Consider the following 144179-nt stretch of genomic DNA (forward strand, 5'->3'; position numbering starts at 1 on the left):
CTCTCTCTCTCTCTCTTTCTCCCTCCCTCCTTCTCTTCCCTCCCTTCATTTCTCTCTCCTCCACCCCCTCCGCTTCTCACATTAAGATTTTCTAGGGTTTGTTTTTTCCACCGAATAATGCCTGGAGATGAAAACTGATTTTTATTGCTATTACACTTCCTACCGCAAGATGCAGTGCAAGGCGACAGAGTTTGTATTACAACTATGTCACAATGTTTCACTGATGCAAAACATGTAGCCAGAGGGTGTTGCTAATGACTCCTGGATTAGAGCAAGATTGAGACTGGGAGAAGGAGAAAGAGAGAGAGAGAACAAGAGAGAGGGGGTGGAAAGGAGAAGAGAGAGGAATTTCATTAGAAGAAAGGGGGGGGGGTCACCGTATAATCAAGTCTAATAATCTAATCAGAATATTTTCAGATTTCAAGGTTCTTTCCACGCTTGAGAGTATGAGCTAGAGAGAGAGCAGTATCCTTTTAAACATCACAAAGGTTGCTTTTTTTTTTGCATGTTTAAAACTATTTATTATGTTTACAGTCAGTTAAGTGAAGAACTCTTCTTTTGGAAAGAATCTAACTTGGGAAAATGCTTCATATCAGATTAAAGGCTTTTCCAGGAGCCGCCCCGCTTGGAGGGAGGTGGGGACCCGGCAATCACCCCGGGGTGTGCGGAGCGCCACGCGGCCTGCAGAGGGTCACCGCCCCCGTCCGCGGTCGTGCACACACTTGCACACCTTCCTGGGAACGCCTTCTGGGGCTCAGGGTACCCGCCGGGGCCGCCCAGGCCCAGCCTGTGCCCGGGGCTCGGCCTCCGCTCGGTCTTGGCGAAAAGGTTCCTCCGGGCTCCGAACTCCCCGGCGCCCTCCCGCGGGACCAGCTCTAGTTAGGGAAGCGGGAGGTTTCGCGGTTCCTACCGTGGCCCGGGCCGGTCCCACCGCCCTGCAGTCCGCTTCTGCCCCCCGGGGCACAGCGAGAAGGGCATCCCCTCAGGGCCGCGGCCCTTTGAACCTGGGAGCCCTGGGCTCCCGGCCCGCCGCGCGGAGCTCGCTCGGGGCCTCGCTGCGGCGCAGAATGTGGGTGGCGGGTGGGGTGGAAGGGGAGTGGGGGAGGCGGAGGGGGGTAGGGGGCGGGGGCGGGAGCCGGGCGTTAAGCCTGGAAGCTTGGCTGTTTACCCAAACGATTTTCCTTTCAGGCCCGAGACACCAATGAGACAAGATCAAGCTCCCCTCTTCGCTGTGTGTGTGTGTGTGTGTGTGTGTGTGTGTGTGTGTGTGTGTGTGTGTGTGTGTGTGTGTCGCCTCCTCCAAGCAGGGCTTTGTGAATGGGGGCTCTGGGACGCCGGCTGGGAGGGATCAGAGGCCGACCCGGGCGCCAGCGCCTCCTCTCGGGGACTGGGAGAAGCCAGGCGGAGGTCGCGGGGTCTGAGCACACCGAAGGGCGCCCCAGACGCACAGTGGTCTCGATCGAGGGAAGCGAACGACAGGGACACAGGCCGCAGAGGGCTAAGGGCTGCATCCCCAAAAGCTGAGCCGGGAGACGCCTGGTCCTGTGTGGGAGGGGGGGGGGAGAGAATAATATGAATCACATCCTCCTTCCAGCCCCTTAATTTCCGATCTTTCCAAAGCTTAAATCAGCTCCTTGGGCCACTGATTTCTTCCCGACTCCCTCGCTCGAGATCTATTAGTTGTAAATTAGGCCAAGGTTTTGGTGATTACAGTACAACGCAGGCCGCGTAACACGTGCCTCTGGGCCTGCGCCTGGGTCCCTCCCTGCTCCGAAACACGATTAGAAAGCAAAAGGGGATGGATGATCTATATTGACAAGACGTTTGTCCTTTTCAAAGGGGTCCACATCCAAGAATATCTGTCAGCCTAAGGGGAGTGGGGAGGAGGGAAGGGACGATGACGGGGGCAAAGTCCCAGCCCCAGCGCTGCAGGTGATCGCCGTCCTGGGCGTGGCTCCTGCTGAGGCTCCAGGGGCTGTCCGGGACCGAAACGTCGTTTGCAAAACAATATCGACAATATTAGGAGTATTACTGATAATAAGAAGAATCTGGAAGGCGGGGTGATATTTATTTGAGGATAAAATCCGGCCTCAAGGCGTCGTATGTATATTTAGTGGCCTGTCTCTGACAACTTATTGCCCTCGGCCTAGGCCGATTAAAGGCTTACCCAAGAACTTGTTTCTGGAAGAAAAACGTGTCATTCCAATGCATCTGACCCAGCTACTATTGGTCCCCCTTGTCTCGGCCTGCCCCCACTCCTCCCAAACCCCACACCGAAGTGTCTTTTCTTTTTTCTTGTTTGCTTTAAAAAACAAACCATCACCCCCTTTCCCAGGAAGTTCTTATTTAACAGAAATTCCCTACCCTTGGTGCTGACCTGGGCAGGGCCCATTAGAAACCTGCTAACACTTGCTTCAGGCCTCAGTGTCCGTTCACGGTGGTCCAGGCCTGAACAAACACGCTGGGGGAGGAAGGGCAGGGGCCTCAGGTTTTCTCCCCGTATGTTAGGGGTGGAAGGCTGTGCCTTTGGGGCTTAGAGGGGGCAGAAGCAGCTGGTGGACACCTAGGCACGAGTTGGGGGCTTGGGGACCGCAGTTACGCTGTGGTTGATCTGGGATCAACAGAGGAGATGCTCACGGAGGAAACCCGACGTGCCTCATTATAATAAGAACCACAGCTAACATTTACTGAGTGCTTACTATGTATCAGACATCGTGTCCATCCCCCCAGGGAGGCCTACCCTTGGCCGAGGATATACCATCGTGGCCAAGGGTAGGCCTCAGAGCAGGGAAGCCGGGAGGGAGCAGGCAGGTGGCCAGGTAGGTGGGATCCCATGGCTGAGGATAGAGGTTTCTGCCCCACAATGCGTTTTCTGCCCGGTGAGGAGGGGGCGCTGCGGGCAGCCAGGAGCCGGGTCATGGCATCCTCCTTCCCTGTCTGTGGTCCTCTTCCCACATCCGGCCTGCCCCGCGTGGCCACGCACGGTGTGGGCCCCAAATCTCTGGCCGGGGAAAAGGAAGACCAACAGTTTCAGTGATGTGCTCATTTCTTCCCGCTGGAACTCTGGAGGCAAGTCGACTGGGCCGTGAGGACGGCGAAGGCCAGGCCAGGGTCAGGGCGAGTGCTGGGCGCGCCGAGACCAGGCCCACAGCCAAGCCCGAGGCCCCGTGTTCCGCGCCTCCTCCTCCCGCCCAGGTCCAGGGCGCGGCGGCGCTGCTCCAGGCGAGGTGCGCCTCCCTCGCGGGGCCGGGGACACTGCACCGGCTCCGGGGCCTCCGCAGCCCTCGCGGCCCGGTGCGGGCCGCAGGGCAGGAGCGGGGCGCAGGCCGTGCAGCCCCTTGGCCGCGCTCGGGCTGTTCTCCACGCCCCACCCCGCAGGGGTGCTCCAGCCTCCGCTCCGAGGCCTCTCCGGGAACCGGACTTTGGCGCCATGCATGGCCTCTCCCTCCCATCCCCCTAAAACAGGGGCTGAGACTCGCCGATGACCCCGTGCCGTGCCCCGCGAGGGTGGAATAAAGCAGGCGCTGCTCTCTGTCTGGAGACAAAAGGCCTCCGCGCTCAGGCTCCTCCGGGCTCAGCCGCTGCGCGTTTCGCACCCGCCTCCACCTATGCAGAGCATCCGGGAGCAGGTGGAAGTGTCGTGGTAGGGGTGGCTCGTAGTAGAGAGCCTTGATTGATCCCAGAAATTGAACACCTCCGAGTCCAAGGGCATAGCCACGACCTGCGTATCTGCCCTAGCCCGCCCCGCCAGCCCCCATCCAGCCATCCTCCTATAAAGGGACTCCCTCGTCGCTGTTTTTTTGCTTCTGGTCTCATTGCAAATCACCTGGCAGCTCGGAAATGCTCGCTCCTGATATCGACCTGCAGAGGCTATTTCTTTCCCTAAAAACGACTTTGGCTTTCCTTCTACTACGCGCCCGAAGGAGAATTCACTGGTTTTCACATTAAGAAAAAAAAAAAAAAAAAAAAAAAACTTAAAACTCTCCCTGGGTGAGAGAAGTGGTGGGCCGCGCGGAGTTTCCTGTCTCTGCACGCTGACTCCCCACCGCACCTGGAAAGCTAGTCCTGCGAAGAAGAAATAGCCTTAGCCTGCAGCCTATCATTTCGGTATTACAAATAACAACCGTGGAGCGAGAAATACCCCCGGCCTAAGAATATTGACCGATGATAGTAGCGATATTCACAATCGATCCTTTAATAGGCAGACGTCATAAATCATGTTCAATTCCTTGACAGCACAGTACTTCACTTAATAATATAATTAAGATTAAAACTACAGAGGTATTGGAGGCAGCAGGTATTGATAGCTTCAAAAATTGCATTCTGGATATGATGGTGGAAGGGAAAACGACCTCTGGAAAATATAAACCCCCTTCCCCAAAGGTGGGGTTTTCAGGGTGCTCCTGTCTCGGGAGCCCTTTTGACCTTTTCTGACCCCACTCCCAACATACACCTTTTTTCCCCATCAGTAATTCCCATCCATGATTAGGTGAGCTAGGAGTAGACCAGCTCTTTCTTAGAAATGGTATGGAGGAGAATAAGGAGAAATAGGTCTTGGCTTGGGTGAATGTCCTGGGTTTAAGAATCCTTTAAAAATCCATTCCTTCAGCCTTGAATCTGGAGGGGAAAAAATGTTTAGGAGACCTAGGAAATGAAGTTTTTTGGTTCTTTCAATACAATTAATTTCCTCAACAATGTTTTGAAAATTACATATAAATCACTGAACATACGCAGGTACCCATCCACTCAATTTCTGCAGTTTAACTACCCGTGAGCCTTTCCAGCACTGCTTTGCTGGCAGAATCATGGACCTCAGGATGAAAACCAACATTTCACTTGAAAAGTAAAACCAGAGGGACAGGGTCCTGTGCAGGGGTGATGATCTGCTCAGTGCTTCATGAGTAGAGCTGATTGTAAGTGCCGCTAAAATTATTTCAAAGAACGGGATATTAATCAAATCAATCAGAGCTGACAAATGAGAACTATTTGAAAGTCAGGGGTAATTTACAACTTTGTTATTAGTTAAGAATCGCCTGCCTTGTAACAGTAATTAATAACACTTAGAGAGGAACGATTGGAAATCCCCCTCCCATGCTTTTTATTTTCCTCTGTCTCTTGAGGAAGGAAAGAAAGGAAGCAAATGAGTGATCAGTAGAAACAGGAAAAACACTGAGTCGTTTGTGGGGAGAACAAAAGTGGAAAATATAAAAAGAAAGGAAAAAAAATTAGCCTCATGGGAGGCCATCAGAAAATAAAGAAAATATAGGAGGAGGGGTAGTAAATCAGAAAATGAATTCTGTAACCATACCCCATGAGCAGGCTGGCTAAAGGTTGAATTTCAAATGGCCCAGAAACCCCATCAAAATGAACAGTGCTGCTAAAAAATCTTGAAAGTAGCTCAGCTCTGAATCAAGGCAGAGCTCAGGGCATTGTCTGTTTTGTTGTTGTTAACAATGTATTTCTTTATAGCCCAGGAGCAGACGTGTGCAGGCTCTTTCCCAAATTCCATCCCTGGAGACCCGACTGGCTTTCATGTTTCTGGTGTTAACTCTCCTCTTGGTCACAGACAATCCCCTCCCCCCAGCCTTACATTGATTATTAGATTGTCTCAGCCCCACCTAAAGAACACACCAAAATAATGACGTTGAAAACTATAAATCATTTCAGCATCTGAGCTTGGAAAACCACGGCAGTCAACAGGCTTGCTGTGAAAAGGTAAAGAAATCCCCAACCTCTGCTTGCTGACGGAAAGCTGCTACTTCCTCGAACTTTTATTTGTTAGATGGGGGAATTTTTTAGATTAGTTAAAGAAGGATGGAGGGGAAAAATAACTTTGACAAACTTTATCTGGTCTTTATTATAACCCCCAGTCTTGTATCATTGAGCTCAGGCTGGGTCTACACAATGTAGCTAGACATTGAGATTTATTGGTCTCTAAATGAAAAGATTCATTTGATATAAGAGGTTAACTCAAAGTTCCTATACTGTGACTAGCTTCGGCAAACGCCTCTGTCAAGTCAGCACAAAAGCAGTTTAAAAAAATCTTAAAAACACACACAGATATAGACACACAAACACACTCGCCCCACTTAAGCTGCAAATGCAATTCTCTTTTCTTTGTTGTTTCTTCTGTCATTACAAACCTCCAGCTTCACTCAGGTGGCTGGGATGTTTGGCTCCCCCCACAGCACATGCAGCTGAACTTTGCCATTTTGTATCTTTTGCTTTTACTAGCAGTGAATGAAAGGATAAGGGGGGGGGAGAAAGTAAAAGAGGAAAAGTGAACTAATTCAAATAAAGCAGAATACTTTGTAAATGAAGTGCATGGAGGAGAGAGAGAGAGGTGGATGGAGGAAAGAGGCTCTAGAATAAAAATAGACAAAACTGTTTGAAATTTGATGAAATGGGTTTTCAGTGATTAGAGTCTGTGAACCCAGTAGGAACCTGGCAGAATGTAAGGTTGTGAAGAAGGGTCCAGGAGAGAGAGAATATACCAGAGACTTTGAGAGGGGAGCAGGGAGGTGACACAGCAAGGACCTGAGATCCTGGGCTAGAAGCAAACTATGGACATGCTAATGAGGGAAAATTAACCTTCGGGTTGGGTCTGTGACATGGGCCCTCCGCTGAATGCCTGACCCAGGGGCTGCACAAGCCGCTTCACTCTGCACCAGCGAAATGAGATAATCGCCCTGAAACTCACCAGCCTTGGTGCACACAGGCTCTGAAACACTGTTGTGGAGAGTGCAGAGTAGCTAGCAGCTCTTCCAAAGAAAAGGAAAACAGATGAGAAGCAACCAGAACCACAACCAGGCACAGAAAGCAAACCCACAGACCCTGGGTGCATTTGCTTAACTCCCATAAGCCCCTCCAGGCTGGCACATTAAAGAAAGGAGCAGGGCCTGCAAAATAAAAAATATCTTCATCTCTCTTGCTCCAGTCTGTCACCAAATGCCCCAGATAACTGGGCGTTGGTGAGGCAACACAAGCGATAAATGGATTTTACCTACAGGAACATGGTCACTGGGCCAGGAGATTATTGCTTAGGCAAAGAAAATATATGTGGGGGGGGGGGAGATAAAGAACAGAGAGAGGTTGAAGAGGACAGACACAAAAACAAACAAGCAAAAAAGAAATCTGAAGGGAAAATTTTAATGTGGAGTGGCTATGGTTACACATCACAGACACTGAGACATTAAAACACACACACACACACACACACACACAGATTTTATTAAACAAACAAGCCAACAACCAAACGCACATCAAAAACACATTGGCCCCTGCTGTCATAGGGAAAGGGGATTTGAAATGATTGTGGGGTTCTGGTAGGGACCCTTCTGGCCTTTGTTGCAGCTCGCTCTCTCTCTCTCTCTCTCTCTCTCTCTCTCTCTCTCTCAGGGTTTTCCAGAAACCCTGAACTCCCGGATGGAGAAGGGGCCTCCCAGAAGCTGCACAGGGAGGACTCCCTGTTGGAGGCGAAAGGGTCGTGTTTCCAAGTAGAGACATCAACAAACCGCAATCTTAGTGACAGTGACAGCGCAAAATTATGTTTAATGTTGCAAGGGGGAAAGGGGAAATATAAAATTAGCAGAGAAAATGTTTCCCAGACCTTCCTAACAATTAGGGCCACAGCATAGAGATGGGCATAAGACAGGGTGGAAACTCGAGGCCCAGACCCTGCAAGGCCACAGCACTGGTGGAGGCAAAGTTCCTCTCCACCCGGGAGGCCTCATTCCCTGGGAGGAAAAGGAAGGCTTCTGGAGAGAAGCTAATGACATTCTGTCCAATCACTTCACTCGGTTCAGAACCTTTCTTTTGGAGAAGAGAGGAGGTTCTGTATGTTCTAACCTGGTGGAGATGGCAGTTCAATGACTGGCCTGCTCAGTCCCAAAGCCACAGGGTATTAAAATCAGTGATGAAGCTGGTGAAAGGGCAACCCAGCCTGGAAAATGGAGAAGAAAATGGGGGGACAGATATGAGATCTCAGACCCCTCCCCCTCATTTTGTAAACCTGGGTGTCTATAGGGAGAAGATGCTGAGGGGAAGTAAAAATTATCTAATAAATTAGCAAGCCTCTCTTTGGAACATGCTAGCAGCCCTGCCTCAGCGGCCTGGTACAGGCGAGCTGGACCCCACTGCTTTCTCGTGATGCTCTGTGTCTCCATAGGCGCCCCCCCCCGCCCCCGGCCAGCGCCTGCTCGGGCCAAGGACAGGCAGACTGCCACCAGGCAGTCAAGGGGATTGGCCCAGAGAGAGTCAGGGAGGTGGGAACGGTGACATTTTCAAGGAGGAAGCAGTTTCTGTTCAATGCAGATTATTTCCTAAACTGCTTATTGAAAGAAACAGAGATGAGAGAAAGCGGGGGTGGGGGGTGGGGGTGGGGAAATTAAACCCCGATTCTCGTCCTGTTGTGGTTATAAAGAATTTAATTTTGCCTTTGTCTGGAAACCACTGTATTATTGTGGTTATTAAACAACGTGGCTTCCCTTCTTACTGTCGTGCAAGGAGAGGAGGGATGAGAGAGAGGATGAATGGAAAATTCATTTTCAAATAATACAAATTAAATGTATTTTTAAATACTAAATCGGGCTGATAAAGGCAGGGGATGAGAAATTGCAGTAAGAGCGAGAAATGGGGGGAAAACATAGAAAATAGTCTGATTTTTTAAAAGACTAATCTGTGCAGAATTATCAGGAAAAACCCGAGGTGGAAAAAAGCCACTGCCATTTCTTATGTGGTAGCTCCACGACCTTAGGAAAAATGGGGAAGCAGCTCTACGTTGGGGTTGTAGTTTCACACTTTGATTTTAGCAACAAGTATCAAAGGATCTAAACTAATTGACTGTCGAGTTCCTTGGCCCTTCTCCAAAGAGCAATATAGATTTAATTGTATGTTGTTTAAAACTCCATTTCTCGAACAGTGTGAAACATGTAATAAAAGTCATAAACCGTATCGGAGATTCCCCCCCACACACACACAAGCATAAATACCCAAATGACACTTGCAGATTTTAGCTAATACTTTTAATGTTTTTTTTTTAAAAAGGCATCTGAGAGGGGTAGCCACATAATAAAATCGGAACTGTTAATCCATTCTAATTCATTCAAAAAGAACCTGCGGTTGCGGGTGGGACGTTTTGCAGAGAAGGGGTCGGCGTGAGGAGACCCCACGTCAGACCCCTGATTTGTTCAAACTTGGTCCAACTAAACTACACTCCCCTAAAGCAAAGCAAGTTGTGGCCTTCCAGAAGACAGAGCAGAAAGTTGCAACCGAACTGCCTGGCCCGAGCCCTCCTCTCGCTCACCCAGGCTGGGAAGCCAGTTGGCGGCTGTGACTCTCCGCAGGCCTCGGCCCGGCTTCCCCGAGGGAGACAGCGGGGCTGGAGGCGGGTAGGAGCGCTCCAAAGCGGCGTGGCCAAGTACCCCCTCGGCCCCTCCCTGGTAGCCTCCCCCCGCCCCGGCCATTGTCCACCTTTATCCCCGACCCCCAGCGGCTGTTCGGTTCTAAAAGCAGCCCCGGCGCTCCCCTTCGCGGCCCGGGGCATCTCTAAGAAGGGAAGAGTCCCAGCCACGCCTGTGATGTGGTGCAGGATCAGCCGCAGCCGCCAAGTTCGCGGCCGCCATCAAGCCGGCGGCTGCGCGCGTTGCTGGCCGTGTCCTGCCGTGGCCACGCGGGCCGACTGCAGGCGGAGATCTGTAAAAAATCCACGTGAGCCACCCCTCCTCCTGCCGCCCGCGGCCCCTGACACCGATGCATTGAAGCCGGCCCGGAGGTCCCCGAGGTCTCCGAGTGTGACAGTACTCAGCATAGCGGGTAGATGGCACAATTTTCTAACATTTAGAGAGAGGAACCCACGCTGGGAGCAATAAGTCCATTTAAAAGCCCTTTATTTAAAAGGAACAAAGATAACTGACAAGCGAAGTACAGAGACATCTCAATGAAATTTCCAAAGAAGAAAGAAATCAGAGGCCAAAGCAAATGCAAACTGGGCTTGATGGAACAGGCCAGCACTTTCCTCCCCCTCGCAAAAAAAGATAAAAGACAAAAAGAAAGAGGTGGTGGTCACTGGGGTTTGTGCACATTAATAATCACAGTCCAAACCAAATTCTATAAAATCCACAGCCACATAAACTTTAAAATGGCCGGTGGGCCCTGCCAGGGCAGGTGGGAGAGAGGCCAGATCTGTTTAGGGGAAGAGACTTGGAAGTTCGGTCCTCTGCCTTGGGGGCTCCACCTTAACCTTGGAAAATAGCCGCCTCTGGTTTGGTTTGGCCGGGTCCGGGGAGCCTGGAGAATGTGGGCACCAGAGGCACCCACTCTGGACACACTTGGGGCCCTCAGAGGGCCTGGGGGCCGAGCCCTGTGTCCTCGAGCCGTCTCGCCTACAATGCTGCCCAGGGATGGGCTGGGGGCCCAGCGAGGATCCCACTACCTAAGATTTGGTCAAAGCCTGAGTGCTCAAGAGCCCACTCTCAGGAACAATTGCTACCCTCTAAAAACCAAGAGGAGCGCAAAGGCGCCCACTGATGTGAGTCGGCAACACCAAGAGAGCCCACACTTCATCGTGTGCTCTAATATTGCTATCACCCACTGCCCACGTCTAAACCTGCAAGCCAGGTCCCCCACTCTCCAAAAGACGAGACCCGCAGGCTGAGAGGAGGCAGAGGAGGGGGCGAGAGGCCAGGAGAGGGGCGGTGCCCCTCTGGTCCTCGAGCCGTCGCTGGCCCCGGGCAACCCTGGCCCACCAGGCGGGGGTGGGAAGGGGTGAGGTGGGTAACGACCGCAGGGGGTCAAATGATTGTATTTGGGTGGGTGCTCAACGACATATTTGCTGAGTAAACCTCCCTTACTGGGCTGAAGGCGAATCCCCGTTGATAAATCCATCATTACCGTTCGGATTCAGGGAGGCAGCCACGCCACTAAATTCATCTTACATTTGTAGCGCTTTAATAGACATTTATTAAATGCTTTTAGAGAGAGGCATGGGGCGCGTGATTACATCCTAGTTATAGGCAGAACATAAAGACCTACGTTAACACCCATTTGCAGGAAGGAAGGAAGAGGTGGGGAGGGGGCTAGTAAGGCAGAGGGATGGAGCTAGGAGAGATGGGGAGGGCGGGGGCACAGAGCCTGGGCGTTATTAGCCAGGGCTGCCTGGCGGGGAGCAAGGCGGGAGCCGCGGGAAGTCTCCGACTGCTGCGGAGAGGAGAAGTCCTGGCTCGCCTCGCAGTTCCCTGGGCTTCCCCTTTCCCTGCACCCCACCCCCCTTCCGCGTGGGGGGGCTCGTATTCTCTGCCACAGCACAAGGGATATTCGTGCTGCCTCCGCTGACCCTTTTCGGTCCCCACCCCCCAACTCCTCCTTTACTTTATTTCAGGCCTCTCCAACTGAGACTCTTTGGAGCAAACTAGGGAGAGAGGGAAGGGAAGCCCCCGCACTTCAGGACCCCGCGAAGCATCCTTTAAAGCATCCTCTCCCCCACCCACCCACAAACCAGTTAACCAGAGAGCTGAGCCGGGCCTCCCTCAACACAAAGCAGACAGACGCTTTGGCCTTAGGGTGGGATAGTCCCACTCGCTCCAAGGGTTCTTTGGCCCGACACGCTCTGTTTGTGGATCCCTCCTCTGCCCGGCGCCAGGAGGGAGCCAAGCCACCTTTGCACCTCCGACCATCATCCTGCCTGGGGACCTACCCTAGGCTAGCCTCGCGCCCCTCGACCTCAACCTCAGGGAGGTGAGCCTGCGGTAATGTCTGGGCCTACACAGGGCCTAACCCCTTCCTGAGCGCCCCAGGGCGTCACCTAAAGGCCCAGTCCCCGGGCTCCGTCAGTTCTGCGCAGGCCCTCGCCGCGCCCTCGCTCCCCGGGGACGCAGCCACCAACCCCGGCTGGGGACAGCCTGAGTCAGGACTCCGGGCCCTCTCTGGCTCCTGGTAAGGAACACTTCCGCTATCTCAAAGTTGCCATAAGAAAATAAATACAAGTGACACTGTGCTGGGCCAAAGCTCATTAGTTCGTTGTCCAGGCCTAATAAAGAAACAGAGGAGCAAATTATAGAGTTCAGCTTCAACACACGCTCTGTCACCCGATATCAGCGGACGGCGAACCTGATTCCAATTGCTCCGAACTTGCTGCGTAGTTCGCCCCCCACCCCCTCCTCGCGAGCAGGAGGTTGGGTGGAAAAATATAGTTCCAAAGGGGGTAATGATCAAGCTTTTCCTCTCGGAAGCCTGCGCCACCTCATTTCCCATCAGTAATCCCAATAAAATTAACGTCGTGGCTGCAATTGAAAAGAGGAGGGCCTGCGACACTCCTGAAATAACACCCTCTCCCCCAGCAAAAGGTAAAAAGCAAAACGGCCCTTTGTTCAGCTAATTAACGAAGGCCCAACTCCGAAAGCAGATGTGTTTGCTTAGCTAATCACAAGCATGTTTCTTTCAAGGAACGTCATTTAGAGGGGGCTGCTCCGGGGGATGGGAAAGGGGGACACAGCACCCCCCCTCGCCAGGCCCTCTCTGCCTCAGGGGTCTCTCACCCCAGACTAAGATCCACAGGCTAAATCCGGGTAGCCCATCTCTTACACCACTCTCTCCCTTGGTCCTACCCCAGAGGCCCACTAGGCACCTAGGCGCTTTCTTGAATGCCAAGCCTGCAAGACGCAAGGGGGGGGGGGAATGAAAAGTTTTAATGACACAGATGCCATATTAAATGAGGCAGTTTTACAATTCACTTTGAATAAGACGCTAACTTATTACAAGTGTGTTATCAGAAGGACGATAAGATTTATAACTCCAAGAGTCAGCTTTTCTCCTTAATGACAATGGATGTTAAGGAGACGAAATCTGTTCTCTATTAGAAGAGATGAGAGTCCCTTCCCTGTTTTCGGGCATTTACAGATGCGTCCAAGAGGGCAGATACCAAGTCCCTTTGTGTCTCCTTATGAAAAATTATCTTTCCCCTTTGGCTATGAAACCATGTCCCCTGGCTGGGTTAGCACCTCGCTCAGTTTTTGAGCGTGAGTTTGAGAGAGGAAAAAAAAAAAGAGAGAAGGGAAGGGAGATAGAAGTGGGGATGGAAATGGAGGGGATGGGGGCCGTTCTCAGCCCTCTAGTTCACGTAGTAAAACTATTTCCACGTCTTTCTTTGCCTTACAAAAGATAGCTTTCCCCTAAACCAACAGAGTAAGCAAACTTTAAAAAACTGGGGTCCTATTACAAACCAACGCCCAGCACTAACTGCTTTAAAATTACTGCATAATTAGATTTAGTTGAATTTCACCATTAATTAGGCAGCCGCACTGCAGGGAGCCTTTGAAATCTGAGAAAATGGGAAAAATCATCTGAAGCACGTTTTTTAAACCTAACTTCAATAAATCTTGACGCGGCCCAGAATTCAGAGTACCTCACTCCCCTCCCAGGCGGCTGAGGGTAAGGGTCTCCAGGCCTGGGCTGGAATTGCAGTTGGACGTAAGGGGCGATTCCCCCGTCGGCTGAAGGCTCAGCCCGGGCCAAGCCACTGTCTCTCCAGAGGCTCTCAGAAGACCCTCTCTGGGCGGCCAGGTCTGTCCCACGGCCGACCTCGCCTCCTCTCAAACCTATTAGATAAAGGAGATCCCCCGCTGTGAAGTGCTCCTGTCAGGAGCGCCGTCCACGCCGGCTCACACATTTCTAGCGCCTGCGACCGCCCGCCCGGAACCCGCCCTCGACCCCGGCGCACCCCCAGTCACCCCTCCACCCAGAAAGCTAGCTTTCCTCTAAGTTTGCCATGCAAGCAGCAAGTTGTGCCCACGCCCGGCGGGGATCGCAGCCCGGTCCCCACCCCCCAGCTCGGAGGAGGCCCCGGCACAACCCGCCGGCGCAGCCCCTGCATTAATGAGCGCGAGAACTGACCGAGGTCTGTTAATACTGGCCTCTCCCCCTCCCCCTATACCATTCAAACATTTAAGATCACAGTTGAGGATACAGACTTTTTCTCATTTGGTTCTTGTTGGGAGGGGAGGCCTGAAATAAACTCTCCGGATTATAAGGGGGAGGGGGCGAACAGAGAAGGGGATACTGTGTCACCAATATGTTCCCTAGTAATTCTGCTGCTTTAATTACAGAATAATCGAGGACCGCACTCACTCGCCAGAGAGTTTAAAAGAGGGTTTTCTGCCTGCAGATGGAATGGCCTTTAGCCGCCCCCCCCCTTTTTTTTCTTTTTGGTAACCAATGTGTTTTCTATTACCCGGCCCTGCCGTGCCTGGCAGCCCGGCGCTCGCGGTGCAATGGGAGACGCCATGTTGGCTCAGCTCATAGGACCAAGTCAAAAGCGAGCTTCGAGGCAGAGTTTCACACGCTCGAGCTCCCCCTGACCGCCCCCCGCACCCGCCCCCCGCCCGTCGCGGCTTAATGCACATCCCAGGAGTGCAGCTCCGCGCGCCCGGCACCCCGGACTTTCCGGGGGCGCGGGCGGAATTCCGCCGCACGTAAGTGGGGGGCGGGGGCTGGGGGGGCAGGCACTTCTCAGCAGCTGCTGCCAACTCCAGGCTCCCGTCCCCGCAGCCGGCCGGATGCTAACCCAGCGGTCTCCGCGGAGCCGGCCCCGGACGTCGTCCGCTAACTTTGAGCCCCAGCCCCTGGCGGCCCAGAGAGAACTCTTGGTGAAAGGCCGAGGCAGGGAGACCGCGAGCCGAGAGAACAGGCTAGAATTCACCGCCCCCCCCCCGACCCCCAGCTTAGTCTTCCCCCAGGTTTGTTTGAAAGTGTCGAGAAGCAGCGACCGACCCTCTCCCTCTCCCTCTCTCTCCCTCTCTCCCTCTCTCCCTCTCTCCCTCTCTCCCTCTCTCTCTCTCTCTCTCTCTCTCTCTCTCTCTCTCCCTCTCTCTCCCTCCTCAGACTATTGTTGCATCTCGCCTCTAACTGGGTTCTCTCACTCCCCCGAGCACCAACAGGAGGAGGGGGAGCGGGGTTGGGAAAAGAAATAAAGCGAGCTCAGATCAGATGGAGGAAAAAAAAAAAAAAAAAAAAACAGCAAGGAAAAAGAGACACTTAAAGGGAAAGAGTCGCCATGTTTAGCAGCTTTTTTAAAGATCTCGTCAATTTCACACAGAACGCACTCGCTGAGTCCCAGCCCTCGTCTTTTGTCCAATTCAGTCGCAGCAAAGATCTTTTGTTCTAACTCAGCGTGAAAAGAAAAACTTTCTTTAAATGCAATAAACTTAAACCAAACTCAAGACTCTAAACAGATCCTCCTCCGGCCACTCTAAACATATACAAGGGGTTTTGTTTTAACCGTTTGAAAAATTTTGGGTCCTGTTTTTCTGCCTCGCAGACCCCAAGCTCACTGCTGAAACTTAGAGAGAGTGAGAGAGAGATTTCCAACGTCTAGAACACATGCTTAAAGCATAATAAAACAGGGACTGTCTTTTGCTTTGAAAATCATAAATTATAATTTAATGCCAATAATAATTTACAACAAATGGCTGTTTACAATAAACTAACACAAAACAAACACGGAAAAGGGCCTGTGTTTTACTTATTAGAGAAACTTCACACACTCACATGGATAGCACTTGCAAGAGGAGAAAAAAAACAACAACCTACAAAACCTCGATCTAGAGGTCAGCGATGTTCTGCCATAAGAACATACTTATATTTGTGTATGTATATATCTACAGAAAGAAGCTGAGGGTCAGATGGAGAACTCCGCTCAAATGCACAAATCAGACAGATTTTTCTGGTCTACATGTATTGACTGGAACTGAGTATCAAAGTTTAATACACTTTACAAAATGATCCCTTTTCTTTCACATCCCCTTTACCCACAACCCCCTTTTAAAATCAAACCACGGCACGGGATAGTGGTGGGGCTGCTGCAAAGCCTCAATAGGAACAAAAATTGCAAAAGCTCCCACACGCCGAGCTTCCTCCGAACCAGGAAAAGAGAAAGAGGAAAAGACTCCAAAACAAGATACTGCCAAATCCGCACACCCTGTAAAGTTTCCTTCTTTCTTTCTCTTTTTCTTTCTCTTCCTTTTCTTAATTTGGCTTTTAAGGACAAAGGATCCCAAGAGCAGTACAGACTGCATCTACACAATCTGAAGTGTCAAAATGTCGATGTGTTTTTATGTACAGAACTCCAATGGAAAAGATTCCCTTGACCTGTGGTCATGCTCTCACAGAATGAACGTACGGGGGGAGGAGGGAGGAAGGCCAACTGCAAGTTATCATATATACATTAAAAATAAACCCTTCAGCCGCTCTAAGCTATATCACTGAATTTGAAATCCGCTCAACAACCACACTAGATGAGAACCACAGAATATTTTTAAAAATCACACCTACTTAAGGAAAAACTCATTGCAAACAACTGCCTTCTATTTACAAGGCTGTGATAGCTTGCTTGAACGGTCTTCTGCATAACTGTCAGAAATGTACAAAACAGTATTTTTTCCTGATCATAAAATAGATACTGATCTCAAGATTTCTAATACTTTTCACAATACCTTCCCTAAGCAGGCACTTAAGTGTGACAAATATAAGGGCCTTTTTTTTTTCCTGGAAAATCCATTTTTAATTAAAAGAAGGATTAGGTGAATGGGGGTGGTTTACTATATCAGTATGGCACTTCCTAAACCATAGATAAACCATTAACTTCAGCCCCCCCCCACAAATTAAACAGGCAAATACACTAGTCTATCTTTGAACAAACTGGCTGAGGGGAGTAAACAAATAGAGCCCCCGGCCCAGCTCAGTGAGAGCTCACAGGGGCTTCTCGAAGGAAAGACAGTGAGTGGGGACAGCCAAACAGATTTCAGATATCAAATAATATTTTAATTTCTGAATACTTTCAATTTTCCTTGGAATATAACACACAAAGACTCGACCAAACAGTTCAGTTATTATAACTTTTACAGTATACAGAAATGTTGCACTTAAAAAAAAAACCTTCAGTTTTTTTAAAACACAAACTGTAAACTCTAAGATACTGAATCAATCACGTTACCTATAAGTGCCAACAGTGTTATTTTGTCATGCTGATTTCAATGGTATTTTTTAAAAAGGGAAAATATCAACAATTATAGTACAAAGGGTTTGCAAATATACAAACAGATATAGGATTTTCATAACAATTCAAGAACTAAGCGGGACCCAATTCAAATTACAAAAGTTCACTTTTTATTCAAAACCTCAGCATGTGTCTTGGACACATTCCTTGGCTGCCAATAAATTCCACAGTTCATTCTCTTTCTTAAAATATTTTTAAAAAGCTAGGTTTGTCAAGGTATCTTTTTTTTGGGGGGGGGGGCAGGGTAGGGGAAGTTAAGTGTTGTATGTGGTTCCTCCAGTTCTCAAATTAGAGTGCTCAACTTCACCTAAAATTTTTGGTCACCACTTGTAAGTGCGTTTCCATCATCTTTGAGTTGCCTTTTAAAGTTTTATGTCTTCCTATGATATTTCATGGACTGAGTTTTAATTCTTGCAGAACATATATTTTAAGGATACACAGTTTTTAAGAAGCCAAGATTATATCAAAACTTATTATAGAACCACAGAATAAACTGGTTTGGAACCAGAAAAGTACAAAAAAGAACAGCTAGAGGTACATAGACACAGGACAATTAATAATTTGGAAAAAAAAAAGACTTACTTTCTCCATTCTGCTAATTTTCTCCCAATCTCCTTAAATGCACTTTTAGCAATATTTTTCCAAAATTTACCAAAAAAAGAAAAAGACTAATTTCCTTTTTATACAAAAATGATAAGTAGCAAGTTGTTCTGACCGACACAGGAGTTTTTTTTTTTTTAATGCATTCTGTAAAAGTTCATTTGACAGTCTTTTTTTTTTGGAAATTCACAGTCCATTAAATTCTTCCCCTCTCTTCTTTTAGCAAACTTGTAACATCCTTTTATATCCTTTCTTAATAGAAGGAATTTAAGCAAACAAACCAGTCTTTTGCCTTTTCTTTCTCTCTGTTTCACTCCCCCTTCTTATCTTGATTTATTTATTTATTGAATTGCCATATACGGCCAGTTAAAACTGCTGCCGGACAGTAACATATCCCGGATGAGGGTTTCGATGGGGGTTTTACCTACCAAACGGACGAAAAACAATTGCTCTATGACTGAGGAGGAGACCGTGCGGAGGGAAGGGAGGCGAAGCAAAAGCTTTCCGAATCGCGTTGGTTGGTTGGGGTACTGGCTCCTAACGTATTCTTCCAAAGCACACTGGGACTTTTCCTGCAAGCTTTCCACATGGGCTACATCAGAGAGACCACAGGCATCTGGAAGAAAGTTTAAAAAAAAAAGAAGAAGAAGAAGACGAAGAATTCAGTCATCAGATTAAGAGGTCTGAAATGGGTCACATGAGGTGTGTGTACAGTGCTCTGTCAAACTGCCCCAACCGGAGTTGGAGCAAATGCCTACATACTGAAAACTGGGGTGGGGGTGGGGTTTGGGGGGGCGGGGACCGTAAGAAATGGTCCTGGGGTATTTGCTTTAAAATAAAACACTGCTCAATGCGTTGTAGGCTTTCCCTGTCCGAGTCCTCAGGCTTGGTCACTGGGAGGCCCAAGCAAAGTGCATTGGGTAAATCTGGCCCAGGTCAGTAAACAGACAAACAGATGAAACCAAAACTGCTAGTGCTCCACCCCCTCCTCCTCTGTAAATAATAGTTTGGCTTATAATTATATAGTGTGGGGGGGGCAACAACCTGGCCCAGCCCCGGGTAATGGCGCCCACGACCCAGCCTCAGATTCTCCCCAAAGAGGGCGACTCATTTTTCTCCAGTCTTTGAAACTGATTTAAGTGGCCCTTTAAAACTGATCTTGTCAGTTTAGCCTATTGAAGGGCAGCCATGCAAACTGTGATCTCTCTGTTCATTTGAGCTGTTTCTTTTCCCTCCTTTTCTTCTCTCTCCCTTTTTCTCCTACCACCCCCCTCCTTATTTTTTTTTTAAACCTAGGTCCCTCCAAGATGAGACCCCTCCCCGTTATCTTCAGGAAAACACTTTTCTTTTTCGGATACATGAAAATACAATAAGTGCCTTTGAAATGAGAGGCTTCTCAGTGAAGGCGGTGCAGGTTGTGACCTGACCTTTGGGGGCTCCCCAGGCAAGACGAGGGCTAACACATGCATACTGTGAATTCTTAAAGTAGATATTCAAAAAGAGCTGCCACCACGTCCACCCCAAGAAACAGAACACACATATAATCTCCTCATGTGTAGATCTAGGACTTTGCATGTATACAGAATGCATTGGTGTCTGTGATCAGGAATTAAAAGATCTGTTTGCATAGAACTACTTCTTACAGCGGACTGTCTCAGAATCAGATAACAGGAACCTTTATCTCTTTGTAAGGTGATTCGCATTCTCCACACAGGCCTCTACATTTTGCAAATAGTAATAAATTAAACTGGTACGACAGTATCAGGCATTTCTTTCCTTGGAAGACCAAGGGTAAGTCTAAGAGCTAACAAGGATATCAAGAAATGAACCACCACCCAGATGGTCTGGGAACTTGGGCTGGGTTAGGGTTTGGGGAAGGGGAGAAGGTGGCTATAGGCTAGGGGAAGATCCTGCCTGTACCTCTGCATCAGGCAAATGTTCTAGTTATGACAGGTCCCCCGAGAAAAATAATCCAGAACCAAGCCTCTGCATACAGCTCTTCCTTGACCACACACTGTCCTTTAATTGATTACCTAAGGACTTTCAAAGACAGCATTTGGGGTGGCAGTGGAGGTGGTGGATTTTATGTGAAGAGCAGCAATATGTAAAAAACAGTGGGTTAAGGACTCAGAACCTGCAATAGATTCAGCTAATGACTTGGGCCCCCAGAATTCTTTGGAACAGTAAGGAAGAGACTGGATTATTTTGCCTGCCACAGGAATTCCACAGCTCTCCTCGTGTCCTGATTACAAGCTGCAAAACCTGCAGTGGGTGACTAGGTTCCAAGCCCTACCCAGGTCCAGATGTTTGTTATCCTGAACTGGGAACCCCTTTCCCTCTCAGCCGTGACAAAGGGATCAGCTGACAACTTAGAACAGGAATGTGGAAGGGGTGATTTCCACCCACCTGGGCTCTGCTGAACTCAGCCTGGAGGCAGCCAAAAGGCTCAGGTGTGGCCCAAAGTGGTAAGCCAGACACCTTCAACAATCGTTTGGCCTCAAGAGTTAATTAATATTAGGTCTATTACTCACACAGGTTAAACTACCTGCAAACTAATTAGATTTCATAATGCAGTCAATGATGGTTTTTTATCTCCAGCAATACGCATACCCAGCCCAAGTTGGCATACACTTTGGGTTGTTTGAAAATTGCCTTAACTCTTTGCCTGGGCAGGGAAAGCGAGAGGCCAGAGTCTTCAACCCCCTACAGGCATTCTGAAGAGTTATGATGGCCCCTTTCTTCCTCTTGCCCCCTTCTGACAGCTCTTTCCCCTCTCCTGGCAGTCTGCATTGTTTTAATAAAAATATGATTTTGAAAATTGCTGCCCTCAGGTTGGATGTGCCTGGAGCTCCAACTCCTACTGAATTAGCAGGCAAACTTTTCCCCTGCAGGGGCAAACTTTCCCCTGCAGGGATGATAGCAGGACTGCTCCAGTGCCTAGGGGCATCTTCTAGAGGCTCAGCCAGGGTGACAGAGAAAGCCATGGGGTAGAGGAGATTCCACAGGCTCAGCTAGTCCAGAGGGCCTGAGCTAAGGGAGGGTGTAGAAGCATGCATCCTAGTCTGGTGGGAGGGGAACAGGCCTGAGAGGCTTCCCCATGGCCTATTTTGAGAGTGTGTCTGAAGCATCCTTCCTGCAACCCAGCCTTCGCTCCTCTCCCCTCTCCCCAGGACAGGCCTGGTGGGGCCCCACTAGCTATGCAAAGTTCCCATTCCAAATTGCACAGACAGTTCGGCTTTTTAAGGGGGAGGCTGGGCTAGTTCTGGGGGCTCCGAAGAGGTTAGGCCCTAACTCTGAGCTAGGAGCGCTTGGGCATGAGAGGGCAGGGCTCCTTCCTACCTGAGGTGAACAGGACTATGGCCTTGAGGCAGCTGTACTCGGCGGAGTCAACGTGCAGCGCTTTGAGCTTCTCCACTTGCTCTTGGAAGATCCGTATGTGGTCCATAAAGGCGACCACCCGGTCGGCGGACATGGGCGAGGCGTGTAGGCCGGCGGCGGCCAGTAGCGGGGCGACGTGGAGGGGCATGGAGCACTGTGCCGCGTTCAGCACGAACAGCTCGCTCCAGGTGAGGCGAAGCAGGGCCACCTGGTCGGTGATCTGCAGGTCAGGAAAGAAGGGGATGTTCCGGGCCCACTCGACGGCGCTGAAGAGCATCCGCGCGGCCAGTTCGCAAATGTTCTCGATGCCCATGATGTTGTTGGGCTGCATGCACTGGCTGCCGAAGCGCGACGTGGGATAGGGTTCGGCGCGCAGCAACAGAGAAATATATCCGGACAGGTACGAGTGGCAGTTGAGGGGGTCCCCGTTGGTCAGCGCAAACTGCCCGTGGGTCGGCTGGGTGGGCGGCATCCTGCCCCTCTGCACCGCTGCAGGGAGGAAAGGAGACACTCCGCAGTTAATGACCAGCTTCGTTCCCCTGCTACCCCGGCAGGGTCTGCCCCAGCCCGACCCCCACCTGACCCAGACCCCGCGGGGCGCAGGAACAGGCAGGCCTGCCCCTCTCACCAGCGCGCTAGGGCCACAGACCTGGGAGTCGCCGGGAGCCCGGCTGCACTCCTCTCAAATCACCACCCAGGCAAGCTCTGGCGGCCAGGGCGGCACACTGGCCTCGGAGGCCCACTCCGGGCTGGGCGGCCGAGGACCCAGAATTGGCCGCTTTGCCTCGCGGTCCCCGGCACGATGGGAGGGATGGAGCATTCTGGGGGCATCTTTCTTCCTTACTGCTAAACGGCTGATATTTTTTATTGATTGGAGGAGAGGGAGCGGGAGGGGCGAGGCTGGGGGGAGGGTGAAACGCTTTTGCAAAAGACACCAGGCTTCACCCCGGAACCGCTTTCCCCCAACCCCGCAACCCAGCCCCGCGGGCCACCCCCAGTGAGAGACAAGTTGAGAGCCGAGGTCTGGCGGCAGCCTAATCGGTGTGCTCGGAGGAAGAGAGACGGAGAGAGAGGGCGGAGAGACAGGCCGGCCGAGGCGAGAGGAAGCCGGGGAGAGGCGGGGAACGGGCGGCCGGCGCAGCCCGGGGAGGGCCGGGGAGGGCCCGGGAGGGCCGGGGAAAGCCGGCCAGGCTCGGGCACGAGCTGTTATCTGACGCCGGACGGGGAGAGTCGCTCTCGCAGAAACACAAAGAAACCGCGGCGTTCGCTCGCCCCAACCCGGAGCCCGCGCCCGGCGCCGAGCGCGCCATTGGCCGAGCACGGCTTGCGGCGCTCGGCGAATTTCATATCACAAAGACCCAACTCGCGCAGAGCGAAAGCAGCCGCCCAGGGCCCCTCGCCCACCCTTCCCCTACTCCCTATCGCGATCTCCTCCTTTCAAAAGTGAAAGGAAAAAAGAAAACAGAGGTTTTGTTTGTTTTTTTTTTTTTTCCAGCCGAATGTTAATCCACGGAGGGTCACATGAGTGCTGCCCGGGCGGCAGCATTAATACGGCGAAGTGCGTAAAATTGCCATTTGTAATTTGAACCTCCTGTACAAAAGTACAATCTCAGGTTGTTGGGTTTTTTTTTTTTTTTGATTTTTTTTTGAGAGGGTGGGGGCTGGGGAGAGGGGTGGTGAGGAGGGACATGTGTTGATCATGCAGGAAAAACAAGGAGAAAAAAACTGAGAGGAAAGAGAGAGAAGTAAACCAGGCTTTAAAACAACAACAACAAACAACACCCCATCACTTGCAGAAAGGCGAACTCGAATGAACTGGTAGTCAATGCAAGGAAAATTAAAAGAGCCCGAAGAGAGAGTATTAGAGGAAATCAGTCGGCCAAAGCATGCGGATTTGGGGATCTGGGTTCCAATGCAGAACTTGCTTCTAGTATAAAACCCCTTTCAGCTGCAATACGAAGAGAAGAGCTTGGGGCTTCCGTGTCCTTACCCAGAGCAGGCTAGCCAAACGCACCCAGGGCCCCGGGACCCCAGGCGAGGGGGGTAGAAATGAGAGGCCGATACCTTCCCGTCTCATGCCCACTTTGAGGCACTTTTTGAGGCGGCAGTACTGGCACTGGTTGCGGTGGTGCTGGTCGATGGGACAGTTCCGGTTGGCGCGGCACGTGTAGCTCAGGTTCCTCCGCACGCTGCGCTTGAAGAAGCTCTTGCAGCCCTCGCACGTGAACTGGCCGTAGTGCTTGCCGCTCGACTTGTCCCCGCACACCACGCACTCGATGTGCTGCTGCTGCTGCTGCTTGTCGCCGCCCGGACCGCCAGGGCCGCCCTGGCCGCCGGCCGCCGTCTGGGCCGGCGTGCTGGCCGGGCCCCCTTGGCCAGGCGTCTGTGGCGTGTGCGGGGCGCCCGGCGGCGGTCCGGGCACGGGCGGCGCCTGCGAGGCCTGGCTGCCCTGAGAGCCGGGCACCTCGTCCTGGGGGTCGCGCCACGTGCTGACTACCATTGCCATATCTATGGGGGCCGCGTCCGGACTTCCTGCTCCCCTGGCTGCTGGCGGCGGCGGCTCCCGGGTCTCGGGCTCCGGCGCGCCGCCTTTTGTGTGTGCAAGGGTGCGAGAGGGCGCCCCGGGTGGCTCGGGGTCTGGTTGGTTGAGGTTGGTTAGTTTTTCCTTTTTTGTTTCTGCTTTGCAAAGTTTTGTCGATTGCTTGTCTGGCCCGGTGTGTTTGTTTTGTTTGTTTCTCTCGGCTCAGCTTTGTTGCTTTCGGGGGGCTTTCCGCCGGGAGGGGAGGGGATGGGGCCGGGGGAGAGCAAGTGGGAGCAGAACGTGGAGAGAGAGGGAGGGGAGGGAGAGCTGCAAGTCGATTGTCTGGCTTCAAGACAGAAGTAGGAGGCAAAAAAAAAAAAAAAAATCTCTCCAAAGATCTCCCTCGCTCTCACTCTCTCCCTCCCTCTCTCGTTCACTCTCTCGCTCTCAGAGCTGGTGTGCAGCCGAGGAGTTGGAGTAGGAGGAGGAAGAAGAGGAGGAGGAGGAGGAGGAGGAGAGGCGACTGTCCGGGGGCCAAGTCCAGGGCAGCCCACAGTCAGCCATTCAGGAAAGCCATCGAATTCAGGAGGACTAGGAGAGCAGAGGCCCCGGTCTTGGGCGCACCCAGAGAGCCAGGCAGGCCGGGGCGGAGGCCGGCGGCCCGCGGAGTGGCCGGAGCGCTGCCCGGGTCCGGGGGAATCAGCATGAAAGTGGTCCGCGTCGGGCGCTGCGCGGCGTCGTCCTGGCGCTGGGCCGCCGCCGCCGCCTGCCACAGGCGCCCGGCGCGCGCCTCGCTTGCTCCGGCCGCCGCCGCCCGCTTTCGCCGGATAGAGGCCGCTCGCCGCTCCCTGCGGGCCGCCTGGGCCGCCGCCGCCGCTGGAGCCGCCGCCGCCGCCGCCGCCGCCGAAGCCGCCGGGTCGGGCCCGGAACCGCCGCGTCTAGCGCCGCCGCCGCCGCTGAAGCCGCTGCTGCCGCTGCTGCCGCCTCCGAAGCCGCTGCTGCTGCTGCTGCCGCCGCCGCCGCCTCACACACATAGGGAAAGAGTCAACTCGCCGGCGGCGGGGGAGAAATGATAAAAGAGAGAGAGGAGGGCAGATCACCACCTAGAAGCACATCCTTCGTGCGCAGAGGGGGGAGGAAAAGACGGAGAGAAAGAATGAAAGAGGGGAAAAAAGGCAGCACGGCACCCGGAGAAAGAAGACAACTCGGGGAGAGGAGGAGGAGGAGAAGAAAACACACACGCGCGCACGCACACACACACCGCGGAGAGAAAAGAACAGAGAATCAAAGTGATCAAATATGCTAAAAAGGGGGGCGCGGGAGGGAATGCGATTTATAGGCGCCGGGGCTGGCAGAAGTGGCTTCTCCGCGATCAGCTCACTGAGCTCTCTATATAGTGAACTTTGACACGACTGCTGCAACTTAGCGCACGTTGCCATGGCGACGGCGCGCCTTATAAGGCAGCAGCCGGGGTTGGCCTGGCCAGGCGCGCGCGCACCGCCCCCTCGCCGTCATTGGCCGGAGCGCGGCGGCCCCGCCATGGCGGCTGCGGGCTCAGCCCGGTCCTAGCGCGAGCTGTGTCGCGGCCCGGGCGCGGGGGGCAAAGGGGGGCGGGGAGGGGGCGGCTGTGCCGCCGCCACTGCCAAGCGGGGGATGGGCCCACACTGGCCCCGGGCGCGCGGCCACGGCTCTCTCCGCACCCGCACCCGAGGTTTCCGCCCCAGAGGGGAGAGGACCGCGGCGCGCACACACAGCTCCTCTTAAAGGCTCCGCGAGAGGCTTTGGATGGAATCAAGGACTTCGACTCTCGCAACTTGGCAATGCCGCCAAATCCGTCGCTCGCGCACCACCCGGGACTCCCAGCGCATCTTTATGCCCACAGTGCCAGAGAAAGAGAAAAGTTCCCCGGTTTCTTTGCAGAGGGGTAGTGGGTGAGGATGGGAAGGTGCCTCGAGCCGAGCTTGCAGGCATTTTTCCAAACGAAACATTTGGTCAAATCCGGGTGATGGTAGACCCTTCCCTTAGTCTACTCTGATCACTTGCTTGGTTTGGTGGCTATTTTTTTTTCTTCCTTTCTTCCTTCCTTCCTTCCTTTTTCTTTTTTCTTTCTTTCTTTCTTTCTTTCTTTCTTTCTTTCTTTCTTTCTTTCTTTCTTTCTTTCTTTTTTCCTTTTTCTTTCTTTCTTTCTTTCTTTCTCTTTCTCTCTCTTTCATTTTTTTAGAGAAAAGGAGCCGTTCAGTGGTTGTGTTTTCCTTGTAGGGCTAACATTTCACAGGAATGTGGCCTGACATTTTAATTGCTCAAATAAAGCATCTCGGATGCTGAGAAGCAGAAATAGACTTCATCTCATTGTCATGATGCAATTAAAATCAATTTTCTTCAACTTTATCCTCTCTCGTTAGTTTCAGCTAACTCCCAAGCCCACGTCCTGCCACACACCCAGTCGTGGTGAGAGGTGAAAAGACCTTTCTGCCCGCTGATGGACAAGCGGAGGCAGCCTCCCAGCGTCCCCTGTGCATACCCTCTGTACACACATGTAAGCGCACATATATCAGATGCGCATTTGTCAATGTACACAGACAAAAGCTTCAGCGACTATGCTTCTAGGTAATAGAACAGTTGAGTACGACTTCATTGTTCCTCAAGTTCCTTTTAAGCATTCATACAGTCATTAAAACACACCCAGAGATTCTGCCCCAAATTGGGAATAATAACAAGTACAACTCACAGGAATCACGCACAAGCCATATTCTTCCTCAAGAGATTCACTGCAATGAGAACAACTTCATCTCCTGTGCCATTCTGCTCAATGTGCTAAAATCATCAAGCCAGTTATGTCTCTGAATTCCAGGGCTTTTGGTTTAAACATCAAACATCTAGAATTGACCCCCAGAACACACTGTATTCCAAATCAGTAACCTGTCTGTTGGATTTTGACCAGTTAGTGGATTATGATTATTCAAAACTTATAGAACAAAACTGTGACTCCATCATACACTCTTTGCACCAAGAAAAAACTGTAGACTGGTAATCCAACCAGGTTTATGAACAATTAAGATATTTTACACAAAACATGTTGAGCTTCAGGAAACATGAACACACATAAAGAGTAAATTAATGACCATAGGAAAGCATCCTTGATAGTTTAAAAAATCGGAGTGATGAAGGATTAAAAAAAAAAATAAACCATACATATAACTGACATGTGTAGATTATACTTTGCACTCAATACCCTTTACACACATGGGGAGAATATGAAAATAAATGAAGATGTAGGCAGATAGGCACTAGTTTATAGGGAAGGAGAGATTCTCCTTATGCTTCATTCTTGAAACCTCCTTAGCCCTCACCCTTCCTCCGCTGAAATGACATATTTCACTAAAGCTGCAGGTGCTGGGATTATTTGGAAGTTGTTTTAAAAAAAAAACTATTGTGGACACTGAGCTATCATAAACCTGGTGTGTAAAGAGATTGCCATAGAGCAAAGCCAGGCAGAAAATTTCAGGTTGATTAGAGACACAATATAACTTTCTCCTAAAGAGGACAAGAAGGATGGAAAAGAAATCATTTCGGAGAAGGCTGTGCTTTTTTTTTTTTTTTACTCTTTTTCTTTTCAGCCTCTATGATTTGGAATTTCCTAATGCTACAAATGTCAGTAGATTAGGGGCAAACTCAGCAGAGATGTGGTAGGGCTGGGGTTGAGACAGAAAATCTAATGGGCAGCCCCATCTCAATTTAATAGAAGATAAGAATAATTGATTATAAGGATATCCTAAACTTGCCTCTTGGGTGCAGACACTTCCATGGCAAGATCACCTTTTACAAACATGCAGTCGGAAATTTTTAAGGAAGAAGAGCTTCTCCAGGACACTTTGAGATTTTTGGTATTTGATGTACGCTCTGATGGCTTCAGATTTAAAATGAAGGATTTCCCAACCATCTCCTACAGCTCTGGATCCTGCTAGGCATACAACCACAGGGCTGCCAATAAGTCAGAGGTGTTTTACTCTGTATTTTCGGACTCATTCAGTTATAGGGGTGCTATTAAAAAGTCAAAAAACAAAAAAAAATGAATGACCATTTCATTTGTAGTTAATTTATTGTATAGTAGAAGAGAGAAGACTGCAGACTGAGAAGAAAAACAAGGAGAAAATATTTTAAAATGTCTTCTTCTGATATGCTTATATTCCTTGATTAAAACAGCTCTAAGGCTAAAAAATAAATATCAATATGTTGTTACTGTTTTTTTTTTTTTAGAAAATCCAGCCCAGTCTTCTATTGTAGATGTAAATTTATTTTAATGAGAAGAATGGCAAGCTTTAATTTGGCCGGAGAAAGTTGAAAAAAACATTTATTTTACTGTAGGGGGAAAAAAAAGCCACCCAGGAATATGATTTTCTTCCAGAAAGTGGCTGTAATTCTCCACAAATTAAATCATAATATGAATACAGACCCCAGCAAATGTCGAGATTAACTCTGAACTCAGTAGAAATCAGTTCTGTCCACCAGGATTCATTGAATTCCTCCTTCCCCTCAATCTAGTCCGTGTGTGTTTTTCTCTTCCACCACACTGGAGCTCCATGAATAGAGAAAGGGGCTTCCATTGTGTCTCTCTGAACTTCCAAGTCAATGCAATTTTTAACCACTGGCTTGTGGTACTTTGAAAATCACCAGGGGCTGTCAGAGTTGGGTCCTCTGAAAAATTTACAGTGCTAAATCAGAGCATATGCTGGGAGGGAAAAAATTGCTTAAGATTGGAGCAAGTACAGTATCTGTCTGCCCCCTAGTGTAAGAGTCCTCGCTGCCTAAAACGCAACTTTAAAAGAAAAGAGCTCTTAAAGGGAAACGACTTTGAGCTCACGTAGGCATAGCAGAATGAAACTTCTGTACATTTTAATCTGAATAATTCTTCAGGGTTTAAAATTAATTGGCTCTGGCTTGGTTGGACCGGACTCCGATCTCGCCACCTCTGCGTTTCCTGAGTCACTGCCGGAGAGGTGATGATTTTTTTTTTTTTCTTTCTGAATTGGGTTTATGTGCGTCCCCCTCACCCCCTCCTCTCTTTTTTCTTTCTCTGTCTCTGTCGTCTCTCTCGCTGGCTTTTTAAAAATGAGGAACCGTTCCTTGAACGTTCTGGACAGAGCACAGAATTGCTTAAGTCAGCCCGACACGGTTGTAATAGACAGCAAAAAGGTAAACGTTTGCCTGAAATCCGCACGCCAGCTCCACTACCCCGCCCGATGGTGAGTACCCTTCTCGTTGCGATTCTTCTAGCTTAACCGAGCGCTCTCCTCCCCGAGCCGCGGCCGAGGGCGCCGGGCAGAGCTTTTCTCCCTCCCTGCCTGGCTGGATGTCAGTTGCACAAGGTTGCAAAATACAGCACAGAGGCAGATCGAACAGTAAATTCTGACGCTTAGTGCAAGCCTAGCAGCTCCTTTGCTAGAAAACCGAGTCGTCTATTGCTTGGAAAAACACGCTTATAGGACTGGTTTTTAGTTTGCTCTAGCGAAGGAAATGAGTTTGAGGAGATGGGAGGCACCGCAGTCTTTACGCTTCGGTTTAATCATATTTTGGCAGCTTCGCAATTTTATTTTCCCCTTCTCCCCGCCCCCCACCACCTCTCCTACCGCACACATGTAATAAAATATTGCAAGGCATTGAATTGACTGTCCCCCCTTCCCCGAACACCTTAAACCACAGTCCTTGGCATTTCATACACGTTAGCAATCCGATTTTTTGAAAAACCCCAAGTCATCCCCAACCCCACACAGCCCAAGGAGGAAAGTGAGACAGGAGAGAGAGAGAGAAAAAAAATACTGTAAGTAAACATACCAAAACCATATTTGCCTTGTTCAAGGTCCCAAACCGCTTGCATCTTCCTTCTAAACTGGAATAACTCTCCTTTAGTTTGGCGGGTGAGATAAATGCTTTGTTGGCCCCCTGAAAAGATGTGTCTTTGATAATTAAAGAGAATCTCCTCCTCGGTGTTTATCTAAGCGATTGTGCAAACTGATAAAAAGTAGGCACTAGCCTGCAGGGAAAAAGAGGAAAGGTGAAGGGAGAGATCTTCCACCTCAGGGAAGTGCTTCCCCATGTATTAGGCGCTCTCAGCCTTGGAAAGCCCTGCACAGTAACTTTAGAGAGACGAGGTTTCAGGGAGCTTTGTACATAGCTGCTGAGGAATGCAAGCCTCGCCTTTAAGAAAAAAAACCCCAAACCGTAGGTAGGAGATGTCTGGAGTGATCCTTGTCTCTCATCTCATTCCTTAGAAGGAAGAGTGCGTTGTTACACCTTGTTTGGGGCTGGAAAGACGAGACTTTAAAAACACCCGTCCAATTGAAAAAAATCTCCCAACTTAATGAGTTTAGTCGGAGGCTGGAGCTAACGGCTCAGCCTCAGCAGAAAACCGCCAACAACTATAGGCGATATTGCAGAGCAAAGACGACCCAAGGCACAGCCAAATTCCACTGTTTGAGGTCGAGAGGGATGGAGGCTAATCCTAAAGCAAGTTGGAAAAAAACAGAGGTGGGAGAGGAGGGGAAAAAAGCAGCAGCCTCGCAGACTGGCAGACAGGCTCCCCTCACCCTAGATCAAAGATAGAACTTGAAACAGGAGGGCAACATTTTTCCTAGGAATCCGTTGAAATCCTCATTTTCTACTTTTAACTCACCCCCCAAGTGATTTTTCCCTCTCCCCTGCAGATTCATGTCCCCCCCTTCCCAGTTCCCCTTCTAGAACTTTCCTGAAGAGGAAACCTATTTATTTTGGGGGGAGGGGTTCCCCACTTTTTGTCTTCAGATAATGCATGCTTAATTCACCCCCTCCCTTCATCAACCTCCCAAAATGAATAAAGGAAGCAGGAATACAGTAACTAGCAAAAATTGAGAACAAACTATGCTTCCCCTCGCAGTTTAATACAGTTTTAACTAATGGAATTTTTTTGTTTTGTTTTAAGAGAAGAATAATGGGGAAACACGGATCTTTTATTTTAGGAAACTGTTATGGTAAGATGTATGTCAGACTTGACAAATGGAACTAACCCTCTTCGGCTGCTTCTTGTCCTTGTCTTAAACAGGAATTAAGTTAAACACAGTGCTGAATGTTAATTACATGTTTACTGGCTAATGAAAATTACAAATGGTTTTGCCACCTCAAACAATGATGAAAACTCTGAAGACACTGTAATTATATACTTTGAGGGAAATAACTCAGAATATTGATCATAAGAAGTGTAAATCTTTTTTTAACTATTCATTAATACCATAAATATGGGCTACAGAAGTTTTTCCTAGTGGTTTGTCTCATCAGTTATACGAGTGGATGGATGGTGAGGCTTCTCTGGGGAGGTGATGAACTCATTCTCTTATAGAAGGAGGCCACTTGTGTAACTGGGGGTGCCCCCCTCCCTTTCACCCCCGCCCCCTTTAACCCCAGCAGAAGGTCGAGGGATAGTTGAACAGGGGGGCCGGGCTCAGGGCAGGTGAAGGTGATCACAGCTCAGCCTCTTTCCTCCCCTCCCCTTGTCCTCCTCTCCCTCCTCCCTTTCCTGCCAGGTCTGATCGATGACTGCCTTCCCCAGCCAGGGCGCCTGTCGGATAACCTGGCGTTTGGGTTCCTAATGGAGGACAACTCACCGCAACCCAGCGATGCCGCCCCGACAACCCAAGTTCCCTCCTTTAGAGGTGGCTAGGGCAGTTCATTGCAAAAGAAGAAGAAGGAAAAAAAGTTGAGTGAGGTACTACTGGGTAAGGTGGCTCAGGCGGCCGAACCAGAACTGGTTTCCCTGGGTTTGGGAGTAGAGAAATATTTTGCTGCTTTGTTTTAACTCTGGCCTGAGTTGTAACTTTGCACTCTGCAGTGTGGCAGCCACTTCGATCTTGAGGGTCAAAGGTGAGGGCTGCACTAACCCTAAAACCCTGGTCTGGCCTGGTCAGAAGGCCGAGCCTGCAGAGGAGTGGGGGGCTGTCAGCCATGCCGCCTGACGCTTCGGAGGGTGTGCCAGTGAAACCCGCACGCGGGGGGCACAGAACCGAGAGCGGGTTTTAAGTGCAATATTGAAGGTTTTTAAAAAGTGCCCTAGGCTTGTGGGACTGGAGACCTCTTTTTCCCTGAGAATTCCCAAGGCGCTGGTCTTTGTCTTAGAAGGAATGGAGTTTCTGAATGGTGTGAAAGGGACAGAGAGGGTCGCTTCAAATCGATTTTACTTGTCCTTTCTGTCTTTTCGGATCAACGCCCTTCAATGGGCACAGAGGTGCTCTTTCAACCAAAAACTTGTGCTACATTTTCTGCCTGTATTGGTGCTAAATACAATAAGCACTGGGCAGATTTTTTTCTTTGCTTTCCAAAGCAAGAAAGCACCCTAATTAAATTGTTTTATATGGACAGTCAAGACGGACCAATTAAGTATGCATTAGTATAAAGATATAGTCTGCAGATAAAGCGGTTTAGAAAATCACGTGTGTGACAAAGGAGAGGGTGCTAGCGCTGGGGAGGGGTGCGTGAACCAGCGATGTAGCTCACCTCCCTCCCTGGACCCGGGGGGAATTGCAGAAGCCCCGGCCTCAGGTGAGACGGGATCAAGGCCGCTAACAGGTGGGCGACAGTGTTGGAGTTTTTCAGGCCCGCGCCCCAGACTGGAGAGCGGTGGAGCCCAGGGGGTTAGTATCTCTCACATCCTCCTCCTCTGACAAGGCAGCGGCCCGAGGTGGTGGGTCCGTGGAAGGGGGCGAGAGTGTGTCATGCTTTACTTCAGGTCGGGCCCATTACCAGGTGTCTAGATTCAGGGCGCGGCCCTGAAATAAGGAAGGAGTGTGCGCCTCGGGGAGGCCAGGGGGGGCGCGGACACTGTCACTGCTGCGGCCACAACCCTCTGGCAGCCAAGATCAGGGTAGGAGGCCCCCTTCCAACTCCTCCAAGCTAAGTGCTTTTTCCGCTTCTAAGGAAACGGGAGCTTCTCTGCGAGGAAAGTAAAGTTCCCGCCCGACGCCATACGGCCCAAGGGGCGTCGAGGACCAGCTACAGAAGTGGGGAAAAGACTGAGGGTCGGAGAAAAGGTAGCGAGGACAGTGGCTCCCCGACCGGGCCACTGCAGCTCTCGGCTTCTCCACAACCCCTGCACCCTCTGAGGTATGGGCAGGCTGAGTGCCTTTCGCCCCGAAGGCGACGACTCCCAGGGCAGGGGCCCTGGCCTCCCCGCGTCGAGGCGTAGGCTTGTGCTAGGTGGCCCCCGGGCCTCGGGCGCGCGAGCGCAGCGCGCTGCCGCAGGAAGGGCGCTCGGGACGCACTGGGCGCCCTAGGTTGGGGTGGGGAGGGGGGAGTAGGGCGAGAATTAGAGCCTGGAGAGGCAGCTGAATGTCAAAAGTGAAAAGGTTGAAAAGCCAATTTTCCCGGCGCGCTTTCGCCCCCCTTTGCTGGTTGCGGAGGCCGTAAATCAGCGGCCAGCGGCGAGGGCGGGAGGAGCCCCCTCGGCGGGCTCGGCGCGGCCCCGCCCTGACCATGCGCACCTCCCGGTGGGCCCCGAATCGATCAGAAGCCTAGCTGAGGATGTCACCGCACTAAATATTTACTGATCACACACAAATAGCCGGGGCTCGAACGATTTTCCTCTGTGAGGAGAGCGCAGAGAGAAGGGTAAATCATTTTATTAGTGTGGATAAAGCCCAGAGCACACTCCGGGCTGGAGTGTTTTAAGATGTGTCTTCAACTGGATGAAAAGAGTTAGGGAAATCGATACGGAGTGATTAGAAGTCCCCGGGGTGACGAAGGGGGCCGGGGCTTTCAGGAATTTGGCGAGGCTGAGAGGGGGGAGCGAGCCTCGAGGGGGCCGGCTCGACCACCGCCAGGGAGATCCCGGGGGCAGGCCTGTGTCCCTCCCTCCTCGACGGGAGACGCCAGGGTGCAGCCAGCGGCAGGGAGTCCGCCGCGTCCCGGCGCGGCTGGGCTGGCGCTGGGTGAGAGCTGCGCGGGCCACCGCGGGGCAGAGGGCTTGGGCGCCAAGGGGCTCTACGTCGCGAGCGCCAGTGGTCAGGTTGCCACGGAAGGGGATCGCAGGCCCGGCGTGGAGACGCTGGCAGGTTCCCGCACAGCGCGGGCTCTCCAGGCAGCTTCCCGGAGTAACGACGTGGCCCAAACGGGTTGCATTTTTCCCCGCCGCGCCATGCAGCATCCCCGAACTTTCTCCCGGATGCACCTCTTCCCCCTTGTCTCCCCTAGTGTTCCAGGGAGGACGCAGCGGCCCAGACCAGCCCAGCGGGCTGCCTCTCCATCCCACCCACCCACTGTCAAGGGCGGCCGCCGGGTGGCGGAACCCGCTGCGGACCGCAGGGCGAGTGGATTCCAGGTTCGGGGCTCCTAGGCAGGTGGGAGGAAGTCTGAGGGGGAGCAGGAAGGCAGAGGCAGGGTGACACACACTAACGACGCCCCCAGGATGTCCCCGTGCTCTCCAGGGCGGGAAATCAGCTTTGGGGGGGTCTCAAGCGACAGTCCAGCGAGGGAAATGGTTCTGTGGCCCCAAGGTTGGGTGTAGAAGCCTAAAGTGCGAGGGCGCAAAGGCTTGCGGGGCTCGCTGAAGTTAGCAAGGCTTTGGGTGGAGTTTGCTGGGAAGGAGAAGAAAACCTTCTCCCCAAACTCAAGCAGCAAAGTCCTGGCGCGAAAATGGCTTTTCACTTCTGCAAGCGGGAGGCATCGGTCGCTGCTGTGAACAAACCTTGAGGTTCGAAACAGCTGCAAATAATCAAGAAGGCACTAATTTCGGGGGGGAAAGGGGAGACGGAAGGTGAGGAAAGGGAAGATTTTTTTCGTTTCTCCTTCCCTTTCTCGCTCTTAACCTTTTCCTAGAAATCTGCCCTTCCTGAAGAAACCGATAGCTTGCTGGATTTATTATTTATTTATTTATTTATTTATTTATTTATTTATTTATTTATTTATTTATTTATTTATTTATTTTCTCTCTCTCCAAATTGCTCGATTTCCTTGGCAGATTGAGGAATTCAGTTCAGGCTGTCCTACTTGGTCCTCGGTGCAACAGGAAATATAACTGCAGATCTAATTAACCGTTTTTCAGAAGGGAGAATTTTTTTTTTTTTTTTTAATATGAATCCCAATGGCTTGGAGTGATGTGTTCAGGTGTGAGGCGATTGGTGCCTCGAATTCATTCCTCGGTAATCCTCTAATTCCTGCGATGGAAGCTCGAGAGCATCGCTGACCTGGAGGCTGTCAGAAGCCGGGTCTCCATTAACCCTTCTTGGTCTCGGCCAGAGCGAAGGTTAACTACACTAATGTACCAAAGGGGCTGTAGCAAAAAAGGAAGGAAGGGTGAAAGGGAAGAAGGGGGAGGGAGGGGAGGTAAATTCACTCTAGCTGCAAGGATTTTAGAGCTCTGTCTTTCACTAGTCCTCTCCCACCCCCACCCTTCCTATGAAAGCGGGTTTCCATTCTGAGAGACAGCAGTTTCATCCATCAAGGCAGCTTACTCCACGGAGATGGACTTTAGGGAATAAGAAAACACAATGTAGTGAAATATTTTCTTCTATTTAACTGACCACCCAGTTCACTTTAAAAATAATTCTAACATATATGCAACAATTAATTATTGTGGGAGAGGTTTTAAAAAAAAACCCAAATCCTAATATATGTTTTACCTTCTTTCATTTAAGTAAAAGCTAATTTAGAATCTTGTCAGTAGCCAAATTATAGCCATAAAATCTAGATGAGATTAGGAAAATCCATTCTGCTGGTTTCACACCTGGTGGCATTTTTAATGAGTAGTTATATAATAGTTATGTGCATGAAGGTATATGCACATGGGTGTGTATATATTCTTATGGTGGTAGAAGTTCCATGATAGATTAAAGGTTTATATACTCAAGCACTAGATAGAGGCTGTCACTCATGTGTACATGCTGGGGGTCTGGCAGAAAACAGTGCAAAAAAGAGTTTTGAATGAGTTCCTTGGAATCTCTATTGTTGAAATACAAGCTGAAGCAACTTAGTAATGGTAAAGCTGTTGTGCCTTGCAGAAGCATGGAAAGATACTTCAAGGTAAAAACGTCAGTTTTCAGTTTGGTAGCTTTGGCAGGGCATTTAAACAAGAGGTGAACATCTTTTGCCTAATATATTTATTTTAAAATTCAACAATATGCTACTCTGTTTATTTTACTTTTCAATGAATTGAAGAATTAAAAGAGAATAGACTCTAACTATAGATGCTAGCATAAGGGATTTGTTGCCCATTTAACTAAGTCTGATGTGGGCTGTATATGCTTTTAATATTATATTGCAAGGCAACTCCAGCTGAGAAAGTTTTAAAGACATCTAAAGCCATGTGGACATCAGTTCTTATTTAGAAGTGGACAGAGTGAGGAAAGGTTGCCTGATTCTGTATTTTTTTCTCTTACTGGTAATGACTGGCAATGAAATCTTTAAAATGGCAGTTCATTTTTGGTATGTCAAAAAAGGCATTAATCAAATGGTATCAAGTGCCAGTCATTTAAATGTGCAGGTGTTAGTAAGGCAAATATCCAGATCAATTTATATTGTTAATTAGCTGCATCAGTGTACTTAAAGAAAATACAAACAGAACAACAAAGGGGATTTATCTTGTTTAACTTTCTTTAGCCACAAACTCAAGGTGAATTTCAGAAGGAGAAAGTAAGGGCTAATTTCCATTCTATTGGTTTTTAGAAGGCTGAAAAACCCCAGTTTCAATATAAAGCATATAATCAGAGAAGTAAGTAAATGGACAAACACAGATATACTTCCATAATAGAAAAACATAATGTATGAATTTAGAAAACATAATTAATTAATTAACTATCAACTGCACTTCTCTTCTTAAATAGATGGTTCCTTGAAATGTTGAACGTACACATTAAAAATAAAGGACTTCTGTGCAAAAGTGAGAGGAGGTTAACATAATATTCAGTTTGTTTGACCATAGAAAGTATCACCTTGAGGCTTTACAAAGTGTAATGTTTAAATAAAATTTACACTGATCTTTTTTATTTTGAATACAGGACACAGAAAGGTACCTTTCCTATCCCTACATTACAATTTATAATAAATTAATCAACCTTATCAAAGGGATTACAATGTGCTTGACTGAGGTAAATTGACTGAGATGATATCACTTAAAATAGTTTAAAGCAAAAGTGAAAATGTAAAAGGAAGAAAATATTGACTTCAGTGATAAATGTCACATTGGGTATTTATTGACAGGACCACATTACATCGCATGTCAGGGAGAAGTTAAAAATTTAGGCAACCCTATTTCTTGCAGAATGCATGTTAATAATACATTTACTGACTCCAGAAGTTATGGTGGAAATTTTTATTTTGCATATACTTTGTTGCCATATTGCCATCCAAATAGAAAGAAGTGAAATTTAAGTGAGGAGGGATGAGGTTTAAAAAATATTAAACAATGTTTTTCTTTATAGTCTTCAAGAATTATGCTTAGTTACTCATTGACTTTTTTCATATGATTTTGATTAATTTAATAGCTTTTGAAATCATATACTATTGTGTTGAAGTCATTGTTTATACATTGAAAACAAATTCAAAGGCATCAGATCTTTCTCAGAAAGTGCAATTGAATGTTCAGTTATTGAAGAGCTACTATTTAAATTTCCCAGGTTCCATTAAAAACAAACACACTTACAAACACCTGAATCTATTCTTTCCGAACAACTCTTAAAATTGCAACTGGCATGGCTGTGGATGAATATTTTATATAGGAGCCTTTTGTTCTCTTCTTGTTTAGCAGGGAAATGCCTCTAATTTGTCTTTTATGCTTAAATACTTTAAAAAAGCGTTAGTCCATATGAAAGAATTATTCATCCCCTTTAAAAAAAAGTGAATAAAATTCTAATTATACAGAAAAGGTGTGATGTTTACTCTGAAGTTTCAGGAACATGTAAAGTTTTCTTAATAAATTAGAAGAAACGCTATCCTAGATAAATTTAAATAGGGCAGCTATTGGGTATGGTTTATATTCGTGTCCTTGTGCCTTCTTGCCTTTGGCACTAAGGTATCTGGGTTTTTGTCTTCACACACTGTCTATTGTTAGCAGATTTTGAGATTAAAAAATATTTTCAAATTGTCTTGCCTTTATAGCTTAATGCATTATTATTAAATTGGAAAATAATATTCACTTCTGTGTTCAAATTTCTATGTCCAGACAATAGTAAAGAGGTGAGGTTCTGCACTACCCCCCTAAAAAACTGCAATAACAAAAAACAAAATATCATTGCATATACAAGCTAAAGAGGAAAACAAAATCAAAAGCAAAAACCTTAGGCTTCAGTGTGTTGGAAATACAGAATCATTGTTTTTACAATGGAGTTCTTTACAAGGCTTTTTTCATCTTTACTATCTACCAAGATGGGACACTTCAGTTTTGTATAATTTTCGAATTTTGAACAAGTTTTAACAACATATCACAGGCTTTTTGAAGTGAAGAAAATTTGAAAAATAAGCCTCCAGAATAAAAAAAAAAAAAAACACAGATAAGTGACAGGGCATGATGGCTTGCCTCCATTTTTAGGGATGTTACAGAAGTTTTACTTTAAAAATTACAATAACATGCTTTTTCATTGGGTGCAAAACAAGATAATTATAGGAGAAAAAAGAAGAAAAGATTCCCTCCCACTCTCCGCCACCAAAAAACAAAACAACAACAAAACCCCGAAGAAACCCCAATCCTAACCCCCATCCTTACCACTTATAGGGAAAGTTTCTGTGTAACTGTGGGTCCTGCAGTGGTTAGACTCTAGTCCGTAGCCTGGCAGCCTCAAGAAGGAGGCAGATTCTCTGAGCTCAACTGCAGATGACCTACCACTTCGAGGTAAAGTTTGGAAAGCAACTGTTGAAAGTTAACCTCTCCTTTCCAAAGAAGGTTTTCAGAGGCAGGACAGTGAGAGCTGATATAACCAATTTTATTATTTTCTAAGGCATCCCTAACTTTTATGATCCCCCCCCCTTTCCTTTACTATCCATCTTTGTGCCTCCAGGGCTAGTGAAAGAGCAGGGCAGATTCTAGATTGCTTTCAGAGTTTGCCTTCTCTGATGATGGATTACCACGTCAATTTAAACGGCATAGGATTAATTTGTTTCAATGATTTCTCTTTAGGCTGAATGCCAGCCGTTTTTCTATCTCTCCCTTTGCTCTTCAGAACAACAACCAAAAAGGCCCCAAAAAACAAACAAACAAACAAAAAAAGCCGCCTTTCCATATTCTAAGTTAGGAGACAATAATAGAAATAGACAAGTTAGGTGTAATGTTGCAACACAGTTATGGGTCTGAGTGTTTTTATCTAAGAGGCTGAAACATACAGTCAGTCACATTAAAATGAAATTGGACTCAACATTTATTCAATAAATACTTGTAGATAATACAGTGCCAAGTGCTTTTGACATATAAGGACTTAATTTGTCTTGGGTAACAAGTTATTAATATGGCACATTTAAACTTGCCACCTACAATAAGGTTTTTGAGATCTATAAGAAACTCAGATGATTATTGTGAAAAATAATTTATGTGAGGGTGGGAGATCTTTCTGAGAATGAATATCCTGATTACATATATATATGTATATACACACACATACATATGCATATATACATACATACATACACCCATACTAGTAACACACATACATGTCGGATCACATGCAAACAAAAATATTCAACAAAGCTAAAAATATCCATTCATTATGCAGGTAGACCTAACCTTTCCAAACTAAGAATGTGTAAGCCAGTTTTCTCTTTTGAATGATTTCTAAAGTGCACAAGAAAAATGCTGTTCAAATCCACTTTCCTTGCAAGACCAAATCCATTATGAGGATGAAATGGCACAAAAAAGCACTTAGGTGCAATCCAAAATCAAACACCCCCTCCAGATTTTTCACCTAGCCTAACCTTGCAGCCAGATAGAGCATGTTGCTTGTAGATAAAGGCAATTTAAGTGAAATAAGCTATCCCTAAAGTGATTATTGTATTTCTTTCTTAACTGGAGGTCCTCCAGCAGATGCAAAGGAACAGGAGAGGGGTTTTATCCTATAGACTGACTATGTTGAGTACATGTGGCTGTTTTGAACACTTGGCTGCTCTTTCATTTTTTTTTTTCGGTTTTCCTAATTGCTTCTCCTTTTCCCAGCATTCCCCTGCACTGAAATTAAGCATCATAGTTCAGGATAATAAATTGCATTCCGAATATGAACACAATGGATTTTCTAGCCTTCGTCTTTTCCTCAGGCCTCTCAATGCTGTATTTGAGCAGGTTCTACTTTCTAAGGACGTATGCAATCTGAGGCCAGTGACTGCCAGCACTGGAATCTATGCAATTTTAATTTGTAAAAAAGTTGTTAGTTGTTAACCTTCGGGGAGATTGTGCATCTCTGAGAAACCAAATCTTTGAGAGCTCTCCCTGGGAAATGATGTTACACATGAGCAGAAAATCTAGGCAAGAAAGGCTAATTGAATGAGGAGAGAGAATTAGGTTAAAAAATAGAGTACAATCTAGTATCACATTTTCACGAGTGTAACTTGAAATGAAGGTGTCTTCAAGTCGCCAGTGATGCCAGAATGTTTAGATGCTGGCCACAGATGGGAACACCTATTGAAATGTGTCTGAAGAAGATTAATAGGGCTTGTCACTGTTGGGAAAGCACTGCTTTGCTGTAAATTTCTACCAGCACAAGATGAATTACCGATGAATGCTCACTTATCAACCCCATCACTATCGTTCGACACTAAATCAAATTGAGAAGTTATCTGCAATCAGAAAATTTCTTTTTAAAATAGACATACACCTTTAGGCCCCGACTCTTTACTAATCCTACTCAGAAAACAATTCCCATCCCAAGATGCTTCTTTAGCTTAAACAAAGTTGTATCTCAATAATGTATATATTTTTAAGTTCACGTGCAATGGACAGCTGGTCAATGGCAAAGTCTGACAGTATTTTAACAAGGTATGAAGGTTTCTTGGAAGCTGTCGTTGAATATTTCGTAAAGTGTGTTTTCTTTACTTTGAGATATTTCTTTCTCTAATTACTTGGAAGGCAAAGAAGAAAGTGCTGTTTTCCTGTTCTAAACCCTGTCCCTGCAACCTAATCATCTTCTAATTCCCTGGTAAGATAAAATTATGAGAGAATTGCAAGTTTAGGTAGTGAATAGTAGAATAGGATTAAATGGATAACAGTGATAACTGAGGAAATGCATTTATTCTTTTATGATTACATGGTGTTGCATGTATCTCATTTCTAAGGTGATTTATTTGAGAAACAAATCAGTGGCATTATCTCTTTTACCATCTGTTAACCAGCTCTAAGCATCCAGAGGCTTTCTGACCTAGGAATAATAATGTTTTAATAAAACCATCAACCCTTGTATTTTTATAGGACTCTACCTATTTATGAAAGTTATTCTCACATGCATAACTCATTTGTTTTTTACCAAAATCCTGTAATGTTGATATTTTTAATTCCCATTTTGCTGATGAGTAAACTGAGGCTCAGAGACTTATCTGAGGCCATGGAACTAATAGGAGCACAGTCAGAATTCATACCTAGGTTTCCTAGGATCCTTTCAGGATTTTTCACTATGTAAATGAAGAAGAAAAGGATGGTGATACTAACATCAGCCAACATTGACTATATATCAGAACTATGGTAAACATACACATGTATTTTATTTAATCTCTTATACGACTCTGAGGTAGATATTGGTGTTATTTTCCATTATCCAAGAGAAAAATAAAAAGCAAACCAAGGCTTATGGAGGTTAGGGACTTGCTTGAAACTCACATTGCTAGTAAACTGGTAACATGTTATTCAAATCCAGGAAGTCTACATTCAAAGCCACTTCCCTATCCTATGTTCCCATTTCCAATTGCAAGGTGTCTTCAACTGCACTAAGTGGTGTCAAGAAACCCACTTATTTGTGGAATATAAAAATTCCTCAGACTCTGAGGCAGTGTGTCATAGCAGAATAGATCCTGGTTTGGAAACAGACCTGGATTTAAATTCTAGCTTTACCAGTTACTAAGTATGTGACCTCCACTTCTTTGGCCTTTATTTTCTTCATCTCTAAAATGGGATGGTTGGGTCAAATGAAACTATGGGCATTGCTTTTGGGTGCTTCCTTCTGTCATGGTCTCTAAGAGAGAAGAAGTAAGGAACAGAAAAGTGACAGCCATGTCTGAGGAGGCGAGCAGGGACAAGTGACAAATGAGGTACTTTGAGAAGCTGTGACTGCCATCTCTCAGAGACTGGCATTGGGGACACTCAGTGTTGGACGAAGTCTCTTTTCTTCCTCTCTGCTTTCAGAGAGCATGGAATGCTTAAGGAAAAGGATAGTTCTTTACAAAACCATAGAATTTAAAACTTACAAGGAAAACTTTACCTCTCTTATTTCCCAGATAAAAGCAAGAAGAAAAATCTGAGGTCTGGAGAGGTTGAGTGACTTCTTTAAGTTCTCCCAGCTGATTGGTGACAGTGTTGAAATTAGACCCCTTTTCTCTTGGCCCTCAAACCAGGAATCCACCCTCCCTCCCCCAATATCTTCCAAATTATGCTTATTCATCAAAAAAAAAAATTTAGATGATCTTGTCGTGTCCCTATTATAACTATTTTGCTGCTGTAATTATTTTGATATGATAATTTGTGTGGGTTATTATTGGTTGTAATATGAAATCTTACTAAATCTCTCCCACAATATTTTTTCATAAAATCTGTTAAGCTAACCAGCCGAAGAGTTTAAGCTGCAATGAAGAATCACACAATAAAAAAAAATATTCTGTAATCTCCATTAGGTCACTGTAATATTCCAATCTGTATTTATTACAACCCTCCTCTTATGCTTACATAACCAAAATTGCTAGATTTATATTCTCTAATGGTTCCCCAATGGGAAAAACCTGTGTTTTTTATCTTCCTTTTCCTGTCCCAAATCACCCTTCCACATACATTGGCTGCTTTGGGAAACCCCGTCTGGGTTTAATCAGAAGTTGCAAGACAAAATGTGCATTATTAAGAAATATAAATATTTTCAGAAGCAATCAAAGGGATGAAAGATTGATTCAGCATGTAGATTGGACCTAATTCGAAGCAGCTTTTTTCTAGTGAAGGCTACCGAGATACAGAGGCAGGAGTTATTGTGGCCACCAGTTGGAAATGCCCACTCATTATAATGTCAGGATTTCTCTTGCTAGGTATGTTGAAATACTTTTTCAAGGTGTATTCTCTAGTCTCTGGGCTGAACCACCTTTCCTGCCACCCTTAGGGACTTGATGTAGTTACCTGTGAGGAATTTAGACTAATTCCTTCTTCTCTTTAGAGTTTAGATCAGTGAGTATCTCCATTTTCACAACTGGGAAGTTGGCTTAGCATTAACTTCATAAGAACATTTTGGCCTGGAGGCATCTGTATTACAATTTCTTTCTTGGCTTTATAAAAGGTATCACATTATCTACCTGGTCAATCTCTATTGGCTTTCAAAATAGAGACATGGAAAAACCTAATAAGCTTCATTAAGATACCTGATTTAAAAACAACAGGCTGCCTCATTTAGCATGTTGCTTTGAAATGTCCCAGCAGAGCTGGGTGGTCATTGCTTGAATACAGGTATTGCTAATTTGGGATCTTTGTCAGTCTGGTAGCTCTGGAAAAAAAAAAAAAGTCTAATGTGTAGGTGGAATTTTAATACACAAGGGATCAAACCCTGATTGTTGTATTTTGTTTCTGTTTTCTTTCTTTCTTTCCTTTAATCCCACTTTTTGTCCACATGGCTATGTGTGAGAGATGGCTTGATTTTCTTGATATGGTTCACCCATCCACAGATAGAATTCCAAAGAGGACTGAAAATGTCTTTAAAATCAACGCAACTCAGGGAGTTTGAGTGAACCAGTTTTCCTTTGTTGTAGGGTATAGTATTATTGGCTGTAGGTTTTTTGATATACATTCTAAATTAGGCCTGCAAAGGCATGCTTCATCTTTAATTCATCACTCTCAGCTGAAAGAGATTAGCAATGTCTAGCACGCACCCCTCGTATGGTGCTGACCTCATCAAGTATGGCCTGAAATTAATTAGCCTCATTCATTCCAAATGGAAAAGGATAATGGAGCAGCATTTTAGAGATGACCATCACAAATTGTATGCAGCATATTTAAAAGGCTCCTATTTTCAAACCATGTAGATTAAAATTCTTTCCTGGGTTTACAATATGCCAGAGTTTTCAAGGACCCAGAGGGAAGCCTGGGCAGGTTTCGGATATATATGTTTGTGTGTGTGCATGCGTATGCCAGTGTGCGTGCATGCCCAGTTGTTTGTTGTATGAGTGTTAGAACCTGTGTATGGATGTGTCTATATTTAGCTGACTTGCTGTCTAGGGTGATACCTGGAATATGTGACCGACAAAAATATGTTTCATGCTGATTTAAATGATCCGGTAATAGAATATGTTAAGAGTATTTTTCTTTTTTTTTTGGTTGCCATGAATACCATGAAGCGGGCACGCTAGCACAAACTTGCTGCTATTTTCCAGTTAGACGCTATTCATCCTCTAATTTAGAAGCCGAAAGCCTCTTAAAGAAATGCTCAGTGTTTCTATTTGGAGTTACTTTTGAAACTTTCTATGTCTTTTCCCAGTCCTTACTGTTTCATCATATTTCAAAACATGATTGAGGACTAACTTGGATTACAGAATCACTTAAATTTACCACCTTTCTAAGATTAGCTGCTTTTTTCCCTTTTGGGAATTGACTAAGGAAGGCCAAATTTTTCTTTTTTTTAAACATCTTTATTGGAGTATAATTGCTTTACAATGGTGTGTTAGTTTTTGTGTTATAACAAAGTGAATCAGTTATACATATACATACATCCCCATATCCCCTCCCTATCCCGTCTCCCTCCCACCCTCCCTATCCCATCTCCCTCCCACCCTCCCTATCCCAACCCTCTAGGTGGTCACAAAGCACCGAGCTGATCTCCCTGTGCTATGTGGCTGCTTCCCACTAGCTATCTATTTTACATTTGGTAGTGTATATATGTCCGAAGGCCAAATTTTTGAATATCAAAATTGCTTTCTTTTCTAGCCAAAATAATCTTGACTGGGGTTCTTTGGTATTCTCAAAGATGTTGTAAAGTTTATTTTTATTACCAGTCATTTGGGAACTACAGATTAGAAGAAAAAACGTGTGACTTTTTTTGTGTGTGTTTTCAGGTTTTAATTTTTTTTGTGTGTGTGTGGTATGCGGGCCTCTCACTGTTGCAGACTCTCCCGTTGCGGAGCACAGGCTCCGGACGCGCAGGCTCAGCGGCCATGGCTCACGGGCCCAGCCGCTCCGCGGCATGTGGGATCTTCCCGGACCGGGGCACGAACCCGTGTCCCCTGCATCGGCAGGCGGACTCTCAACCACTGCGCCACCAGGGAAGCCCCTAATTTTTAAAATAATATGAAGTGTGGTTAATTTAGGAAAAAGTATCAGTAGTATTTAGGAGAAATTTTATCTAATGCACATTTCTTAAGAGAATTTTTTGTTTTTAATCCCAGAGTAACTTTGTTTAGTTCCATTAAAAAAGTAGGTATTCAAAGTAATGTAACTGCAAGGCTTCTACTTAACTATTGGAGTGAAAAATGCACTTCTAGGCAAATAATCTTTTAAATCTCATTGATATATTAGTCTCAATATATGTTATTTAAGATTACTTTGCCTTATAATAAAACAGAAACTGTAAGCACGTTGCCCATATCTCTGCAAATGTAGGATTTGGAAATTTCCCTAAACTCACTTTTGCCTAATCTTCTCAGCCCAAAGGCCTCTTTATTTAATGGGCATATATCATTTATATGTCCAAAATCATCAGTCACAAACTGTGAACCTATCATTTTGACATAAAAGATCTATCCTTAAATCTCCTCAAACCTCTAGCATATAATTTGAGGAAATTAGCTAAAGTCTGGGCTTCTGACTTCTGGGGGAAAGAAATGTAAAAATGGAGAAAGCTTATATTATACAAATTTGATTTTAAAGTCATGGTTTACCTGAGCCAGGGATTAAAAATGGATGCAGCTGCAGATCTTTAAATGTTGACAGAAATAGATAATTTTGTTAATTATTGTCTGGTCAACTTGGAATTTTGTGGCTAATAAACACAGTATGAAGTAAAGGAGAATATTTGCAAAAATAGCATGACTCATTAAAGCATATATTACCAAAACTGTATTTTCCTCATAGTTATATATTATTGAGACAAAGAAATGTATATGCTCTAAAATATTGCAATTTGCTGAAATATTGAACAGCATGTCTCAATTTTTATTTAAAAATGTTTTTTATCAACTGAGGTGAAAATGGCAGGAAAACCATAAATATAAGGATTAAGGCTGCATGAAATTTGAGTTCATTCAAATGACAAACCCAAAGTAAAACTCAGATGAACTTACCAAATTTCATTTGGTATCCACCTGAAACTAAATCCTCTTTTGGCATTTGAGAGTAAAAAGGAGATTCTCCTAAAATTCAAACCAGGTTTTCTAAAGCTAACCCAGATTCGCTCACTTTGGGGTAAACTACAGTTGTGTTTTGGGTTCATAATAAAACTTTCATCCCACTTTAGCTAATGATGAAGAGATGATGGTCTGGGGAAGAGAGCTAGATATTTTGGGAATTGCTGTTTTGTCCTATTTTATTTCATATTTCCTGTAACATTCTGAAGTAGGGAAGAACAGTATATGAAACTCATTTTCAATGATATATGTGGAAATGTGACCACATATGAGAGACCAGAGGGGAAACTGACAGTTAAATACACATATGAGTTTTTTAAAAAGGAGAATCTAAATGAAATGTCGGTAAGCAACATTTATTGAGTGCTTACTGTAACCAGGCACAATTTTAAGTACTTTGCATGTATTAACTCAACTTAGTTGACCATAACAATACCAAACAAACACAATTATCTCCATTTTGCAGATAAGAAAGACTAGGCACAGGGAAATTACATAACTTGCCCAAGGTTACACTGTTCCTAAAAGGGATTTGAACCCCAGGATGTCTTGTTCTAGAATCTCTGTACTTAAGCACAATGCTATACTGCCTCCCTAGAGAAAATATAATTGCAATGTTGTTTGGAAAACAAACTGCTACAGACTCTACATAGGAGAAGTATTTTCCCTTTTTTTTTTTTTTTTTTTTTTTTTTTTTGTATTTTCCCATTTTTAACTGCTGAGAACAGAAGTAAATGTAATGGCAGAAACCAAGGCCGAGAAAGCTCATTCTTGTCTAATCATCTTAACCCAGAAGTAGGAAGGGAGTCGAAGTCCCAAATCTCCCTGCAGTCTTTGCTGAGTGTCTACTTGGAATGCTACATATGTAGAATACCTTAATGCCAAAGAGATAGAGATAAATGGACTGGAATTCAAAGAAAAAAAAGTACAGAAATGACAGGGTGAGAGATTGACTTGGGAGGAAAGATCAAAAGAACTAAATAAGGAAAACTTGGAGAAGCAATAGTTAATATAGAACTCAATAGCACTCTAGAAATATTTAGAAGAAAAATGAAGGCCTACAAATGTCACCAGGGAGATTGGAAATAGGTAAAGAGGAAGGTCTAAGAGAAAAACAAATTAAGGGAACTCAGTTAGATTTTTGTCATTTTCTTGCAAAACCAGTAATGAAAGCTATATTTTCTTGGAATACTGAAGCCTAAGTCAGAGATTTCACAGGAAAACAAAAATATGTTCCCTGCCTTGTGTAGGTTGAAGCAGAAAGGCGCATATATATATATATATATAATATAATATATATAATATAATATATATACTATTACATATATTACTATATGATAGTAATATATATTATACTATTATTAATATTTATACTATTATGATGTAAAGTATTTTTTAAGCCATATGGCTTTAAAATTACTTTATATCATAATAGTATGTGGAATGCCCCCATAACCTTTATATTCACTTTCTCATTTAATTCTCATGATGAGTTTGTGAAGTTTATATTATTAGCTCCATTTTGCAGATGTGAAAACCGAGGCTCAGGGAGGTTGTGTTACCTGCCCAGGGTCATGCAGCCTGTGGTCCCCCAGCATCGTCCCAAGCCTGCCTCGTCTCCTCCCAGAACACCACACACTGTCTTCTCTCCCACAGCATCCCCAGGACTTCTCCCAGAAGATGATGTCACAGAACAACTGGTTTTAGGCCAAATTCACTGCGGTGCATCACCCTTAAGGCATGTACTGATAAGAACACGTTCTGCTGGAATGGGACATAACCTGGCTTCTGATAACTGGGGGCACCCTCTAGGAGGTGGCCTGTCTGCTCAGCTCTTGCAGAAGCTGTGTATGTTAAGTAAACACTCTGAAGTTGGCTTGGATGGGGGAGCAAACAATAGTTGGATGAACATTCAAGCATGGACTGGAACTCTCCAAGCGGGCCCCCAGTCTCCTGTGTTTACAGGCCCCCAAATGAAATCACATGGCTGTTTATAGGAGTCTTAGTGCTGATGAAAAGACTGAGTTAATGCTCCAAACCTTTCCCTGCCAAAGGAGAAAAGTTCCAGGTTCTTTAAAAAGTATGTAAAGCATCTGATCTGAAAAGTGGCAACAGCATTTGGGACCAATTACCCAGATTAAGAGGCAACAATGCTCTGTTTACACTTTGTAGCCAAGAGCCCTTTGGCTCTGGCCCACAAGCTGGAGATTGTAAATTACGGAAATTTCAGCCTAACATTGCCTTCTCTTTTGACCTGTGTGTCTGAGGGTAGAGAAAAGTAGCTAGAAAAACCCTGTTGTTACTTGCCTTAAAATGTCAATGAATGGGGAACTGAATGTTGTCTTCCAGGTAAGATGTTTAACACAGATCCTCTGCAAGGAAAGCGTGCATTTTCTCACTCAGCGAAGGGGCTAATTGACGGTGGATGCTGTGTCAGGATGTGGTTTTTCAGTTTGCCACTCCTCAAAAATGATTTTTGCAAAAGAAGTTAAAAGTAAAAGCTCTCTGACATCTTTTGCTAAATTACCATTGCATTCCACTTTAACTCTGTTTTCCAATATGCTGTGGATTAATCAGTAACAAATGGGAGTTAGTGGCATCATTACCACGAGGACTGTACTGCTGAGAATGGAGAGACACAGATTATGGTAAATACAGCCATGTGGGCAAAAAAGAGGCATCATTTGGCCAAAACTTGGAGGCCAATATGGGTCAGAATCATTTGGGAATGAGATTTCGTTTTCTCCCTTTACTAAGGATGCCAGCCCCCACTTTATATAACCCTGATAATTCCAGAAGTTTGGGGAAAATATTCGTCTTTCTTTCAACATAATCCTGATGTTAAGGGCTTGACCTTGCCGGGGGGGAAGGAACCACAGAGGTCAGAAGGCAAGAAGAATGGGAGGCATATCTATTCCTGAAGCACAGACCTGCCAAACCCAGTGGTGTGGAAAAGACGAGTCATTATTTTACCAATAGCCGTAATGCACGTGTTCAGAGGTTTAGAATTTAACCACTTTCAATACCACATTTAGACCATCAAACTGGATGTAATCAGAGGCAGGGACTGAGCTCTTTTTAAAGTTCTATAGGTTGGATAGTCATTTAGATGAAAACATGATTGGCATTGTGATTGTGGAGTATTATGGGAAATTTAGGATTGGAAAACATTTTGTTTTGTTTTGGAAAACATTTTTTACCCCGTAATCCAGGGTCCACTTCATGGAGGGCTGTCTTCTGAGGCAACTCATATTTGATGGCATTCCAGTCCCCTTGGATGTCAACATATTTTTTTGATAAAAACTGATCAACAACCAAATTTATTCAATTTTGGATTCTTCTGACCCTGGTCTATCTCAATAATTTACCATTTTTGGCAGTGTCAGAGCTTCCTGACATTTACAATTAACTCACAAATTAACTTAGAAATGATAGTAAGCTCTCAGCTAAATGATATAGTGGCCACTGGGGACCAGACCAATTTTCTAGAATAAGGTTAGGGCTAAGTTGCTCTGGTTGGTTGTGTAGAAGTAGTTATTCAAGTGTGAGCAGGAATCTATGTGTGAGGGGGAGATGTTATCTGCCTCATTCTGCTGGTTACTAAGCCTTCTGATATTTCTTCATCTATACAACAGGGATAACCGGTTTCTAAAACATTGTGGAATTCAAGGCTCCATAATGGAATCAAGAAGCCATGAACAGCTCCCTTGGAAGGAAGCTTGGAGGACACTGGTCCAACTTCCCACTGAAGCCAGAGGTCTGGAAATGGGCAGATGGTTAGGCAGACACCGATTCAGCATTTTCAAGAGTTGTAAATTCAAGGCAGGTAATGTAAATATGTGAAGATCTGGGTGAAGGTTGCCAGTTAGCCCTGGCCAGCCACCTAAGACAGATGGGAGGGATAGGGTTCCCTTTCCGCCAGGCTACCACTGTTGGGAGCTTTGTTTTTAGAAAGTTTTGTTCCTTCTGTGGGAACCAGAACTGTGTCCCTGGAGCATCTTTCTACAGAGTTGGCGTCGGTCTGTCCTCAGAAGCAATAGAGTTGAACCACCTCATCTCTACACCATATGGCAGACTTTCAAACCCTTAAAGGTAACTTTCATCCTCCCCCACTCCTTCAAGCCACTGCTTTTGTTTTATTGGCTAAGTTCCCCAGTGCCCCCATATGACATGGACTCAGAAGTTTTGTCTTCGTGAGTTGGCCTTAGTTTGCCAGAGTCTCTTAAGCATCCAGAAAACAATAAAATATTCAGAAGTCTTGTGACCAGCGCTATCTATCATGTCATGTGACTTTAATCAGAGCCCTGGTCAGGGAGGAGCCCCCATACTGTGGAGTCAGACTTCAGTCATCTAGGGCTTGTATGGGGAATTTATTGCATTTAAGAACGTCTCATGTTTATCCCCATTAAACTGCATTTTGTTTTGGCTTTCGGTGGCTTTTAGAGTCTATCTCTCTCATCTTTTGTTCCTTTACAAATTGCATTAGCATGTCTCTTACAGTTTTGCCCAATCATTGATCTGAATATTGCAGAAGCCAGGGTTTCTGGGGTTTCTAGGCTCTTTGATGTCACTAGTAGTTATGCTGAAAATAGTTAAAGCTTTATTTCTTTAATTAGCTCCTAAGCAGCCATTAGCAATAAGGTCTCTGGGAATTAGATTTGCCTGGATTTAAATCCTGGGTCTGCTGACATACCAGGTGTGTGGCCTTGGGCCTGCTGATTTAGTACTTCAGTTTCCTCATCTGTAAAATGAGGGATAATGATATAACTATACCTATGGTTGTTTTGATGATTAAATTAGTTAATATATGTAAAGCACTTAGACTAGTGACAGGTACATAGCATACACTATTTGTTATACAATGAAAATAAATTAAGACAGGGACCCTAAGGACAAGGACAGTCTCTCTTTGGATCTGTGTCTCCAGACACTAGCACTGTGCCTGGAATATATTTAGGGCTAGTAAATTGAGTATATGGATGATTGAGTTTCCATAGTGTTCTAGACAGTAGGTGCAGACAGATAATATAATCAATGCTATGATTTCCAATGCTAACAGATTTTCAATACTATTATAAAAAAGAGGTTGTCCACATTCAATCCCAGGCCATCATCGGGGTGGTTATTTAGCCCCTAATTTTTCTCGGAACGATCATCATTGTCACCAGTGTCTTTATTGATGCTAATCTGTTATGTCTCAGTTTAGCTTGGAAGACCAGAAAAATCACACAATGAAGTTTAGTCTCAGCTCAGAAAAAGAGCAAAGATACAGCTTAGTTTGCCTGCTCCAATCTGAGAGGTGACGCTGTCTATTTTTAGCATGAAAAGTCTCTTAACCCAAGAATGCTAATGTTCCTTAGTCAGATCTTCATGTTTAAACTTTTGTAGATTCTCCAGCCATCGGCAGACTCATTCAAAAAGACATGATAAACAATTTAAATGTTTTAAACATCATCCACAGCATGGAAGTTTCCGCATCTCTGTACCTTTCCATTAACACCCCAAATGAAGCGCTGACATCAGGGTAGGTCTTAATTTAAGTGCATAGCAACATAATGTCCCCCTTGGTTCAGTTTCTGTATGTGAAATCAAGTTCTCTTCGGGTTGCTAATTTAAATCTTTCAGAGATATCTTTTACATGGAATTCCCTTTGAACTTCCATCCAGGCTAATTCAAACACGTTCCGTATTTTCCTCCTTCTCTATTAATAAAGTGGAGCTCAAGGAAGAAAATTCACCCGTGTTTCCTCCTTTGTATATGTTCAATAGGTACCCCTGCAGCAATTACCTACTAGAAGGTGGAGGAGGAGCCGGTCTGTGAGCGCAGGGGCCACCAGTAATAGGATCCGTAGTTGTTGTGTGTGTAAAGTGCTAACATTTTTGACAGCCACCATCCTAAAAGGGTGTAGCAAGTCATTGGAAATTTGTACACAGACTGCCCCATCCATTACGCATCACCCATATCATACCCATAATCTCCCAAGGCAGAGATGCTATTACACTCAGCGGGCCAAGGGCTGCCTGTGCTTATATACACACAATTCCCACTGACTCTGTGCTACCGATGCACTTCAGTGCGAGTTGTCAGCAGCGTAAATTTAGCTCAGTACAGGGCTTCCCTGGTGGCGCAGTGGTTGAGAGTCTGCCTGCTGATGAAGGGGACACGGGTTCGTGCCCTGGTCTGGGAAGATCCCACATGCCACGGAGCGGCTGGGCCCGTGAGCCATGGCCGCTGGGCCTGCGTGTCCGGAGGCTGTGCTCTGCAACGGGAGAGGGCACAGCAGTGAGAGGCCCGCGTACCGCAAATTTAGCTCAGTACAGTCACAACCACAGCAGGCGCAGTCAAAGATGTGGCTGTGTGTTAAAAAGGCTGAGGAAGAACAAAAAAGCTACCCGTTTTCATAAGAAATCTTACCCCTAGAGCACGAAGAATTGTAGTCTGACACCTGCCACACCACCCTCATCCCACAGCCTGCAGATCCCAGCCTGGGACTTGGAAACAGCTGAAACAGAGAGATCATGGAAAAAGAAAATGGCCTGTTACAGGGAATAAAACTGTGCTTTGCATCCATCCTGATTATGTGAGGGAAAAATTCCCCATACATAGATGATCCTCAGAACATTTATTTACCAAAATTGCGAGGAACATCTTGGAACCAGTGACCCTCTTTAAATAGAGAATATTTAAAATACATACAACAAGGGTACATAGATGCCCATCTCTTGAAAGCCACTAGTCTGAGTCAGACGGTGTCATGGGTGTTATAATATATGTATTTCATACTAATATGAGAATTTCTTTTTAGTCCTTTCATAATGTTTTTGCCATGTTATCTAATATAATTCTTTGGGAGGTCTTTCTTGGTTTTTCAGACAACCCGAAGTCATACCTTATAAGTGATCAGGTGTCATTGACCTCAAGCCCAGCCTACAGTAAACTCCAGGGTTTAATCTGTACTCTGAGCCCTTGCCACTGCAGGCAATGAAGTCTATTCATAATCACTGAAAGTGCCATAGCTTGGCGAGCAGGGCCTGGGTGCCAAGCCATGCTTCATGTCACACTAATTGTGTGTCTTAGACACGTTGCTTAACATCTCTAAGCCCCAATTTTCTCATCTGTATCCTGAGGTTAACAATTTCTTCTTCACTGTGATGCTGTGCAGACAATACCAGAAAAGATGTGTGAAACACTTAGCACAACATAAAAGCTCAATCGAATGTTTGGATGCACATGTCATACTGTATGGTACATAGTAGGCACTCAAGAAAAGCTTCCTCCTCCTTCTTCTTTTTCCTCTCTTCTTCCCCAAGACAGCCTAATAAGTTACTGCTCATGCAAATCCAGGTCTATTAAGAAAAGTACTGCGTTTAAAGAAAATAAATATTATCCCATGTGTGACAAATGGCCACACATGTAGCAGAGCACATTTAAAGCTATCCTCATCCTTTGATAGTTGTTACAGAACAGATAAGAATAATCTATTCAAAAGGAAAATCAAAAACTAAAGAGTAAGCAAGGAACCAAATTAGACATTTAGTCAAGTCTGATTAATGGCTACTTCCAATGGTGATTTGAACTGAGTTCAGGATCCCTGCCTGTCTGACTGTTAAAGTACAGTGGTGAGGGGTGACCATATCAAGAAGCGGAATGCATAATTTATTCAAAGTTCACATAGTCTTAGTTTGTGAAAGACCACTCAGGTGCAATTCTGGTAATGCAACAAAACTAGTATGTTTCATGATAATAAGTTTAGGTATAGAAAACTATCTTTCTTCTGGATAAATTTAGCTTCCTTGCCATTTCTTCATTTTTTTTTCTTCATTTTTTTCAATATGAGGACCTAGTTTATAGTAGAATTAATCATGTTAATCATGTGTTAAAAAATTATATCACTCTAAAAGTCTTCCATTCATTCTAGAAAGGGTAGTCTAGGTCACATTTAAAAAGGAAGGCAGGGCTTCCCTGGTGGCGCAGTGGTTGAGAGTCCGCCTGCCGATGCAGGAGACACGGGTTCGTGCCCTGGTCCGGGAAGATCCCACATGCCGCGGAGCAGCTGAGCCCGTGAGCCATGGCCGCTGGGCCTGCGCGTCCGGAGCCTGTGCTCCACAGCGGGAGAGGCCACAGCAGTGAGAGGCCCGCATCCCGCAAAAAAAATAAAAAATAAAAAAAAATAAAAAATAAATAAATAAAAAGGAAGGCATTCTTGAACAGGAAAAAGTACAATAGGTAAATTTGAAAAGTATGAATAATTCAGTAAAGAATCATACATTTCTTTTTATATGTTTTCCGATATAAAAATGTTGCTCTATCATTGTTAATTAACTCCCATTGGCACATTTAACTCTGAACGCTCTGTGTGTGTATAGGAATTGACTTTTTTCAGTTGACAAAGGAATCTTGTCTGGTTTGAAGTTGCAGTTAGGAAATGTTGAAAGTAAAAACAAAAATTCAATTTGTACCAAATTCAGGGGCTTTGAAGAGCTGATGTGTAAAAATTTGGTAGTGGTGATGACCAAGCAGCCACTTCTGTGTAATAAAATCAGCAAAAATACAGCAAGATTTACTCTAATATAAGCTGAGGTCATAAATCAAGCTCTAAAACAGAAAATAAAATGGGTGTACATACATCCAAATATACATGATAAATTCTTTAAATTCTTTTTGTCTCATCAAAGATAATAGAAAAAGAATGATAAAATTAAGCTGCCCTCTGCCTTCCAGCTCTCTTCCTTTTGGGTAGAGCTGATCGTACTAGTGGCCTCTTAAAAATCTGGCTAATTCTGTGGTCGGTGAATATTGTTTAACAAAAATTCTTTTTCAAAAACAAGGTCCTTCCCCTGCTCGTCCACATTTGCCTCATTTTGACTTATTCCCCCATCTCCCAGGCATGTCAGATCTGAGAATCATATCAGCACACGTCAAATCGATTTAGGACACGAAATCTTTCCTCAAAAATGAAATTCCCTATGAAAACTTAACAGGATCAACAAATACATCAGAAAAGTGTTACAGTAAAAGTGCCAGAAGTTGAGCTAAAATGAAGGCCGAATCTTTGAGATCAGGGAGAAGGGGAAAAGGGTCAGACAGAAAGAGATGTGAAAGGAAAAGCAGGGCAGGAGGAGAGACAAGAAGGAGAGAAGGGACCCAAATTAGAACAAGAGGCGATGTTTATTAATAACCTTGCTGACCCACGGGCCCCTGACCCAAAATACATTAAGTATTGTTGGGACACTGCTCTGTCACTCACAGGAGGAGCATGTAAAATGGTGTTGGAAGCTGCAAACTTTCTGAGAACTGACAAAAAAGAGCAAAAAAAAAAAAAAAAAAGCCAGGATAAGGTAAAGGCATAGACTCACGGGGTTGAGAAGTTCCCTTTATACTCCTGCAGCATCCTCTTCGGACAGCCTACCTCACACTTCCACGCTTCCAGCCAGCTAGGATTTAAAACACACACGAAACGATGTTTTTCTTGATTGCAAATATAATACACGTTCATCGCAGAACATTTGGAAATTATGGAAAAGCACAAAGAAGTCAATACAAATTGCCTCTAGTCCCACCGCTTGTGTATAATCATTGTCAACGTGTTGATATACATTTTCTCATCTTTTTCCTCTCCTTTTTTACACGCATATATTTGTATGTTGGAAAAGTAAGACTGACGCCCTGCTGTCATCCACTATTCTGGAATCTGGTTTTCCCATCTGACAAATCCTTATATATATTTGCTCATTTGTTAAAACTATTATAAAACATGATTTTTATGTTGGCATCATATTTCTTTATTTGAAGATATCATAATTCATTTGACCTCTAGTTAGATATTCATGTAACTTTGTAGCTTTTTGCCTTTTTAAAATGTTTGCGTGCATCTCTGTTCCCTCTGGAAATTACTGTGAGCGAAATTCCTGGGTCAAAGGCTTTTTGGGGCTAAAATTTTCAGAGTTGCCCTCCAAAGTATTTATGCCAGTTTATATTCCCACCTGCAGTGAATGAGAATACAGAATTCACAAACCATCATTAATTATTTCCAAACTAAGATAAGAAACTTAGAACCTACTGTGATTCATGTTTCCTTGATTATTTGTGATTCTAACTTCTTCATGTTTCTTGGTTGTCTTGTTTTGTGTGTTATTTGTCTGTTATTTTAATTTCTATTTATTTAAAATTGTAGAAGTTCTATTCAATTTTTCAATTGTGTTAAGTTCTTTGCATATAAAGTTGTAAAAGTTCTTTGCCTGTTAAATTTGTTAACCCTTTCACTGTTGCCCATTGCAAGCATTTCTTCATTTTGTCACTTGATTTTTAATTGTTAATGGATTTTTAATGTATATGTTTATGAATTTATATACATAATTATTTTCATTTAGTCTTTCTTCATCTACTTTTATGTTCAGAAAGGCACATCCCAGGGTCAGAGAAATATTAACCTATATTTTCTACTAGTGCTTTTGTGGCTCTTTTTAAAAGATTTAAATCTGTCACATATTTGGTCGGTATGGTAAGAATCTATTTCCTCACTGATCTAAATGTTGTATGCTATTGAGCCTATTTCTGTGTTTTAAAATTTTATTCATTATCTTTCTGTCTTCATCACTTCTTTTGCCAAAACCCTCCATTTTTATTATCACAATTTAAGAATATGTTTTCATATCCAGTAATGTAAGTTTTTTGGGTTTTTTTTCTCATTATAATTAGTTTTCTGGGTTATGCCTCCTTATTTGTTATCCCATAAGAACTCATCAAGTTCAAAATGTAAGAAAAGACAATTGATACATTAATGTGTGAGGATCTGAGGTCTTTAATACGGAGTATTCTCATTTAGAAGTAAAGCATGACTTCTCATTTATTTTTTCACATGAACTCCTATTAAAGTTGTAGTTTCTTCATGTATTTTTCAATGTGCATGGTGTCAAATTTATTCATTGCTATTGTGAATACGGTTTCTCTATTAAATCTTATAACTGTTTTCTGAGGAAAGTGATTTTTATTTTGTATTTTTGCTTTTTTATTTTGTATTTTCCCACTTTACTGGTTTCTTATTCAAAGAGTTTGCCAGTGGATTCTTTTGAGCCATCTAATTAAATCTTATCATCTGCAGATAATGATAATTTTGTCCCTTTCCTTCAAATTATATAATTTCTCCATTTTTCCCTGTCTTATTACCAAAGAGTAAACTTCCACATTATTTAAAATATTCTTTATTCAGAATGACTCCAATATTTTACTACCACATGTGGTGGCCTGAATACAATGTATTTTTGAAGGGTTGCAGCTTTTAGAATGTGTTCAAAGCTTCAAATTTCAATCTCCCTTCCTGAACCTTCTGTTCACTGGTTCCCTTGTATACCTCCCAGCCCCTCTCTGCCCATTATTGAACAAGTCTTCCACTTTTAATATACGAGTGGTCTATCTCCATACAGACAACCCCATCACTTACCTACTGACGCTTCTTTTCTAGTCTAAACACCCACATTTCATTGTGGTAAAGCTCACCTTCAATTCTCAGACCAACACATTTATTTATTTATTTATTTATTTATTTATTTTTGGTACGCGGGCCTCTCACTGTTGTGGCCTCTCCCATTGCGGAGCGCAGGCTCCGGACGCGCAAGCTCAGCGGCCATGGCTCACGGGCCCAGCCGCTCCGCGGCATGTGGGATCTTCCCGGACTGGGGCACGAACCCGTGTCCCCTGCATCGGCAGGTGGATTCTCAACCACTGCGCCACCAGGGAAGCCCAGACCAACACATTTAAACAACTATTGTTTTACTTAGTGTATCCCACGAGACTACCAGGCTATTTTCTGCCAAATTAAAAGTTAGAGTCTTGTGTAAGATTTTTTTTTAAGTTTGCATTTTAAGAAAATGCTAAACTATTTTTCTCACATAGAAATTATCATTTCATTTGAATTTGCTGACTTTTTGCCAGTGAAAAGTAAAAATAACCTGGGATTTTGCATATGCCATGCAAAAAAGGATTGGCTGCATGGGTTCAGCTGGTTAGAACAATATGTGAAGACAGAGTGAGGAAAAGAGTAACAGCGACAGTTAGGGATCCTGCCGGGGTTGCCTATGGGAAGGAAGAAGGGTGGGTGTCTACAAGGTGCAAAATGGAGCTAGTCTCTGGATCACACTGACCCTTCATTTCTTCAACTCTGATTGTGGATCATTGCCTGCCTTGCAAGTGTAATACAGGAATGAGAGAAAACATGTGTAAGGCATATTGGAGGACACTTGGCAACTAGCAGGCACTTACAAAGACGAACTGTTAGCTTCTGGCTAGGTTTTAAGGTAGGGATATGGGCCATGTTATAGGTAACAAAATGGAAAGAGACCCTTCTCTACTATGAATTTCTACATAGAGTCAACCCCGAGCACACTCAAGGATTTTAGGATTTAGGCAACAGGCAGTGCTGTACCTGGGGCCGGGGTGTGTGTGTGTGTGTGTGTGCAGTTCTAAACTACGCACCCCCATGACCACCTCCCAAGGAGATAGAAACTCTTACTCCTCTTTCTTCTCCTCTGTGTGGCGTGGCCTTTTCTGTGAATGCCAAGTATCATTGGAACCAACTTTTCGTCCTACCATGACGGACCATGAGCTCCAAATGTTAGATTTCCTCTTCTGCTGAAGGGGACCGGAAGGGCTCCTCATTTTGATATTACAGTAAATAGTCCTTGTGGCCATGTGCCTGGCATTTAAGAACTTCCTTGTCAGCACGTTTTCATTTTTCCAATTTGTTAGCCTGGAGAACACGCTTATTAGTATCAAACTTAAGTCTTACCAAGGCAGAGTGAAAAATTTCCTTCTATCTTTCCCAAAGTGAAGCTAGAGATCTGATTTTATTTTTTTTTAACATGGTGGGAGGTTTCTGTATTATTATTGTTTAAAATCAATTTCCTTTACGCCATATTCTTTTCCTGTTGTTTATTTTATCTGTCCTTCTCTCCCAGAGGGGCAGCATTAAGGCCCCCATTTGGTTTTTATTAGTGTAATCTGTTAATAGCTGTTCTATAATGCTTTACTTATTGTGTTAATTTTCTGTACTTATGTCCAGAGGCAGCTTCCTGGAAGACCATATTTAAAAAAATAGAAGATCTAACTTCTTCTTTAATGGGTCCAGCAGCCATTTATAGTTTCAGCTAAGATTACTGAATACTGTTGATTTACAAGGTCATTGAAAATATATATAAACTGCAGCTACTATTTTAAATATATCTATGGGAAGCCTAAAAAGCCCATTAGTCTGGTAAAGGTACAAACACTAACCCCAGGGTCTCAGTGGACATTGGCTTATCACTCCACTTCTCTGGTTTGTCTTGAATATGTCACGGCTATGGGTACATGTTGTTCTGTGTACTGTCCAGTTTTCACGTTTAAGCCCAGAGCTTCGCAGAACCCAAGAGCCCCTAGCTGGGAATGGAGGCTCTATTCATGATCTGCCCCTCTTTACTGAGATGTCCCCAATCTCTGCCCCTTGGGACCCATGTGTACTGTGCCAGTCACGGCATGCTAAACTCTGGGTCCCAGGAACCATTGTCCAATTGTTGGGAATTTTGATGCAATGTACCTTACATGGACTTTAGTATTCATGGGACTAGTTCTCAAATTAAAAAGGAGCTTCAAAGCAGAGCACTTGAAAAACTAACTTACCTGAAGGATAACAAAGGAGATATCTGGGATCCATGTGATAGGTTGGGCCCCCAAGTTAGGTTGCATTCGGAATTAGATGGATGCACGGAAGTGAAGAGAACATGGCTCAGTGATCAGCATCATGGGTTCTAGACCTGCCTCTGGTGTGGATTAGCTCTTAAGGTTCTCAGGGGCCTCAGTTTCCTCCTCTGTAAAACAAAAGTTGGGAAGAAAGTTCTAAGGTTCCTCCTTTTACAATCTAGGCAGTGTTCAGCCAATGATCAATTCAGGGGGCACGAATCATCAGCAGGTGATTGAATCAGGATTAGGCTGCTTCCCATTCACTGCTGAGTCTCTGGCGATGGGCGGGCTCTTGGCGCAAAACAGGAGCCCATCTGTGCTTTTATCATACATTAGTTTTTTTTTTTTTTTTTTTTTTTTTTTTTTTTCTGGTACGCGGGCCTCTCACTGTTGTGGCCTCTCCCTTTGCGGAGCACAGGCTCCGGACGCGCAGGCGCAGCGGCCATGGCCCCCCGGGCCCAGCCGCTCCGCGGCATGTGGGATCTTCCCGGACCGGGGCACGAACCCGTGTCCCCTGCATCGGCAGGCGGATTCTCAACCACTGCGCCACCAGGGAAGCCCATACATTAGTTTTTATTGTGAAGCCTAAGTAAAATTCTGTTTGAGACGAGGTGTGTACAGTACCATGGCCGTGAGTGACAGCAGGGAGAGCACTAGATGGAAGTCACTGTGGCCAGCTGTGTGACCCCAGGCAAGTCACCTCCTTTCTCTCAGTCTCTTCTCCTTCATCTGTCAAATACCAGGTTTGGTGATGAATCAGCAAAGTGGCTTCAACTAAGAAAGTCAGAGACCTTGTAAGAATTGCCTGCTGTGTTAAGCAAATGAGAAGCGTCAAATGTGCCCCAACATCCAGTACCCACAGCAGTCAGAGCATGTTACCCATGATTCAGTGCTCCCTGAGAAGCCATACATGAGCTTGCTATGGGGATGGGCTGGGAAAAAGAGGACGGGAAGGGGATCTGTATGCGAAGGGTTGACAGGGAATTCTGTGCAAAGAAGGAAATGAGACTACCCGTAATTGCCTGTTTTTGAGCTGCAGACTGTATCAAATGCTGTTTTTAAATTGGTGTAATGCCTGGATCTTAGCACCGTGTGCCCCACCTGTTTTGTCTGTTTCTATACCATGCAAGTGATAGTGATGTTTGAGGACTTTCCTTTCAGGTCGTGCCATCAAAGAGGGCAATGAAAAGCGACCCAGCAAAGTCAAGGCATATTTAAAAGAAAGAGGGAAAAAGCCCATATACATTTCAATGGAAGTACTTTAAGGCATTTCAAGTAGGAGTCTGAGAAATAATTACAGAGTTTAAGAAGAAAGAATCTTAACTTTGATCTGATTTTCTTCTGTAAAGCAATTAGGTGCATCATTTTTCAAGTGCTAAACTGAAAATTCTAATGGCTGGACCCAGATGCTTACATTTATGTCTTGGGACTTCTATAATTCCCCCCCCAAAAGTTAAAAAAGTTATTACGGTGATTTTCCAGAGGGATTAATACATAAAGCATTTGCTGATCAGCTCTCATAAAAACTACAGCAGCATAGAATAGCTAGATTCAAATCATGCAAGAGACTAGTTAATAGCACCAAACTAAGAAATCTGTAAAGTTGATTTGATGGAGATAAACTGTCAAGGTACAAATGGAATTTTCCCTTCCAACTGCTGTTGGGGGTTTTAATTGTAATGTGCATGACGTGGACTTTAATATTCATGGGAGTAGTCCTGAAATTAAAAGAGAGCTTCAGGGCTTCCCTGGTGGCGCAGTGGTGGAGAGTCCACCTGCCGATGCAGGCGACACGGGTTCGTGCCCCGGTCCGGGAAGATCCCACATGCCGCGGAGCGGCTGGGCCCGTGAGCCATGGCTACTGAGCCTGCGCGTCCGGAGCCAGTGCTCCGCAACGGGAGAGGCCACAGCAGTGAGAGGCCCGCGTACCGCAAAAAAAGAGCTTCAAAGCAGAACATAGGGACAAACTAACTTACCTGAAGGATAACAAAGGAGCTATGTACAAAAAAGGAAAGTGATAGATTGACCCCCAATGTTAGGTTGCTTTTCCTCTTAAGATTTTAAATGCCAAGTCCTTCCTAGTTCATATACATAAAAGCTAGACTGTCAGCTCCTTGATGGCAGATACTAGGTGTTACTTTCTTTTTGCTTTCCCAGTACCCAGAATATAGTTCTTAGCACATAATATATTTCCATTAAATGTTTGTGAAATAGTGGAATAAAAATACTTTGTTAATTTAAAAAATGTGTGGCATATCTTCTCCCCAATAACTAGATGGATTGACCACTTGTGCACCAACTAGGAAGCAGAGCAGATGTGGCCGACAGGCTAAATTTGGCCAGTGCTTGTCTAACCTTTAGAAACTGAGAAACTTCAACTTCACACAACAATATGGATTTCTGGATTCTTTTGAAAAATCTAAAGATGTGGGACCATTTGGGCCACAGCTGGTGACAATTAGCTTGGGCCCAGGAGCAGCTGCCCCCATTATACAGTGTTCCTTCCAAGTTGCCACTTATTCCCTAGCATATGACTCCAGGCCAATTTCACTTTTTTATTTACCAGCCTGGTCCACGGGACAGGCTCTCAGATCAGGAGAGAATATCTGGTCTGCATTATATCAGTGCTAATTTCGAATTGAGTTAAAGATCTGAGTGCGAGCTTAACTGTTTTCTCCAGGTCCATGAAAAGAGAAGGCAAGATTCTAAGTACTAGGCTTCGAGGGGTCATCTTTAGTATGTACATTCCTATGAATATACATTCTCCTCTGTGCTCCAGGGAGAATAGAGCTGGCTTGGAGCTCTGAATAATCCAAATGATATTGAGTAGGAGCCCATCAGGGACTTGTTCAAGTTTGTCAGAGCATATTAAAATACCATACCCTCACATCATCAAAAAGAGTACAGCGGTCCATCTGTCTATACCTTTCTTTCTCATGTTACATTTGTACAGGAATTTTTCAAAATTATGTCATCTACCATATTCTCTTATAGTGAATCAAAATGGGGAAAGAATGGAGAGCAAGCCATAATGCACATCAGTGAAAGTCCAATAATTGAAATAATTATTGCTTAAGATACCATTGCTTTAATCAGCCCATCGTAAATCAATGCTTTTCACAAATGAAGGTTTAAAATAAAGTGCTGTTAAATAAATCGGGCCTCTTAAAAGGCATGATGCAATCGGGAAGCTCTGGAAAATGGCTAAAAAAGTGGTTTCTGAATGGGTTCACTGGTTCTAGCATTTTATCTTCCACTTAATTAAAAAAAATATTACCTGGTCCTTTCTTAGAAATTACATATCAGAGGTCTATAATGGCCAAGCCTTTAGCCCATTAAAAAAATTCACTCCCAGGAACAGTTCATATTTGACGTTTAATTGCTTTTTCTTGTTGGAAAGGAAAATCTGTTTCTTTCCTTCCTTTCTTGATTGACTTTTCAAAACACCTTGTGAGCTATAAAAATAGAGAGGTGTAATTGATTTTCAAAAACTCAAGTGCACTCACACATATTCACGTATGTGTGTGTGTGTGCTCACGTGTGTAGACATAAAAATCTCCCCTGTAGTGGGAACTGGAGCTTTCCTCACATAACTCTGTAAGGCAGGTGTTACTATCTCCATTTAACAGAGTAGCAGCAAAGGCCCAGAGAGGTTCATTGCTTGATTAGGGTCACACAGGTAGTAGCGATAGGAGGCTGAGTTTTTATCCCTTCTACCCTGTTTCCTGCTTTTAGGTGTGCTTCATACCCAGGTGTGCAGACATCCATGGAGCCAGGATAAAATGTCATGAAAATGGTCTCCATCTTTGGAGTCACTAATCATTTTAGCCTATTTAACCAACACCAGATTCTGGAATTTAATAAATAACGCTACACCATACATAAATGTCGAAAGAGCCCAACTGTGATTTGCGCCTTTTATGTGAATACTGCATTGCAACTGAGCCAGGAGAAGCCGTTGAACTAGCCTTCTAAGTGATAGCATCTTTTTTTTTTTTTTTTTTGCGGTACGCGGGCCTCTCACTGTTGTGGCCTCTCCCGTTGCGGAGCACAGGCTCCGGATGCGCAGGCTCAGCGGCCATGGCTCACGGGCCCAGCCGCTCCGCGGCATGTGGGATCTTCCTGGACCGGGGCACGAACCCATGTCCCCTGCATCGGCAGGTGGACTCTCACTGCGCCACCAGGGAAGTCCTAAGTGAAAGCATATTAAAAGAGATTTCTCATCGGACAGTTTGGTGTGGAGGGTGGTCAGATGCTTTCTTATTAAAACAATGCCCACATAGATTTCAAATGAAATTCTGGGGCTCCTCAAGATTTGTTTAAAGAGAAAGAGGAGGTCAGCAGGACATTGATGTGGAAAGGGAAGAGAAAGCCTCTACTTGGTCACCTCGAATTAGAAAATTCCATTTCAACATTGTCAATCCCTCACCTCTCATGTGTAGTACATTCACTACCAAAGGCCAAATTATTCTTTCTTTCTTTTCTTTTCTTTCCTTTTTTTTTTCTCTCTTGCCACAAAACCAGCTGTTATTTAGGTCTCTTGCAAAGCGGCACAAACCAACTGTTGCTCCTCAGATTATCCCTTTCAGGGCTCAGGTGATATGTCTCCCTGGGTTATACCTTCCATGTTTTGTGGTCAGATGTGGGCTGTGTCATTCTACAGTATTCCACTTTGCAAGAAAATATTTATGTATGAGTCTCATTAGGTCCCATTTCCTCTGGGAATGGTCCTGCGTGTAGTGTTTTCATGCCAGTGGCAGGCAGTGAATCGCTGGTCTTCATGGGACAACTGGACAGCTGGCGGGAAACCAGGAAACTGCTCCTTCCCGTCTGTGACTTCGCTCAGCCAGAAGACTACAAGGTGTGTGACTGTAGGATGAAAAGTTCCTGAGAGGTTGAATATAACACTTTGAGAAAACACTTGGACGGAAACTTGCTGATGTTGAAGGAATGGAAATTTGTACCATTCAAAGAATGTTTTTTTCCTAGATCTGGAAACACAATGGCTTACTTGTACAGAGTCTTTTCATTATTTTAATTTTTTTTTTCTTTTTATTACTGGTAAATAGTAATTCCCATTATTCACCAAAGAGCAGTGAAACTGATACTCTATATAGCTGAGATGAGGGTACGTTGGCAAAACCCTTTTGGAAACTCACTTGACCATGTGTATCAAGAGCCATGAGATTTTTTATAACCCATGACCAATTAATTTTTACTTCTAGGAATCCATTCTCAGTACCAAAAAGATTATGTTCGAAAATATTCATCAAACTATTGCTTATAATAGAACAGGAAAGGGAAGTATAAAATATTTTCTTGATATTCATTGTTATGCAGCTGCTGTAATAATATTGAAATAGGATATGCACTCTTAATGATTACAAATACACAGGCAAAATATGCAGAATTTTAATAATAGATAAAATTTATTCTCTGCTTAATATATAAAAGGCGATGTGTCAAATGCTTTATAGTCATGTCTCCTTTAATCTGCTCACCAGATTAAGCCAAATTTATTATATCTCCATTTTACAGATGAAGATAGAGAGTCACAGGAATTGGTTTATCTAGAGTAACACTGCTAGGGTGAAATTTGAACCCCATCCTGGTTGATGACAGACCTTACACAACATGCAATTCCTCATGCTATGTGGTTAATTTTGAGTAAAAAAACAATCATCGACCACAAAAAAAGAAAGAAGCACCCCAAACTAAAAGCAACCCAACACCAATAAACAAAAATCTGACAAGATCTATTCTTATGATAATCACATGAAAAAGTAAATAGGAAAGCTTAAACCAAGAGAAAACAGCCAAACTTGAAAAGACTCATCTTCCACCAGTTAATAAAATGACAGGTAGCTATCTGAAACAACATTTAAATGTTTAAGGTCTTTCCTCTGGATGGGAATTAGATCCTACATTTTTTTTTAACATCTTTGTTGGAGTATAATTGCTTTACAATGGTGTGTTAGTTTCTGCTGTATAACAAAGTGAATCAGCTATTCCTATACATATATCCCCATATTCCCTCAACATGTCTCATCTTTTACTAAGAGAATCTAAGTAATATTATTCTGCCAACTTAAGGAAGCAAATCTTAATGAGAGGAATTCTTGTACGTAGATGGAAAAGACTGTCCAGGGTGAACTGAGAATTTTCTGGTGGACTGGGTCCTAGACCAGTGGTTCTTAACTTACTTTGTGTGAAAACATATTTGAAAATACTAATGATAACTATGGTCTGTCTCTGTTTCTCTCTCTCCAGTCGTTTCTCAATATCCATCTGGGATTGGTTCCTGGACCTCCGAGGATACCAAAGTCCATGGATGCTCGAGTCCCTTGTATAAATGATGTAGTACAATTGGCCTTCCCTAGCGGCAGGTTCCGAATCCACAGATTCATCTAACTGCGGATAAAATTTTGGTTGGTGGAACATGCAGATGAGGAATCCGTGGATAAAAAGAGACCATCGTATTAATAGTTATACAACATTTTATTGCATATCTATCTACTTTTATTCTACTTTGAAATCTTTTTGGTTCATTGATGGTTTGAGGATTTAAATTAAAATTCCGCTTTATGTTTTGGCTTGCATAGTGTTCTTTTTTTTTTTTTTTTTTTTTTTTTTTTTTTTTTTGCGGTACGCGGGCCTCTCACTGCTGTGGCCTCTCCCGTTGCGGAGCACAGGCTCCGGACGCGCAGGCTCAGTGGCCATGGCTCACGGGCCCAGCCGCTCCGCGGCATGTGGGATCCTCCTGGACCGGGGCACGAACCCGCGTTCCCTGCATCGGCAGGCGGACTCTCAACCACTGTGCCACCGGGGAAGCCCCTTGCATAGTGTTCTTTGTCCCACAGTTTGGGGGATATTCTTTCCTAAATCATTCAAGCACTGATACAGTTGCCTCAGAGTCTTATCTTACACTTGGATAACTAAGGTTTGTAAAGTAAGTTAGTATAATGAATAATTTAGTTTTGATGTTTTCTTTAATGTGTTCACATGTTATTATGGACACTTGTATTCCGATGTGTGGCTAACAACTGCCTTTTTGGTTTTCCATGGTAGGATGAAGAAAAAAAGGAGGATATGCATTACTAAGAATCAAAGGAAGTGCTGACTCTATAACAGAGAGAAAAGCTTCAAAATGTGAGTGGACTGCATTATGAACAGCTTTGCTTACCACACCTGCAAAAATGCACTTTCATTAACACATATTTGTTAAGTGCACACGCAGAAGGCATAGTGTTAGATGTACGTGAAAGATGGATGGATGATGCCCTTATGTAAGATTTTCCCATGCTGAGGTTTGGAATTGCACAGGTAGCCTCCTGGAACTATCGGCTATGCTGCTAATAAGATTACAGCTAGAGTATGATTTCATTCTGTGAAATATGTTCATTATCAGGAAGAAGAAAATTATTTTTACCCTTTCTGCTTTCTGCAGTTGAATAATTTTCAGGTACAAATCCCCCCAAATTTATGTGTCCTCTCTACTTTCTATTTAGGATTGTACAACATGAAGACAGAAATAACCATGTTAAGAGGTCATTGGTCCGACTTCTCCAGAAACTTCCCCTGGGCAGCGGTCTCTACCTCTGTTACAGAAGACTGCAAAAATACCAGCCATTGTGCATCTGGCCAATTATGCAATGTTCTATCACAAGGGGAAATTCCTTCCTCACTCCAGCTGGTGAGCAGTTATGCCCTGGAGCCCAGGACGGACATGCCTTGTAACTTTTTAACCTAGTTAGTGTAACTGCCAATATTATTCCTATTCATATAAATGTCTAATCCTTTCTTGAATCTTGCTAGACTATTTGCCTCGATAATATCCTGCGGCAATGAATTCCACAGGTAGATTATATGCTGTTTTAAAAAGTATTTCCTTTTATTCATTTTAAATTTGTTACCTTTTAATGTCACAAAATGGCCCTTGTTCTTGCATTAAGTGGTACAGGGTACAGGCATTTCAAACTGAGCTTTAATTCTTCCAAGCACTTTCTCCGACCTTATTAAAACCCTATCTTCTTCATATATTTTCTATTTTGGCATGTGTAATCTTGATTAAATGGGATGATTGATTCAAACAGTCTCATACTGCTTTGGACATATAGTAGGCACTGGGAAAAGCTCTCCGTGTTTTTCAATGTCGTTTATTGGAGATATATTTATTGAGCATCTATTATGGGCAGGAACTGTTCAAAGCATTGGAGAGAGAGCTTTGAATAAGAGAAGGTCCTTGCTCTAAAGGACCTGGTTTTCTAGAGAGAAGACAAGCAGTAAAATAGTGGATAAAGATAGGACTTACATTGTTTCAGGTGTCTTATGTATTATGGGAAAATTAGACAAGAGTCACTAGGAAAGGATGCCAGGGGCCACTTGAGGTGGCCTGGTTCACTGTCCCCCTTGATAGTCAATCTCAAGTGGACAGTTGAGATTGACTATCAAGGAGTCGTCTATGTGACATAGGTGGAAGGAGAACACTTCACCCACGAAGGTGAACTCCAGCTCTTAGAACCATGCCCAGAGCTAGCTGAAACTCAATCGTTGCTGCGTGAATGAACGAATCAAGTTTAAGAAGGGAAATCTTAGTTACAGAAATCATCAGTACGTTACCTACAGACCCAGGAGGAACATTTCTTGAACCCCTGGGTTTGGTAACTCCAAAGACTATTAGAGTAGATGGAACAGGGTATTTACTTAGTTAAACGCAGCTTTCAAGACCTGCCCATGTCCCCAAATACCCAGCTGTATGACCTTGGGCAAGTCAGCGAATTTCTCTCATCCAAAGTGCTCTCATTTATAAAAATGGGAGTAAAACTTCCTTCCTTCATGGAGTTTGGAGGACTGGAGGTAAAGTTACGTGGCAGCCCTTTAGAAACAGCTGAACAGTGTGCACATGTTGCTCATTCTTTCAGGAACCGTCCTTCTCAGCACTCTGTTCTCTTTCCTTGCCTTTCACTCTTTTCCTTCTTCTTTTCCCTATTTGTATTCTTGCCTCTGCCTAAAGCTCATCCCTGGCATCCATCCACCTCTTTGCCCAAGAGGTGGCTTAAGAAAGGGGGGATGGATTACCATTCTGACATTTTTGTCTATTTCTTAAGGACTTTAAAGATAGAATAGGATGGAGGTGGTGGTTGTTGGAACAGTGGACTGGAAGTGTATTTCCAATAGTGATTATTTGTTTTCATTTTGTTTACTGCTTAATCTTCTAGGGTTAGGTTAACCAAACTCCTCTATATAAAACCAGAGGGCTTGCCTGAATTTCTGAGGACATCTTCCCCCAGAAGTGGAGACTTTGGTTGAGGAGGATCTGATTACCTGTCTGTAGCTTCCTTTTGTGTTCTAGCCTGATAGGCAGATACCATTTCCTCATGTTCCCTCTAGTTATACTTTTTATTTTATTTTATTTTATTATTTTTATTTTATTTATTTACTTTTTTTCCGGTACGCGGGCCTCTCACTGTTGGGGCCTCTCCCGTTGCGGAGCACAGGCTCCGGACGCGCAGGCTCAGCGGCCATGGCTCACGGGCCCAGTCGCTCCGCGGTATGTGGGATCTTCCCGGACCGGGGCACGAACCCGTGTCCCCTGCATCGGCAGGCGGACTCCCAACCACTGCGCCACCAGGGAAGCCCTTGTTATACTTTTTAATTGCTCTTTCATTTACTCCTCCCCCCACCCCACCCCCACCCCTGCTTTAGGCAATTTGAAGTAGAAGCATGTGCAACTCTGCATAATAATATATTATAAAGGCATTTGAAGGAATAAATGATTAGAATTGTTTACATGCATGGTTCAGATTTACTGGCAAATTGCTCAGGCCTTTGTTTTATGATGTAGCTTCCAGCTAGGTTCCTTCTGGGTAAAACTCTGAAATAGGAGAAGTTTCCTTTTGGTATTCCTCACCAACACTTCCTTTGCCTTGTTCCTCTCCTTTCAACACCTCCCTTCCTTTCCCACCTCCAGTAACTCCGTGGAGCTGTCAGGCGTTTTACACCTTCATGTGAAGACATATGTGTGCATGGGTCCCTGCCCTCACCCAGACTGGCCCCCAGGGAAAGTGAGGTGTGCAAAGGAATAAATCTTCAATGGTATAATTTTAGACCCAGTGGCAACTGGGAAGGGTGGCTATTTTGGGCTGTGGGTTTTCTCCTTGACCTGAGATGATATTACTTTGCCTGCTGCTAGTGTGCTGGGCCAACGCCGCACGTGGTCCTTTTAGCGGCGTGTTTGGCGTTCCTGGGGGTTGCTTCTTCATTCCTCTGCTGAACAGCTCTGTGCTCCTCCAGAATTCCATGAATTTGTGCAGGAGCATCACTCTGTCAACGTGTGCCCACCTAGGCTTGTCACAGGTGATCTCTCAAGGTAGGGGCGCAGGCTACTCCCAAGGGGCAGCACAGATGGAATGCACGCCCTTCCACATAGCGGATGGGGGGATTTTCTGGTCTAGTTTTTGCCTATCCCTCAGCCTCCGTGCTTTATCAGCTGCTTAGTGACCATTCAGTGCCTCACTCCCTCTTCGTGCAAGGTGAGCCGGTCTCCAGGTTACAGGGTCTGAGCATCCCTCCTGTGAGACCTCCTTTGAAGCTGCACTCAGCATCCTCCCTCACAGCTATTTTGACCACCCGGCTTGCCGTCTTCCCACTCAAGCTCCTGATGCAGCTGCTGCCTGCGGACCCCCTATACTGCCTGGGGAAGTGAGTCAGGGCTCCTGCAGCAGATGGGTGGGGCAGCTGCAAGATGATCTGAAGGTGGCCCAAACAACAGTGCTTTCCAGATGCGGGTGAGGTTATAGCCAAGATCATCACTGGTAGAATATCTTGTTCTCAATTTTTACAACCTAAAAAGAACACGCAAGACTCAAAGGTCATTGGGGAAGGAGGAATAAAGTCAGTGAAGAACAGGAAAATGGGAACAGGTTTTGTTTTGTTTGGTTTTTAATAAAGAATTTGAGCTCTTTTACACCAAAAGAGAGAGAGAGAGAAAAAAAGCGGCCTTTTATAGGTATGAAGAGAGCCCTGGCTCTCTCTCTCTCTCCTACAAGGAAAATTCTGGATTTGCAGAGAGAGAGAGATTGAGGATATAAGGAGAGCCTGACTAAGGAATAGAAAATAATGGAGAGTAAGAAAAAAAGGGAGAAAAAGATCAAAAGACTTTGTTGCCTTCCCTTATCTGCTGTTGAAGTAAATGTGATGTTTGTTGAGAACCAACCAGGCCTGCTCCGGTTATTTATTTCTGTATGACAGATTCAGCCTGACACTTACTCACATAAAACCACAACCAACATTTTATTATGATCCGTTATGGTTCTGAGTGTTGTCTGGGCTCAGCTGGGTGGTTCTCAAGCAGCCTTTCACGAGAACGAGGTTTGATGGTGGCAGAGGCTGGAGTGACGTCTGAGGCTTCCTCCCTCACTCGTGTGATGGTTGATGCTGATCCTTCGTTGCTGCATCCTCAGCTGGGGCTATCAGCTGGAACACCTGGTCATTCCATGTGGCCTGAGCTTCCTTACAGCTTCTTTCTTGTACTCCTTTCCTGGCTACTCAGGGCTCCAAAGATGAGCATCCCAAGAAAACAAAGCAAAAGCTAAAGCATCCATTTTGTCCTAGCCCAGGCACACACATTATTGGTCCACCAGTCACTAAGGTCAGCTCAGATACAAGGGGAGAGCACATAGCCCCCTCCTCTGGATTTGAGGAGTGTTAGACAACTTGTGGACACATCTTAAAACTGCTGATGTCCTAGCACAATGTCAGCTGTTCCCAACCTCCCAATCTCCAAGAACTTCCTGTCTAGTTGGAGTTGTAAAAAATTGATGAAGTAATTAGTGAAAAGTAACGAAATATCTATTCTTCAGCTGAGCAAGGTGATAGGGGAACTTGTACCAAGTGATATACAAGATGAACACATGCCTCCAGAGAGGCCACAGGCAGTGTGTGGTTAGGAAGGCCCACGGCAGCTTATGATTTGGGGAGAATCGGAGGCAAATAAGATTGCAGTGGGTAACATTCCCTAACTCTGGACTGGGTGTCCTTGCTAGCTTTATTCAAGCCCAAATATTTGTCCTCAATATCTCATTTTCCTATTACTGGTCTTTGCTTCTTCTGCTCTACCTTGGTTCCACCATCATCCTTCTTTCAGCTCCTTTACTCTTCAGTGTACTATACCTTCTATGGATCTAAAAACGTCTCCATTCCTTCATCTCCCTTGGCATCACTTTATCTTTCTGTGCATGGAAAATCTTACCTCCTGCTCCCCTTCATCACCTATCTGCAACTCCATTGCCATTTTTCGGACCAAAGCAGTATCCCTGCTTTTCTTTGTCCCATTCCTCACTTGAGTGCTTGAAACACATATTTTCATTTTGGTTTCCTCTTTTATGGTCACTGTCTCTTGCCTTCTATAACCATATCCTATATTCCGTGTAGCTCATGCCTTTCTTCTCTGCTCTGACTTGCCTTATCCTAGGAGCCATTTGCCCAGCACAGTGTCACGGGGCGCTGGCACTGGTGCACTCCATGCCTAACATCTCCATCAGTACAGCTTTGACAGCCTCAAGGCGAGGTCTTGCTCCAAATCTGGCGACTTTCAGGTGGGGTCTGCTGTTCAGCTGCTAAACTTTCTTTGGTAAGAGTTTCCTATACCTTAGCATCACTAAGGACATTTTTTTTTCTCTTTCTAGTCTCCAAATATCACCCACTCTAGACCTATACGGTTTGGCCTCTTTTCTCCCCTTAGTACAGAAATAATTTATATCCACTGTAGAAAACTTAGAACACACAGAGAAGCAAACATAAGAAGACAAATGTTGTACGTTTAAACACTGCTAATACCTTGTTGTGAGTCTTTGCCATCTTTTTTCTCCATATTTATGGTTTTTAGTTACAAAAAATAGAATTACTACTTAGATGGGCCGTGCTTTCCTGTAAGCCATTTACTGTTTTGTAGAATCAGCTGTTATAGAACTCTAGCCCCTGACCCCAGCTAAGTGGACCAGGGTGAAACTCAGGCCTGAGCTGGGTTACAGTGAAGTGCGGTTACTGAAGAAGGTGGTTTGCAAGAGACAGGTAAAAGAGACACAGGGTGAGAAGCAGAGGAATGGATGGCAGGATGCTAGAGATACTCCTTGTATCTGGCACTAATCCTGCAGTGACTTTTGTGGGATAGCATTTCTTCTCAGTTCAAACCGTTCTTTAGTGGTAGAACAGTGTCTGAAGGGTTCTGATATTTTCCTCTAATGATGCCTGAGCAAGATGACACTTTTTTTTTTGTAACCTGCTTTTTTCACTTCATAAGTTTTTTCTGTACCATCCTATATCCTCCCAGATTATAATTTTGCTGACTGCACAATGACCACAGTGGATGTTGAATATTTATGGGAGAAGTGGAAGGTCTGGCATTAAATGAGTACTGAGTTCAAATGCCTGTGCTGACACTTGTTTGCTATGTGATTTGGAGCGATTATTTAAGCATTCTGTGTCTCAGAGTCCTCATCTGTAAGATGGATAGAACAATATGGTTAAGTGATATAATGAATCCAACATTCCCAGTACATAGTCTGCCTTATAAGTGTTCAGTAGATTTCATCTATTGTTATTAATAATCATAATCATAAGTCCTCTATTACTGCTCATGTAATAGCCCCTATAGTTTTCAACATTATAAACAAATCTGCAATGAACATACTTGTAGCCAAATATTTATGCATGATTAGTCCTTGAAATAAGTGCCTCATCAGATCAAAGATTGTGGTCATTCAAAAAGTTTTAAAAAGTATATTGTCGTTGCTTTCACTGAATCTTCTATGTTGTCCACATCCCAACCTTTACCATTTTCTTCTTCTTGTCCACAGTTTCAGAGGCAACATGTCTCTTTCTCATCCAGCATTTGCTCTCTGGTCACCTTCCAACAAAATTAAGACAGTGTTATATCTGACACTTGAGTTGGGTCTCTGTCAGGAAGATTTAACTCATTCATTGAGTTATTCACTCACATGCCAGGTGCAGATTAAGTTTATATATAGACTATGTTTATAGACTAAGTTCATATTTTCAGGACTGATTCCAGTGTTGCTAACCATGGAGTGGGCTTTGGAGCTTTGTAGGAAGAGTTCCAGACACTTCTAAAGAAGTCAGATATTGATCAAGGCTTATGATATCTATGAAATCTTTCCTCTTTAGAAAGAGGGACATTTGGAATAGGGACACCTTGATTCTTTGACCTGCCTGGAATGATCTCCCACCTGCAGACCCTACCCTGGCTTTCAGGCTCAGGAAATATCAGTGTAAAACTCACTGAGATGCTTTTTATGAGCCACCCACTGTGCTGGGCACTGGAAAGACAAAGAAAACCCAACATTCTCCTTCTCCTTATTGGAGAAGTAGATGTGCTAACAATTATTGGACCAAGAATGGAGGGGTGCACCTGTAAGGAAATCCCTGAGTCAGGTGACCCAAGAGCCAAGGTCTGCACACAGTTAGCCATTTGGTCCCCAGAGGGTTTTGTTTGGCTCAAAGTTATAGCATTAAAAATCTTTTTAGGTGTCAACAGTTAACAACTGGAGGTTTCAGGTAAAAATGCAGATTTCTTTCTTACCTTGAAGAAATGGAAGTTTGGGCAATACTCTATGTTCATTTTATCATGGCCACAGTGAGGAGTGGCTGACCCTTTAGCCAGGGCATGGGTTCTCCTTTTTGCCACAGTCCCCACCACTCCCTACTGCATTGCCTTGTCCTCCTTCACTTAGCTATTCTATCTGTGTGGGCCATGAGTTTGCAACCATTGACTTAGTAAAGGGAGCACTTATTTTTTTCACAAGATATCAGGGAAGACACAGAGAGATCTGCTAGAGAGGAGACCTGCAGGGTCAGCAAGGATTTGCCATGTAGATAGGTAGAAGGTGAAGCATCCATGGCAGGCAGAATAGCATGTGCAAGGGTGCAGGGGCTGGAGCCCAGAAGCCCTCCTTAGATGATGACAAGCAGACAAGGATGGTAGGAGAGTTGGGTATTTGAGGAAAGGGATTGAAATAAAGAATTGGAGAAGCAGGCAATCACCAGCTCCTGAGCAGCCTGGCACCCCAAAAGAAGGACATTAGATTTTGTCCTTTAAAAACTGGATCTGATGACTGATAGGAGAACAGCTAGCTAAAAGAGTTTCAGCCAACAGTGCCCTGACTTCATGGTGGCATCTAGCAAAGCACATTCTGTGCAGACCTCATTAAATCCTGACACCAAGCCCATGAGATTTGGACTTTGATTATCCTCACCCTACAGATGAAAAAATGCAGGTAGAAGGAGGTTGGTTAAGTGAATCCCCCAAGTCTCAACCAGTAAATGACAAGGCAAGATGTGGACCCAGGCCTAACTAGAGAGCTTGCAACTTAACCAGCTTCCTTAATAGCACCAATGCTTCAGAACAACTACCCCAGCAGCAAAATCAGGGTTATATTGGGAGTGAGTGGAGGGAGGCTGAGAGAGCAGAGCTGCTGGGAGACCACTGCAGTGGCCAGCAAGAGAGCAGGAGGCCTTCACCAGGGCAACACTGGTGCATGCAGAAGAGGCTATGGGAGGCCCAGAGGAGGATGTTGAGTCAGTGGGATCCTCCTTCATGGAACCTGCCAGCCATAGGAGTTTTCTCTCCCTCCTTTGAATTCTCAGAACACTCTGTGCCTCTTTCCCAGGACCTGCTTTGGCCATATCCCCGTAACAGCTGTATGCATCTTATCACATCTTGTATATTTTAAGTTGCTAAAGGGCAGGAGGAATTATACTTTATTTGCCTTAATAATTTTTTTTTTTTGGATTGCTGAGTACGGGGCTTTCGTAAATTCCAAAATTATCTTTTTCAGATCATTTCTCCTTATGTATGCATTTTAGAAGTTCATGGCAAGTTAAACACTTTTCCTTTAAAAACGTGAAAATAATTTCTTTCCATGATCTACTTTAAAATACATGAGGAAAAGGAAGACTGGGAAGTTGTTTAAAAGCAGCAAACCCTTTAAGAGTCAATGTCACATTTATTGCTATAAAATATTTTTCTCTCTCTGTTAGACATCTGGTTCCCATTATATACAGTATTGGGTACTTGAGTTCACCAGCCATTTTGCATACCAAGCAGTGTGTCTGTGAAATCCCCGCTGACATCCACCAGTACGTATGTGCAGTGTGCAGTTCTTAACTTTACATTTACAGGCAGTGCTTCTATAACCAACTTCATTCTTACCTATGTGCTTTCGAGGTTATTTTGTTCATACTTAACTTAAGGACTAAATTGCCTACAACTGAGAAATGAAGAACTTCAAAACCATGGAGCCTTTGCTTTATACTATCGTATGGTCCAACTATCTCTAATCTAGCACTGAAGTCAGTGAAACAGCTAAGTCTTAAGTCTATATTTCCTTATAACATTGACCCAGAAATGAGAAACACAATATGGAATGTTTGCTAATGAGTCATGAATTTCATGATAATTGCTTCCACATTCAGGAGAGCTCCCTTAAACCATCTAATCTTGACATATCCTGCAACAATCCCATGTGTTGTAAATGATTTTGTTTTATTTCTTAGGTTACTGTTAAGGGCTTATTTTATGGTTCATTTCATTTTCTTAAAGAAAACCACACACACGTGTACACACACACATGTGCACACACCCACATGCACACACATACACATCATAGAGGATTTTGTCTCAATCTGTACTTTTTGGAATAAAATAATTACAAAACCAAAGGAGCCTTGTCATTTGGTTTGGAAATATAAATAAACACAGTTAGGAAGAAAGTTGAAATATGGTCTATTTTAGAGTTCTAATTCAGATCTCAGAATTAAAGCCAGGATAGAGCAATGCCCTGGCAAGCGGCAGTTTGTCTGTCCCTGTCCTCTCTGGACTTGAGAATCTCTAACTGACTGTATGGACACAACTAGCATTCAGTAGAGTAATAATGGAAAATTAAATACGACTTTTAAAAACTGCTCATATTAGAAAGTGATCTATTAGCATTATACGACTTCAGCACTTAAAGTGACTGATTCTAATTGCACGATTTGGCCTATGGCAAGCATTAAAGAGCTGCAGAATCTTGCGGGTATTTTATCTCTTTGGGGATATTTTAAAGTGAATTTTCTTTGGGATAAAGCTTTGTTCCTGCCATACAAAAGATTGTGTGGAAGAAATCTCTCAGTTCTGACAGAACCAGAGATAATTATAGTTTCTTCTTCTTTGATTCATGAATTAATAAGCCAAATATTAAAAACATTCTTGCATTTTCCCTCCCTTTCTTTTATTAAGTGAAACTCTGTCTTTACAGCTTGTGGCTGTTATCCTGAAGAAGTAAAGATGGATGCCCTTGTCTAATGAGCTTTTCTGGCCATCAGAGAGGCATTCTTTTTCTGCACCTGGTTATCATACATGGCCCTTCTGCATCTTTTCTGAGCAAGCCTGTGGATTGCTAAGATGATGTCACAGTGCCATACCTGGAGCTGAACTTGATTTAAACAGGTTATCACAAAACCACAGGGACTTCTGAGCAGGTAGTCTTCTTAGATGTACCTATCCAAGGTTTTCAGTTTTCAGAAAAAAAAAAGGATGAATATGGGGGAATGTCATTCAACTTTGAATCTGACTTTATGTTTATGATATCTACAGCATTTTTCATAATTTTCATCATATGGACTCCAGGAAGTTTATTAATCGAATAGTATTAGAAATTGAAGATTTTCAGGCTGAGGAAGTTCTTGTTGACCTTCCATGTTTAAGCAGTTTAAGATAAACTGCAATTTCACCTTAATCTACATACATATGCATTTCTTTTTTTTTTTTTTAAGATGTTGGGGGTAGGAGTTTATTAATTAATTAATTTATTTTTGCTGTGTTGTGTCTTCGTTTCTGTGCGAGGGCTTTCTCTAGTTGTGGCGAGCGGGGGCCACTCTTCATTGCCGTGCGTGGACCTTTCACTGTTGTGGCCTCTCTTGTTGCAGAGCACAAGCTCCAGATGCACAGGCTCAGTAGTCGTGGCTCACGGGCCTTAGTTGCTCCGCGGCATGTGAGATCCTCCCAGACCAGGGCTCGAACCCGTGTCCCCTGCATTAGCGGGCAGATTCTCAACCACTGCGCCACCAGGGAAGCCCACATATGCATTTCTTGTTGGTGGTTTTCAGATGTCCCAATAGTAGAAAAATTGCCTACTATGCTTCAGACTTTTGATGTCATGACACACATTGTTATCCACGTAACCACCAGTGGACACTTGAACATGTAATTAAAATACCCCAGGAACACCACTGGAGCATACACACTAACCATATTTGTTTAAAACACCTTTTTAAAAAATTGACATTTTTTTAAAAGGATGGTGCTAAGTAGAAGGAAGTTTAAAGGCACTCTGGCTTCCTGTGAGTTTTTCACTAATAGTTCCCTGTAGCCTGTAATTGCTCTCTATCTTCCAAAACCTGGGCTCTGCAGAAGAGACAGAGATATTTGTTATTGACCTGACAGGATAAAAGGAAAATAGGAAAGAAGATCGTAGCCATCGGCAGTTTGTTTATGAAAATACCATTTCAAGAATATACTTGAATCAGGCAAAAGTAATGCATCTTGTTCCTCTCCCAGCATATTTTTTTTTTTTTTTTTTTTTTTTTTTTTTTTTGCGGTATGCGGGCCTCTCACTGTTGTGGCCTCTCCCGTTGCGGAGCACAGGCTCCGGACGCGCAGGCCTAGTGGCCATGGCTCACGGGCTTAGTTGCTCCGCGGCATGTGGGATCTTCCCGGACCAGGGCACGAACCCGTGTCTCCTGCATCGGCAGGCGGATTCTCAACCGCTGCGCCACCAGGGAAGCCCTCTCCCAGCATATTTTAAATGCCAGCCTGGCTGGACCAAAAGAACAGTGCCCAGAATTAGGGCATTACCTTTCCTGCATGCTGGTGTGATGTATGACAGCATCATTTAATCATCACATTTTTCTCAGCTATTCTAAAAATAGATATGAAAATTAAAAGTACAAATATAAAAATATATAAAGATGTATAAGAGCAAAAAATTAAAATTTGTTTTTAAGTCATTATAATCTGTTATTTTAAAACTGTTTTAAACTCACAAGAAATTGTAAAAAGAATTCAGAGACATCTCCTGTTCCCTTCACTCAATTTTCCCAAAGATAACATCTTACATAACCACAGTACCTTGTCAACATTAGGAAATTGTTTCAGTACTGTTAACCCAGTTATAGACCTTATTTGGAGTTCAGCAGTTTCTACATATATTCTCTTTTTAGTTGTGTATTAATATGTAGAAATGCATTAACCATCATTGTTAAGGGATCATCTTTCACCAATAAATATTGATGGTATGCAAGATTCTCAGGTGATGTGGTTTTATACATCCTGTGGCTGCCTAAAGAGAAGGTGGAGTCATTGGCATTCATGAAGATCCTTTATATTAATTACTTTGTCCATACATTACTTAACTAAACAATTAATCAATCCTATATCAGGTGCCAACTGGAGATACAGAGATGGTGACATTGCTCTCAAATGACTCACAGAGGGAGATTGAAAAAATAAAATCCACAATGACAACACAGTGTTGCAGACCATAGTACAAATGAAACAAACCAACATTAGTAGGCACCTACAAGTGTCCGGCACTGTACCAGGCATTAGCGATTAAGTGGTCACTAAGATGCACGCCTCTCCTGCTCCGTGAATCTTACTGCTGTGTGGAGGAGACAGGTCATTAAGAAGTACTGACAGCAGAGGGCTCTAACAGGGGGTTCAGAGCAGGTAGGTCCTGACCAGGTCAAAGGGTGCAGGACAGTGACTCAGGAGCATGTCATGTAGTCCAGTCAGCATTCCAAGATATTGAAACTGACTACTTGTGGGATCTTTGGACGGGCTCCTACTCCATTTCATTCAGAGCCTATGAATCATCTAGCTTTGCTGCAGCATTTGAGCAGATGTCTTGATCTCACAAGAACAGTCCTTGTTTCTTAGAACAGACTCGAAAGTCAGTCTTTGGTATCATACCTGCTATGTCAGATCCCCCCCCATCAGCACTGGTGGGCCTGGTGCTGGGCTCATACAGGAAACAGGTTGGAGAGGGCTCTGTTTTCTAGCAGTAAAGGGGAAAATGTTCCCTAGGGCATGGTTGGTAGTCAGTGCTAGAGAAACAAAACCATTGTATGTTTCTTTCTTAACAAATTGAGGCTCTTTACTCAAACTGTGACAACATTGTCACCAAAAAGCTCACTGCAGATATGATCAGGAGCCCCTCCTGCTTAGAAACCCTCAGTTGCTTTGCATTAGATTGAAGGTAGCATCCAAAATTCTTACTGTGGTCTACAAGCCTCTACATGGACTACCTATTTATGTCCTCAGTTTCAAAACATTATACCTTACTTCCGGTTCCTAGCGGTCCAGTCACACTGGTCTGTTTAATGGTCCTTTAACTTGCTAAGCTGTGTTTTACTCCTGGGCCTTTGCAAATTTTGCTTCCAGAAATGCTTTTCTCCCATTCTCTAAACATTCATCTATAACCTCATTCTTCAGGCTTCTGTTGTAAGACTTTCTATATTGAAGCACTTGTCTATATCAAGATCCCACTATGAGTCCCATTTTATCCTCACTTATACTCCCCACATGTATTATATAGTAGGCAATCTTATCTTCAGTGGTGTGATTATATATGGGTCTCCTCCACTAAATTGTGAGTTCCATGAGGGTAGCAATGATGTCTATTTTTGCCATTATCTCCGCAAGACTCAAAAGTATTTGTTGAATGAATTGTTGAATGGAGGAATGAGTGACTAAATGAAATAATGACATATCCCCTCATTTCTCCTATAACTTTAGGTATTGTCACATCTGGGATTTGGACATACTTTTACACTGTTTTGGGATCCTTTGTTTTGGGCTCATTTCTGGTATCTTCTCTTTCTCCAGTTCAGGCAGAAATAGTTTTTCATGGGAAATCATGGCTGATGTGATTTTTATCGTTGATTTTTGCCTACTCCCATAGGCTTCTGCTTTGGATATTTTATTTGATAGAGTTGTCATTTCAAGGCCACTTCTGCAAGTGGCATACCATGAGTCAGCTGCCTATCTCTCATCAAAGTGGTGGCCATTCCTTTGCAAAGAACAGCCCCAAACTGCTTTGCTAATCTCAGGGCTCTGAGTCATGAGCATGGCATTTTAGTATGCTGGGGATCTGCAGCAGATAGGTCCAGCACACCCTTGAAAGAGTTTGTATTTTCTGGATTCTGGATCCAAATCCTGTCTTCACTGGCTTCAGGATGGGAGAGGCCATTACTGGGATGAAGGAGGCTCATTTGTGGAGATCAAATCAAGGAGGTATTTGGAACAGGGGTAGAGATACAAGTCAGGGACTATTTCTAAAGAGAAGTGATCTTTGAGCTGATTCTAGATTGATGGTCAGGGTTGAGTTAGTTCTATGGGAATGTGTGACAAGGGGTAAGAGTGGGGCAGAGGGCATGTGCAAAGGTCTTGGAGAGATGTTTGGTGAAAAGACTCAACTGAATCTCTGGAAAATTTGGATACAAACCCATATCTCTTAAAAAGAGTGGTACTTGCCCTATACCTCAAATTTGAATTATCTAGATAATTGCTTCAATTTTGTGGCTGATATCTCTCCAGTCTAAGCATATGTTTGTAATCAAATATAGATTATTTATCTTAAATTTAGGTAGGGATGTAACAATGCAGTGTGAATTCTGTCCCTTTCTTAGCTGGTGTTTATAAAGGGATGTGTGTGTATGTGTGTGTGTGTCTTTACCCTCATTTGTCAGTCTTGCCCAGGTACAAATAAAGATTGAAAGGACTGTTTATGGTAAGAGCTGTAGATTCTGGAGAGTTACTGCTAATGGTGACTTTGCAGCTAGTAAAGAGGCAGCATGTCCTGACAGAAGGAGCTCAGATTTTGGAGTTCAAGGCCTGGGGACAAGGATCAATTTTGTATTTATTGACTTGTGACTTTAGGCAAGTGACTTAACCTCTCTGAGCCTCAATTATCTGCCCTCTAATTTTGGGGTGATAATAAAATTATTTGCCTCATTTATCTCATAGGATTATTTATTTGATGTAATTTATATGAAAGAACTGCAAAAATTATGAAGCATGGTAAATGTGAGTCATCATTGTTATCGAATAAATGTACTCAAAAAAATGTAACAAGTTTCAGCAAACAAGTGCTGTAAGTGTGGAGGATACCTTCCCAGACCTAATGTCACTTGAAAGTTCAGGATATTTCCAAGGGCTTCCCTGGTGGCGCAGTGGTTGAGAATCCGCCTGCCGATGCAGGAGAAACGGGTTCGTGCCCTGGTCCGGGAAGATCCCACATGCCGCGGAGCAACTAAGCCCGTGAGCCATGGCCGCTAGGCCTGCGCGTCCGGAGCCTGTGCTCCGCAACGGGAGAGGCCACAACAGTGAGAGGCCCGCATACCGAAAAAAAAAAAAAAGGATATTTCCAATGTGGCAGCTAGACAGTCAACCATTTCAAAGAGCAATGAAAATGTACATTTATTATGTTGCAGGTTTATAATTTACATGGCAGTCTAATGTTATAAAAGTTAAGGAGAAAGCCCCCAATTAAGGACTGGTAAGAACTTTTTATTTTTAGCAAGAAATGTATCAAGTAAATTTTCCTGAAATATTTCTGAGTAGCTCATTTTGTGGTACTATTGGAAATTATGTAACATTAGTATAGCTTTATAGGGTATAGTGATAAACTTTCCCAAAAGGTTTTATTTAACCAGGAACTGGGAGGAAATGCAAACACATTTTATGTGTAACAAAAGACTATCACAAACATTAATTTTAAGATATAGCAAATCTAAACATGCATGTTCAATTCAGCATTAAGAAACTAGTGAGATCCTTTTGCTAATGAAAGTGATTTTTGAGAAAAGCAATTAGGGTTCACAGTAAAGAAGAGAGAGTTGGATTTATTCAGACTACACAAGCCCCGGAAGTGTCTGGTGGGTCATACAAACTGGGTTATACATGAGTGGCAGGGAATTTTCGACCAAGCTAGATTTTTTTGTTTTGTTTTCTTTTTCCTTCTTTTCTATTTCTATCCTGCCAGTTGGGACACTTATTTCTTCCTTTACTCTTGAGACTCTCATGAATGAAACTAAAACAAATATTAAAGTATTGCACATGGAGAGCAGAAATGGCTTTGGGAATGCACCAATATCAAGTGATTGCATTCATTGGCTCACTGGTCAAAACCTTAATCAGCTGGCTTGTGTAGGAAGCTGAAGAATATTTTCTTGACAACTTATGAGATCAGAGTTTTAGATCTTGAAAAGACAAGAATTTTTTTTTTGGGGGGGGGCTGCAATCCACTTAAAGATGGCTATATAATTTATACATTGTGTAGGGCTAGCTTCAACCACCCAAGAGTAGAGACTGAATTGGTGTTCCAGAACCAACTGGGGAGATAAAACACACATTATGGTCACCTGGAGTCTCACTGGACAGAACACTTTGCCAAAGTGTGCCGGCGTCTTCACTGAGTCTGAGTGCTGCCCAAGTATTATGACCTCATCCACCCCAGAGCTACCCAGCAGCTACATGGCTCTTCAATATCAGCGTCCTGCTCTCACCACTACCTGGGAAATTTTTCTCCTCTTTTAGTAGAGAGTCCTTTCCACGGAAGTTAACCCGCAGTTGGGGGTTGCTTACCTCAAGCCTCAGAATGCACACACTGCATCTTTAAGAAATAGTTTACTTCTGAATCAGTAAACCACCAGACAAAGCAGCCATTACTTATGCATTCCTGCATACCCAGCAAGGTGAAAATAATAGAATAAACATCATATACTTCATTATGATATCGGTTTACACTTCCAGGGTACACAAAAAGAGGCCATTTCATCAAGCTAATTGCCTGAAAGTAAAAGAGAGAGAACTTTAGCTATTAGTCTATTATGGGGCTTTTTTCTTAATCACAAATAGGGGCCATGTGTCCCTGGGGGGATGTGTATTCTAATTTACAATTGAACTACAGATCAGAGCAATCAATCTTGGGCAGCACTTTTACAGTGTAATTGCTGCAACATAACAAATAAGGAAAAAAAAAAAAAAAAAAGGAAGAAGGAGAAGGCCTGAGCTTCAGCTTGAGGTGGAGATATTTCCAGGCACTAGTTCAGGGTGGGAGGGAGCGAAGAAACGCCTCAGACATGAATATGCAATGAGGGCTCATTAGTGGCCTAGTGTTGCCATGACGAATGGCATTATCCCCGGCCTGGTGCTGCCTAAACATGAATTTTATAACGACCCATTTATCATGACTTGTCATGGGCTTCTGTACTGTACTTTCTTCCAGCTCACACACCTTTCCCTATTCTGATGGTGGAAATCTTCCTTTTTATTATTACTGTTTCCTTTTGTATTGATTTCTGGCTCTTCACAACAAGTGTTCACACAGAGCCACGTGCTGGTGAGTGATTGTGACTTCAGAAAGTTGAGGAGCTACAACCTGATTACTCATTCCATCTTCTCTGTAGTCACATCATTGAGAAAAAGTCAGACTCTACTTTTAAAGAAATTTCTTAATGTGGGAGCTTTGTTGTACTGTAGTGTTCCGACACTGCAGACTTTTAAAAAAAAATTAACCAGGTTTGTCTTCCGTTCATTTATTTTCTTCCCTTTTTTTTGTATTTCAAGGAACTTTTCATATCTTAAAAGTAGAACTCAAAAGTTTTGGGGTTTTTCTTCCCCCAAATCTTGGAGTCATGACAAAAAAGTCTAAGATGAAAATACTTGAAAGGTTTTTAGTGCTTAGTGTTTTACAAATGCATGAGTTGATTTCTCACTTAGAAACACTCTTATCTTGTGGGAGGAAGGTTGGCCTGTTCTTTGATGACAATATCTCAGGACATATGTTTTGCTAATAGCACAAAACCATAAAATCCATCTCCCTTGATAGAAACCACAAGGTCTGTTTGAATATTTAGCAGCCACAAAATTGCTATATGCAAACTTTTGAGTCTTTGCCATTGGCCAGGAGGGTTGGTGAGTCCATCAAAGTGAAGTGCACCAGTGGGTCAAGAATATGGTTCTAGATTGGCAGAAGTGTCCTATTGTAATACAGACCCAATCAATGGGACATATGATTAGTCTATTTAGTTACCAAAGAGAGTATCCCTAAAATTATTTCTCCATTCAGCTAGATGAAGTGCAGGAAGGACATAGGTGCAAAAGGAGTATAATCTGGTGTTGTTTTGCACACACAGGAATTATAGTAATTCCTGTATACAATTTGTAGACAGTAAGTAGTTGACCAGATCTTTCTGAGTATGGGTATCCCTATTGTGCCCCTGGATTCCATATGAACAGTAACAATACTTTTACCTATTAATACTTAAACATTAATAATACATTAAATAATTGTAAAATATTTTATAATTAATGAAAATTTGTATCTGCAAAGCATTTTGCAGTTCCAAATTTCTTTCATTGTATTCTCAGTTGACTGGAGACAGGATTATTATTCCCATTTTGAAGAAGAGAAAATTGAGGCTCAGAGCTTAAGCGATGAGTTCAAGGTCACACAGTTAAAATGGAAGTGCTGGGGCTCAATGTCAAGTCTTTCAATTCCTAGGTCAGAGCTTCTACATACCCAAAGTCACCAAGGGCAGAAATTGTTCCTAAAATGTCAAGTTATCTCTTTTGGGATTTAGTAAGTTGGGAAAGGAACCCATTGAAAAGGTGGCCATCATTTACACTTGAGAGCCTGTGATTCTCCTATACTATGTACTAGAATTGAAATTAGCACACACATGTCAATTAAGTTGCCATTCCAGCCATTTAAGTCAAATTATCTTTCATCATTTAAAAATGCAGATAGGAAGTGTTTTGTAACAGAAAGACTTGAGCACCATTCTAGCTGGTGGTCTTGTGTTATGAGTCTGCTGGGCGTTATATTTTTTGCTTCTTTGTGTTTTCCCCCATGAATGAATTAAACAAAATTTTTAGAAAAAATTTGGTGAAAAAAGAATTCAAATATTGGCAAACGATATTAAAGAACACTGTGATTACGACTGAACAGATTAAAACTGTGTCTGTATGACACCAAACATCTGGGTGAAAATGGAAAAAAATAGTAAAAAACCTTGATGTTTTGTTTACTTGATACTATACATCTGGATCTTTAAAAACATCTGGGCTTTTGACTCTTTTTCTCCCAGGTTTTATCTGGGTGTTTGACATCATGTACAGAAAGGTGAAAAATTAAAAAAAAATTAATATGGTTATTACTGAATTAGGTAAAATTATTGTATTTAATTAATCTGCAAATATTAACTAATTATTCTGTTTAATATAACATTTAATGACTACAATTCTCTACCAGGAAAATAAATACAGAAAGAAAGATATAATTAGGTGATTTAAGAATAAAACTTGGCTTCAGGCATATTGAAATCTTGGTCATAGTTTACTGACAGCAATTTCCTTGGGCAGAAATCTTTTTAGGTGCTCAGACAACAATTTTCCCTCCTGGTGAGTAGTTTCCACGTGTTATGAGGATCTGTTAATTTACAATGTGTTTTGACAATAGTAAAATTTCATAAACACTTAATAACATATGAGATACATCTAGTAATAGACGTTTGCTTTGCCAAGTGATTATCCAGCCTGATAAAATCAGTGTAAACTCACTCTCTAAGTAGCCTTCTGATATGCCCGAGGCTGAACCCCAAAGAGGAATCAACTGAAACGAACTTCAAAGACTTCACTGCAATGAAAAGCACCTTATGTGACTGACATTTTCTTGTGATCTCATCTAAAAAAAGTTATCATAATTATTGAACATTTCCTCTGTAGCTTATTCTCAATCCAATCAGTTATAATGAAAATAGTCTGCTTGCTTTTTAGATTCTCAAGTTTTCGAAATGATTAGTGCTTCCTTGAGATATCCCATTAATTGCACACACAACCCAGATGAAAAGCCTGAAACCCAAGAGTATATAAAAAAACATAAGGTTGTTGCAATTTAAGTGCCTTCTAAAGATCTAATTTGATTTTTAAAAGCAATTCTGCAGATGTGAAAATTAAAGGCAGGCAGAAACAGATATGGTTTAATGAATGTGCAGGTTAAGAAACATTTAGAGGTTTCAGTAGCCTTCCTCTGAATTTTTTTCTTTTTTTAAATTTAGCTGTTAGGTTGGAAAGATTGGTCCCACAACACAATAGAAACTGCTGAATGTTATGGGTTGCTATTTCCTTACCAAATTGCCCCATTTTTCTTGCCCAACCTATTTCTGAAGCAACAGGTGTTTCTGTGTGCAGAGGTTCAATCCTAGTACCTGTCAATCAGATTTTAAGTTCTAATAACGTTAAAGGGTCTCTCCACTTGATTTGTCTTAGCTGCTTCATCTGTGAGCCCATTCCCCCTCTCACCAGGAGCAAAATGTGCACTTATTCTCACTTTAAGAAAGAAAGAATGAAAGAAAAAAAATTGTTTTAAACCCCTTCTACTGGTTCTAATGACATCTTCAGTCATTAATGAGTTAATAAAAATCTCAAAGTCATCTGGGGCTAGATAAGGAGGAAGAAAGAAAAGTATTGTACTATAATGACAGGCTCCCTGGCTGCCCTCTGAGATGTCATGAGTCAGTCATGTTAAGAATGTGTGCGTCCAATCATCTACTGATTTTTATCAGCAAGCCCTCCAGCGGGAACTGACAAGGGGCAGTTTGGGAGTCACAATGAATAAACAATGACTTTTTGGATTGTTGGGGGCTGTGTAATAGAGTGAGGGGTTTATATATACTAAAACATGATGACATTAGCAATCAATATACCAATTACCGTACAAGTTATTGGATGAGGCATTCACAGGTCTTCAGCCTCCTTGTACTTTGAGGAGGCCTTGAGCATGGAAGAGACTCCCTATGCACAGAGGCAGACAGGGGTTCAAGACCTGAGATCCCAGTCTAAGAGGCAAGCCCTGCTCCTCTGGCGGAGGTAGTCCAGGCCTGGATGTTTTGAATGGCTTGGGGAGTTTATTAAAAATAGAGATTCCTGGGCTTCCCTGGTGGCGCAGTTGTTGAGAGTCCCCCTGCCGATGCAGGGGACACGGGTTCATGCCCCAGTGCGGGAGGATCCCACATGCCGCGGAGCGGCTGGGCCCGTGAGCCATGGCCGCTGAGCCTGTGCGTCCGCAGCCTGTGCTCGGCATTGGGAGAGCCCACAGCAGTGACAGGCCCGCGTACCAAAAAAAAAAAAAAAAAAAAAAAAAAAAATAGAGATTCCCAAGTCTCCTTCCTAGAGATGCCATTTCAGGAGTCTGGGACGGGGCTACCACTTGGTGTTTATAACAAAGGCTCCAGGTAACTCTGATTAGGCAAGTTCAGGAGCAAATTCTCAGGCCCCTGCCCAGTCCCACTGAAACAGAAACTCTAGAGGTGCGGCTCAAGATCTGTTATTTTTTTTTATTTTTATTTTTTTGTGGTACGCGGGCCTCTCACTGGTGTGGGCTCTCCCGTTGCAGAGCGCAGGCTCCGGACGCGCAAGCTCAGTGGCCGTGGCTCACGGGCCCAGCCGCTCCGCGGCATGTGGGATCCTCCCGCACTGGGGCACGAACCCGTGTCCCCTGCATCGGCAGGCGGACTCTCAACCACTGCGCCACCAGGGAAGCCCCAAGATCTGTTTTTTTTCACACAGCCTCGCTTCTAGGTGGTTCTGATGCTCAGTTTGAGAATGGTTTGAGAACCAAGGCTGTAGAGCAAAGATTCTTGCCAGGGGGTTGTCACCCAACGCTATCATTCATGTCATCTCAGGCACCTCATGGGTAATTTTCTACTCATACTAGTTAAGAGGCTGAAGTGTGCAAATGATTTACTTAAAAAATTAAATGAGGGTAAATCCAAGCTTATCTCCATAATCACGTCACTCTCATTCACTTGCACACACCACTAGGTTTTCTTGCATGTTATTGATGTCTGAGTGATTTTGATTACAGAAGGGGAAGGAGAAACTTGGCTTGTGTCTTATTATTTAAAATAGAGGACTTCCCTGGTGGTGTAGTGGTTAAGAATTTGCCTGCCAATGCAGGGGACAGGAGTACGACCCTTGGTCTGGGAAGATCCCACACGCAGCAGCGCAACTAAGCTCGTCTGCCACAACTACTGAACCTGCGCTCTAGACCCCGAGAGCCACGACTACTGAAGTCTGTGTGCCTAGAGCCCGTGCTCCGCAACAAGAGAAGCCACCGCAATGAGAAGTCTGTGCTCTGCAACGAAGAGTAGCCCCTTCTTGCTGCAACTAGAGAAAGCCCGCGTGTGCAGCAACAAAGACCCAGCACAGCCAAAAATAAATAAATAAATTTATAAATAAAATAAAATAGAAAGGGTAAGTGGGTTTGTAAGTAATCTTACCCAAAAAGGAATCCGTAAGAAAAATCAAGGTATGTGAAGCATTTATTTACTAATAAATACAACTGATATTCATCTGTGCATTCAATGCTCACAGGTGCTTGTGTAGATTAATGAAATCTACTTAAATAAAGAAATATCTATATATATGTATATATATCTATATCCATAGAACATGCAGCTACCCCAATTAGGAGAGGAAAGTGCACGATTCAAGGCTGATGTATTGCAAGGAGGAGGCCTTCTTGCAGTGAGGTGAGGGATTTCTCTTATTTTGGCAGAGTGTCTTACTGAAGGGGCAGTCCAGAGCTTGCTAAACTTTTGAAAGAGGTGGACTGGTCTGCCAGATGTGCAGTATGTTTAAATCAGTGTTTCCCAGAGTATGTTTCAAAGAACAATTTCCAGGTTCTAAGCGTTAATACAGAAAAAAAAAAAAAAAAATGCCTGGGGTCAAGTGAGAACCGCTATGTACACTGAATTAGAGGGATTGTTTGCAGCAGGGGCCTCTAACACATTTCTATGTGCTGTAATTCTCCAAAAGAGTGTTGTTGCCTAATGGATGTGATCAGCAAAACCCTTTTATAAAGGATAATCTTGTAGAATTAGTGTTTAGGGGAGTAACCTTTAGGAAACATGCATTCACATCTTCTAAGACGGCAAACACCTGTGGGTAGAAGCTAGTTATTCTCTATGTTGTGTAATCAGGAATCTCTTTGTTATAATTTATTAAACCCTGTATGTCTGGTGTCCATATTAATTATGTGGTGGCTTGAAGCCAAAAAGCAGGTTCGTGTAGTCATCACCAAAGAGTTAAGTAAGTTGTCCAGCTGCTTATGGTCTGGTTAAATCATCCCTGAATTGTTGGCATATGTCCCAGAACAGGTACTCATTAAAAACAAAAACAAAAACAAAAACAAAAATCAAACCTGGATTTTACTACTGAGATTACATTGTGTTTTCACAAATGAGGGCTAATTCCATCACAGTTCCTTGCATGTACCCAGAAATGTTATACAAAAGCAGATGTGTGGGCTTCCCTGGTGGCGCAATGGTTGGGAGTCCTCCTGCCGATGCAGGGGACACAGGTTCGTGCCCCGGTCCGGGAAGATCCCGCATGCCGCGGAGTGGCTGGGCCCGCGAGCCCTGGCCGCTGAGCCTGCGCGTCCAGAGCCTGTGCCCCGCAACGGGAGAGGCCACAGCAGTGAGAGGCCCACATACTGAAAAAAAAAAAAAAAAAAAGCAGATGTGTATCTAGGCTGGTGTTGGAAAGTCCTTTTGCCTTTTCCCCTCTCCCCCCATGCCCCAATGACAGCATCGCCCTGTGTCCACTATACTGGTGTCCAGATGGTGGCGGCTGTGGCAGCACCTTGGCTCCTACTCTGGCTATTCCTGAAGGCGACAGGAGGTTGGGGATGTGTACCACGAAGGTCAGGCCAGTAGGGATCTTAAGCACATCCTTGGTTATAAATGTCTCCTCTTGAAGCTCTTGCCAGAGCTGGCCTTTAATACCAAATGTTAATTCTTGCTGGGGACATGATGTCTTATAAATGTTATGAAAGAATATCATTTTTCCTGTAGATGTGAAGGTACTTTTTATTTTCTTTCTTTCTTTTTTTAAAATAAATGTATTTATTTTATTTATTTATTTTTGGCTGCATTGGGTCTTTGTTGCTGTGCACGGACTTTCTCTAGTTGCAGTGAGCGGGGGCTACTCTTTGTTGTCATGCGCGGGCTTCTCATTGTGGTGGCTTCTCTTGTTGCAGAGCTCTAGGTGCATGGGATTCAGTAGCTGTGGCATGCAGGCTTCAGTAGTTGTGGTTCGCGGGCTCCAGATCGCAGGGTCACTAGTGTGGCGCACGGGCTTAGTTGCTCCGTGGCAGGTGGGATCTTCCTGGACCAGGGCTCGATCCCATGTCCCCTGCACTGGCAGGCGGATTCTTAACCACTGTGCCACCAGGGAAACCCGAAATGAAGGTACTTTTAAGGCCATCTTAAGCAAAGGATTAGTTTCCCAAGTCACATCTGTAAGTCACGTGCTTGCCTATAAATCTCTTCTTTGCTAAAATCCCACCCCATCCCCCCATGGATGTGTCAACAAGAGTTGGAAGGAATTCTCACATGGAAGAAAGAAGAGAACTGACATTTGAAATATGGGGAAAGATGAAAAATAAACAAACAAAAAACCTAAATATAAAACAATCCCATCACCCGTGCTAACATTTGTCAGCTTTTCTTCATAGTCCTACAAGTCTATGCAAGACCCAGAACTCATTAGGATGTGTCTCTGAACTAAAAATAATAGAGCAGATTCAACTTTGGGAGGTCTCAAAGCTCTTTTTTCTCATCTCCTTTGTAAATATATCCTTGTTGACACAACATGGGCTTCCCAGCTTTGGAGCTATAAGGCATTGGCGGGAGGGGCTTCACTTTCCACTCTTGGAGGAAAGAGCAGAAGTTCAGCAAAGTTAACCGAGGTCTACCCACCACTTGTCTGGTTTGTTATGGAGTTGAATATTTCTCCCTTCTCTATTCTTTGAAATGTTTTGAATTAAAATAGCTTACTCAAGGTCACTGAAGGCATATGGTCCTGCTCAAAACTTTAAACAAAACATTAGTTTTTACAACCTTTTGTAATTTGGTATTGTATACAACATGGTTATATGCAGAGTTTCTGTAATCTTTTCAGTGGGTGACAGAAATATGAGAAGCAAATTTATAAGCCATTTAGTGAAGCATTTAATCAATTTCATGCATAGGAAATAACTCCAATGGCTTTGCTTTATCAATCTTTCTCTCCAGGAGAATTCCAATCCACATGATCTCCAAACACTGGCTGGGGGTGGAGGTGGGGGAGTGGGGGATGATGGAGAGCAGGGACAGGGCTGGGGAGGGGTGAGAGTTTTCACAAACCTTGCAATGCACTTCAAATATCAGGGACTTCTGAAGTCTGCCTAACTGGGTTGCCAGCAACTCTGAGCCTTCTGGAGGCTGTTAATGTATTTCAGAAAGCAAGCACGGGTCTAATGTTTAGAGGAAGTTTTCAAGGCCTTTTACTGCAAAGTTATTCATTAAACACCCTTTTTCCATAGTGACTCTCATGTGCTCAGCATGACAGACTGTTCAACTTTTAGGTTCAAAGACATATTCAGTGGTGATTACTTTCAAACACATGAAAAATAAAACGACTTACATGAAAACTTACTTCTGAGAACTAAGGAGTCAAAGCAAGGTGACCAAAATAACTGAAAATCCACCAAAGTGGACTGTTACAAGTAGATATATTTGAGCATTTTTCAGAATATTTGAACTGTCTTTTAGGGTTCATGTTCTGATTCTCTTTTGAATTGCTTAAAAGATTAATCCAGCTCTTGGCCACGTAGTGGGTTATTATTTTCTTTTCTGTCATGCTAGAATCCCTCTTATAACACTTTACCCCAACACCATCAAGTTTTTAAGTGAAAAAGTCCTAAGGGATCAAAAGAAGATCTTGTGATAATCACTACCTGCTAAACTATATTAAAATTACATCAGCTCTACCTTGTCCTTGAAAATTAGAACTGATAGAAAGGTACGGTAGACATAGTTTCTAACTTGGAAGCTAATTTACTTCCACTTATTTCTAAACAAAGAAAAATATTTGAGTGAATAAATTCCAATCTAGATTATTTGGAGCTTATTTGAAATCAGCGCCACTGATGGATTTCATCTCAAGAGGATATAATGTTTCACGTTCCCTTTTAAATATGACATAAATGAGGATGTTCCTGTGTTGGTAATTCAGTAGCATGCCTTTGGATATTTATTTTGCCAAGTTATTTAAGCTGTGAGGGCTGCACCGTTATATTGAACAGAGCGGCTTTGGTAATCATACATAAAATTGGTAGCTCTAATGGAGATTGCCAATGGAGGTTTGCTTGTCTGTCCGTCTATCATCTATTGCTATTCAACCACTAACTCCTGGATTAAAGCTCACTTTACTTTAAAAGAAATGAATTATTTTAGAGGAAAGATGTCTTTGGTATAAAACATTGTAAATATCATTATGCACTTGATATTTTCACTCATCAGTGTCTTGGGGAGCTTACCTTATTAGTGAACAGATACACATCATTCTTTCTGTTTCTAGGTTGCCCATGTTACGGCTAGTAACATAGCCATATTATTCCTGTACAATCAATATACAGGAAGATTCTTTTCACCTTTTTGCTATTATGAACAGCACTGCAGTGAATATCCCTGTATATACTTCCTATGTGCCCAAATATTTCTCTTGTGTTCATATGCATAATACTCATTTGCTATGAGTATTTTTCTAGCATGGCTACTTACAGTGAAATTGCTGGATATGCATATTTTATGTTTTAATAGTTACTGCCAAATTATTTACCAATTTTAATTTTCAGTGAGTCCTACCAGAATCTCTGATACAACTTTTCTCAATACTATTTAAACCCACACGTCACTCAGTCACTCTCATTTTTTTCTTTTCTTTTTTTTTTAAAACATCTTTATTAGAGTATAATTGCTTTACAATGGTGTGTTAGTTTCTGCTTTATAACAAAGTAAATCAGCTATACATATACATATATCCCCAGATCTCCTCCTTCTTGCATCTTCTCATTTTTTCTTTAACATTGCCTTTGCTTCTCCAAGAAGACGGAGAACATCCATAGTGACTTTTGCACTGAATTTTCCTTCTTCCAGGGCAGGTGGGGCCAGGCAGCCTAATCACTTACCAGATATTGAGAAATTGGGTGGCTCATGTCCACTGAGGTAGTCAGCCATTCAGAGATTGGGCAGCACTAGTCAAAAAACCAAACCAAACCACACCTATTGGTCCTTTTCAAATGTGGTCAGAAAGTCAATGACACATTTCCATTTCAATCACAACATTTGTGCGCAGGTGCAAACAATTGTTTCAGCCAGTTTGATACCTGAGGCCTATAGATTTTTACTATTTTAGAAGATGGCCTTGTAACAAAATGGTGTTTGCTTAGGACTTAGGGCCTGTGAAGGAGATTGTGCTGAGAACATATTGCTAAGAACAACTTTCTTGTCCCCTTCACCCAATGATTTCTGTTCCTCTCTTACACACATGTCCTCCTCTCCCTTCTTACTCCTGCCTCTTCATCCAGACCCTCTCACCAGCTCTTAACCATCTGTGGCTCCCTAGTTACTTAGCCCCGGCAGGCCCTTCTCTCTTCCATCCATTTCACCCAGCTAAACTTTTACAAAGCGCAGTCTGGTTTTGATTTACTCCTGCTTAAAATACTTTCTTATTATCCAGACTCTTTCTCCTGTCATTCAAAGCCCTCCATGATTTGTCCCCAAACCATCTTTTAAAACTTATTTTTTCCTTCTCCTTTGTTGATCATCTACTTAGCAAAACAACAACAACTAAAAGTTGCTTCCCTCAACTTTTCTGCCTCTCCACCCTTCTCATGGCTTGAAATGCCAGAGGAGCCCTTGTCCTCAAAGGTGGGCTACTCCATGAGGCTTCTACTGTCATCCTTACACTCCATCAAAATAAGTGTCACCATTACTGAGGGGACAATGACAGGTAGTAGAACAGAAAAGGGAAAACAGAAGTCAGATGTTGGGCTGGTTCTCAGTGCAATGGCTGGATTGAGTGCAGTCTAAACAAAGGTTAAACAGATTCTATGTGAGGGATAGTAATGCGTTTTCAGTTCTACAGTCTAAAACAGAAAGTGAGAATGTAATCAAATTGCAGCTGTATTAAAATGTGAGGCTATAGCAAATCTCTAGTCAGTTCTACCTAAGTGCAGGCATCTAAACAGGAAATGGCCTACTATGTAACCCATGAATTGTTTGTAACTCAGAACCTTTCAGTGCAATGAATCTAACCCCATATGTATTAATAACTAATATATTTAGTCTATATTATTTATAGTAATTCATACATGAAAATGATACTTTTGGGTCTCAATAGAACATGTACATTCAGCTGATTTTTTAAGATAAAAAGGATAAATTTTATATAGTTTTCTTTATACTTTTCTGCCTGGTCCCTCTTGTGACTAATGATATACACTTATGGGTAGGCTAATGGAAGTTAGCAAAGTAATCCTGGCTACTTTGGGCCAGCTTTTTCTTTTCTTTAAGGATAATTGTTCAATATTTGGACTGAATCTCTATAAATCTCTAAAATTTGCTTTTAGAATTTATTTCTCATAATGAAAAATTGGAAGCCAACTCGATGTCCAAGAGTAGTAGATTTATTCCATACATGTAGCATATCAAGATTGCAATAAAAGGCTATGAAGTCTATAGCAATATTGAAAAATGTTTGTGATGTACTCTTAAGGAAAGTTAAAAAGCAAACCCATACATAAACTTAACTTTATATATATATATATATATATATATATATATATATATATATATATATGGACCGTGAACTTGTCATGATGGTAGACTTGCAAGTAATTTTATTTATTTAAAATTTCTTTTAATGTTACAGTAATGAGTTATGCTAGCTGTACTGCCCCTAGCTGAGTAGTGAGAATTGGACCAGAGGAGGATAATTCCTTCTTCTCTTATCCCAGGATGGAGGCTGGAGGTGTTCCCCAAGCCGGGAAGAGAACAATTGCAAACAAGGAGAAACTGCCCCAGTTGCTCTCAAGGAGCCTGGTTTAAACAAACACTTGTAAGAGAAACCTGAAGCTTCAGCACAGGGTAGAATTCATCATAGCTTCTCCAGCCACTGTAAACACACCCGGGTCTCTGCATCTTGATGGATTGATTATCTTATAAGGGGGCCCAAAAAAACCAGCAGATGGGATTAGAAATGAGGGAAATGGGAGAATTACTGGGAATTTAGAGATGTGCAAATGGTGATTTACTTTCCAAATATTTTAAAGGTGAATTTTGGAAATGCTTGAAACACTTGATAGCCAGTGAATTAGATGTTGAATTTCAACAAAATTTATGAGATAATTTTAATTGGGTATTTTGTAATCCTTGATCAGAGGGTGATGTACATCAAGAACACTAGACTGGGAAGGAAGTTGGAGATAGAAGCCTAGCTGGCTTGGAGTCCTCATGGGTTCCCTAAGAACAGTCTATGTCAAGTTGCCTGATTTTTTCTGATAGGATTAAGTATAATAGGAGAGGGATGTTGTAGACCAGTGTTCTTCAGACTTGAATGTGGAGAGGAAATCACTTAGGGGAATCTCCAAAGTTTCTAATTCAGTAAGCATAAGACTATTTTTTCCAAGATTCCCAGGTAATTTTCTTGTGCAATCTCATAAAAAACAACAGCTTTAGACACTGCATCACCAGTCACAAGATCATTAGAGTTTTGATTACAACACAGATATATTTGCAACTAGTTGGATCTTTATTCAATCCTAGATGAATTTAATTACTTCCACCTCTGTACAACATCCATACCTTGCACATACTTCTATTATTGCAGTTTCTATTTTTGTGTGCCTTAGCTTCTCCTACCCATGCCCCCCTCACCCACACACCCTCGCTGGACTTTGTATGCCTGGTTGCTTGCTTTTGAACTGAAATAAACACTGACTTGTTCTGAGTTTCTGAGCTTCGGGCTCTCATTTGTCCATGGACATAATACCTTCTCTATCTCCTTTGGTGAGGATCAAATAAGAAGCCTGAAGGAGTGTCCAGAGCCTGATGTAAACCGGTAAGCTTAGGTTCTAGGCTGTTCTCTGCTAAACTTGATGTGACCTCAGACAAGTCATCTGAAGTCTCTGACCCTCTCTCTCTTTTACCAATAGCCAAAAGATTTTAAAAATATGAAACGCAGGGGTAGTGTCGGAGGGGTAAATTAAGAGTTTGGGGGGCTTCCCTGGTGGCGCAGCGGTTGGGAGTCCGCCTGCCGATGCAGGGGACGCGGGTTCATGCTCCGGCCCGGGAAGATCCCACATGCAGCCGAGCGGCTGGGCCCGTGAGCCGTGGCCGCTGAGCCTGCGCGTCCATGGCCTGTGCTCCGCGATGGGAGCGGCCACAGCAGTGAGAAAGAGTTTGGGATTAACATATATACACTACTATATATAAAATAGGCAAACAACAAGGACCTACTTTATTGCACAGGAAACTCTACTCAATCTCTTGTAATAACCTATAAGGGAAAAGGATGTGAAAAAGAGTATATATATATATATATATATATATATATATATATATATATAAAACTGAATCACTTTTGCTGTATACTTGAAACTAACACAACATTGTAAATTAACTATACTTCAATTAAGAAAAATATGAAGTGCTAAATAAACTTGAGAGTTTCATTACTAATGATAAGAAAATACATTACCATTTAATTTTGCAAAATTAATGCCCGAATTTAATTGAACAGCATTTATTAATATGTCAATAATTTTTACATGAATTCTCCCCATTGGTCATGTTTCTTATGAATGTCTGAGAGGGGTCCAATATATAAGCATTGCTCACTGGTAGATGATTTACACCTGGTATATATGCTAAACTTCCATCCTGTGGCATGATTCTAGTTGGGAACCATAATTCTGCAGCCTTAGTTGCTGCTAAGGTATGTGGGAATTGCTCTTTTCCATGTTGCACAAACCCGTTGTGAAAGCAGAGTGCCATCAGCACTGCCTATTTGTCTCTCTTAAGAGTTACAGTTTTTAACCCTCTTTGGCTTTGGTCAGAGAAAGAAGCCAATGAAAGAAGCATGTTGACTTTGCCTGCTGCCTCCAGGGCCACCTTATCCCACTGGGCTGTGAAATCAGCATTCCTGTGATGACTATCTCCTTTGTACCATTCTTTGCCTAAACATTCTTCTCAAAAGTGAATTTCAGAGAGAATAGATACAGACAACTTTTTTTTTTAGGGTTAATCTGCCTAACTGAAGACTTTTACTGAAGAAAATCTAGCTAACAACATATAAGTATTCATATCTCAAGGACCCAGAGAAAGGTGAGTTGGAAATAGTAATGGCCCGAGAGAGCTGGTGGGTTAAGAACATGGATTCTGACAACCTGGGCTCTTATTCTGTCTTGACTACCTTTTTGCTGAGTGACCTTAGGTAAATTATCTCAGCTGTCTGAGGATTAAAGGAGACAATCAGTTCTGTTAGAATCTATATTGGTAGGAGAAGAAATCTTCACTTTGTCCCTCAAATGTACTCCAAATGCCTAGAGAAGTTCCCATAGTAGGTGCTCAGATGATGTTTCCTGAATGAATAGTTTCCTCCCAGAGTGACAGAAAATGCCTAGGCTTTTCTCTAAGTTTCTTCAAAGTGTTTCTCCACATTCTCTGAAGGTGCTGCTTCATTGGAAAGTTGTTACTGTTCTCCAACAGTTAACTGACCCCAGCATTTTGTTTATTAAGCCAGAGAAAAACTAGCAACCCAGTTAAGAGGCTAAACACTCGGTGGACTTTCCCATCATCTGAAGTGTTTATGGACTTGAACTAAAGTAGATGCAACAATTTGAAACTTCAATCAGGTTTAGTCTTTTTTTTTCTTAGTTTTACTGTTTACAAAACAAGATATTTTATGGATGTAATTTATACACCGAATAGAAGAGGGCTATTCCCAATATTATCTTTATCTTCTAGCCATAAATAACAAACAACTCCAGTAATCAAAATTTACTATAATTGTAACAGATTTTGACAGAGTTTATGTATTGTATGCAATGCTAACATAATGCTGACTTCCAAGGACAGAGGCCAGGATTTCTAGTTTGGCTTTGTTAAATGGAAAAAAAAAAAAAAATTCACTACTGTATTTGTACTACATTCAAGAGATTAATTTTTATAAATAAAATTGTTTATACCGGCTTCTAATCAGAAAACTGAAATTATCTGTGGCAATGTAACCACTAACAACTTATATACTATGAAAATATTTCAATAATTAATGCATGCTCCATCTAGAGTAATTGACAGGAGGTCATAAACGTAATGGGCCATCTGTGTTTGATTTGTACGTGAAAATGCTTAAAGGGATAGGCAGGTAGTTCAAGCTTCTCTGACAAAAAAGATTTGTTCCAGTTTCTCCAAGTAGCACAGCCATTTACCATACGGTGCTTTTTTCTTTCCTTCTTTTTCCTTAAAGTCTTTTCCAGATTTCTACTTGAGCTCTGCATTTCTCACTGCTTCTCATTCTAATGCAACAATTTCTTTTAGAGTTTTGATGCGTATGTGGATCACAGCCATCCTCAGCAATCATACTTGGCTCTCCTAACCACTTCGATAGCAACTTTTTTTTTTTTTTTTTTTTAGCGGTACGCGGGCCTCTCACTGTTGTGGCCTCTCCCGTTGTGGAGCACAGGCTTCGGACGTGCAGGCTCAGCGGCCTTGGCTCATGGGCTCAGCCGCTCTGCGGCATGTGGGATCTTCCCGGACTGGGGCACGAACCCGTGTTCCCTGCATCGGCAGGCGGACTCTCAACCACTGTGCCACCAGGGAAGCCCTCAATAGCAACTTTAAAGCCACACATGTGATTAAAAAAAATCAGAGTCTCACTCCAATGCTATGACTTAATCATTCATTCTGCTCACTCTGATCACTTCAAAAATTTATTTTGCAAATTTGTCTTCTTCTATCCGTAAACAAACAACCCTTCTTATATCTGTTAGAGTAATAAGACCATTAGGAATCTCAGTAAGATTTCTGTAATTCACTCCTTTTGGAGTGGACCAGAATTGTCCTATTTCTGGAACTAAAATGGTCTTGGTGGACATCAGAAGAGCTTCTAGAATTTTCTGTGTAGGGAAACCAAAGAGCATTAATAATTGCCTGGAACATTGTCCCGAGATCCAGACTCAATTCATACAAAAACGCATATTCAACTGGAATTTACTAACCATTTATCATCTGCCAGATAATGTGCTAAACAATGATTACGTTGAACTAAACGAACAGGGTGGCAGGGGGGTGGTGGTAGGTTGAATTGGGAGATTGGGATTGACATATATACACTAATATGTATAAAATAGATAACTAATAAGAACCTGCTGTATAGCACAGGGAACTCCACTTCTCTGTACAGTAGAAACTAACACAACATTGCAAAACAACTATACCCCAATTAAAAATAAAAAGAAAAATACATATCATTTTAACCTTTTAAAAATAAAATAATAAATAAATAAATAAATAAATAAAACAAAAGTCACTACCCTCAGGAATCTCACATTCTAGTAAATGCAACTTCTTCCTTTGATATCATATAGGCACCATAAACTCTGTACCTAGAAAACTAAATGTGCTATCTCTCCTGACCACCCCACCCCTTTCTTTCCGTATTGCCTATTTTGGGAAAATGTGCCACCATCTACCCAGTTACCCAAGGCAAGAACCTACGATTCTCCTAGGCTCTTCCCTTCCTCTTTCTCCTTCACCAAAGCAATTCACAATTTCTGTCAATGCCAGCTCCTGACCACTGCTTGTCTCTGCTTCCGTCTCACCATCCCTGCAGCCATACCCTCAATACACTTCTTAATACTTTTTGTCTGAAACATCGCAACAGTCTCCCAAATTACATTCCTTCCATCTATATTTCATACTATTTCCAGAATGATATTTTAAACATTAAAATGCTAATACAATGATGTCATTTCCCTGTAAAAATCCTTGTGGTAAGAGCTCCAATTGTCTTAAAGACGAAACCCAAACTTCTTAACGTGGCAGAAAGGAAGACTTTTGCTAACGTGCACTGGGCCTGATTCTGCAGGACTGCTTCTTGCCAACTGTCCTGCTCTTTAGTCACACAGGAGTATATTCCCTGAGCACATCATGATACCTCAGTGTCTTTGAACATGCAGTTTCCTCTCCCTGGAATCCTTGGAATTCTTTTTTTTTAACAACTTTGTTGGAATATAGTTGCTTTACAATGTTGTGTTAGTTTCTGCTGTATAACGAAGTGAATCAACTATACACATACATATATCCCCATATCTCCTCCCTCTTGCGTCTCCCTCCCACCCTCCCTATCCTACCCCTCTAGGTGGTCACAAAGCACCCAGCTGATCTCCCTGTGCTATGCAGCTGCTTCCCACTAGCTATCTATTTTACATTTGGTAGTATATATTATATAAGTCCATGCCACTCTCTCACTTCATCCCAGCTTACCGTACTTCACCCTCCCCATGTACTTAAGTCCATTCTGTACATCTGTGTCTTTATTCCTGTCCTGCCCCTAGGTTCTTCAGAACCATTTTTAAAATTTAGATTCTCTATATATGTGTTAGCATACAGTATTTGTTTTTCTCTTTCTGACTTACTTCACTCTGTATGACAGACTCTAGGTCCATCCCCCTCACTACAAATAACTCAGTTTTGTTCCTTTTTATGGCTGAGTAATATTTCATTGTATATATGTGCCACATCTTCTTTATCCATTCATCTGTCGATGGACACTTAGGTTGCTTCCATGTCCTGGTTATTGTAAATAGAGCTGCAATGAACATTGTGGTACAAGATTCTTTTTAAATTATGGTTTTCTCAGGGTATATGCCTAGTAGTGGGATTGCTGGGTCATATGGTAGTCCTATTTTTAGTTTTTTAAGGAACCTCTATACTGTTCTCCTTAGTGGCTATATCAATTTACTTTCCCACTAACAGTGCAAGAGGGTTCCCTTTTCTCCACACCCTCTCCAGCATTTATTGCTAGTAGATTTTTTGATGATGGCCATTCTAACTGGTGTGAGGTGATACCTCATTGTAGTTTTGATTTGCATTCCTCTAATGACGAGTAATGTTGGGCATTCGTTCATGTGTTGTTTGTTGGCAATCTGTATATATTTTTAGGGGAAAGATGTCTATTTAGGTCTTCCACCCATTTTTGGATTGGATTGTCTGTTTTTTTGATATTGAGTTGCAATGAGCTGCTTGTAAATTTTGGAGGTTAAACCTTTGTTAGTTGCTTCATTTGCAAATATTTTCTCACATTCTGAGGGTTGTCTTTTCATTTTGTTTATGGTTTCCTTTGCTGTGCAAAAGCTTTTAAGTTTCATTAGATCACATTTGTTTATTTTTGTTTTTATTTCCATTTCTCTAGCAGGTGGGTCAAAAAGGATCTTGCTGTGATTTATGTCATAGAGTGTTCTGCCTATGTTTTCCTCTAAGAGTTTGATAGTGTCTGGCCTTACATGTAGGTCTTTAACCCATTTTGAGTTTATTTTTGTGTATGGTGTTAGCGAGTGTTCTAACTTCATTCTTTTACATGTAGCTGTCCAGTTTTCCCAGCACCACTTATTAAAGAGGCTGTCTTTTCTCCATTGTATATTCTTGCCTTCTTTATCAAAAATAATGTGACCATATGTGCATGGGTTTATCTCTGAGCTTTCTATCCTGTTCCATTGATCTATATTTCTGTTTTTGTGCCAGTACCATGGTGTTTGATTACAGTAGCTTTGTAGCATAGTCTGAAGTCAGGGAACCTGATTCCTCCAGCTCCGTTTTTATTTCTCAATATTGCTTTGGCTATTCAAGGTCTTTTGTGTTTCCATAGAAATTGTGAACTTTTTTGTTCTGGTTCTGTGAAAAATGCCACTGGTAGTTTGATAGGGATTGCATCGAATCTGCAGATTGCTTTGGGTAGTACAGTCATTTTCACAATGTTGATTCTTCTAATTCAAGAACATGGTATATCTCTCCATCTGCTTGTATCATCATTAATTTATTTCATCAGTGTCTTAAAGTTTTCTGCATACAGGTCTTTTGTCTCCTTAGGTAGGTTTATTCCTAGGTATTTTATTCTTTTTGTTGCAGTGGTAAATGGGAGTGTTTCCTTGATTTCTCTTTCAGATTTTTCATCATTAGTGTATAGGAATGCAAGAGATTTCTGTGCATTAATTTTGTATCCTGCTACTCTACCAAATTCGTTGATTAGCTCTAGCAGTTTTTTTGGTAGCATCTTTACGATTCTCTATGTATAGTATCATGTCATCTGCAAACAGTGACAGCTTTACTTCTTCTTTTCTGATTTGGATTCCTTTTATTTCTTTTACTTCTCCTATTGCTGTGGCTAAAACTTCCCGAACTATGTTGAATAATAGTGGTGAGAGTGGACAATCCTGTCTTGTTCCTGTTCTTAGTGGAAATGGTTTCAGTTTTTCACCATTGAGAACGATATTGGCTGTGGGTTTGTCATATATGGCCTTTATTATGTTGAGGTAAGTTCCCTCTATGCCTACTTTCTGGAGGGATTTTATCATAAATGGGTGTTAAATTTTGTTGAAAGCTTTTTCTGCATCTATTGAGATGATCATATGATTTTCCTCCTTCAATTGCTTAATATGCTGTATCACATTGATTGATTTGCATATATTGAAGAATCCTTGCATTCCTGGGATAAACCCCACTTGATCATGGTGTATGATCCTTTTAATGTGCTGTCAGATTCTGTGTGCCAGTATTTTGTTGAGGATTTTTGCATCTATATTTATCAGTGATATTAGCCTGTAGTTTTCTTTCTTTGTGGCAGCTTTGTTTGGTTTTGGTATCAGGGTGATTGTGGCCTCGTAGAATGAGTTTGGGAGGTTTCCTCCCTCTGCTATATTTTGGAAGAGTTTGAGAAGGATAGATGTTAGCTCTTCTCTAAATGTTTGATAGAATTCCCCTGTGAAGCCATCTGGTCCTGGGCTTTTGTTGGAAGATTTTAAATCAAAGTCTCAACTTCAGTGCTTGTGATTGGTCTGTGCATATTTTCTATTTCTTCCTGGTTCAGTGTCAGAAGGTTGCGCTTTTCTAAGAATTTTTCCATTTCTTCCAGGTTGTCCATTTTATTGGCATATAGTTGCTTGTAGTAATCTCTCATGATTCTTTGTATGTCTGTAGTGTCACTTGTTACTTCTCCTTTTTCATTTCTAATTCTATTGATTTGAGTCTTCTCCCTTCTTTTCTTTATGAGCCTGACTAATTGTTTATCAATTTTGTTTCTCTTCTCAAAGAACCAGCTTTTAGTTTTATTGATCTTTGCTCTTGTTTCCTTCATTTCTTTTTCATTTATTTCAGATCTGATCTTTATTATTTCCTTCCTTCTGCTAACTTTGGGGATTTTTTGTTCTTCTTTCTCTAATTACTTTAGGTGTAAATTTGTGTTGTTTATTTGAGATGTTTCTTGTCTCTTGAAGTAGGATTTTATTGCTATAAACCTCCCTCTTACAACTGCTTGTGCTGCATCCAATAGGTTTTGGGTCATTGTGGTTCATGGTCATTTGTTTATAGGTAGTTTTTGATTTCCTCTTTGATTTCTTCAGTGATCTCTTGGTTATTTGATAGTGTACTGTTTAGCCTCCATGTGTTTGTACTTTTTGCAGATTTTTTCCTATAATTGATATCTAGTCTCATAGCCTTGTGCTATGAGAAAAGATAAGATACTTGATATGATTTAAATTATCTTAAATTTACCAAGGCTTGATTTGTGACCCAAGATATGATCTATCCTCGAGAATGTTCCATGAGCACTGGGGAAGAAAGTGTAATCTGCTGTTTTTGGATGGAATGTCCTATAAATATCAATGAAGTCCATCTTGTTTAATGTATCATTTAAAACTTATGTTTCCTTATTTATTTTCATTTTGGATGATCCGTCCATTGGTGAAAGTGGGGTGTTAAAGTCCCCTACTATGATTGTGTTACTGTTGATTTCCCCTCTTATGTGTGTTAGCATTTGCCTTATGAATTGAGGTGCTCATATGTTGGGTGCATAAATATTTACAATTGTTATATCTTCTTCTTGGATCGATCCCTTGATCATCATGTAGTGTCCTTCTTTGTCTCTTGTAATAGTCTTTATTTTAAAGTCTATTTTATCTGATATGAGTATTGTTACTCCAGCTTTCTTTTGATTTCCATTTACATGTGATATATTTTTCCATCCCTCACTTTCAGTCTGTATGTGTCCTAGGTCTGAAATGGGTCTCTTGTAGACAGCATACATACAGGTCTTGTTTTTGTGTCCATTCAGCCAGTCTATGTCTTTTGGTTGGAGCATTTGGAATTCTTTCTTTTATTCATTTAGGCAAGCTCTCTCCATCCATCAAACTCATCTCAGACAGATGATGCCTTTTGTCTACACACCTTCTGTTCCCTGATGCTTGCCTCAGTTATCAGTGGCCCTTTTGGGGGAAAATTCCAGGTTCCCTCTATGGCACCATGGCTCAGATCTGTGTCCCTGCCTTAGGTGGCCACCAGTCCTTGTATGTGGCATATGTGTTGAATAGGAGGTGTTGAAGGACATTCACCATTTGCCCAGCATGAGAAGTCTGGTCCAAGACATGACAGTTTAAAGGCAGTTCTCATGAGTCATTATCTTTAAGTGGGGTTGGCAACAATGTGGTTACTCTCTTTTTTCTTCCATCCTGTTATTTATTTAGAACCTATTCTTTTCTTTTGTACATGATTTCTTTCTTTTGCACATGATTCAATATTTCAGCAGGTAGACCCTATTCTTCTCTTTTCCAGGCTAATGTTTCTTAAATGTTTTTCATTTTTAAATACTTCTTAATATTCAGTTATGTCAGTTCTTATAACCCTTATTTACAAATATACGCCTTTTAATAGCCTTCACCTGTGCTTTTCATGTTTTCGAAAAGCCTCTGATAAAGGTACAAGAAACAAATTCCTTTTGTTGTAACTTTTGTGTATTTTTTCCATCCATCGTTTAATTTTTTTAAATTTACACTTAAAACTTCTTAAGTTATCAATTAAGTGATACAAAAAGCTAGCCAAATATCTCAATGCCATCTATGTAAAAACCTATGCTTTTCACCCACCTCCTAGAGAAATGGAAATAAAAACAAACATAAACAAATGGGATCTAATGAAACTTAAAAGCTTTTTCACAGAAAAGGAAGCCATAAACAAGATGAAAAGACAACCCTCAGATGGGAGAAAATATTTGCAAATGAAGCAACTGACCAAGGATTAATCTCCAAAATATACAAGCAACTCATGCAGCTCCATATCAAAAAAACAAACAACCCAATCCAAAAATGGGCGGAAGACCTAAATAGACATTTCTCCCAAGAAGATATACAGATTGCCAACAAATACATGAAAGGATGCTCAACTCACTAATCTTTAGAGAAATTCAAACCAAAACCACAATGATGTATCACCTCACACTTGTCAGAGTGGCCATCATCAAGAAATCTACGAACAATAAATGCTGGAGAGGGTGTGGAGAAAAGGGAACCCTCTTGCACTGTTGGTGGGAATGTAAATTGATACAGCCACTATGGAGAACAGTATGGCATTTCCTTAAAAAACTAAAAATAGAACTACCATACAACCCAGCAACCCCACTACTGGGCATATACCCTGAGAAAACCATAATTCAAAAAGAGTCATGTACCACAATGTTCATTGCATCACTACAATAGCCAGGACATGGAAGCAACCTAAGTGTCCATTGACAGATGAATGGATAAAGAAGATGTGGCACATATATACAATGGAATGTTACTCAGTCATAAAAAGAAATGAAATTGAGTTATCTGTAGTGAGGTTGATGGACCTAGAGACTGTCTTACAGCGTGAAGTAAGTCAGAAAGAGAAAAACAAATACCGTATGCTAACACATATATATGGAATCTAAAAAGAAAAATGGTTCTGAAGAATCTAAGGGCAGGACAGGAACCAAGACACAGACATAGAGAATGGACTTGAGGACACGGGGAGGAGGAAGTGTAAGTTGGGACGAAGTAAGAGAGTGGCATTGACATATATACACTACCAAATGTAAAACAGATAGCTTGTGGGAAGCAGCCACATAGCACAGGGAGATCAGCTGGGTACTTTGTGACCACCTAGAAGGGTGGGATAGGGAGAGTGGGAGGGAGACGCAAGAGGGAGGGGATATGGGGATATATGTATACGTATAGCTGATTCACTTTGTTATACAGCAGAAACTATAACAACATTGTAAAGCAATTATACTCCAATAAAGATGTTAAAAAAACCCCCAAATCTATGCTTTCTCCATGTTTAGTATAGAGCACTTTTATGTGTAGCTAATTACCATTACACTTTAAAAAAATTAAAAATAGAAATAGTCTAAGTATATTTTTATTGGTATTACATTGGATTCATAGATGATTATAGAATAATTGTTTTACCATTTAGGTCTTTCTATAGGTTTTTAAAAAATGTCTGGGATTGTTTGTTTGGTTTTGTTTAATTATGTCCATTTGTTTTTTTAAAATTAATTTTTATTGGCTATCCTAATTTTTGAAGGAAGTTTCATCAGTTCCACTGTGGCATTCTACATAATGCCAACTGACCAAATAAAAATAAAAATAAAAAATAAAAAAAATAACACTACCACCCAATTATTCATGTATTTGACATTGTAAAGATATAATATGTTTTTTTAAGATAAATTTTTATTTTTTTCAGATACATTTTTGTTTCTGAAGAGGCACAGCCCCTGTCTTTCTCTCCTGTAGAAGTGAAGGAAGCACCAGTTACCCTTCTGATTTTAATCAAAAAATATAAATGTAAAATATGAATTCGATAAAAATGTAAGCTTGGCTTTTACTATTTCCTGAACATGTGTTCATTATCTTTTAATAAATAAAGTGTACTTTAAGAGTGATAATAAGAAGGAGAACTTTAAAAATTGTTAATGAATGTGGTTAACATATGTAGTGAAGCAAAGGCGTAGTTTAAGATAAATCCCAGTAATACCAGGAAGAAAATACAGTCAGTGGTTAAGGAATCTGCGTTTGTGGTTGTTTTAAAGGTGGCTGAGTGTGCCGTACTATGCAGAAGTGACTAGAAGGAGACAGAGGACCATGACATGAGTCACCCTTTGTTTCTCTTTATGCTCCAAGCTTAGAAGGTTGATTTTGCCTTCAACATATTGGAATAGTGGCTCTTGATTCATCCTAATGATTAGAAGAATTTTAATGTATTTTTCTGTATATACAAACACTAAAAAACCAATATTAGACAGCTAGTCCTTGCCACCCAGATGTTCAGAGTTCAAAGCAAATAACAACATGACAGGCCAGAGGCAACTGAGCCATCTATCAAACAAATGCATGGCCTGATGAGACAGCAGATTAAAAGGCTTAACTGAGGCTAGTTTCAGCTGGTGGAGATAAGTGCCCAACTGTGTTTTCCACCAAAATGCAGTTTGCTCTATTGTTTTTGATACTATAAAAGCAATGTATACTCATTACAGAGAAAAATTAGAGTATACAAAGCAAAACTAAGAGCACCCCCAAGATGAATTTTCCCTTTCACCACAAATCAGCCATTGTGGTTGCACTCCTATATATTCTTGTAAGTAAATAAAATTGCATCTTATTCTACATAATACGTCATAACCAGCTTTTTCCATTTAATGTAGCATCAAATACATCCTTATCACTAGAATTATTTCCTTAGAATCATTTTTATGGGTTCAAGTTATTCCATTTCTGGATTTGCTAATGCATATTTAACCAATTCACATTTATGTCATGATCTGGTGATTTCTAACTTTTCTCTATTTGAAGATATTGTTTAAAATATGTAGAGTAAGATGTTGATTGGTGTAATCATCTCAAAGGTTTATGTGCTAGAATAAGAAACTATTGTTTGTCAAGAAAGCATATCACATGCTGCAAATCAGTTCATCACCTTAAAAACATTAAAACATATGGAAAACTGAGAATAAGATATAAACATCAAGTTAGCATGACTCTTTATTTTAAAAATGTGGATGTTATGTTTTATAAGCAAAGCAGTCCAGTGTTTGAGAGTGATGGTAAAAAAGTTTGGAAGGCAAGGTGGAGATTTTAAGGATATTAGGATAAGAGTGGGCTTTATGTATACATATATACCCTCTTTTTTGGATGTCCTTCTCATTTAGGTCACCACAAAGCACTGAGTAGAGTTCCTTGTGCTATACAGTAAGTTCTTATTAGTTATCTATTTTATACATAATATCAATAGTGCATATATAGCTGATTCACTTTGCTGTATGGTATAAAGTAACACAATATTGTAAAGCAACTATACTACAATTAAAAAAAAAAAAGAGTGGGCTTTAGAGGCAAATGGACAGCTGATTGAATCATAGCTTTCTGACTGGGTCTGGTCACAAACCTCTGTGTGTAGGTGAGAATACCTAACACTATACTTGGTACCCTGTAGCCCTGGGAGAGTTGGGACTCATCTAAATGAGATGGAAGAACTAGGGTCTCAGAACATGCGGAAGGGGAACGTAGACAGTGGACGGGGAGATGGTAAGAATGTGAAGGAAATACTCAAATGATTCTTTGTGCCTGAGAAATGGGGAGAACTCGGTGATGGAATGAGGAGAGAGAAAATGCCACCAAGTGCCATACTGCAACAGAACAGAAAGATGTGATGATAATGAGGAGGACAGCAGCTAATATATGACATTTACAATAATAATGATAACAGCAGCTCATACTTACATAGTAGTCACTATATGCCAAACAACAAGGTCTGTAAGCATTTTAAGTACTTATACTTTTTTTTTTTTTTTTTTTTTTTTGTGGTATGCGGGCCTCTCACTGCTGTGGCCTCTCCCGTTGCGGAGCACAGGCTCCAGACGCGCAGGCCCAGCGGCCATGGCTCACGGGCTTAGTTGCTCCGCGGCATGTGGGATCTTCCCGGATCAGGGCACGAACCCGTGACCCCTGCATCGGCAGGCGGATTCTCAACCACTGCGCCACCAGGGAAGCCAAGTACTTATACTTTAAGTATATTCACCCATTAATTCTCATGGCACCCTATCTGACCTACCTCCTATACTTGTTGTAAGGATTTAATAGGTTAATATTTGTAAAGCGCATAAAATAACTCTATTGAAATGTTTGTAAATAAAGTCCTCCTTTTACTGAGGCATAGAGAGGTCAAACGTCTTGTCTGAGGCCACACAGCTAGTCAATGGCAGGAGTGGGATTAGAACCTGGCCGTCTGGCACCAGAGCCCATTCCACCTTGGACAGATCTCTGGCCGTGCAAGACAGTGATAAGGTACAGCTGCCTCTGCCCTGACTTTACTTCACCCAGAAAAGAATGCAAAAGGGCTGTAGTTCTCTCCACACTAATGACCCTCCAAGCTGAAGTACTCACCAAAAATGGGTGCTCACCGGACAGCTGGTGGCTACATTACTGCTGCCCCATCTTGCCTCCTCATATCCACTCCCATCCCTGCAGTCCTCTTTGGGGTGAACTTAGGCACTCTCTTGAGAGGATTGGTGTAACATTATTTAGCAAAGTGGAAATGAAATATAGAACCAGCTTGTAGAAATGTCACATTACAGGGAAAGGATTTAAAATTTCCTTACCTAATCAGAGTTTCCAAGATCACTGGGTCAAGACTGGGCTAAGGTCCTCCTTTTCTTGTCCTTTTCCCAGTGCCTTTTCCTCTCCCCTGCTTCTGCCTCTCAGTTATTTCCCACCCCATCACCCTGTCCCTACTGTAACAATAATGGTAATAACAATAATACTGTGAACTCATGGCTGTGGAGCTCTTATTATGTGTCAGGCATATTCATGCATTATCTTATTTAATCCTCATAATAGCTTTGTGAGGAAAGAACTTTTTTTTTTTTTTAACCTGCTTTATATGTAAATAAATTGAGGTTTGGAAAAGGTAAATCACTTGATTGGTAAGTGGAAAAGTTGGAATTGGAGCCCAGCTCTATCTTGCTTAAATCTGATGCTTTCTTCTAATAGCATCACCCCCTGAGCATTCAGTTTTTCAGCATCACCTAATTCTTGGAGATAAATGGATAGATGTGCATACGCTTTGCTGAATTAGATACTCTGGCAAGTTTTATGCTTACTATAATTTTTTTAAAAATCCTACACGTATTTAATGAGGTTCTACATGGGCAAAACGATGTGCTCAGTATTTCGGGAATACAAAGAATTATTTAAAGAGGAAGAGACTCTCATTTTGTGAGATAATATATACATAAAAGATTATAATACAAATATGGCAACTATGGAGGTGTGATGCTTATTCAGCTACAAGAGCGTAGTTATAATACAGTAAAGTATATACTACATGAGACATTCAAGCAAACTTTGTACTCATAAAAAATTATATCCTGAGATTATCTTTATTGTTTAACAAAATAAGGATTGAAAGTAAATTTTAAAATACTCAAACTAAAAAGTAAAAGAAAAATTGGACTGAAGGAGGTAGTTAATAAAGATAAAAACTAAAACTTATGAAGTAGAAAAAAAACATGAAAGGGAGTAGGTAAAATCAAAATTAGCTACTTTACAAGATTAATAAACTAGATACATCCCTGTAAAGCCTGGTTAGAGGGAAGGCAAAATAAATTCAGCATTGTAAAGGAAACATAAGCACAGATATGGAGATGAGAAAACTCACTGGTAGATATTATGTGCAACTCTATAGAAATAAATTTGGAAACCTGGAGTCCGGTTTTCCTAGTAAAAACACAAACTCTTCAAACGATCATTCAAATAACCATGAACAGATCAATTATTATTGAGACTGGAAAGTAAAAGATCTATTACTATAAAAGGCACCAGTCCTAGATGGATTTACAGATGAATTCCTTACGGTCTTTAAATATCAATTACAGTGTTATAGAAAATCTATTCAACCATAAAAAGGAAAGGTACTAAAATCATTTTGTGAAGATAGCTTCTAAAGATAGTACAGAATTTGAAGACCAATTTCTACCAAGAATTATAAACAAAATATTAGCAAATCCAATCCGTCAGTGTATCAGAAGCATATGACACCATTACTAGAGTCTATTATCAGAATGCAAGAATGTCAGCCGCATGGCACAAGGAGATCAGCTTGATGGTTTGTGACCACCTAGAGGGGTGGGATAGGGAGGGTGGAAGGGAGGGAAACAGAAGAGGGAAGAGATATGGGAACAAATGTATATGTATAACTGATTCACTTTGTTGTAAAGCAGAAACTAACACTATTGTAAAGCAATTATACTCCAATAAAGATGTTAAAAAAAAGAATAGCTCTTCACAAGTCAGGAAACCAGTGTGGGGATTCTGCCAGTTGCTGAGTATGTCTATTCCAATTATACATTCCTATTATAAATTTATATATTTATTTACTTACTTACTTAAAGCAAAGTAAATATATATATTTACTTTAGAAAGAAATGCAAGAATGTATCTTAATCATTTCAATTTTATATAAATTGTGAGAAGGCTTCCAATCATTTATAGTGGATGTGATGATGACCAATGAATTCTTAATGTGTAATTCTTAAACCCTGATTCTTGAATAGCTTGGGGATTGTGAAGTAAGGGTGGAAAGTGAACGTTAGGGGAAAAGGAAAAGAGTCATTTAGCTTTGAGCAAATGCATTAGTTATTTGTGCTTATTTATTTAATTTGTAGGATATGCAAGTTGAAGAGAGGTGTGATAAATAAGGAATAGACCTGTGAAGAATATCTACCATGTTCCAAACCCTCCCTAGGTGCTCTGCATATAATGTCATTTAATGGTTTAATCAGGCCTGTCTTAATATGCAGAACATACATGTGCACACTCACGTCAATAAAATGCCTTCTAAAAACACTTATTAAGGAACACAAACCAACAAAGCATTTTTTTAAAAGTTGGTTAGGAGAGGGGCTTATACATAGAGCATTGTTATAGAAATTGGCCACAAACACTTTACTGACAGATGTCATTCATGAGGCAAGAGAGACAGTAATTTTAGCTGACATATGAGTTCATAGATCCTGACATTCCTTTACAAGCTCATTAGGATGGTTTTGCTGGTTGTAGCCACAGAGACACTATTACTCATGCTGAAAAGAAATATCTGCTCACCATGACTTTCTCAGGCAGTCTTAATAGGGTAAGTGTCTGCTGGTTGTAGCATCTCTGAATGGAGAAACTTATAACCTCACAATGTCAGGGCAGAAGTTTCTTTTCTATCCAGCACAGCTCTATCTGAAGCTCTATCTATCCTTGGGGTCCTGGGGAGGTACGTTGGTCTCAACAGGAGGGAGATCTCTGGACATATTTTTGCCATGAAGCAGTCTCCCATTATGTCCCCTTAAGGATGTTTTCTGCTTCATGTGTCTCTGGCATAGCCTGGGAACTGGTTTCTGTTTTCTGTTTGTCTTGAGAAAGGAGATTCTGTGCTACAGTTATCTGCCCTTGCAGACCTGGTGCCTTCCTATGGGGAAGGGCGAACTCTTTCTCTGAAGAGCAACAGAGTAGATCTCTGGCTCAAAGATATTGCTAAGAAAATTTAAACAAAGTAAACTGTGGACACCTTAGACGCTAGACTTTGTAACTTAACAAGTTGGAGTAATAACTATTAGGTCAGTGACTGTAAGTCTATCCTATAAACAATGATTATAAGATTTAAACAGAGCTTTGCCTCCCAACAGATATGCCGGCAGCGGGTTGGTGATAGCTGTGGAGCTACCCTGTCTTTCTGCTTCATCACTTAAAGTGACAGTATCCAGCCTTCCACTCTGCATCTATCATAAAGACACATTGATTTCCTTTCTGGAGAAACACATATTTCTTTTCTCCTGCTAAAAAGATAAATCTGACAGATTTTAATCAAATGTAGTTGTTCACAACTACAGAAATGCATTCAGTGCCACATATGAAAACAAAAATATACCAGCAACTAAAGAAAGAGTTTGGTGGCCAAGTTTATTTGTAGAAAACACTTGTATTAAGACACACACACACACTCTCACAAGGAAGCCTAAGAGTTGGCTATTTTAAAATTCTTCACGATAGTGTGTTTGTAGTGACATCAGTAAATGTCAGTCTCAGTTAAAATTTTCACTAAAGCTATGCTCTTCAGATTCTCTGTTTGACCCTAAGATTCTAGAATATTGGGCTTTGGTCTTTAAAATGAAGTATTTCCCAAGACGAAACTTGGCTTTTGGAGGAAACATCACTTGAGATGTGATATGGAAGCATGAAGCATCTTCAAGTCCTTATCCAATAGGCTCTCATAATGGTACTTTTTGTTCCGTATTTGGCTATGATTTTCTTAAATGCACTGTGGAACATTTGTGTTATTTCATAAATCTATATAATGATTCTGAGTAGTTTATATTATTCTTTTCAATATATCTAAGGGAGCCAAGATTTTATACATACATGTACATGTATATATTTTTTCTTTTGAATTAAGACATTTAAACTTATTTTTCTTAATTTTTGATATAAAAAAGTCTGTGAGAGAGAGAGAGACAAAGCCTACAAGGCTTGATGCTTTTTTGCATCTTATTCATTGATTAGGTCAGGCCCTCTCATTACGGGTTGCACAGAGCTGATTTTTAATGGTACTTTTCTAAATTTTTGAGTCTTTGTCATATTTTGTCTTTTCTTCTCAGTACAGATGTAATTGATCACATTTTCATTAGAATGGAGAGATTGGACGTCTCTTGTTCACACCTAGTGGTAATTTCCTGCCCAGATATCTTGGCATAATATATCTTATTTCAACTACTTTACAGAGGTAAAGAAAAAAAAAAGAATCCACATCATGAATGAAAGTGTGGAGATACAGTTTTAATTGACCATCAATCTAATCCTGCCTTAAATGGTCCATCTTTTCAATAAAGGTTTTTCTCTCTGTCTTCATAATTTTGAATATTATATTAAGATATATGATTCAAGAATAGTACTTGGAAAGAAAATAATTGAAAGGAAAGTTCTTTTAATAATCCTACATAGAGATTCATAGTGTATATACATATATGATTTCATTGCATTTAAATACATAAAAATAGAAAACTATTTCTCTTTTAAATGTGAGCTTTAAAATTTCCTTTTAGTGTGCTTTCACTGCCATTTCTAAGCTTGCAAGAAATTAAAAACATTATTATCTATAAGATACTGTGCCCTATAAGTGAATTGCCCTGCAGTGCATTATTGGGTTAATTTTGACAACTACTCTGGTTTAAAAATGATCTCCAGTTCTGATATTTGTTCCTGATGTGCCATTTAGAGATATTTTTTCTTAAAAGCATAGGGTGATATGAGAAAGAAGGAAGATGAAGAGTGGCCAAATCGAAAGTTACCTTGCAGGAATAATGTTAGAAGAGGCTGGCATTTAAATTGTAAGAGGAATAAATTAACTTCTCAAAGTAGAAAGTAAAAAAAGGAAGCCAATAAAAGTGGGTGAATTCATTCACTTGAAAATCATGGTGTCCTCATTAAGTGTCAGCCAAGAAATTGGTGGTTAAAGATATGTCCTAATTTCTATCGGGTGTCACTGGAAAGTTTAACCCAAAATGAAAGGCTATCATTACACAGGAAATATGCACTTCTTTCCTGAAAGTATATTTGTGATGCTCCAAACTACAGCCTCTAGAAGATATGAAGGCAAGCACAAAATATTACCTGGATCATGATTTATATATGCTGAACAAACAATAAACTCTCTACCCTCTTTTGCCCCTACAGAAAGTGCTACCAGCTAGCTATAACTCCAGCACAGTATTTCAAAGCAATATTTCCCGAAGTTTTTTCTTATTTACAAAAGAAGCAATTCATTTTGTAGGACATTTCAAACAGGCAAATGGCCAAAAACAATTTTGACCAAAGCGAGTGCAAAAGGTATTGCAAAACACAAAGCGAAAGAATATTTAGGAAAGATGGAAACAAAAAGGAAGATTATTCATCCTTCCATATGGCTTTTTAAAGCCATTTACAATTATGTATCGTTTATGGTAGTTTCTATAAAATTTCTTCCATTGAGCAGGCAGAAGACTGAGTAAGTTTGTGAATGCATCACAAAAGAAAGAAAAGAAATTCAGAATGACAATGGAATTTAGCTGATTGTTTGAGGAACTGCACGTGATAATGACACTGTTAACCAGGAGAATGCAGAATGTGATCTCATTTGTCTTTTCAGAAAGGGATTTCAAGAGTTTAACGAAAAATTAAAGTTGCTAATGATCCTGTGAAACATTAAGCAATGAGTCCTACCACAATTATGCATCTGACTGAAAAGTACAGTATATCAGAAGTCTTAGAGTCAATGATTGCTTAGCTATCTGGTGTGCATGCAAACGCACTTCAAGGGAAAAGGAAAAATGTGGGGTTTTCTCAAGACATCTCTAGATAACTTTATACATCACACAATTTAGACCATGTGCCGTGCCACCAAGTCATGTCCTTGACCTCTTATGGAAACTGTAAGGAAGTTCATAGACATCTGTGGCTAAATGGGATTCTTGGAGGTGTCATAATCTATTCCATAGCTGCCAAGTAAAGTCTTTGTTACAGAATTCCAGCTAAATTGAAAGACATTTTATGTGTCAAATTATTCACAGGTCTTCACACACAACCCCACTTCTCCAACATACTACCACTTGATGAGTCCCAATTTTCTGTCCTAAAGGTGAAATGTTCAAAGCCTCTCTACTGGGGCTGGATTTCCATTTGTTTTGGAAATAATTCTTGGAACCCTCTCAAAATTCTCTGTAGCTCCCTAAAATTGGGATGTCAAACCATGGCATTTCCTTCAGAGGACACTCACTTTGGACATGGAAAGACCCAAGGCTGAGTCTCAGCTTGGCCAAATACTCGATGTTTGACTTCAGCCAAGTTATTAACACTCTTAAGCCTTAACATTCTCGTAAGGGAAAAAGGAATGACAATGCCTACCTCATAGAAATGACATGCGTTAACGTAGCTCACATATTGAAAACACTAGCATAGAAGAACTTACTAGATAATAGTGAGCTAAAGACAGAAATGGAAAGAGCCTCTGCTCTGCATGAAGGTTTTTATCTCATTCAATAACACCTTTTCATTGTGCAACAAAGTATTTGTTGAGTACCTACTATGTATACTGTGCTATGTGTTAGGGATGGTGAAAGCAAAGCAGAGTCCCTGATTTCAAGAACACAGTCTAGTGGAAGAATGTCAGAAATAGGTTATGATGGAAATGCAAGAAGAACCCAACCCGGACTACTGAGCATTTGAACTGTGGCAAGTCCTTATTACGGTGTACTAAAATTGTAAAATATACACCAAATTTCAGACTTAGTCCTGGAAAAGAATATACCTCATTAAGAATACCTCATTAATTATTATATTGAATCCATGTTGAAATGATAGCATTTTTTGGTATACTGAGTGAAATAAAACTACTATTAATATTTTTTTAAAAAGGAAAGCAGGAGGGACTTGTGGCTTTTACTTTCCTCTCTATCATTCCTATCCTGTTGTTTCTGCTAATTTTATCAACAATGCTGTAGACACGAACATTTGCTAGATTCCTGTGTTTGTTCCTCGTTTTTTCCTGACATACTCCCTGCTCATCTTGTTACAGACCACTCTGAATTTGGAACCTCAGAACTTCAACAAATTAAATCTTCTCTGTAAGAGAGGGACTTCTGAGGTGTTCCATTTAGTAAAGTACTACTTTGATGCAATAAAAAACACCCAGGAGGCAAGAAGTAGTGTCTCCTGCATCCAAAGCACCCAGCCTTCTCCAGGATTAGTCGCTTGGCTGTCTCACTATGCAGCTAGTAATTCAGAGATAATCATGTTACCAAGATGCCATTTGATCTATATTTGGCATATCTCAAGTTTTCATCTTCATTAATAGAGCCATCAAAGTTTTATTGGCCCTGACTGGTATTGGACACACTAGTGATTCACCCACAGGGGGGGTTTGCAGTCTGCATGGAAAGACTCTGCTTGCCAGATGGCAGCTGTTAATCTGCCTGCATCAGGGGTGCGAGGCGGGGCTAAGCTTGCCTGGCCCCCAGCCAGTGGGGCTCTCTCGCACCTTTGATTACACAGTGCTGCAGGCCAGTCTGGGGAACCCAGGCCCTTGTGGCACGGTTAGCTCTCCCTGCAGGTTTGAAGGCCCCTGGAGGAATGGATGTCTGCTGAAAGGAACGGATACTTCTTCCTGGCCTGTTTACTGTGTCCTGCTGCCTATAGTATAGGTCATTGAATCTAAAGATTCCTGTGGAAGGCAGTGTGGTACAGTGGAAGGGAGCAAGCCTGGGAGTCAGAGAAACTTGGCTCTGAATCCTGACTCTGTAGCGCTGAACCAGTTCTGGGGAGTTAGGCATGGCACTTAACCTCTCTAAGCCTCAGGTTCTCCCATTTACATGATATGAACCTGGTACTGTCACCATGGTAGGTGCTTCATAGAGTAGTCAGGACAGAACAGCCAGATGCAAACCATCCTTGAGTCCCACTCCCAGATGTAGAGCCCAGAGAAGCTGTCATACAGGTCCCTGAGGGGGCTGGACCAGAATATTTATCAAAGTCTGTGGTAGTGAGGATGGTGGCGACCTAGGGGTTCATCCCCGGGGGAATAGATAATGAGGCTTACCATGCAATACCATGCAAAACAGCTTGAAGTATCTAGATAAATCTTCAAAACTGTTCTGGGTGGACAAAAAAGAGAAAAAGAAACAGAACTAAGTCTGTGGACAGAATGTGTAAAAGTTAATATGTCTACACACAGCACGAGGACATACCACGTGTTTTACGAGGATACATGGAAATTCAAGGAGATCATCAAATCTACTAGTGTTGTGGTGATGGGTTGGGGAGGAAAATGGGGAAGATAAATGGGATAAAAGGCAATAAACAATGAGGGAAGGGCCTGGTACAAACTTATAATGATAGTGTGTTATCAGTGGAGGAGTATGACTTACTCAATGTTCTGCCTATGGATCTAAAAGAAAAAGGAGAGATCGAGAAAAAAGTCAAGGTATTACTGACCAGAGTTCTTGGCCTCCTTCATCAATAGAAGTTGATCAGAGGCCAGACAATGAATTCAGGCAAGGCTTTGTTGGCCCCCTGCTGCAGTGGGGTGGGGGGGGAGCAAGAACAGGTAACAGGTTTCTTTGATAGCTTGCTCCCTGAGGGGAGCAGGAGAGCTGGTTCCTGATATGGGGTGAGGGTGGGGGTGTGTCCAGGGGTTGGTCAGAAGGCTGGCTTAGGTGTTTTGCTCACCCCTTTGGTGGTGTTGCGTGCAGAGGGCATGCACAGTACCCTGCTTTTTTTCCTGGCTCTTCAGAAGTGGCAGTTTGGCTTTTTGGTCTCTTTGTATCTTGTTGTCCAGAATTTGCCCCAACTGCACATGCACACGGTTATTTTTAGTCCCTTATAGTTTCTTTGTATTTTGTTGCTTGAGGAGACATTTGTCCAGGTGCAAGCACTGCAGCAGAGGGTCCCAGGTCCCAGCCTGTCTCAAAAGGAAGGGAGAGGGTCTAATAAGAGTAGTGCTGTGGGGGATTTAGGATCAGAGCACAAGGCTGGGCACCTATGTGGCTGTGAAATGGCTCTCCATTTCTCTCTTCATTTCCCCCCACCCCCTTGGGTGAGAAGAAGTCTTAGGAAAAATGCAAGACTAGAATGAAGCAGAGCAGCCTGAGATACTCATTTGCCCTTATCTGAACTCTCAATCTCCACAGACCCTTGTTGCCTGAAGGCACTACTTCCCTGATTTTTCCCAATTCTCATGGTGGACCCAATTTTTGTGACTTGGTCACTGTAGAGCTTCAAGAAGGTGTGGTGCCCATTCCTGTTAAACCAGTTGGGAATTTCCTGGATCCTTAACCCTTTGGCCCTGCACATCAGTGTAGCTGCCCTTCCAATCAATGAGACCTTTGTGTGCAATAGGGCCGAAGGATATGACTGTGTGAGAAAGGATCACAGGGAAACTCCCATCATGTTCGTAGAGTCTGAGATAAAAAGATTATAAACGTGTAACAGGGCACACTCTCTAGTGTCCTTTTGTTAATTTATGAATTGGAAGACGAATGTGGATTTATTGGAATGGTATAATTAAGTGTCACAGTGGTACAGATCATAATTATCATCAAGTATAATGAAACAGGGAAAGAAATTATTTCCCTCCTGAAAGGCATCATCCATATAAGCCTTGCCCTCTTCAAAGCTCTGTGTCCATTTTCTTTAAATATAATAAATAAGACATCACAAATACAGAATGTAATGTAACAAAGAGGATGGAATGACCTATCATTCACTTCCTTTCTTGGAAGCTAAATTTTTGAGATAATATTGAAACTAAAAATCGGCAAGATATCTCCGGACTAAGGAAGGCTACTCTTGTGTCATGCTTCAGTCTATCACCAACTTCTTCTCTTATTCTTTCTCCTCCTTTCCTCTGTTCCTCCTCCTCCTTCTTGGTTGGCCAACCAGATGCCTTATCTCTCTGACGGCAGTGATTAGTTCCAGGATGGGTGTATGATGCAGGCTATGCCAACTCAAGGTTTCCTTGGGACTTTGGTTGGTGACATAAAGAGAGAAGTGCTGACATTTCTAGAACAGCCATATATAATCCAATAACTGCTGGTGAAGAGAAGCTGACTGAGAAGGAAGCCAAGGAAGAGAAAGGCAGAGTAGAACAGGAACAGTAGTGAGATGGACAAGACATGCCCAGGTGCTAGCATCCAGCCATGCTGGGAACCAGAGATCTCTCTACTCTTCACTTACATGAGCTAATTAGTTCCTTTTTTGCTTTTAGCTGGTTTGAGTTGACTTTTTGTCATTTGCAAACCAAAGATTTCTGAATAACATGCCAGGCAAGTAAGGCAAATACTGCCACACTGGGGAACACATGCTTATTTATCAAACATTTAGTACATGCTTACCTTACGCTAGAAAGAGCCTTTGCAGAACAAAATCACATGACTCACTTGACTCATTGTCAAATCAAGAGAACACACCTATGTGTTAGTTCAAGGATACTTGACATATCTCTGGGAATCTGAATACATTTGCATGTATGTTTACATGTGTCTGTGTCCTTTCTCTTCAATAACAAAAGTAATATGACCATATGTGGGGTTACCAGGATCACATAACATAACTAGACCTAATTCATGAAATCTTTACCAACACTTGTATTTTCATGAGGGCATGAAGAACTATCTTAATGTCATAGGCTGATGAGCTGTGTGACCTAAGGCAATTTTCTTAACTTCTCTGAGCTTTTAGTGTTCCTCTGTAAAATGGAGATGACAGTCCGACATTAACCAATTGTTGTGAGAAATAAATAAGCAAATACATGCAAAGTGCTTATCGTAGTTGCTGCCATATAATACAAATCACTCAATTGGTGATAGCTATTATTATTTTTGTTACCATCACCATCATCATCATGAAGGAGGTTTCACAGGTAGTTTGAATAATTTGCATGCTTGTGCTTTATTTATCATTTATAAAGTACTTTCACATGCCTCATCCAATGTGATATCATGAGTCTACAGGGCATCACAATATCCATTTCACTTTTTGGCTTCTTGCAAGTTGATAAGAGCAGTTTTTTAGAAGATTTCCATATTTGGCAAGATCCACTGATTCTATTGTAGTATCACATATAGTGACTGAGAAATGCATTTGTTTTGGCAGAAGAGTTAAAGAAAAAAAAAAGGAAAACATTTTTACCACAAATGTGGCCTGGTCCAATATCTTTCATCAAAATCGGAATTTTTTTAAACATCTTTATTGGAGTATAATTGCTTTACAATGGTGTGTTAGTTTCTGCTTTACAACAAAGTGAATCAGTTATACATATACATATGTTCCCATATCTCTTCCCTCTTGCGTCTCACCCCTCCCTATCCCACTCCTCTAGGTGGTCACAAAGCACCTAGCTGATCTCCCTGTGCCATGCGGCTGCTTCCCACTAGCTATCCACCCTACGTTTGGTAGTGTATATATGTCCATGCCACTCTCTCACTTCGTCACAGCTTACCCTTCCCCCCCCCCCATATCCTCAAGTCTATGCTCTAGTAGGTCTGTGTTTAATTCCCATCCTACCCCTAGTCTCTTCATGACATTTTATACCCTGAGAAAACCATAATTCAAAAAGAGTCATGTACCAAAATGTTCATTGCAGCTCTATTTAAAATAGCCAGGACATGGAAGCAACCTAAGTGTCCAGCAACAGATGAATGGATAAAGAAGATGTGGCACATATATACAATGGAATATTACTCAGCAATAAAAAGAAATGAAACTGAGTTATTTGTAGTGAGGTGGATGGACCTGGAGTCTGTCATACAGAGTGAAGTAAGTCAGAAGGAGAAAAACAAATACCGTATGCTAACACATATATATGGTATCTAAAAAAAACATGTCATGAAGAGACTAAGGGTAGGACGGGAATAAAACACAAAATAGGAATTTCTAACTGTGTAATAAGACTTTGGCTACAGCTGTTACACTTGTGAACAGACCTAATCAGCGGACATGAAATACTGTATTATTTTGACAAGAGTGTCTTTCTTTTTCCTTTCCTTACTATGTCACGGCTACCAAAAAGAAAGGTCTAAAGCAAACTCATTTTTTATGTCATTGGTCACTTAAAATATTCTCAAAGTTGGAGCTCCTGGAAGAGGAGCTTGTGTTTCATGTCACCGACATAAGCAGATTGTTGAATTTGACATAGGTAAATGTCTTTTTTGTTTAGGGAATTTTTTCACAAAGGCATGCTTTCAGAAATGCTAAAATATGAATCCATAGTAAATATTTTTTTTTTCTTTTGCACAGGAACATACTTCTGAATTAACAACTGGGTAAAAATCTTCAATTGTATCGTTTAAGGAATGTCACATTTTTGATCTTATACAAAGAATAAGAAAAGGCCTTGATTTACTAATTTAGCAAAGTTTGCTAGTAATTCCAACTTTTTATTTTGAATCTGGATATTGTTTTATCTAACTCAGGGAAAACACAGCTTCCTTATTACTGCTAAGGGGACAATGATGATGTGAAAGGGCAGATTCATACAATTTTACAAGTGTAAATTTTAACAGTCTCTTGTATATATAAAAAAAAAAAAACAACAAGCTTATAAAACAAAACTTTCTATTTAGATTTAGATTATTTCCCCTTTGTCAGAGCTCCTGCAAGAAGCTGGAAGAAATATTGAGTTCTGGATTTTTCTCCTTTGTTTAAGTTACTCATGTAGTTCTGTTTCTAAGTGACTTCTGACATTGCAACAGTAAAAAAATTTCAAAAAGTGCTCTTTTCTTTGTATCATTGATTTACTCATCTATTCTGTACCTAGATTCTTAGAGTAGCTTATCAAGAGTACTTAATTCTATATTATCAATATTTATTGTACATCACAAAGTGAACACCAAATTCTAGACTTAGATATTGACACATAATTATGTATGCCAATCATTATAAGAAGGTGAACCATAATATTTAGGTTTTATGAAAACTGAATGTTTTAAAAGACAGGGAGATGGATTCTCCTAATTCTTAAGCAATTTCTTACCAGTAAATTAGACACCCTTAGAAGCTATATTGATCTAGATGTCCATCAAAAGATAAATGGATAAAGAAGATGTAATATATTTATACAATGGAATATTACTCAGCCATAAAAGAATGAAATAATGCCATTTGCAGCAACATGGATGGATCTAGACATTATCATACTAAATGAAATAAGCAAGACAAAGACAAATATCATGTGATATTGCTTATGTATGGATATTAAAAAAATGATACAAATGAACTTATATACAAAACACAAATAGACACAGACATAGAAAACAAACTTATGGTTAGCAAAGGAGAAAGGGGTGGGAAAGGGATAAATTAGGAGTTTAGGATTAACATACACACCCTACTATATATAAAATAGATAACCAGAAAGGATCTACTGTATAGCACAGGGAACTATACTCAATATTTTGTAAAGAAAGGAAAAGAAGCTGAAAAAAATAGATATATATGTATAACTGAATCACTTTACTGTACACCTGAAACTAATACAATATTGCAAATTAACTATACTTCTAAAAAATAAATATTAAAAAAGATATGCAGCAGAATTATTTGATAATACATAGAAGAGGTGTATTAGTGTTGGTGGTGGAGAGTCTATATTAGAGAAAGAACCACCGGGACATGCTTCATATTATCAATGAACATTTTAGGTAACTTTCTTCTAAGTATTCCAGATTTAACAAATACTGCTTATAGGTTTCAGGTGGGTAATGTATGTTCAACTCAATATTCCATACAGGAAGGGAAATTGGATGTTCCTAGGTCTCAATTAACTGGCACCCAGGAAGTCAAATTAACATTAATAGTTCTTGAGGGCCTTGCCTGGCCACCAGCAGGACCTCCTGTGCATGCCTGGTCCCTTACATAGCTCCATCTGGGCTCTGCTGGGCTCAGCCATTATCCGTGGCTGAGAGTTGGAGCTGCTGTGAGGTCTGAGGTAGACTGTGGGAGGTTGCTCAATCTGTGTCGCACTTCATCACTTCAGCTTGGAGGCAACACATCTTGGACCTGAGTCTCACAATGGCTTTCGTTAAATCAGCCCCTTTCGCCTCATCCTGCAGTGTCTCGAGAGAAGGTAAGACTGAGTTTCCGACACTGCCTGGGAAATACACAGCATCCTGCTCCATCTACCTGGCCTCCAGTGTGCCTGTGCTCCAAAGTTCTTCTCTTTCAGTTCAGACTCCCAGCCAATGTTGGACATGAACTCATGCAAATAAAGAGTTCAAATAAATGGGGTAGCAAGATAGGGAGTTTGTGGTCCCATGAGTTTCAATACTTATTTTGCTACTGTTAGTATATTTCATTTTTTAATTAAAATTATTTTATTTATTTAAACCAAAAAAAACACCATTCGTTCATTTCTCTTACCCCCCACCCCCCACCTCTGTCAACCACTAATCTCTTCTCTGTATCTGTGAGCTTGTTGCTGTTCTTTTTGTTGTTTAGATTCCACATATAAGAAAGATCATAACAGTATTTGTCTTTCTCTGTCTGACTTATTTCACTTAGCATAATACCTTCAAAGTCCATCCATGTTGTCATAAATGGCAATATATCTATAGAGAGAGGTTGTTTCCATATTTTGGCTATTGTAAACAATACTGCAATGAATATGGAGGTTCATCAATCTTTTTGGGTTAGTGTTTTCAATTTCTTTGGAAAAATTCCCAGAAGTGAGATTGCTGGATCACAGGGTAGTTCTATTTATAATTTTTTTGAGGAGCCTCCATACTGTTTTCTATAGTGGCTCCACTAATTTACATTCCCACCAACAGTGCACAAGGATTCCCTTTTCTCCACATCCTTGCCAACACTTTTTATTTCTTGTCTTTTTCATGATAGCCATTCTAACAGGTGTGAGGTGACATGTCATTGTGGTTTTGATTTGCATTTCCCTGATGATTAATGATGGTGAGCATCTTTTCACATACCTGTTGGCCATCTGTATGTCTTCTTTGGAAACTCTGTTCAGATCTTCTGCCCATTTTTAAATCAAATTGTTGGGGGGTTTTTTTGCTATTAAATTGTTATTTGTTCTTTATATATTTTGAATGTATTTTTCATTTTAATAGATCATTTTAGAAGATGACTTGATCATAGAGTGAGTATTCAAAGATAAATAGCCCCAGAAGCTTTATTTATTATTTATTTATTTATTTATAATTATTTATTTATTAATTATTTTATGTGATTTTGTGGTTATGCCTGTATGGGACTCTTAAGAAATGTACTATTAATAGATGATGATTATGGGTACATAGACCATCACAGAAAGTGAATAGGAATTTAAAGAAATCTGTGAAAGATCAAAATAACAAACTTGCCATGATGATTTTTCGGGGTGGTTCAGATATTGAAGAGATGTGCAGTTTTCAGTAGTCAGTGACTTCTGCATGATATTTGCATAGAGAGAACTTTAAAAAGGTTACATTTCTTTTCTACTTTCATATTTACTTTGTGTTAAGGTTATAGGATCTTGTTGGCAGTGTTGCTGATGCTATTTTGGTAAACTCCAACTCTGTACATGTAGTAGGATGGAAAATTTGAGCTACAGCAACAATAAATATATTTTATGTCCCTGTAACATTCAAGCTGTAGTATGTTTGAGATACAGTGCAAGTTGTTTTTTGCTTCAAACTCTGAAGGAAGAGAGAAACTTTTGTTTATAAATTTTAGAGATTTTTGTCTCTGCACTTAACACAAAGTCAAATGTAGATATAATCCACTTTAAGCACTTTTGGCAAAATATCAAATATGCCTGTTGTTTGATAAGGGAAAAAATAAACTTTTCATCAGTACAGATCCTCTGCTCTATGTATGACTTCTGTCGGTCAAGCTGTGATCTTGTGGACTTATGGAATACTGATGCTGTACAGGAAGTAAGAGGCAGATATGTAATTGGACACATCTTCCTATTCCATTTTAGTTATGTCTGATTCTGAGTTGACTTATATAGAATTTCACATAAAGGGCCCTGTTTATATATTCTTCATTCCTCTTTCCTAAAAGTGTACAATTTTATATGCTTATTTGACTGAAATGGTCTGAGGGTATTCAAAATCAATCAAAAAAGATTATTTAATTTGTGCTTCAGTGTGTTCTATAATGGATTCCTTTACAGAGATATTTGATAACATAACAACTGTCTGTGTGTGTATAAATTTTTTTTAACTCATTGTGCTTGCATGTGTGTACTAGACTCTAAGTGCCTTGAAGAGTAGGGCTGTGTGGTTTTGTTCATTTTGTTAATCCTGTAACACCTAGTGGAAGGCTTTCGAGAAAGAAACACCAGCTTATAATTGTAGACCTTACCTTCCTGAAGACATCTGTTCGTGGTGATTTAAACCATCTAGTGAGGTGGATTGGGCAAGTCTTAGAATCCTTTGTTTCACGTATGATTAAGTCTCAGAGAGAGAGCGAGTGATCTTTGATTCCCTCCATGTCTAACTGCATCCATTTTTGTGTGTCCCACAGCTTGACACTTTGAGTGGAAGGAGCCTAACCATGAAAGGCAGTGGGAAAAGGGTTGCTGACAAATTTTATATTTGAGTTCAGGTGTTAGGCTAGTGACAGTTGATAGAAGCTTTCCTACAAAGACACAGGACTTCTTTCTCACCTCTGTCATGTCACTTCCAGGACTAGAGGGAGTATCCAACTACTTATAAGATAGCCATGAGCAAAACCTCAGTGTGACTGGCAATGGAAATGCACTGGATTCATGGATGGCAGTGGAAATGCATCTCTGCCTAAAAGTGGTCTCCAGTGTATAGTCATTTTTCCTTAAGCTTCAGGTTCAGCCCTTGATTTGCTGGACCATCTTTACCTTACTTTTACCTGGTCTCATTCACTATAGACTGAGTCATCTCTCAGACAGGAATTTGTATTGAGAATGAGTCAGTCACAATAAGCATGGCTCATTGGGCACATGCCACATTGTATCTTTGGGTTACAAACATTTATCTAACAAATGTTCTTATCTCTCAGAGTCTTAGTGAGGAGGCTTAGCATTTAGCTAAGTCCTGCACATAATTCTGGGATGGACAATGTAGCAATTTGGCTTGACCTTTGGCATTGTGCTACATGCTGATATGTTTCTATCCAATTCCACAAATAGTATATTGAGTACCTACTACATGCCAGGTGACTGTGTTGATGCTGGGAATAGTGTGGAAAATGACATATACCCAGTTCTTGCCTTCATGAAACATATAACCTACTAGGGACAGGTGAGAAAAAAGGAATGGCAGTTGGATTAGTGTGATGAAAGAAGAGATCCATAAGATGGGAACAACTTTTTCAGAGGACTAAGGAGGCTGGAACTTTCTGGTTATCTCAGATCTTAGATTGGCTTAACTTCTTCATGTCCTAACAGGTATAGACTCTGGTCTTAGTAGAGGTGAAATATTTTGAAAGTTCTATGACCTATTGAGACTGTAGTTTCATCACTGTGAACACATAGGAATTAAACTAGATTGTTTTAAAAGTCTTTCTGGTGAAACATTGAAGCCTTTCTTCTAAGACTGAGAATAAAACAAGGGTGCCCACTTTTACCACTTCTATTCAACATAGTTCTAGAAGTCCTAGCCAGAGCAGTTAGGCAAGAAAAAGAAATAAGTTAACTAAACTGGAAAGAAAAAGTAAAACTGTTTCTGTTTGCAGATGATATATAATCTTATGTACTGAAAATCTTAAAGATTCCACCAAAAAACACTTAGAACTAATAAATGTATTCAGTAAAGTTTCAGGATAAAAAATTAACATACGTAAATCAGTTGTGTTTTTATATATTAACAACAAAATATCTGAAGAAGAAATAAAGAAAACAATCCCATTTATAATAGCATCAAAAACAATAGGAATAAATGTATTCAAGCAGGTGAAAAATCTGTACACAGAAAACTATAAGATTTGGATGAAAAAAATTGAAGAAGTCACAAATAAATGGAAAGATATCTCTTATTCATGGATTGGAAGAAATAATATTGTTAAAATGTCTATAGTACCCAAAGCCATCTACAGATTCAATGCAGTTATCAAAATTCCAATAGTACTTTTCATGGAAATAGAAAAATCCTAAAATTCGTATGGAGCCACAAAAGACTTTGAATAGCCAAAGCAATTTTGAGAAAGAACAAAGCGGGAGGCATCACATTTACTTATTTCAAATTATATTGCAAAGCTATAGTAATTAAAACAATATGGTGCTAATATAAAAATGAACACATAGACTAATGGAACAGAATCAAGAGCCCAGAAATAAACCTTTGCATATATGGTCAACTAATATTTGACAAAGGAACCAAGAATACTCAACAGGCAAAGGCTAATCTCTTCAATAAATTGTGCTGGGAAAACTAGATAATCATGTGCAAAAGAATAAAATTAGAACCCTATCTTACACCACCCACAAAAATTAACTCAGAATAACTCAAAATGGATTAAGTACTTAAACATAAGACCAAAAACCATAACACTTAAATTAAAACATAGGGATAAGTCTTCTTGACACTGGCCTTGGCAATAAATTTTTGGAAAAGACATTAAAAGTACAAATAAAGGCAAAATTAAACATGTGGGGCCACATCAAACTAAAAAGCTTCTGCACAGTAAAAGAAACAATCAACAAAATGAAAATGGAAAGGCAGAAAATATTTGCAAACCATATATCTGATAAGGAGTTAATATCAAAAATATTTAAGAAACTTGCAACTCAATAGCAAAAAACCACAAACAATATAATTAAGAAATGGTCAGAATACTTAAATATATATTTTCCCATAGAAAACATAAAAATGACCAACAGGTACATGAAAAGGTGTTCAACCTCACTAATCATCAAGAAAATGCAAATCAAAAACCACGATGAGATATCACCTCACACTTGTTAGGATAGCTAGTACCAAAAAGACAAGCGATGACAAATGTTGGTGAGGATGTGAAGAAAAGGGAACACTTTTGCACTATTAGTGGAAATGTGAATTGGTGCAACCACTATGGAAAAGAGTGTGGAGGCTCTTCAAAAAATTAAAAATAGAACTACTCTATGATTTAGCAGTTCCACTTCTGGGTATTTATTCAAAGGAAATGAAATCAGGATCTTGAGGAGGTGTCTGCACTCCCATGTTCCTTGCAGCATTATCCACAATAGCCAAGATACGGAAACAACGAGGTGTCCATCAATGGATGAACAGGTAAAGAAGATGTGAGATATATTATATATATAATATTCCCCAATAGAATATTGTTCAGCTTTGAGAAAGAAGGAAATCCTGCCATTTGCAACAACATGGATAAACCTTGAGAACTATGCTAAGTGAAATAAGTCAGACAGAGAAAGACAAATACTATAAGGATCCCACTTATATGTGGAACCTAAAAAAGTCAAACTCACAGAAACAAAGAGTAGAATGCTGGTGCCAGGGGCTGAGGGCTTAGAGAAATGGGGAGATGTTAGTCAAAGGATACAAACTTCCAGTTATAAGATGAATAATTTCCAAGGATCTAATGTATAGCATGGTTATTATAGCTAACAATACTTCATTATATACTTGAAAATTGCTAAGAGAGTAGATCTTTTTTTTTTTTTTTTTTTTTTTTGCGGTACGTGGGCCACTCACTGTTGTGGCCTCTCCCGTTGTGGAGCACACACTCCAGACACACAGGCTCAGAGGCCATGGCTCACAGGCCCAGCCGCTCTGTGGCATATGGGATCTTTCTGGACTGGGGCACGAACCAGTGTCCCCTGCATCGGCAGGCAGACTCTCAACCACTGCGCCACCAGGGAAGCCTGAGAGTAGATCTTAAATGATCTTACCATGCACACATATGCTTTGCCGTATACACGTGTATCAAATCATCACCAGTACACTTTAAACTTGCACAGTGTTATAGGTCAATTATATCTCAATAAAATTAGAAAAAACAAAAAACTTTTTAACCTGAATTTTTTTTTTTTTTTTTGTATTATTGCAATAGCTAACATTGATCAAAGGTTGAATATGTACCAAGCACTGGACAGGAGGCTCTTACAGGCATCGTTTCATTTAATACTAAGTAATTTTTGTGGATCTGCTGTGTAAATTTTTCCATAACTAACACCAAGAACAGTGTGTTGGGACTTCCCTGGTGGTGCAGTGGTTAAGAATCTGCTTGCTAATGCAGAGGACACGAGTTTGATCCCTGGTCCAGGAAGATCCCACATGCCGCAGAGCAACTAAGCCTGCAAACCACAACTACTGAAGCCTGCGTGCTTTAGGGCCCACGTGCCGCAACTACTGAGCCCGTGTGCTGCAATTACTGAAGCCCACATGCCTAGAGCCTGTGCTCCACAGCAAGAGAAGCCACCGCAATGAGAAGCCCATGCACCCAACAAAGAGTAGCCTCCGCTCACTGCAACTAGAGAAAGCCTGCTCACAGCAATGAAGACCCAACGCAGCCAAAAAAAAAAAAAAAGAAAGAATAGTGTGGTGGGTGTTAGATAACCATCAAGAGAGCAGATAGATGGTCCTGCCCAGATATCTTCCTGGATTTAGATATCTGATGTCCTTTTGGGAGGAATTTGCATCACCTATACCTATAAACATCTATGTTCAATTTATAAAATATTTGTATGTAAACTTTTGTTCATGTGAAAGTCAATCCATTTGATTCCTCATATAATTTTAAAAAAAAACTACCAAGACAAAAAAGCAGTTTTCAAAGCAAAACAGGTTCCTTTCATCTGTTATAGCTACTTATTTAAAAGGGGAATTACACGTAAAATGCTTCATAGCCACTCATCTCCATCAAGTATCTTCTTCTGCACAGTGAAGTCTTTTTGGAATTACTTTGTGCTGCTTTCAAATGTTCTTGGGTTTATTTGATGCCTGACTTATTAGGCATTCTTGGTTTTCAGCTACCTGCCAGGGATTAGTACACATTCCTTTCTATAATGTGAGAGCTGGAAAATGAGCAATGCACTTGCAATAGACTAAAAAGCATGTGCTAGGAGAAAGAGGTGGGGTGTTTAATGTCCCACTAACCCGGCAAGTTAGTAAAGTAACCATGATGATGATGCCATGACGATAATAATGATGATGAAGATGATGATGGCAGTGCTGGTGGTGTAAGTGGCAAATGTGTATTGGGGGTCTCAGAAAGTTAGAAAAGTGGTTTGCATCACTATTCATTTAATCCTCACAACAACCAAGTGAACTCGGTGTTCACATATCCATTTATAGAGAATGAAACTGAACATCAGCCTCCATGTCCCCCTGCTCTCGATCACACCATCAGGAACTGGACAAGCTGAGATTTGAACCCAAGTCAATCTAATTCCAGATCTTGGGCTTTTAGCTTCTACATGGCACTAATTTAATATCTTTGTGCCAAGATTCCTTTCTAAGGGACAAGGTAAGTCAGCTCTACTATCTTTAGTTCTCTTATGATTTAAATGGAGCTATCATCATTTGAGCATTATCAATAAATAAATTGTAAATTCTCCTAAAGTGTCATAGAGTTGGAAAAGGTAATGTTACATAAATGTCACAAATGCTTAGCAGGTTAAGAGTCAGTCTGTGTGTGTGGTTGGCCTAGCCAGGACCTGGTCCCACACTGCCAGCTGTGTGATCTGGTGTGATCTTACCCTCATGTAGCCTCAGTTTCCTCTCACCTCAAAGGAATGCTGGAACCATTGGAGATCATAAATTACAAACCTGTACAGTGCCTGGCAAGGAAAGTGCAACTTTGCCACTACTCAAAAATGGTAGTAAGGTTCTATTGTGGTAATGACCATTTCACTTTCCTGCTTACAAACCACTGGTTCCAATCAAACTTTTGGGATAAAATTCTAACTCCTTAACTCATCCTAAAGTAGCCCTGCTTGATCTGATCCCCACCCACGTGGTCAGTCCTGTTTTTTAGGCACTCTCCCTCCCACTGGGTTTTTGATGGCCTGGATGATTTAAACATTACCTTTCCACCCCAGGACCTTTGAACATGCTGTGCTCAGTGGCTTTCTTTCTTTCTTTTTTCTCACAACTCGATCTTGTCTTTGAGGTCTCAGCTTAAATGTCACTTCCCCGGGGAGTCTTCCCAGAACTCCAGAAAACATCAGTCCCCCTCTTATATATTCCCAGAGTCCTCTATTATTTGGGATACTCCTCACAGTGGTAATTAAGTACTTAACTCATCATTACTTGTTTAATGTCTGTCTCTTCACTAGGATGTAACCTCCAGGGGGCCATGTCCATGCTCTAGCTCTAGTTCCTGGCACAGGGCTCCATTCACAGCTGGTGTCTGATGAGTGTTTATGAAATGAATGAGTAGAAGAATCAATGAGTTGATGAACAAAGGATTGGCTTATTTAAAAGATTCCTCTTGTCATTTCCCAACCTGTTTTGCTTAAAAGAAGACCATGGGCTGTGAGCCATGGAGACTTTTACCAAAGTCACAGATTTTTACCCAAAGTTGTGTCCTTTCACCCCTGATGAGCACAAGACTTCCTGAGGGACCATTTGTTACCTGTGGCAAGGGAGGCAGCCTTGTGTACCAAATGAGTTGCATCCACTCTGACCAGAGTGATACACCGGATGATAAAAAGATACCACCTCCCCGAAACAGATGCTTCATTTTATGATGGAAGTGGAGAAACCGAAGCCTGCAGGTGCGGGCTGGGCTGACACAGGCTCTGTGGAGGATCATTAGAGCTCCTTAGGATTTACTTTGTGTTTAATCAGCCACAGGCAGAAGAAATGGCTTCATTTCAGCTCGACGAGAGCCAGATCACAAAAGGAAGATAGATGGCCAATACGGTTCATCACTTCAAGCATATTGTCTTAATTTGAAGGAACAGCCTGGCACCCATGCTAATCAAGGAGGAAAGTACAATCTAGCTAGCATGGAGGGTCAGCCAGTTTAACTCTCACTGCGCCCCTTAAAGAAAAGCTCTCATTTGTTTCCTTAGCTAATATTTTAAGGAAAGAGAGAACCATAAACACATGACTCAATCACTTAAAAAGTTCCCCGGCTTGGAATTCAAGATGTTTAAGGAAGGGCTTTTTACACTCGAAATGTCTAAACCTCTACCTATAAAGAAGTATTGCAACCAATGAAGGAAGTGCCTAAGGAAGGACAATCCATTTTCTGGCTGCTTTACATACCTGGTCATATTTGGGGAATAGCTACAAACAGAGACGATGTCCTATCTATTGTGTGGTTACCTGCTGGTCGCTTGGAGGCTCTTGTCGGTGGCTTGGTCTTCTCACTTTGGGGAGGCATGTGAAATGAGATTCAGCTCAGCGTAACTGCAGTTTGCTTCTCGATTGCCTAAAAATGCCAGAAAAGGGATTTGAAGCTTGTGTGTGGGAGCCATAACACAGATCTGAACTCAGCGTCCTTGTCAAACCCCTCTTATTTGAAGTCAGAGCAGATAATGAGTAGTTTGGGTACTTACAAACAAGTGGATGTTTTAGAATCATTTGGTGAGTGTCACATCCTTGTTTTCCTGAGATCCCCGGAGCCTTAGCACAAAAAGCTTTTACAGCCCTCCCCACCCCAATGACTGTCTTCCAGATGTTCTGAAACAACATCAAGTGACCCAGTTTACCCCTGAGAGGTTTATAAAGGTGCATTTATGGAGAGACTGGCTGAGGGGAGCTGAGATATTCGCTCAGCAGCTTAGTCCTAGATAATCTCCCATGAACGTGCTTTCGAATCGTACTTTACCTAAGGCACACCGAGGATGGTTTTTAGAAAACGATATGCTAAACATTCCTAAAGTGAAGAAGAAACTTAAGAAGCTTAACAATGGATGTAGAAATATTATCATCAGCTATCGGGGTAATAGTATCCAGTCATTCCCCACCTACAGGCACAGATTTAGGCTTAAGCAGATGAAGACAACATGGGAGAAGCGTGTGGTCTTAGAGTGTTTAAATATCAGCCTGTCAAGGGGAAGGACTTTGTTAACATAAAACCTGAACACGTTTCTTTTTCTTTTTGTGCTGAATATGATGAATTACAGAATCACAATTGAGAAATGAAAATAGCATACCGAGGTGAGGAGGGAAAAATTAGGAGTTTGGGATTAATACTCACTACTATATATAAAATAGATAAATGACAAGGACCTACTCTAGAGCACAGGAAACTACATTCAATATCATGTAATAACCTACAATGGAAAAGCATCTGAAAAAAGAATATTATTTATATATATATATATATATATATATATATATATATATATGAATTACTTTGCTGGACACCTGAAACTAACACAACGTTTGTAAATCAACTATACTTCAATAAAAAAAAAAAAATAGCATACCAAGAGGCATGCTGAGGCTTTGTACAGATCTTTATGGGGAAGCAATAACATTGAAACAAGAGAAAACATTATTTGCAGATAGGAAATTGTTTCGTTCTCTGCACATGGGCAGCATATGCTGGAGCAGTCCCCGGGATCAGAACCCAGCTCTTTGCCCACATGATGGAGGTGAGCCATTTTCTCCAGGAGAAACAGTATATTGCCTTATACTCAGTCTTATTAAAAAAGCCACCAATTCCCTCCTAACATGGTCCTCAAACAATATGTCAAAATCTGGCATGAAGGTGGGATATTTCTTCCACAGTACATCTGCTACATGTAGACGACATTCAGTAGAATCCATCTCCCCAACTACCCAAAGTAAGCAACATGCCAAAGCCTTGATACAAAAAGTACTCAATGTTCTATAGTGTGTCAATCTCCCAGTGACTGCTAGTGCAAAATGAACAACCTTCCTGGCACGACATCCATGATCACTGGCACTGAGCTCAGGGCATTCATCCTGTGGAGGTCCTTTACACATGAAAGGGAAAGGAAGCACGTGTGAGAGGTTCCTAATCTCTGAAGATCTCAGAATGCCTGCTGGTGGCCCTGACGTTTAGCAACCATTTACACCGGAGGCTGTTAGGCTACAACACGTCACCAACTCAGGGATGACAGTCCTTTCCCAGAATTCAGAAATAGATGCCCTTCATCTATTAGAAGCCTGGGAATCTTGGCCAACGTTGACATGTTTGTCTGACTCCAACTCTGGTAAAGAAGTAGAACTCCACCTTTTGTGAAGACATGGATGCCCGCTTGAGATGAGATGGCTACTTGTTGCTTTGCAAACATGTGGTCTGGAACATTAAAGACGGATCCTTTGGGGTCAATTGTCACTGCTGGTGTTTTTCTGATTCCTGTAAAGGATCTACCCATAGTTAGAAGCATGACTTACATCACCTTTATCTTAACAGCCTGAACGGTCCATGTTGTTATTGATCAGCAACTCAGCCACTTCCTCTCGTTTAAAATCCACTGACAGTTTTGGGTGGTTTGAGTTTAGTGGGTTGGGAAAGGGGAAATGGGCGATTTCCTCTGCCTCTTGTAGAGTTAATCTCTCATCCACATACTGCTAAAGCATCTCTTTCAACAGAGGTCTTTATTCCTAGTTTAGCAGCATAACTGTAAGGAACAAGTTTCCTCTTTACAATGCTGCAACTCAAAGCCCACATGATAGATGATGTCCCAGTCCTGAAGAAGACACTTAAGCACTTATATTTCTTTCAACAATTTATTCCAGTTTGAACAAGACAGTCTACTTCTCATGTAGGCAAGCAGCAAGCAGGCTATGAATGTGCAAACAAAAATGTCTGGCATTCATTCAAGTGTTGGGTGAGAAGAAGGGCTTAGAAGGAATGTTGCTAACTGGAAATAGTGGGTTTTTTTGTTTTGCTTTTGTTTTTGTTGGTACGCGGGCCTCTCACCGCTGTGGCCTCTCCTGTTGTGGAGCACAGGCTCCGGACGTGCAGGCTCAGCGGCCATGGCTCACGGGCCCAGCCGCTCCGCAGCTTGTGGGATCTTCCTGGATGGGGGCACGAACCCGTGTCCCCTGCATCGGCAGGCGGACTCTCAACCACTGCACCACCAGGGAAGCCGCAGAAATAGTATTTTTTGAGTGTCTACCATTCAATATTTGGGGGCCTCTCTCCTGTCTGCATGAATTTTCTCTGTTCTTTTACATCCTGCTTAGGTCTGCTGAGAGAACAAAATTTCTTACCATGGATCTTTGGGTATTTTCTTGGTTCTCTCTGGTGGCCTCAATAAAGGAAACTTCTAGTTCTTCATCTTCAGATTCTTTATTATGTATCAACCCTCCCCCTCACCCGCACCCTGTCTACCCACCAAACAGCTCCTTGGGCTGCTCAGGTAGTCAGGCTGGCCCAGAATCTAAATCTAGAAAGTACCCACAGCTTCATCCAGCTGGATACCTTTTTCTTTCCCCTTAAGTAGAAATATTTGTTTCAACTAACATGTTTTGTTAGGTGTGCTATTGCACACAAGGAAACATTTGTAAATATCTTTGAAAAGGAGTCCTCCTTTTTTACCCCAACAAAAATATAGTTAAATTAGCATATGTCTTTCTAAAGTCCTTTTTCCTTTATAAACATCATCCCTTTCCTTCCTTCCTGATCTGCTGGAAGAGGTACATATGCCCACGTTCTCTACCCAAGGGTGAAGCATTATATATTTTGCCATATGTACTTGGCCTACAGAGGCTCAAAGGAGCTATAACAGCTCTGAGCATAGTTGTGATTCTGGTAATCTTGTGAAAGATTTTCCAACTGGCAGGTCTTTGGGGAACTGAGACAGGCTTCTTCCATGGGTGCCTCTCAAGGGATCAATTAGGATCAGAAATAATTGCTGCTTCTCTCCTATATTCACAGTATGTAATGAGAGTCCAAGTGTCCAGGATTCTCGCCCATCTGAAACCTCCCTTGAAGGCTGAGCCATCCTATTTCTAAAGAGGAATCACTGCCACTCAGAAAAACTCCCATCAACTTCCTTCTGTGCTGTGTGAACCTAAGACTCATCTGAGTAAAGCGTTCTGAGAAAATTCATGCCCCATCTCAGAGAAACAGCTGTGTTGCCACAGTAACTAACTTTTGAAAGACGTTAAAGGAAGGTATGTGTTTCAAGCCAGTCGTTTCTTCCCCTTCAGGTTTTCATATCATGGTGTCTCCTTCTGGTCCCATAGGTGTTACTCTTGTTTCTCTGATAGGGAAACCACTCCTATTAATAGGGCTGGTAGACATGCAGACAACATGTCAATAATTATTTCTGGTTGGGCCCGAACAAGGAAATGCCTTTGTAGAATGGCTTATTTTGTATATATATATATATATATATATATATATATATATATATATATATATATATATATTTTTTTTTTTTTTTTTTTTTTTTTTTTTTTTTTTGTGGTACACGGGCCTCTCACTGTTGTGGCCTCTCCCATTGCGGAGCACAGGCTCCGGACGCTCAGGCTCAGCGGCCATGGCTCATGGGCCCAGCCGCTCCGCGGCATGTGGGATCTTAACATACCGGGGAAGAACACGAACCCGTGTCTCCTGCATCGGCAGGAGGACTCTCAACACTGCACCACCAGGGAAGCCCTAGAATGGCTTATTTTAACAGAAGACAGATATGCCTCACCTGGGTCTTGGACTCCTGCCTCATGGAGTTGAGAAGGTTGAACATAAACCGCGTGATTGTCCTTTGCTAAAAAGACCCGATAGAGAAACTGTAAAAGGGGAAGTGATGACTGCCTCACGGTTTACCTTTTATTTCATCAAGACTGCTTTTCAGGTAATTTATATCACCCTTCACTGAAATTATCTGCCATTAGATTACAAGTTCCTGGCTCCCCTAGACCTGAGCTCATTTAGTCAAATACGGCTATCAGAAAACTGTACCCCTTGGAACAAATAAATTATAAAAAGGCCACTTTTCCTTAAGGTCGGTGTAGCCAGCACCCAGGTGTTCTGCTTGGTTAGAGAACAAGCTGGGTATCAGCTGCCCCTTCAGCTGGGCACCCTTGTACTGTGCACCACCCACACAACCGTTCACGGTGACCCTGCTAGCACTTCACATGGTGCTTGGCCCAACATACATACTCAGTAAATGTTTGCACACTAAATTTATTACAGTCACTGTTGTGCCTAGAATGATGGCATTACATTTTCAATAAGATTATTTTAGTCATTGGATAGACTTTAATGGATAAATTATGGATAAAATGTTAACAGTCATCACAACAGGATTATTTTCTCCTCTTAAAATGTTTCTTCCTCTAAGTCAATCATGGAAAGAATATATATTTCATTCCTTCTGTGTTTACTGGACATAGACTGCTACATTTGTTTGCTTGTTTGCTTTTTATGTTTTGTGACCATGAACTATGAAGAATCAACACTGGGCTTCCCTGGTGGCGCAGTGGTTGAGAGTCCTCCTGCCGATGCAGGGGACGCGGGTTCATGCCCCGGTCCGGGAAGATCCCACATGCTGCGGAGCGGCTGGACCTGTGAGCCATGGCCACTGAGCCTGCACGTCCGGAGCCTGTGCTCCGCAACGGGAGAGGCCACAACAGTGGAGGCCCACGTACCACAAAAAAAAAAAAGAATCAACACTGACATGGATTAGGAGAAAACCATGGAGCAACTGAGGTGACACAAATTATTGAAGAAGGGTAGATATGTCTTTATACATATGGGATTCCCCATGATTAGGGAATGGAGATGAAATAGAGAAGTTGAGCATAGCTTGTAGGGAAAGTTAGTTGTGATACAGAATATTTGCTGGTTTAACTATTTTCCTTTTGCTTATTCTGTAAAGATAGTTTAGTTGCTAAAAGTAAAATCCTTAAAAGATGGAAGAGCCGCAGAGTTTTGCATTTATCTATTCCATTTTGTAGTAGTAACATGGGGAGAAATCTCAAGAATGCAGATATGCATAAGTTTCATCCTCCAGACCCCCTACCAACGCGGTCAGATGCTTTCTCTATGGAGCAGAAAATGCAAGTCTCTCTAGAAGGAAAAATAAACAGGATCTAGTTTCATGTAAACGACAAGGGAACAGGGTAAAAACTGAACTAAAAAAGGAATTGCTTTGTATGTGGGGCAGTTAACTTTAGTGAGACCCTAACGATTAGATTTTTGGCTCCTAAGGAGAGAGTGTGATGCTGTAGATGTCTATCTCTTAGGCAGTCTTGAGATGTCAAAGGAAAAATGATTTTTCGTTTGAACCTAGAAAATGTAGACTGTCACTGGCTGAAGGAGGAGCAAATGGCTCTTCAACCACAAGAGGATTCCTCAAATTCATATACTTTTCACTTCTTCATTCTGATCCCCTAGCCCCCACCCTGCCTGGCTTCTTTTATTTCCCTTTGAATTTGTATTAAATTCATTATAGGCTCTTAAAGGAGAAAGGTTCTCAAGGGTTTAATAGAGATGTTAGATGCTATGAATAAAAAAAGGGGGGTGGGGGAGAGGAATTCACCATTGCTTCTTTGAACTAAACTGTAGTTCATCTCAAGTGCTTTTCCCCCTTTTGGAGAAAAATATACCCTTCTCCTCCAGGAAGTTATAAGTCTCTAAGGCCTATATTAACTTGATCTTTGGGAATAGTGTTTTAATTTTTTCCATAATCATCATGCAAATTGATCATGATAATCTCTGAGAAGGAAAATAAGTGAACCAATGGCCTCATTAACTCCAATGCTAGGGGGACCCACGTTCCTAAGAGCTGGTGCCCTTACCCCGCACTGGCCCAGGCCTTCTTTGTGTGTGACTTGGTCCAGTCCCTAGTGTAAGCTGTGGCTTCTTCCCTCACTGGCCTATTTAAATTGGCTCATTCATTTTACTCCCCTACAAAATAATGAGGGAATAATTTGAAAGGTCCCAACCTTATGAAAGGAATGTTTGTGCTCTGCTAGGTTCCAACCAACATCTCTTAACTGCTCTGTGACAGGACCATACCACTTATGCACGTATTTTATCTGGACCTTACCTTAAAGACATTGAGGTCTCAAAATGCTAAACTCTGGACAATAAACGGAGTCAGCGTGAAAATGTGTGACTCAGGTGCCTAATTCTAAATGCTATTCTGCTGAATTAGGAGGGCTTTTTTAAAGAGCGTGTTTTAATTTTAATTTAACATGGAAAATGACAGAGACAAATAGATCTGTCCAAAATATAATGAGTAACAAATTTTTGAGTTGGTTATTAATTTCATGTAAGTGGTTCCTCTATTTTTATAAACTGTAAAATTCAGGAGAAAACAGAACCAAATGTAATATAGTTTTATGGATTGCCTGCTAGGTGCCAAGCAAGGTGTTAAATGTTTTCAAATGCTGCCTCATTTATCTTTGTCTTACAGATGAGGACAAGTGGGTGGTAAGAGGTGAAATAGATTGCTCAGCTGGAAAACAGCACCATCATTTACAGATCTGCCTCATTGTTAAAAAATATTTGACACAACTCTTTGAAAATTAACTTCCTCAGACAAGGGTAGACCTACACTGTTTCTCAGTGGAGCTTGTCCTACCAGTGAGTAGTGATCAAGTCACTAAAACTCTTGGAGCCACTGGGTACCATGTGTCTGGATGAGGACAGATACGCAATGGGTGTCCAGCACTGTACCCTGTGCACTCTAATGCCTTCCACTGATTAACTGTATCCATGGCTGAAAAATTGATATATGTATATGTATAACTAAATTACTTTGCTGTATACCTTAAACTGACAAAACATTGTGAATCAACTATCCTCCAATATAAAATAAAAATCTTAAAAAAAGAAAGAAAAACATCAAAGCTAAGGAAAAAGGATAGCATTGAGCATATAGGAATACAAATAAATCATTAGCATGAAAAATAAATTTTCATAAACAATTAAAAAATATATCTCTTCCTCTTTGGGAAGATTGTCCCCTTTTAGTGAGGTACAGACACAGGAGATGGTCATGAATTTGGGGGTGGGGAAGAATAATCAGATTGCTAGGTGGATTAGCTGATTGAATCTAGCCTCTCAAGACAGAACAGAGCCAAAGGTGCTTCTTCTTTTGGAAAATCCCTTTATCTCAGCTGCAGCCATCCAGGTGACATTTCTTTAAAGTTAATTTGACCTCTCAAGAAATTCTATAATAAATATTCATTGACACCTACTTTCTGTAAGGTCCTGAATTAGAATACAATAAAATACACCTTTAATCTACATTTGTTGAGTTTCTGCTACATGCTGGAAATTGTGCTACGAGCTACACATACAAAGATAAAAGGGCCTAACAGTCTGGTAGGGAAGGTGGTTTATGAACATATGCAGGCAGTGTTAGAATGATGACACACAGCAGGGTGACTTGAGGACTTGAAGAAAGCTTTAGAGAGATAGTAACACTTGAGTTGGGTCTTGAAGTTGTTAGTAAGAGTCCTTCAGATTGAGAAGTTGGGGAAAACACTTGCTATTTTGAAGGAACTTCATGTTTCACTTGACAAAATGAGAGTACGTTATTGCATTGGGAATAGCCATAAACATGGTTGTAACTGGTGTGTCGTGGAGCAGGGCTGGCACTGCAATTCATTTATCTGGTAGGATGGTATTTTCTCAGACTATGCTTAGAAGAACGCTGGTTCCTTGAGATGTGAATTGGTATTGTCTGGGAAAATGGGGTATTAAGGCCAAAGAAATTGTATGGAACACTAGGTTAGGCTGTAACATCGGGCTTTTTCCTGAAGACCTCAGACTCTTTCGTATGATGCTCTGTATTATCTATTTCTAAGAACTTACTCTAAACTTCTTTGTCTTTCCCTTTTCACAGTGCTCTCAGGGTTCCATGGGTCCCACAGTGGAAAATACTGCCTTAAGGTAGAGGCAGCTGTCAGCAGTCTTTAAGAAGTGAATGGTTTCTATTTCAGAAAGGAACTTTGGGCACCTGGGAGGCAGAATGCCAGTGATGAGAGACTGGATGCAAGGCAACTTATAACCAAATTGTTAAAATCTTCTGGGCAAAAGAAAAGAGTCAGAAATAAAGCATTTAAGGAGTAAAGGCAGGGATAGTATTGAAAGATACTTAGCAGGTAGAATGGATACTCTAAAATGATATGGGGGGGTGAATGAGAAAAAATATTTGAGGGTGACACCCTAGTGTCTAGTTGGGACACTTGGGCAGTGAAGAGAAATGGTGAGTAGAAGATGAGAAGATTCATTCAATTTGGGATAGGACATAACTGAAGGTCTATAAGACCTCTCGATAGAGCTGGTCAACTCAGCCAAAAGCTGGGGACAGTAATCCACATCTCAAGATACACACGAACATAATTTTATCTTTCTATGATGCTTCAGATGACTCTTTATTATCCAGCAGTGTTTTAGGGGGTCACTGTAATTAACATTAAGTGTTGCTTGACCATAAGTATATAGAAATGCAGGTAATAGAGAGTTGTGTTTAATAGAAAGCGGAATGTAAATCATTCATTGACTGTATTTATTGAGCTACTAATATGTTCTTAGTCTAGCAACAGTGCATAAAGGAAAAGCAAGCAAATAAAAATTAAAAATAAGTAAATACATAAAGAAAGAAAGAAAAGGAAAAGAAAAAGACATGACCTTTGCTCAAGGACCTAACTGTCTAATGCCTACAGAAGATGTTACAAGCGGTTGGATTTCTCTGTTGAGATCTTTGGACCTTCCACTTGCTAGATGAGCTAGGGCAAGTTATACAACTTTTTTAAAGCCTGGGTGTTCTCATTTGTAAAAGTTTATCTGTAGAATATTTGTATCTCCCTCATTAAGGAGTTGTGAGGATTAGCTAGGGTTAAACTAAAATTTATTTACCTTATGTTGAATGGATAAAATAAATTTCTTTAGGAAGTAATGTATGCATTGTGATCTATTAATACATTTCACTATTTTTTATTTGATTTCCAGTTAATATCAAATAATAACCTGTGTATTTGAATTGCAAAATCAAGCTGGTTTGAATTAAAGAAGTGTGAAAAATTCTTGGGTTGGCAAGATACATAACACTTTTGTCAATTAAAAATAGGTAAAATGTGTTAAAAATAATGAAAAGTTCATGTTTTAATTGAACTGGCCTTTTCATGAGCCTATATTTTTATGAAGCTTAATGAAACAAAAATTGAAATGGTGCCCATTATGAAATCTGTGTTAATTGTTATGATTCCCATAAAGTTCACATGATTCCAAAAAGTTTTGCAGTTATTCCAACTCAAAATGTACGGTACCTGCCTTTCATTCTCTCTGGATTTACTTTTGGTAATAAAGACCAATATTCACCTTGGCAAACAGAGCATTTGCTAAATTGAAAACTTCCTTAAAAACACTAGAAACTTTGGACATGAGATTGCCAAAACTGCAGGGTGCTTTTGTCAGTCTGACAAAACTTTCTTTGTTCTTCCTGGCTTCATCAAGAGCAAGGCTGTTTCTTCACTTTACTGTTACTCCAATACTATCATCATCTTAAATATCTTTGTGCTAGAAGGCACTGCAATATTAATTAAAAATAGAGTCTAATTATTTACCCTGGTTGGTTCATACAAGCCTCTACAGTATAATCAGTGCACTCCCTTATGGGGTTTCACAGCATTTTGGAATGAAATAGGAAGGTTTGTTACTGACTTATACTTTGCTTGTGAGTGAAATTAAGTATAACCTACAATTCACCTTTAGGTCACTAGATCAAACATAACTTATCTGGGCAATGTCCAAAGGTATGTGCTGTGTTGACTGGTGGGTGGCATACATAAATGAGTAGAACTTTTAATTTTACCTCCAGGCCTCTCAGAGAACATTTCAAGTATTTCTAAAGACAGAGGGAAAGCAGAGGGTGACCAAATCAGTCACTGACTTTAGATGATCCTCAACACAAAGCACCATAAACCAAGCCTGAGAACAGCTCAGCTGGCTGATTGTG

General features: G+C 41.9%; 1 protein-coding gene and 1 long non-coding RNA gene across 6 annotated transcripts; one reads left to right on the forward strand and one right to left on the reverse strand.

Annotated features, from left to right (window-relative positions):
* Nucleotides 1–15413: 15413 nt before the first annotated feature.
* On the reverse strand, nucleotides 15414–29803 carry NR2F2 (nuclear receptor subfamily 2 group F member 2). 3 transcript variants are annotated; one of them, XM_059056929.2, is made up of 3 exons: nucleotides 29379–29803; nucleotides 20987–21514; nucleotides 15414–18263 (listed from the first exon to the last, which is right to left on the reverse strand). In XM_059056929.2, the coding sequence occupies exons 1-3, from the start codon at nucleotides 29419–29421 to the stop codon at nucleotides 17989–17991; spliced, it is 846 nt and encodes a 281-aa protein (XP_058912912.1). In that variant the 5' UTR covers nucleotides 29422–29803; the 3' UTR covers nucleotides 15414–17988. The 3 variants fall into 3 exon arrangements, with proteins under 3 accessions (XP_058912912.1, XP_058912911.1, XP_058912914.1); XM_059056928.2 differs by lacking the exon at nucleotides 29379–29803 and adding an exon at nucleotides 23090–24329; XM_059056931.2 differs by lacking the exon at nucleotides 29379–29803 and adding an exon at nucleotides 21675–22465.
* Nucleotides 28364–98100, forward strand: LOC131752513 (uncharacterized). Of its 3 annotated transcripts, none has more exons than XR_010839762.1 (7): nucleotides 28364–28789; nucleotides 49688–50144; nucleotides 64506–64626; nucleotides 66036–66250; nucleotides 66834–66914; nucleotides 67274–67458; nucleotides 98014–98100. It is a non-coding gene; the product is annotated as an uncharacterized lncRNA (long non-coding RNA). The 3 variants fall into 3 exon arrangements; XR_010839761.1 differs by lacking the exon at nucleotides 98014–98100 and having other exon boundaries at nucleotides 49688–49878; nucleotides 50032–50144; nucleotides 67274–68541; XR_010839760.1 differs by lacking the exon at nucleotides 98014–98100 and having other exon boundaries at nucleotides 67274–68541.
* The last annotated feature ends 46079 nt before the right edge of the window (nucleotides 98101–144179 follow it).

The sequence above is a fragment of the Kogia breviceps genome, chromosome 3 (assembly GCF_026419965.1).
Source record: "Kogia breviceps isolate mKogBre1 chromosome 3, mKogBre1 haplotype 1, whole genome shotgun sequence".
NCBI lineage: Eukaryota > Metazoa > Chordata > Mammalia > Artiodactyla > Physeteridae > Kogia > Kogia breviceps.

Bases quoted from the DNA above. Each gene is read 5' to 3' on its own strand.
- NR2F2 (XM_059056928.2), bottom strand. From the start codon at position 23,531: ATGGCAATGGTAGTCAGCACGTGGCGCGACCCCCAGGACGAGGTGCCC. The intron at 21,515-23,089 runs GTATCGGCCTCT...TCCTCCCTGCAG, and splicing joins AGTGGGCATGAGACGGGAAG to CGGTGCAGAGGGGCAGGATG. The intron at 18,264-20,986 runs GTAGGAAGGAGC...ACTTTCTTCCAG, and splicing joins CATAGTCCTGTTCACCTCAG to ATGCCTGTGGTCTCTCTGAT.